Source organism: Phascolarctos cinereus, unplaced genomic scaffold (genome assembly GCF_003287225.1).
Source record: "Phascolarctos cinereus isolate Bilbo 61053 unplaced genomic scaffold, phaCin_HiC Scaffold_5;HRSCAF=322, whole genome shotgun sequence".
Taxonomy (NCBI): Eukaryota; Metazoa; Chordata; class Mammalia; order Diprotodontia; family Phascolarctidae; genus Phascolarctos; species Phascolarctos cinereus.
Window position 1 is genome coordinate 287,652,999 of NW_027555958.1, and position 118,148 is coordinate 287,771,146.

Sequence of the window (118,148 nt, forward strand, 5' to 3'; positions counted from 1 at the left end):
GAATTGAACCTTGTCAATCCATATCATTTAGTGGAAGGTGATACTCCAGTTCCCCGGATCAGTAGATGTTACACTTACATGTTGTCTTCCTTATTAGAATGCAGGGTCTTTCATGAAAGGAAGTGTTTTCTTTTTAATCTTCTGTCTCCAGTGCCTACCATAATGCTTATCACATTATACAGTATGTCCTTAAATGCTTACTGATTGACAAAAGAAAAAAAAATTCATTATTGGTCCTTCCCTTTGCCTAAGTGAATATCTCAGATGAATTGTGACATTCAGTCCTCAAGAATAAGGCTTATGATACAAAATGCCAAGATGTGATTAACAGTTATTTCCCTAAAATCAGCCAGGCAAGGAGAATGAAACAAAGAACCACTGAATGTTCTAATCTATAGTTTCTGTTCAGAGCTTCCCATTGCTGCTAAATGAAAATATTAAAATAAATGGCATAGGGGCAGCTAGGTGGTGCAGTGGATACAGCACTGGCCCTGAAGTCAAATCCAGGCTCAGACATTAGCTGTGTGACCCTGGGCAAGTCACTTAACCCCAACTGCCTCCCCCCAAAAATAAATGAGATAATAAATGAGATAAGTAAAAATAAGTGTGAACTGATATCAAAGGAGAATTATAGTATATTCACAGAATTACTTCAGCCTTTGACACACAAAAGGTCCTATAACTATTTGGTGTGGCAGAAACATATCACTGCCATTATCCAAGCTCCAGTCTCCTTTTTAAAAGTCCATTCTTCTCTGCTTACCTACATACTTATCCCAAAATAAATGTTTAATTAGCAAAGACTTTCAAATGTTATTCCTAGAATTGTCGTGTATTAGGGATAGAGACTGAACCTGGGATTTCATTTGATTAGTGAGGAGAACTATAAGATGAGGAACCTTCTTCAGCCAACTCTGGTCAAAACCTTCTCTGTAACTTACAGTCTCAAAGAGTTTGCCTAAAGCACTGAAAGAGAGGTTAAGTGGCTTGCCAAAAGTCACCATGCCAGTATATGCCAGACTTAGGACTTGGACTCAGGGATTCCTGGCTCCAAAGCCAGTTTCCTACTACACCTCACTGCCTCCCACAATGTAATAAAAATTAATGTTGCCATAAACAAAGCTTCAGTTTCGAAACAAGCGACATGTTGACATTTCTCCTTCATTCACAGTCAGATCCATAGAGAAGGAAAAGCTTATTTGCTTAGTCTCAGTGTCCATATAAGACAAGGTAGATCTGGGGGGTTATTTGTGATTCCTTGGACTCAACAGTTAAAACACTTTGGGACATAATTGGAGAAAATACCTTGGCAATCCCTTTTTATGTGGATAAGGAACGGGAGTTGGACTGGGCCTCAAGTTAAAGGTCTTCTTTGTGTCCAAGGATTTTTCTAGATGATTTAATCATGCTATTATTCTCACACCTTTAATGGCAGGAATGCCCTGGTCATTTTTTCTTCCAGGTCTGCTAGTCACTAGAAAGGAATTAATGAATTATGAGACCAAATTAAAAATAACTATCACAAGGTACTGCGTATACAAGCAACCATTTGAGGCAGATTATCACTTTTATCTAGCAACCATTCATTCAGTGTTTTTAAAAAAATTCTTAAGAGGAGAAAAACAGGGGGAAAAGTGACATAAGAAAGGAGGAAGGTAATTGACTAGTAAGTATGCTTCCTACCTTTGGGCAGAAAGGTGATAAACTAAAGGTACAGAATGAGGCATTTTCAGACATGGCCAGCATGTGAATTTGTTTTGCTTGACCACACTACTTTGGTACAAGGGAGAGCCTCTATGTGGGGGAGGGAATAGGAGACTGACTGATCGAGAACTGGTGGATAGTAAGAAAAATGCAAAAAGAGAAAGGAGGGTTAATAAAATTAACAAAATACATAGAAGATAGCATAAGGAAATTCAGAATAGAACACAAACTGGACAGTTTTGTTACTATACTGTTAAATTTAATATACAGTTTAAAAAACCAAATATATTTAACCAAGTATGTTTTTAATATACACTTTAAGAAAAACAGACTATACAATGGAAGCTCACAATTTCATACATAATCGTCTTTTTTCTATTCTTTGAACACAGATATTCAAGTCTGTTTAATAATTGCTAAGTTCATAATAAAAAGAAAAATTTTTTTTCAAATGGCAGAGGTGCTGAAAATATCAGCACTAATAGATCTACCTAAATAGCTTTGGAACACTGCTTTGGAAGTTTATAGCCTGCAGTTAACAAATTTCAAACTGAATGGAGTAGTCTCATGCTATTCTTTCTGTCAACAAAAGGACTAGATTGGAGACTTTGGGTCACTACATAATCAAATCAAACTTGGTTATGGAAGAACTCTTTTTTTTTTGTTTTTGTGTTTTTCTTTTGGCTAGGCAATGGGGTTAAGTGACTTGCCCAGGGTCACACAGCTAGTATGTGTTATGTGTCTGAGGCCGCATTTGAACTCAGGTCCTCCTGAATCCAGGGCCGCTGCTCTATCCACTGCGCCATCTAGCTGCCCCTGGAAGGACTCTTTAAGATCATCTAGTGAAATCTCATTTTTTATAAAGTAACTAACAAATACTTTGAATTTAAAAATAATGGAGGTAAACCATCATGTTGTTTTGTTCTTTTTGAACATTCCATCCTCAAATGTTCCTTAGTAGATAAAGCTAACTACGGATTTCATGCAAGATACTGAAGTTTTTAACTGTGTAGGCAAATGGTTTGGCTTCTGATCTGTTTTGACTTCTCTCAGATAATAAGTAAAAACTCCTGTGGGTTTATGTTGGGTTATAAAGAAAATGCATGTGTCATTTAAGGCACCAATTTTTTTGTTTCCTTAAAGTTACTAAGGATTTTTTCCGTTAATGACAACCATTACATATTCAATGCAAAAAAAGAGATAAGTGTGAATCACATCTAATAAAAACATGGCAAAAATAAGCCTTTCAGTACTCAACTAAAAATATGTTTGTAAAACCTTCAAGATGGAAAGTAAGTTAAATGTCAATTATTAAAAACTATCTGTAATACCTTAAGATCATAAATGAGTTTAATCTGGACATAAACCACAACGAAATTAAGAACTTCAAGCATTCTGTATATTAAAGACAATTTAATAATCAGCAAGGGAGTATTCCTCTCTTTCACAGACACTGGGCTCCTGAAAAGAAAGTTGGTAGTTTAGCACAGTATCTAGGACATAGTAGGCTTGTTAATTGATTGGTTTAGACCAGAAATGTAAGACTTTAACCTAACTGGACACTTTAGTGCTTGTTTCTGGCGACCATAACTTGGTATTCGCTATTGCACCTCACTCAGAAAGACTAGCCTAAAGGAAGAATAAATTTCTTTTAGCTCCTGCTCTACCGGTGCCACCTGAAAGGAGGCGTAATCATCACTTCCGAAGACTGATGGTGAAACGCGCCTCCTGTTTCTCAGCAGGGAGGTGATGAGCCCGAGACAACGGCTGAGGCACATACATTTTCAGATCTCATCACTTATTTGTCACAACGGAGAAGGCTCTATGACAGAGTCAGTGGAAATCAACAAAGCTGCTTTAAAAAAAAAAAGAGCATCAATGAAACATTAAGGGGAAAAAAATAAGCTGGAATGAAGCAGCTATTCAGAGAAAACGCAGACGACCACAGTCAAGAAGAAAACTCTTCTTGGTTCAGTGACCAAAATGATACTTTCCAGATGACTAACATTTCCAGGATGATGGTCCAGGATAGAAAGAAAAACACTTACTACTTAATAATGTACAATATTAAATACCACAATGATTCATCCTTTCAATGAACTAAGCACTGGTACCCTGTCTATTCTCTATCACACGTAGAGTATTCAGGGATATAGGGAACCTATTACACAGTCCATTTCACAGGTGTCTTCAGGTATGACCCCGTTCCTGGCCTCTCCTCCTGCTTATGGGGGCTCTGGTTCAGACAGAAAGGCTCCCCGCAGAGCTTCAAATACACTGGCAAGAAATCGAGACTGTTCAGGACTACAATCCCCAGAAGCCATCTCGGGCACCTCAGCATCCGGGGCAGTCACCGCACGGGATACCTGGGAGTTGTGGTCCTTTCCTTCGTTGGAAGTCCCGATTCACGCTAGGATTGGACAGGCGTAACCGACCACAACTCCCAGCAGTCCGTCCGGCTTCACGGGGGTGCTTCACGTTCTCATGGCGCGACGCAGGCGCACTCGGTCCTCGGCGCGGACCGCGCAGACTGAATAATAAAAGGGGAGCGGCGAAGAGGGAGGAAGACAGGACCATGTCGAAGGGCCCCGGGCCTGGCGGCTCCACGGCTTCCTCGGCGCCCCCGGCCGCCACCGCCCAGGTGCTGCAGGCAGCCCGAGAAACCGCAGCACTACACGTACGTAGAGCCCCCCCGCCGCGCGCGCACGCTTGACGTCAGCGGCTAGCGTGAGTCACGCGCGCAGGGAGAGCGCGAGGCGGCCTCTACCCAACCCTCATCTTCTCCTTCTCCCCCCTCCCCCTCCTTTTCTGGTCGGGCCTAGACCGGTTCCAACCTGATGGGGCCAGTCCCAACCGCCTCCAACTGCCACCAACCGCCATCCGGGCCAGAGGGCGGGAAAGTCGGGTTCACTCCCCGCGGGATTGGCCGGGGCGCGGGATGCGGTGACACGCACAGCTTGAGCCTGGCCTGGCCGTCGAAGCCTAACTGGCCCCCCAGCCGTTCAGGCCCCCCTCTCCTCCTCCCACTAGTCCTGGGTCTTGACTTGTATGCAACACGACGCCCGGAGATGCGCTGAGGGAGCCTGGCCCCCAGAAGTCATTAGCAGCTTGTGTGCCCCTCGGTCATGGTGAGGAGGGTCTAGGTCCAACTGCGTGCAGGTCCGGTGGCCAGCACCTAGTATTCGCATAAGCAAACAAACCCTCGTGGAGCATCGCCCCTCCCCCCAAGTGACAGTGACACAAGGTGGGGCCCTCGGGAGGCACCCACACCCACGTGAAGCACATGCACAGCTCGGTCACGGCAGGGCACCCCAAAACACAGCCTTCCCCTGGCTACTACTGCAGACCCGGGAGCTTGAGCCCTTGAGCCGTTTCGGCAATCTCAAGGAGCCAGGGGCACGTGCCATGCGATGCATACAGAGGCGGCCCTACAGTTAGCAGTGTGGGAGGTGGCAGAGAAACCTGAGGTTCTTAGAAGCCTGCAGGGAGGGTTTGGCTTTGAGGCAAGCACCCCCTAGTCCACCGTCCCCCATGCCTTCGGAACCGAGCCTTAAGCAGCTGCCCAGCAGGGGCAGGCCACACAATCAGGGCTGGGAGCCAGCGCCTTTTGGAGCTGAAGGAAGCAAGCCGTAGGCCCCGGGGGACGCTTGGCTCACTCCTGAACTGCAGAGATGAGGCCTGGTGGAAGGAAATGTGCTTCAGGGACCAAGGGAGGCTGCTGGTTAGGCTCGGTGTCTTTGTTGGGAAATTCTGTGCTTTGGCCTGAAGCTGGTGATGCTGCCTTGATTACGAGGCCAGACTGGTGTTAGATTGGAGCCATTGTGAACGTGAGCCCTGCCACCTTGGTTTACCCTCTCATTCTCACTGGAGGCCTGTCTTTTATAATCTTTGATTCTCTCCAGGAGTAGTGGTAGTGGCTTTACCTTTGATGAATTCCAGAAAACAATACAGAAATGGGTGATAACCAGCAAACTTAATATTGTTTTGCTTTGGAAACATGCAAAATCCATACAGTTAAACTTTTGAAAATGATCTTTGGTTGATTGGATTTAGTTTTGCAATGGAATACATGGAACCCCAGAAAGTATTTTGGGTAGTCTGAGGGATCACAGTCTGTGTTTCTGTTATATTATTAGGACAATTTCTAAAATCATTAGGGCAGAGAGTTGCTTTTGGGGTTATCTGCTGAAACAAAAGTAATCAAGTATTATAAATCACTGTAAATGTAAACACTTGAGTGTACTGAATTGCTGCTGATGACTAATTGGATCATTTTGTCTTTTTGCTGCTTATTTTAAAAGCCTGTGTGTCCAAATCAGTAATTGAAAGCAGATGATAATTGTCTTTGAAAACAGAGCATCCTGTGCTTTGGTGGTATGTCCTTAAATCAACCAGAGAAGATAGGACAGACCATCGTTGGTTAGTATTTGGAAGTCATGGATGCATTTGTCCCAGTGGCTCCTTTCAAAAGTCTGCCTTCAGAAATCAGAGATGTGAGCTCAGAAGGTGTGATAATTTTCAAGACCAGATTTAGACTTCCAACCCTTACCTTTCCTGTCCTGTGAAACTGGGCACGGGAGAACATCATTTGTGGGTGTCTGTGTAATTTGTGAGGGGGAAGAGAAAACTAAGAATGTCTTGGTTTTGATGTACATACGGTATTTACATTTCAAACTGGAGACTTGCTTTCACTTCATTCCTCACATCACAGATTTCAGATTTGTTTCCATTATGGAAAAAATCCTTGTCAGTTTCAGCTGATTGTTTGGATTTTCTTTGAGAATTTGGATTAGTCCTGCTCCCAAGGCTTTCCCATTCTCATTTGCAGTGAGACGGTCCTCTCTCTGTCTGGGGAAAGAAGAGTTTGCTATAAAATTAGCTCTCATTCTTTCTAAGTGTAGACTACCTCAACGAACACCAGTGACACATCCCCTTTTTAGCCACAGAAGCAAAGCAAAGTTGTCTAGAGTTGACTTTTTTTTTTTGGCTTGCTGCTGGGGTTGTCCATTCTTGTGCTAAGGTGCTTTGTTCATAAACCTAGCTAGAGGTTCAATTTCAACAAAATAGTTTGGAGGATTTTGGTTTTCTCTGTTTTTAATAAGCATTCATTCCTGTTTTAGAAGAAGTTTTTAATGTAGGATCTAAACGCTCCCCGTTAAAGTTTGGGCACATAGTTTATGAGAGAGTAAGCTTTTAGAGTTATCTCTGAATCTTTTCAGTGTACAACTTTAAGTACTTTTCTCAGTGCTCGGTAAATTATCAAGAACACTAATAATGATAATGCTCTTTCACAACCAGGAACTGTGCCCCCACTACCTAATTTGCTAGATTGACTATAAAGTTGGTCTTTTGTTGGGCAAGTGCAGACAGGTCTGTAAAACAGTTTCAGCTCGTTCAAAACAAATCCATCTTGTGGTGGTACAATATATTAGAGGATTGGAATAAAAGTAAGATGAAAATGTGAAGTAATTGAAATGTTTTTTGGAATTGTAACATTTGCTATAAGTTTATTTTTATCTCCCTCATGAAGGATTTTGCTATTTTAATTGTATGGTTAAAAGTTTGTTGTTGTTGTTTTAATTAAGAAGGTCATAAAAGGAAGCCCTTTGAAAAACAATTTAAGTTTCTGGCCTTATATGTCATTTTGGCATTCAAAAATGGTGAAAACTATACTTCATGATAGGTTCACGTTTTTTTTTTAATGCAGAGAGCATTTCATTTTTGTTAAGTCTAGCCCGTTAGACTGATTGTGCTCTTGAATTGCAAAGGAAAATGAAATTTAGCTTAATGTGATTTTTGGCCATTGGATATATTTTCATATTGGACCCAGAAAATAAATGTTGTCAACAGTCTCATCTAGTCAGACTCCATTTTCATTGAAGAATGTCATTCAGGCACTTTTTAATGAGGGTAGTGTAGCAGAAATTCTGTAAGATGGATGCTTTGAACCAAATTTGCCTAGCATGTGTGCATATTATATTAATGTCATGAACTCTGATTAATTTCATCTGATCATGTTTTGGAAAATCCAGTTTTCTTGGGAAATCTCTTTTAAAATGTTATTGCAAACTGCAAATTATCCTCTGGAGAGCAACTTGCTGCATACAGAATAACTTGTCATCTTAGAACTAGTACTTAACCACCTCAGTGATGGTGAGTCAAGTTGCTAATAAAGAATTGTGGAGGTCAGTCGCTGGTTTGAAAGCAACTTCCTTACGTGATATAAATTAAGAATTCAATTTGATCTTTAGTCAGGTACCCATAGTGTCTATTAATAGGCATTAAATGCCCATATCAAGGAAAAATAGGCTCTTAAGAATAGTACTTATCTGCTATAATCTAAATTAATGATTAAAGTCAAGATTTGCTTAATGGTTAAGTTTTTTTGTTTTAATCCAGCTATGTTAGATACTAAAGAAGGCTTCCCCACAATCCATATGCATCTGCTTTGACTGATGGTTTCTATCAACCTTCAAAAGACTGTGACTTATTGGTGAGGGCAGCTGGACAACTCAGAACAACTTAGAGAAATCCACCATGGGCACACTCTATAAAGGAGCTCCTTCTCTGGAAAGTAGCGCCCCAGATAAGTGCACAAAAGCAAGACACCCTCGTGGACCTACTTCCTCCCGCTTTCAACACCCTGATGCCTGAAGGTGAGGTCTCCTTCCTGTGTGTGTTAGAAGCCATGAGCACACTTTGAGAATTAAAGCCATAGGGAGAGCCTGGGTGAACCACAGTTACAGTCTTTCCACCTCGGGTCTTAGGTAAAGGTTGTTTTTCTTGTTAGGAGAGAATCTAGATCTGAAGATGGTTAATGTAAGGATATATAACTCTGAGATATAGACTGGTCCAAAGATAAGTCATTTCCCCAAACAGGGGGTCATTTGTATTTTGAAATCATAGCCTTAGACAGAGCCAAACCTTTCAAAATTTTTCCTTTTCTTTTTGTGATACTGGCTTAATTTTGTATGTATAGTAACCATCAGGTAAAGGCTGATCTCTGCCCAAATGTCATGGGTTCAGTCCCCATGTGGGCCACTTAGCTTTGCCGCTACTACAGAAGATACCTCTAATCCCTAGCTAGTCATCTTCTAAGTATCTGCCCTTGGCCTTAGGAGAGACCAGAGAAAGTCTGACTATTCTGCTGGTGGGTCAGTAGCATGGACTTTTACTTTAGGAGGACAGCAAATACTAGTTCATTTGTGCCCTTTCTCCTTCTTTACTCCTTTCACGAATGGTATCCCCTACTTTTCTAGAAAAATGCCTCCCTTGTGCCAAATTTTTGTGACTTTCTTTGGTTATGAAATGTTAGTTCACAAGAAGATTGAAAACAGCAGACCTGTATTTGAAGTCTAAATTGTCTGTGGTCCTTCCTCTTAAGAGAGAGAAATCTAGTCTTTTCTCTATATTTTTCTGAAAATGAATTGTGCTTACTTCCTGGGATTGGAGTGGGGAGTTTGCAGTCCTACTAAATACTCAGCAGACTCCTTTTTTCAGTTGTTTTTTAAAGGCACATTTGGGCCCTTCATTAAGGACAGTACACATGTATAATTTGTTTAATATTAAGTCAGTGGCTATAGTATTTTAAGTTTTAAAAAACTAATCAAAACCATTAATAACTGTCTCTAAAATCCCTCAACTCTCATCCCTTTTTTCTTTGCCAGTTTGTAGAATTTGACAAGCAGTGTCAAGAGCTGATGAGGAGGAGAAGATGGAAAGGAGTCTAGCATCTTAAAAATTTCATAGCATTCTCTGTAATGTGGCCCTTTTCCAGTTGGTGTCTCCATTTATTTAAGAGATAAAGAAGATACTGAGGCCCGGGAGGCCTGTCATCAAGTCAGATTTGAGCTTACTGAAATGTTGTTCCCCTTCCTCCTATTCTTCACCTTACTTTGGATCACTTTGTGAAAATGAAAACCAGTTGTTTTTTATTAGTAGTTTAAACGCCACATGATCAGCATAAATTGTTTAAAATGACTCCTAAGGAGTGGGAGTCAGAGGGAAAAAGGACCCTGTTTATATCTTGTTATTGGCTTGTATCAGCAAGCTCCAGGAGATGGTTAGGGAGGATGAGTTTGACAGACTCTCCTTTGGGGTACTTTTATTGATTTGAGGGTTTTGTAAAGCTTTTCTAAATCTAGCTAAAAACATACATTTGCTCTCATTGCTGCCAGGTGCTAACAAGTACCAGGTGTGTGGTAGCAGTGACTTGACAACTTTCAGTATTTCAGGATTGCTGTGAACCAGGTGCTCAGAGATGATGTAAACAAGGCTAAATATTTACACCTTGTAAACAAAAGTAAATTATTTGTAAGCCAATAATGCTTAGTAATTAGCACATGAAATGAATATTAAATACTCAATCAAGCATTTTATGCAAAATAATACTTAAAATGTTTCTACTCTCATTCCCAAGAGATACATTAAAGAGGTCTTTTTAGTGTACAGGTATATGTAATTTTGACCTGTCCTAACCTGAACTCCAGAGAGCTTCCAGAATGTCACTGATGCTCATGACTCCTCTTTGCCTTTCAATGCTGTGTTGTAGCCCAGAATTTGTTAACTAGGATAATTTTATCTTTTTCACCTATAATCAGCCTGTAGCCCAGAGTTGTCCACACTCTAATTTGGCTGTGAATGCCTTTATGCCTTAGTCCATTCTGTCTTTTGAGCAGCTTCAGTCAGAATATTAACTTTATTGGAACTCAACACCAAAACAGTTCCTAGGCTAATGCTCCATTGAGCGAATTCTTTCAGAAGTGTAGCCCCTCAAAAATGGGCATATTCAAGTCAGAGTTGTATTCCCTTTGCTTATATGGACACTTCTCTTACAGGTCTTGCCAGAACTGCTCTTCTGTGCAGCTTCCCTCATAATTCCATTTTTCCTCATAGTGTTTATCAGGTTTGCTGACTATACTTAGAAGCTGGAAGTGGATTTTAAATAGATGTATACCTTACTGGGCCAAACAAACCTTTTCCTTCAGTAGAACAGATGAAATATATGTGTACACACACACACACACACACACACATACATACACAGATACACATACATACATACATACAACAGTGTATCTATTAACCAAATATAATAAAACAGACACAAAATTGGAATTTTGTCACACCTTGCATGGGCTGAAATAGACTGTTCTGGCAAGCCAGCTCTCCCATAGTGATTTCACCTCATCAGTTTGAATCAAGTTGCTAAGATGTGTAAGTTTGAGGGCAAATAGGTGATTGATTTTCACACTTTTGATATATTTTCCATTGTCATGGATGTGGTAACAACCTATTGGAAATGAAGAGCTAATAAAAGTGGACTTAGCTTTAGAAACTACCAGAGTGTGTACTTTTTGCTACTGCTTCTAGTCTTAGGGCCAGAGCAGGCCATGGGTGTTATTTGGCTATATTTCTATTAGGTTTACTGAGTACCCAAGAAAGGAGATGAAATCATCTTCCTGTGTCTCCCTCCCTGGGGCAGTTTGCTTGCTTATAGTAGTAGAACAGCTATGCTGTAAATTCCCAGGACAGTTTTGTGCTTCTAAGAACATTCTTGGGCAGCTAGGTGGTGCAGTGGATAAAGCACTGGCCCTGGATTCAGTAGGACCTGAGTTCAAATCCAGCCTCAGACACATAACACACTTAACTAGCTGTGTGACCCTGGGCAAGTCACTTAACCCCCATTGCCCAACCAAAAAAAAAAAAGAAAAGAAAAGAAAGAAAGTTCTCTCTAGTCCTAAGCTGTCATTATACTTTGTCTTTAGCTCTCATGCTGAAAGGATGCCCTCAAGATCATCTACACTGATAAGTTCATTAAATACTCATTGGACTGAGTAATTTTGAGTCCATCTTAGCTTCCTGATCAACCCAGTAGACCTCTGGGCTCTGCCACTAATTTAAGCTATGCAATTTGGGACAAGTCATTGCACCTCTTGGGATTAAGAGTTGGACTAGATGATTCTTTCCAATTCTAATGTTATTTCATTGTTCCAAATCTCTGAGACCTATTATTAGGCATCAAATTGGAATAGTTTACCTAAATACTACATCTCTGCTCTTAATTCAGAAATCCTTTCATTGGAATGCTTAACAATTATCACCATTTAGCGTTTTAAATTGAATTGGTGAGTTAAGAATTGTTTCTTGGCTCATTTTTAGTGGATCATAAGTTATTTCTATTTATTCTATTTATATTTGTATATATGTACATATAAATATGTAAGTATGTATATGGACTTTTAAACTATATACATGGAATTGGTTGTGAACGTAGTACTGATAACTGGGGAAAATTAGGGAAAAGTCCTTTGTCAACTAACTACTCAAAAGTGAGGAATGATTTTCAACAATGTTTTCAAACAAAAGTCTACTTAGACATAATTAAAGCAAAAGCATCTAGTAAGAAACAGTGAATTATTCTGATTTTTGGGTCACTGTTTTGTATTTTTTCTAAGATATTTTCAGAAGTAAACATTTTATGGTTCTTGGATATTAAGGGGTCTAAGAAAATACTTTTAAATTCCTATCCTCTCACCCCCTCACCCTCATCCCCCAATAAATGTGCAATAAGTTGTTGTCCTACGTTTCTTTTCAGGAGGGGATTTTGATGTAGAAAGAAGACTCGTTGAATAAAATGAATATTCAATAATAAACACTCAGGGCTATAAGCAATGCCAGTGCACTCTCTTTAGTTAATAATAGTTATCTACTTGCATTCCGTCCTTTGATGCTAGTTACAGGATCGTGTCCTCACAAATTCCATGAGGAATTTTTGAGAATAGGGCCATTTCTTTGTCTTTTAAGATTCCATTTTCATCATAGAATACACAGACCTTAATTAAAAAAACAAATTCAGCTTTTTCAAGAGCAGTAGTAATAAAGGTAAATAACAGTTGTTTCATAGGGACAAGTATATTGCAAATTATCTTATCTCATACCATATACTTGTGCTTTCCATTTGGAATCTTCTTTCAAAGCACTTATGCAAGACTATGAGCAGTAACCTCTGGCCAGCTGTGACAAAAGCCCCTTTCCATCTTCAGCTACTTCGGAAAATAAGAATGTGCTTTCTCGTTTCTAATTGGTTGTTCTGAGTAGAAGGTCTTATTCGCTGTCCGTGATCCTGGTTATGAGTTTGCTAGTGTTTGGTGGGTTCCAGAAAATTTTAGACTTAAATGCACATCTCTCCGAAGCCCTCCCTTTATGTTTGGGCTTCACATGTTACTTTTCTGCTTCATCAGGCATGGAACCAAACTGACTTCCCAGTAGTCCTTCCTGTATTATACCAGTTCTTCAAAGACCAAATACGTCTTCCTGGTAATTGGCTTACTTCAAATTTTACCACCATTGTAATAATATAACTTTAAGGCCTTTTCAGTAAAGGTATGCCTGGCTTTAGGCATGATCAATAACAATTTTATGATTGTTTTAAAGTACTGCGAAAGGATTTTCCAGTGTATTTAAGAATTATACTTAATGTATTCATATCTACAAGGTGAGATATATCTCCTTGTCTCTTAAAAGAACAATTCATTCTTTGGCAACACATCTAGGGTAGGCTGCCTATTAAGTTTTCAGTAATATGCTTAGATTATTTTTGGAATGAGCCCAAGCAAAGGAAAAGATGTAGTGCACCTAATGATCTTCCATATAGTTTTGAGAGTAATTACTTGGGAGAAACAGAACCAGAGAGAAATAGTACTTTTTGTTGGCTTCCCATTGTGTGTACCAAGCCTGAAGCAGTAGGATCTCAGTCTTAGAACATGTCAAGGTTGGGAATAGATAATGACATATGACTAGAAGAGTTACTTTAATCACTGTGAAGGAAGCACTTTAAAAGAAATATTTCAGTTAAAGATTTTTTACTAAAGGAGAATGTATGTGTGTTATTTTCTACCCAAAAAAAAGGACATTTAAGAACTATTTCTTTTTTCTGCTAAGTCAGTGATTCATTCTGAAAGAACTTTAAACTTTAGGAAACAAATTGAAATTAAAAAAAGAACATGTTAAGTATCTATGCTTGAGCCCTCAAGGTAGCTAGCTATCTTCCTCCACTTCCAAACAAAAATTAATTCAAGAAATATCGAGTTGCTCTTCTAAGAGTACTCTGTTAGATGCTGGAGAGAAAAAAATAATTTAGGTAGGAAATACTCTTTACCTTCATGGAGTTTATAGTCAGTAACAGTTAACTTTATAACATAACATTATAAGGTTAGGGAGATGAAAAGTGTAATATGAAATTTGAGAGAAAAGGTCATTACTGACCTGTGGGATCTGGGAAGGATGTAGGAGTTAGTTTTTGGGTTGAATTGTAAAGGATGGATTTAATAGGTACAGTGAAGGAAAACGTTCCCAGACATGAAACAGTGGTATGAGTAAAGACAGAGGCAGGAAAGTACAAGATGTATTAGGAGACTAGGATGCGGTTTGACTAAGGTACATTCTAGAGCAGTGGTCTCCAAAGTAGGAAGGTGCAAGACGATCTGTTGAGGTATATGAAGAAGATAGATCTGGAGAGGGGTGCTGTGCGCCACCTGCCGCTGCTACCTTGCTTTGGGTTGTGTTAGATGGTCAGTCATGTCGCTCCTTCCCGGTCCCAGACCCTTCCTCCTGCCTGCTGTGCTGGACTGCATTGGAGAGTACTTGCCAAGCAGACAGCCAGGCAGTTTTTCTTCACCCACCCTGACCCTTTTCTCTGCTTGCTGGATAGTTAAGACCAGAAAGATGTTTCTATCAGTTATCACTGCCTATGGCAGTTGGCTTATTTATACTGGTGTAAGCTGTACAATTTGAAGTACAGTTGTACTGCGTGCATTGAAGTGCGTTAAATTAAGAAGTTTTGTGTTTTAAGAAAACTCCCCAGGCAGTCATACCTTGCTTCTTACCAAGGCTCTTCTCTTCACTCTTCCCTTTCCTCCCCCAACTGCCACCCCCACTCCAGGAGAGCAAGGGAGGCTTGAGCTATCTGGGGAGAAGTTGTGTCAAGGACAGCCCAGAGGAGCAGGCTTTTGAGAGGCAGCAAATATTGCTGACAGTAAGCTTGGGACTCAAGTAGCTAAGCAAAAAATGCTCTCAGGTCTGTAGCCCCACTAATTCCCTGTCTCCCCATCTCCACCTCCACCCCACTGGATCACATGGAAACAAATGAAGAGAGCCATCCACCGCCATGAAACCTGGACCTACTTGTGCATCTTGGCATCTGCCTTGCCAGTGCTCCTTTCTCCCCTCTACAGCTACATTCTGGACCTGGGATCTGACTTCCAGAGACTGTCCTTTCCCCAGCCCCTCCTAACATGTGGAAGATGGAAATTTATTAGCCAAATTTATTTTTCTGTTTAAAAAAATTTTTTTAGGTAGTTGGGGTTAAGTGACTTGCCCAGGGTCACACAGCAAGTAAGTGTCAAGTGTTTGGTCTGAGGCCAAATTTGAACTCAGGTCCTTCTGACTTCAGGGCCGGTGCTTTATCCACTGCGCCACCTAGCTGCCCCCTGTTAGCCAAATTTCAACAAAAACCTTTGTATGATTGGTGGATGGGACTGAAAAATGAGTACCGTGATTTAGTAAGTGTAGCCAATGATGCAACTTGCCCATTTGGATCTTCATATCTCTCTGAGGTAGTTTTTTTTTCAGCTATAACAACCATTAATAAAACCAAGTATCAGAAAAAAAAAATTGAACTTAGAACCAGACCTTCCAGTTGCAGTATCACAAAAGCTTAAACCAAGATCTTGCAAAATAATGAAGCATATTCAGTCATATCGCTATCACTAAAAAATGTCATATTTTTAGTGAGAGCAAAAAGTTTTGTGACAATAAAATGGAAATTTTTTTAGAAATATTGTTTATTTCATCTTTATCTCATCCTCTGTATGTTTTATAATGTACAAAATATAAAACAGTGGTATATGTATATAATTTATAAATATACATAATTGGTGGTTCATGCTCAAAGAAATCTTTTCTTTTTACTGATAGGATATGTGATCCAAGAAATTTGGAGACCAATGCTCTAGAGCACATACAAGAGAAAAATGTGAGAGAAGCCTGGAAAGTTACAGGTGCCAGATTGGGGAGAACTTTGAATGCCAGAAATCGGTCTTTACTCAGGAGCAGTAGGGAGCTGTTGGAGATTTTTCGGCAGAAGAATTATGTGACTAGACTTGGGCACACAAGATCTGGTAGTGAAGGATGGGGGTAGCAGGGGACTTTCAGCCATATCTGAAACGATTTCTAATTATAATTGTTCAAACTTTCTTTTTCTCTGCTTTCAGCAAATATCCCTTTAGCCCTGCTCCCTACCCCCCAATCCAACCACACAGGATTCTGGAAGACTTAGTAAGAAAGAGATGTAAGGATCCCTTTCATCTCTAAAACTGATTCGGCAGTTTAGAGGCTAATTGACAGTACAAGTACGACCCAATCAACATGGTTAATTAACACTGTATATTAAACTAGGAAATTCCCTTGATTTAACTTGCACTTGAGGATAGTTCAAGTCACCTCACTGATGATATTAGAAAGGAAAAACCTAGCACTTCACAGGTAATTGAGACCTATGTAGGATGATTGCTATTGACTTGGAAGCATAAATCTGACTTTAAAGTTGAAGCTAGATTTTAGGGGAGGCCAGAATGGAGCTTATTGTAACCTGCTAAAATAAAGTTTACCAATGTGGAGAAAATGGAGAACAAGTGAATAATTTTGTGCTAAAAAGGTGTGGAGAACTGCTTTGTTTTGGCTTGAAAATTAGCTGCCAGCAGAAAAGTACCATTTCTCTTCCCACTATAACTGTCTCACTAGCCACAGCTAGGATCTAGATTGTTCCCTCTGCCTCATCCATCTTTTCCCATCTCTTTCGGGTGGAAGTATTACCCACATTGGCTGTCAGCTATATCTTACCCTAACGTTGCCAAATCAGTGAGGGCTTGTCAACATAATACTATTAAAACTCAGTGGTCTTTGATGTAGAGCACTGGTATTGATGTAGAGCACTAGTAGTCCCAAGAAATAATAATGTGTGGAGAATTGGGGAGAAGGAGAAGGAAGACTGCCTTCAAGAGGTGGTTTCTGGGTCTTTTTAGGGACTAGGATTTTGGGGGGCAGTTAATTGAATTGGTAAGTGGATATCATCTGTGGCTTCTCAGGCCCAGGGATTTAGGGCCTTTTGAACAGGAAAAATTATTGAATGGTTAAAGTCTCTTGTTGAAACCCAGCCTGGGTTTTGCTGCCGTTCCTGTAAAGCTTTGGTTTCTAAACTGGATTTCAGCATTCCCAGCAGAGAATTTCTTGTTAACATCTTAAAATAAACAGCCAACTCTGGTGTATAGAGGAATTGATTATCCAAACCAATGGGCCTTTGCTTTTCCCCTAGCTTGCTTATTTTTGGGGGGGGGCGGGCGGGGAATGTTCTTTTTGTGCCTCCGTTTCCCCATATACGTGCCCAAGATTATTAGGGAGAGGAGAGAAAGAAGCCCAGCCAATTTCATTCCTAGTTATAGTCCTTAGTGAAAGGTTTATTTGTATTTTTAAGTGAAAGCTTAGAATTTTCTCTCCTCTGACTAGAGATACAAAAGATTGAGCAGTCTTATGTTTCTTGGTCTGGGAGAGGCATTAGAATCCTCTCCAAGTATCCCAATTCAGTTCAACAAACGTTCACTTAACCATGTTATGTGCAAGATAGTCTGTTAGACTGGATACAGAGACAAAGCAGTTCCTGCCCTTAGGGTTATAGGAGGTTTATGTAAATAAGAATAATGCTAGATAATTTGAGGAAGGAGAAAAACTGAATAAATTGGGGGGAGGAGGGATCAAGGAAGGATTCACAGTAGAGATGGTAGCTGAGTTGAACCTGGAAGACAAGATTCTGAGAGGCAGAAGTGAAGAGGGAGTATATTACAGCTCTGGAAGACATCCTATCCCAATGTCTGGAGAAAGGATAAGGAGTGTTGAAATCTAGGTCTCATTAGTCCAGTTTGGCTGGAATTCTCAAAAGGTACTAGTATGAAGTAAGATTAGAAAAGTATGTAAGAGCCAAGTTGTGGAGAGCCTAAAGTCCGGAGCTGAGTTGTATTTTATCTTAGAGGCAGTGGTGAGCCAAAGGTCTTTGACCAAGGGAGCAACATGGTTAAACCTCTGCCTGTGATAGTTATTTAGGCAGCTCAGTGGAAGATGGCTTAGAGAGAGCTTGGAAGCAGGTAGTCTAATTTGAAGGCTGTTGCAATAGTCAGGCAATAAGTGGGAGAGGTCTGAAGTGTACAGTGGTAAGTCCTACGAATGGAAAGAAGGGGACAGATGCAGGAGATGTCATGGAGATAGAGTAGGTAACCGATCAAGCTTGGAAGAATGAAGAGAGGGAGGTTGTGCGCTGGGATGACCAGAAAGATATTGTCATCCTTGCGAGAAGTAAGAGAAGTTTGGTGGAAAGAAGACTTAGAAAACGGATCAATTCTGTTCTGGAATTTTTGAATATGAGATGCCAGCAGGTCAACTAGGAGAAGGTGTCCAGTAGCCAGCTAATTGATTAGGAGAATTGGAGTTCAGGAGAAAGATTAAAGCTGGTTATGTAGAATTGGGTGGCTGAGAAAGAGTGGTCAGGTAGATAGGAGGAGAACCCAAAAAGAACAGGTCTAGAATGTGAAGATAAGAGAGAGGACCCCAGAGGACTGGCTACCAACAATGCTGAGAGCTGCAGAAAGGGTAGGGAGCGACCGAAGATTGTGAAAAAATCATTGAATGCAGCAGTTAGATTCAATTTGTTTCAGTTCCCCCAGCATTTGTTAGATATTGTGCTAGATATCGTACAAAGATAAACCAAGAAAGAGTCCCTGCCCTCAAGGAGCTTACATTTTACTAGGATATGTCCACTAGTCAGGATATTATAGAGGGGATTCCTGTTCAGATCCAGGTTGGACTACTGTGTAATGTGTCATGGGCTTTTCCAGATTAATTGCAGAGGTAGAGTAGAAAGAACACCTTAGAGTCACAGGATTTGGATTAAAACCCTGTAATAGCTGTGTGAACTTAATCAAGTTTCATAATGTCTGAGTCTCATCTGTAAAATAATTGTATTACTTATCTCAGAGGTTTGTTGTTAGAATAGAAATGAAAATGTATTGAAGTATTCTATAAATTTAAGCTATTAAAGTACAAGGTGCAGTCAATGATAGTATTTAAGTTATCTGAAAAATTCACCAAGTTGTTTTCAGAATACTATGTTTATGGGTAATTAAAATAAAACATTTCTTACAATCATAGAAATTAGAGATGAAAGAGATGCTACAGGTTATCCAGGACAACCCCCTCATTTTATAGATAAGGAAACTGGCCTATATAGATGAAATAAGTTCTCTAGAGACACAGGTAATATGTAACAGAACTGTGATTTGAACCCAGGTCTTTTGTCTCTGAATCTAGTGCTATTTCTATTTCAGACACTACCTCTCAAGAAAATTTTTTATTACCCTGCAGCTTTGGATGTGAGGCATTGCCAAACCCACATTGAAAGCCTTTCCTGCATGGGAGACCCTGTCAGCATTTATCTTCTGTTGGCATGGTCTTTTGAGGGTCACCTCCATGCTATAATAAGATATTGGAGGAAGAACAATTTCAGCAAACTATTTTTTCCTTCTTAAAAAATTTTAATTTTTTTTCAACTATCAAAAATCTACTTCTTTTCTCACCTACTTTTTCTTCTACCTGCACTGGGGTGGGGGAGAAGCAAAACTCATGTAACAAATATGCATATTCAGGCAAAATAAATTTCTGCATTAGTCATGTGCAAAAAATATATTTCTTAGTCTGCACTCTTGAGTCTGTCACCTCTCTATGTAGCATGTTTTATCTTGGGTCCTCTGGAATCATATTGATCATTGTGTTGATCATGGCCCTTAAATCTTTCAAAATTGTCGGGTTTTACAGTCTTCTTGTTATTGTAGAAATTGTTCTCCTGGTTCTGCTCACTTTACTCTGTATCGGTTCATATAAGTTTTCCTAGGTTTCTCTTAAGCTATCCCTTTCATCATTTCTTACAGCACAATAATATGAATGTGACATCTTCTTATAGCATAGTTTATTTAGCCATTCCTCAGTATCTGGGCACCCTACCAATTTCCAGTTCTTTGCCTCCACAAAGAGCTGCTATAAATAAATATACATATAGGTCCTTTTCCTCTTTTTTTGATTTGTTTGTGGTATAGACCTAGTAGAGGTATCATTGGGTCAATGGGTATACACAGTTCAGCAATCTTTTCTGATTTAAATCCAGATTTCTAAGTTGTTTGCTTTTTTTTTTAAGTGGATTATGAAGAAGTGGAGGCTGTCAGCAGAGACGACCATTTTCTAGGAGTATGACACCAAAAGGGAGGAGGAAGAGATAGTATAATATTCAATTCAGTTGAATGGCATTTATTGAGTACCTACTGCATACCAAGCACTGGGAATGAAAAGACAAAAATGGAATACTGTCTGCCCTCAAGGAGTTTAATTTTGGTAGAAAAGCAGCATACATACCGATATATACAAAGTAAATTCAAATTAGACATGGAGTAAATAAAAAACAATTTCAGGGGTAGTGTTAGGGAGAATACTTGGGAAGATCAGGAAAGGTAGTAACATCTAACCTGTGCTTTGAAAAGAAAGAAGCAGAGATAAGGAAGTAGTGCATTCCAGGCATTGGGGGACAACCATTGCAAAGGCATAGAACTGGAATGTTGTATAAAGATAATGGCAAGTAGGTACATTTGGATGGAATGTGGAGATCATAAAGGTTAATAACATGAGATCAGTCTGGAAATATGAGTTAGAGTCAGGTTGTGAAGGGCTTCCAATGCCAGAAAGAGGAGTTTTGTCTTTAGCCTTTAGGTAAGAAGGATTCGTTGAAGTTTCTTGAGTAGGGGAATGACATGGTCACAATATCAATTTGGCAGCTCTGTAGTATAGACAGTGTTTTGGAGAAAGGCAAGACTGAAATCAGGGAGACCAACTTGGAGACTATTACAATAATCCTAGAGGGCCTGAATTAAGGCAGTGACTGAGTGGAAAAGATAGGATGGATACTAGAGCTGTGTGGAACTAGAATAAGTAGCAACTGATTATATGGGGGATAAGGGGGAAAGTCAGGAGTGGAGGATGACTCTTAGAGCCTGCAAGGCTGGTGTTGTCCTCAAAACAGAGAAGTTAAGAAAAAGCAGAGAAAATAACGAGGACTGTTTTGGACATACTGACTTTGAGATACCTACAGAGCATCCAGGTAGAGATGTCTAGGAGGCTGATGAAGTGGGATTACAGTTCAGAAGAGAGTTTGGTGTTATCTGCCTAAAGATGGTAATTGAACCCATGAGAGCTGATGTGAGAAAGACAGAGATGGAGACAGAGACAGAGAAGGAGGAGGAAGAGAGAGAGAAAAGAAGGAAGGAGAACAAGATAGGCAAAGGGATGTTACATGGGCTGTGTTCTAGCCAAGGAGACTGAGGAGGACTGGCCAGATAGGTAGTAAGGAAAAATGTGTTTAGGAGTAGGGAGTGGTCTACACTATCAAACCCTGCAGAATGTCAAGAAGGGTGAGGCCTGAGAAAAAACCATTGTATTCGGCAATTGAGATTATTAGTAATCTTCAAGAGATTAGTTTTTGTTGAATAGTAGGGTTATAAACCAAATTGTGATTAGGGATTGAGAAGTGAGCTATGGTAGTGGGAGGCTGCATGAGAGGAGAGTAAGGTTGAAGGCAAGAGGTATTGCCCAGCATCGAGGAAGAGAGAAGAATCAAAGAAGACTGTGATTTTGAGGCTGGATGACTGAGCTGAGAGGAAGATGATGCTATTAACAGCAGTAAGGAAGTTGGGAGATAGGAAAGGTTTTAGAAGGAAGATTTAATTGAGTTTTGAACATATTGAATTTGAGACTCAAGTGATACATCCAATTTGCTGAGTGAGAATGGGTTGAAAGACACCTAAAATAGAGAAAAGAAAGCAGTTAAGAATCCAAGACTGGAGGTCTGGTCAGAATATATACATTTGGGAATCATTGGCACATAAGTGATAGTTGAAGCCTTGGGAGCAGGTAAGATTTTCAAAGGAGAGAATGTAGAAAAAGGTGAAGAGCCTTGGGGGATATTCACGTGTGGTACCAGAAGTTTAGATGAACCAAGAAAGGATGAGAGGTCAATCAAATAGGAGGAGAAAGAAGAGACAGCAGCATCCTAAAAAGAAGGGAGCAGAGAGTGAAAAGGTAGTGTGTAGTCAGTGGTGTCAAATGCTACAGGAAGATGAACAGACTGAGAAAAGGCCTTCAGATTTATTAACAAAGATTTTGGGAAGAGTAGATCAGTAGATTGGTAAGGGAACCACATTGCAAAGAAGAAATAGAGCCATTATGGAAATTCATCAGTGTTGAGAAGAGCTTTAGAATGATATCTAGAGGGAGTAGCAGGGTCAGGAAGATGCCTTTTTTTTTTTTTGGTTACACAATTAGGGTTAAGTGACTTGCCCAGGGTCACACAGCTATTAAGTGTCAAGTGTTTGGTCTGAGGCCAGATTTGAACTCAGGTCCTCCTGACTTCAGGGCCAGTGCTCTATCCACTGCACCACCTAGCTGCCCCCCCCCCCCGAAGAGACTTTTTTAAGGACAGGTAAACCTGAGTGTGTTTGTAAGTACAAGGAAAGGAGTCAGAGAGGGAAAGACTGAAGATGGGGGAGGTAGGGCAGGGAATGAATGATGTAATAACATCCCAGAGGATGAGAGAGAGGATGGGATCCTGGGCACAAGTGGAGGGGTTAGCCTCAACAAGAAGGTAGGCCATCTCAAGATTAGATGCAAAGATGAGAGGATCTAGGCAAATGGAAGTTTTGAGATGTGGATGAGTGCAGCTGACAGGAGTTTAGGATGGATGGCCTCCGACCTTTAAGTGCATTAGGATATCAGGTTATCTTCTAGGTGGAAGCAAAAGTTTGGGAGCAGCTTCTGTGTAACAAGGAGTCACAACCAAAAACTAATATACAAATTGTTGTGCAAAGGCTGGGGTCCAATTGAGGATCAACAGTGTGAATGTGTAGAGGTCCCAGCATGATGTCATCATACCCTCCAGGACAGCTTCGCAGCTCCAGAGTGAGAGCTGAGGAGGCAGAGTGAGTTGGGGACCCAGGGCTGGGGACAGAGAAAGGTGGGACTGGTATATACATACAGTGCCTTCTTGAAAAAGGCTTAAGGATGGGGCAGCTAGGTGGTGCAGTGGATAGAGCACTGGCACTGAAGTCAGAAGGACCTGACTTCAAATTTGGCCTCAGACCAAACATTTGACACTTACTAGCTGTGTGACCCTGGGCAAGTCACTTAACCCTAATGGCCTAAAAACAAAACAAAACAGAAAACTAAAAAAAGAAAAAGGTTTAAGGATGTTGGAGGAGGTAAGTAAAACTAGAACAGGGCTGATGGAATGAGAGAAGAGAGGGAGATGAAGGGCAAAGAAGGAGTTTCAGGCGCCTTAAGATGATGAGAGAAATAGAAGGGCTAGGGATTGGGGTCCAAGGGAATAGCTTCAGAGTGTAGGAGCCAGGGCAGTGGAATAATTTTGCCAGTGGTTTCACTGCTTTACCAGTATAAGAATTACTGACTGCCGTAGTATGTCCAACTCAGAACCTATGATTCACCTGGGTGGAGAACTCTCAGTGTGGAAACTTTCTCCACTGGTGCAGATCAGCAAATGGTCTTCAAGAGTTGCTGATGGGGTTAAATGATTCATGCTCAAGTGTTCTGATTCTGTGACCAATCCTCTGTCATCTACACTGAACTGCTTCCTACATTATGTATAGTAGGCACTTAATAAATGTGTCTTAAATTGAATTTTGTCATATTTCAGATACATATTTCCAATTATTTTGCATCAGGGCCTGATCCCTACATACAGAGCCTTACCCTAAGGAAGTATAGTTTAAAGATGTGTACAGCATTGGAATCAACATGCCTAGAAACACCTCAGACAAGTCATTTGTCCTCTCTGCCTCAATTTCCTCAACTGGAAAATGAAATTAAACTCAGACTTTAATATTCCTTATAACTATAACAAATACAAGAGTATGTAGGAAAAATGTTTGATTCTAGAAAGTATTTCAGACTCATGGTGTAGTTTCTTTTAAAAAATCAGGTAATTTAAGGCCAGGTATAGATATTTCTGAAACTAGTATTCATAGCCTCCAGCCTTGGCATTTAATTCCTCATTCACAAAATTTGGCCCATACCTTTCTCTTGGTACTTACAGAGTGAGGAATTTTAAAAATGCTTTCCAGTAAGCAATCATGAAACACATTTTAAGCTGCGTTGATCTAGAGGGAGGTAACCAGGTTGATCAGGTTCCTTGAAAGTGTCCTAAATGAGTATAAGTTGAATAAATTTAGTATTTTTTGTGTAAAGAAGACTTGGGTGGAAGAAACTTGAAATATTTGAAAGTTGGCACCTTAGAAGATAGATTAGACTTATTCGGTTTGGCCCCAGAGGGCAGAACTAAGAGAAACATATTTAGGCTAGATATAAAGAAGAACTTCCTAATAATTAGGCCAAAGGTAAAATGACCTTTTCCAGGAGATGAGTTCCCTGTCTGAGGAGGTATTCAAGTAGAGGCTGGATGACCATTTGTTGGCAGTGTTGTAGATGGGGATTCATGCTTCAGATTCTGATTGGACTGGATGACCTTTGGTGTTCCTTTCAATTCTGACATTCTATTGTGATTTTATGAAAAGTCCCAAGCCTCAAAGCTGTTATGGTATTGCCGCATGGGTCGTATTCTCAGCTGGGTCCAGAGTCTCCATCCAGGACTAATTTCCAGCTTCTTCTTGACCCCCCCCATGATGATCAAAACAGAGAAGTCATTAGTTGCTCTGTTCCACATTAGCTTCTGAAGCAGACTTTCATTTTTCTTGAAGGTCTCTTTCCCCACAAAACTTCTGAGAGGAGAGTCGATGGTGTGAAGAGTGTAACGGGAGGAACCTTGAAGGAGGAGTCATCAGAGCTGGATTGTGGTCCTAGCTCTTCCCTTAACTAGCTGTAGTATCTTGGGCAAGTAGGCCTCAGTTGCCTTATCCATAAAGTCAGGCGTTTAGACTGGACGATCTCTAAGCTTTCCGATAGCAATAAGACTCAATGTTCGGTCAAGCCTTTCTCCCTATAAGGCCTGGCAAGGAGAAGGGAAACTGAGAGCTTTTGGCAGTCATCGTCATTAAAAGCCTTTACCATTCCACAGCTATTACACTGCGTATGGCGCTGTGCTAAGAGAATTCCCTAGGCCTCTAGGAGATTGTTCCCTCTAGGAGCTTACGATCTAAGAGAGGCCCTGATGTGGACACACATCTGCTGGATGTATTGTCAGCAAAATGAAAACACTAAACATAAACAGACTAGATGTTCACCTTCTCCATGGGGGTAAGTGTGTTTGAGGGAGACCGGGGGAGGGGATGACATCAAAGAATGAGGGCATCACTAGGGTGAGATGTTGAGAAGGAGCGAACCATGATACTTCCTAATTTAGCTGGGGCAGCAGGAAGTGGGGCAGGTGTCCAAATGAAATGTGGGAGTAGGCAAAAAAGGGGGGGCTGGTAGAGAGTGTTGGCAATATCCAAGTACCTGTATAGATGTACATGTGATGTATGCCAGCAAGGAGAGCACCTTCTCTGTCTGAAAGGGAAGTTAAGCGAGGAAGTCAGATGTGCAACTGTCCTCCTGCAGGCTTACCTGGATAATTACCTGTCTTTTATATCTCTTCAGGGAGTCCTGCCAGGCAAGCCTGTAATTAACAGCAGTTAGCAGTCCAAAGGAAGAGCACATACTCTGTGATCACAGCTCCTCATAGTCTTTCTGGAGACCAGAAACAGTTTCCCTTTCAAAAGCCCTTGACTCTGTTTTCCTTTGTCAGGAAGAGTCAAGAGCAGATCTAAACATCCTTTCTCCCAATCATGGGGTCCTTAGGTCTGGTGCTGGGACTGAAAGTGGGACAGAGGTTGGGAGAAGCCTTTGGAACAGGCAGAGTTTGGAAGTGGTTAAGCATCTCAGGGAGATTGGGAAAGGACCATATTCAGGCATTGTCATAGCATGCTTATAAATTATACTTTGAAATACTAATGAGGCCAAGCAGCTCACCCTGATCCTCCATTCATGTACAGGGAAATCAGGTAAGAGTCTACCTCCTTCCCTCCATGGAATTACTTCGATGCCAGACTTAGAATCTGAGTCTCCTGGGCTCAGCCTGGGCTCCTGGCTCTGAAGCTCTTTTGTGATCCTAACATCCTTCTGGACCCTAGAATTAATTTCTTTGGTGGGATATTAGCTGCTTTAAATCACCCCTTCCCTGTTTCATAGCAGGGAAGATTGATAGTCAGGATCACAAGCCTGGTCAAAGTCAGTTTGCAGGCCTGCATCTGCTGCTGGGAATGTTAGCCATTGGCTGTTGGGACAGTAAGTGGAGGAAGCCCCGGCAGGAATACCTGAGTTCCAGTCTTGCCTCAAATACTTACTAGTGGTGTGACCCTGGGCAAGTCATTTAACTTATTTCTCAGCCTATTTCATCATGCGTAAAATGGGGAGAATGCACCTACCTCAAAGAGTTGTTTTGAGTATCAAATGAGATATTATGTGTAAAGCACTTTCCAGAATCTTTAATTGGTATATTATGATTGTTGTAATTATTATTCCCCTTTGACCCAAGGAGGGGATATATTCTGAGTCCCTCCAGTTTAAGGGACTTGGAAGCCTGGCAAGAAGTCTGGGAGAAAGGTCTGGACACGGGTCTCTGACCCTTTCTTGTGTTCCAGCAGGGATGAAGCCAGACGTTGAAAACTTTTGGAGTTTGATATTGGACTCCTTAATGTAAAGTGGAACTTAATTTGGGGACAGAAAGAGAGAGCATAAGAGGCTGAAGTCTGTGAGTCCCCATCCCCAAAATCTCTCCCCTTCCCCCACCTCTTGTGTGCCCTGTGTCTAGGTACCTAAAGGAGTTTCGCACAGAACAGTGCCCGCTCTTTGTGCAACACAAATGTACCCAGCACCGGCCCTACACCTGCTTCCACTGGCACTTTGTTAACCAGCGTCGCCGTAGGTCCATCCGCCGCCGAGATGGCACCTTCAACTATAGCCCTGACATCTACTGCACCAAGTATGATGAGACCACAGGCCTCTGCCCAGAGGGAGATGAGTAAGTGCTCTGTGCAACTTTGGCAATGGCTCTCAGAGGAGCCACATCTGAACTAGGACTTGTATTCAGATGTTCCCAAAGCCATCCAGGTAGATCCTTGGGATAGCAGGCCAGGGATCAGCATTTCCAAGGTCATGTGGCTGTTACTGCTGCTTCCTACTGGGAAGAGTACCAACAGTGCAGATTATCTCACAGGGCCCTGGGTACATGTCCTGTTGCTTTGGCTTTACAACCCTCCCTCCATGTTTAGAATTCTACCCCCACCATCTAGGCCAAGGTGGTTGGCCTGCTGGACCAGGTAAACTCAGTGGGACTTGCTGAGCAGGCTGAGAGGCACCAAGGTTATCCTGGTTTTCATTATCATCATTATCCCAGAGCATTTATTGTACTTTTGATGGTGCATGGCAGGAGGCTGGAGGCCATAGAAGAGACATATTGCCCCTGCCCTCAGGAAACTTACATTCTGAGACTGACACTAATTCAGACAGTCATGTAAAGAACAAAACAGCCGAATAGAAACCACGAACCAGTATACAGTTAGGCAGGAACTTTGCTGTGCTCCCTTTCTATCTTTTGATTTCTGATTCTTTTGCAAAACTTGGGAAGCAAGGCAACATTACCACCAAGCAAGGGGGTGGAAAAGTAACAAGTTGATTTTTAAGAAAGAGCCCTGGGCTGAGGAGACACTAAGTATTAGTCTGATTTTTACACTGAGTAGTATTCTAATTCTGTTGTGGAATCATAGGACAAAAAAGACTTAATCTCTCTAGGTCAGTGGCACACCTTGTCAGTTTAAGAAAAGGAGTCTGGTAGAATAGAACAGAGTCTGGTAAAAGCAGGTGACATGTTCTCTTTGGTTTTCAGGTGCCCGTTCCTGCACAGAACCACAGGGGACACCGAGCGACGGTACCATCTACGCTACTACAAAACTGGAATCTGCATCCATGAGACTGATTCTAAAGGAAATTGCACCAAAAACGGCCTGCATTGCGCCTTTGCTCACGGGCCCCATGACCTCCGCTCTCCTGTCTATGACATCAGGTGGGGCAGGCACAAGGCCGAGCTGAATTGGGCAAGCAGAGGTGGGCAGGGAGGGGGGCTCTGCAGAATGAGCTGGGTGCCTTCCTGCAGTGGAGGGCAAGTGAAGGGAGAGTTAGGAGGAAGAGGGTAGACTTTGTCATCATCTAGTATCCCTCTGTGGTGACCATGTTCTCATCTGTCTTTGCAACATCTCATGCTCAACACACCTCCCATTCTGTCTCCTCTCTGTTCTCTTCCAAGGGAGCTCCAGGCAATGGAGGCCTTACAGAATGGTCAAGCTGCATCTGAGGGGAGTATCGAGGGTCAGTCGGCTGTGGCTGCAAGCCACGCCATGATAGAGAAAATCCTCAGTGAGGAGCCACGGTGGCAAGGTAAGAGCCAGAAGAGCCAAGGCATGGCTGTGTCTCTCTGTGGCCCTCTCTCCTGGTTTTGAACTTTTCCCCAGTGCATGACCTGTCCATGGCCACGTCTGTGTCTTCACACAGGCCATTTCCCCGTTCCGGAATGTTTCCCATCTCCTCACCCTCTCTGTCAGAGCACACCCCTTCCCATTGTTAAAAATATTTGGAATAACCTCGAGGGACCCTGGCTGTCATCATTCTGATGACTTCCCAGATTGCCCAGTGTGTGGATGGGCGTTCAGACAAACACACATCTGGCTCTGTCCAGCTTCCATAAGTTACAGTTTTTTACATGTTTCTCTTATGTTTCCTTGTGTCTTGTCTCCTTCTTTAAGCACTAAACTCCTCTCAAAGGCAGTTGCTCCACCAGGGTGACATGATTTCAGAGGACAGTGAAACATTTGTCCAGTGGCCTGCACTTCTCACATTAGTCCCAGGGAGTAGGAACTGCAGTGCCTGAGCCCTTGAATGCTGCTCAGTAGGCCAGTCTCCCAGAGATCTGCTAGGTCACCTCTGGGGAAGCTGTCCCATCCTTTTCACTGTAGCTACTAGTGTGAGACTCTTGACCTAGTCCCCATGGTTGACTGAGCCCCGCCCTCTGTTCCTTTGCAGACACAACCTATGTCTTAGGGAATTACAAGACTGAGCAGTGCAAGAAGCCTCCTCGGCTCTGTCGCCAGGGATACGCCTGCCCGTACTACCATAACAGCAAAGACAGACGGCGGAGCCCCAGGAAACATAAATACAGGTCTCACCATCTAGGGAGAAACCCTGCAAGGGTTGGCTAAGCCAAGCTGCCAAGACTTCAGCTGTGTCCTCTGTGTGAGGGTGGGGGCCTTGGGGAACGCCAAGCCAAGGGCAGACCATCAGGCACCTGGTGCAGGGGGAGTGAGGATTGAGAAAGGCTGCCAATGACAGGGAGGCTTCACTGGGGAGGAAATTTCAGTGTCCAGAGCCAGGCAGACCACATGCTAGCTCTCCCTGTGAGGTCAAGGTTGGGGTTGGGATACAGAAGGCAGGATGTTACTGGGTAGAGTGGTGGTAGGGTAGGGGGTCTTTTCTGTAGAACACAGACTACCCTGAGGGAAGTGGCCCAACTGCAGGAGAAAGAAGTGGAAGGATCATCTCTATCTGTACTATGTGGGAACTGCTAAGCCCCAGGACCTCCATCATCCTCCTTTACTGTCTCTTCTAAGCTGCTCTGCTTTCCTAGGCCCAGGGTGCAATCAGCCTAGAGAATATTTCCTATCTCTTTGCATTTAATACTGCCTTTCTTAGTGTTATTGTTACCATGAACACCCAAAATGAATGGTTCTATTTTTTTATTTTCAAAAGCTTATTTTCTTATTGTCTGATTTTTAAGCCCAGTATAAGGGAAAACCCCAGATGGGAAGGAATCAGTTGTAGCAACTTTTTCTGGTCTCCTTTGTCTGGAATTTTTACCTTTATATCAACTCTAGCCTCCCTTCTTTCAGATTTCCTCATAGTTATCCTGACCTAAGTGTGGACAGAATCTCTTTTCCTTTTGGTTTAACCAAGCCAAGGTTGGGGTTTTTTTTTTTTAAAGGAACTGAATAATACAGCAAATGTGACTGGTTAACACAGTAAATATAGTGTGGCCACAGACTGTCTTGGCTGGCACAGTTAACAGAACTGTTCCTGTTCCTATTCCTCCCATCCTCCAGAACTGAGGAACCCAGATTGAGGAAGATAATTCTCTATTTGGCCCCTGAGATTCAGTCTCTGAACTTCAGGCCAACTTGCACTGAACATGAAGTCACTGTCCTGGAAGTCCTATCTCACGTCTAGCCCATTTCCCTCTGTCTGGGCCAGTTCATTCCAAAGATATTTATTCACTGGCCAGCTGTAATAATCTGGCCTGAAGCTCAGCATCTTGCCCTAGCTCCTCTCCTAGCAGAATGGCTTCCTTGGGTGGCACTGTCATTCCTGAAACCTATTCATATGACTTGTTTCAATGCTTCAGCCCTCTGGGTCACCCATCTCCCTCCAGTTCCTCTAATTCCTCAATCCTTTGTACAACTGAGGACACTCCCACACTCTGAACCCCATTGTTGGACCCATCTTTTCCCCACTTAGGTAACTAACTACTTCTTTCCCCAGCTTTTCTCTGCTAACTTGCTCACTAGCTTCCCAGGAAAGTGGTTTTCCAAAAAGCCTTTTATAATTTTTTCAATATATGAAATTTCTTAAGCATGTGATAAGAATAATAGACATTTTCCACCAACAATAAGAGCAAAAAGGTAGTTCTCACCCTCACACAGTTATTTTCTGTGGACCTGTGGGCCACTGTTCCTTTGCATGACTCCTTTTAAAGGTAGGGCAAAGGGGGCCAAATTGTGGGTAAGTTTCCTAAGCATCACACTCTTTCCTGTTACCACTGCTTACGTGAGCACATGTGCACGTGCTCATGTGCATACACACGCAGACACACACACGCAGACACACACACACAGACACACACACACCCACCCACCCCAAAGAGAGGCTCATTGTCCCCTCTGTCTCCTTCTCGTTGGTCCAGGTCCTCCCCTTGCCCAAGTGTGAAACACGGGGATGAATGGGGTGACCCTGGCAAATGTGAAAATGGAGATGCCTGCCAGTACTGTCATACTCGAACGGAGCAACAGTTCCACCCGGAGGTACGAGGGCAGCATATCTCCCTCCCTTTCTCCCTCCTAAGACCTTCCTCGCTGGTTTTAGGGAGGGTTCTGTGCGATCTCAAGGTCAGGATACTTTGGCAGGGAGGAATGTGCTGGTTTTGGATATCATAAAATGTCTCTCCTGGGCTATAATTTTCTCCCAAAGTTAAAGGCACCAAACTCCTGGTTTTCATCATCATCATTATAGTATCCAAAACCTTTATTGAGCTTTTAGTGGTGCTGGATACCATACAAAAAGACAAATCCTGCTCCTGCCCTCAAGGAACTTATATTCTAAGACTGACACACTGACCCAATTAGGTAGGTAACTAAAGGACCTTTAGAGAGTGAAATATAAATTATGAACCATCATAAGTTAGGCAGTGAAAGATTACACATCTCAAAGGGAAGGGTATTTGGATGGAAGTACATTATTAGGGTTAAAGACTGGAGAGAAGTTTATGTGATTTTATCTCAGGCTTGAATTATCCAGAAGGACTATCTGTACTGATCAAATGACTGGCTAAATTCATTTCAACCATTCACTTGACTTGTGTGAACAAAGTGGTTCTCCTTCTGTATGAGATGTATAGAAGTGGGCTAGATGGTTTCCACTAAGGTGGATACTGAATTCGTTGAGCTCCAGGCCCCAACAATCTGTGTTGAATGGATGGGATGGATATCTTCCTAGGAAGAGCTATGGAAGGTCACAGTGCTCCTTCCTGGGCTCCATTCTATTCAATATTCTTACAGGAGGTCTCACCAAAGACCTAGATATGAAGTTTGCCTTTCAGAAAAGCTGAGAAAGGATAGTAGTTAATGCTTTGGGTGACAGAATTGGGATTTTTAAGAAGAATTTGACTTGCTGAAATCATGGGTTAAATTTGATTAGATGCAATTTAATAGGGATAAATGTAAAGCCCTAACTGGAGCTCAGATTTGGGGAAGGCCTGGCCAGACAGGCCTTCAGGGTTCATGTGAAAAAGGCCTTCAGGATTCACTATGTCACAAGCTTTGTGTGAGCACCATCATGGTAGCCAGAAAAGTGATTGCAGTGTTAGGCTTCGTGTATGAAAGAGTCGTGTCCAGCTCAGAGTTATGGTTCCTATAGTCTGACATATCTGGAATGTTGTTTTCACTCTGAAGTACCACCTCATACCTGTCATATTGGCTAATGACAGATAAGAAAAATGAGAAATGTTGGAGGGGGTGTGAGAAAACTGGGACACTAATGCATTGTTGGTGGAGTTGTGAGCTGATCACCAGGCATTCTGGAGAACAATTTGGAATTGTGCTTTAAGGGCTATAAAACCATGCATACCCTTTGATCTAGCAATACCGCTACTAGATCTGTATCCCAAAGAGATCCAAAACGAGGGAAAATGGGATGTTGTTTTCAGTCTTGGGTGCCATGTTTTAGGAAGGACATTGACGAGTAAGTTGTCTAGAGAAAGCGATCATGTTGTTGAAGAGATTTAGAAACCACCATTATGGGATCTGGGAATCTTGTAATGTGATTAAAGGAATGGGGTGGGGGTGTGTGGGGGGGCTACATTTAGCATGGAGAAGGAAGGAGGGGAGCATGGTAAACTACCTTCAGATATTTAGAGGGATAGGGAAAATATTTATTTTACTTGTATCCAGAGGGCAGAACTAAGAACGCTAGATGGAAGTTTCCGTGGGACAGACTGAGACCTGATATAAGGGAGCATCCTAGTAATCAGAGCTGTCTGTAAAAGCGCAGTGGCCTGCTCTCTGGGCTGGAGAGGTTCCTGTGACAAAAGCTCCATGGGCTCCATGACCCCTCGTCATGAGTGCTGCAGGTCCTGGTTGGGCTCCATTACCTCTGAGGTCCTTTCTAACTATGAAATTTGACGATTCTGCTCCCCACCTTAGAGGGGTTGTTCCATCAGAATGACTGAGCCAGGGCCAGACTTTGAGAATAGTCAAGTTAGCAGCTACTCTGTCGATGTATCCAGAAGAGGAGGCAAGGAATCAGTCTTTTGGACCGACGCTTACTGAGGGGACCCACTCCCACACCCCAGGCATGGTTCCTAAGCTGTGTTTGTAAGAAGTGGAGTAGACGTGATAGAAGAGGCCTTTAGGAGGCGCAGAAGAGATTGGGAGGATAAGGATAGGAATAGAGAAACATAGTGATGCCCAAGCTTCGTCAGGCAAGGCTTGCACAGAGGGATGACTCCTGGCCTGATTCCTTTCTCTGGGAGACCAGTGGGCAGAATGTGAAGCCCATCTCCTTTATCCTGCCCCTGCCCAACCTTTGCCTTCTCCCCCTCTCTCCCTCTCTCCCTCTCTCCCTCTCTCCTCTCCCCTCTCCCTCCCTCCTTCTCTCCCTCCCTCACTCCAGAGCCCTAACCCTGCTTCCATTTTGCCTTCTCTAGATCTACAAGTCCACCAAGTGTAACGACATGCAGCAATCGGGCAGCTGTCCCCGAGGTCCTTTCTGCGCCTTTGCCCATGTTGAACGTATGCTATGCCAATTGTTTCTTGAGACTTGCCCCTCTCTCCCTATTCCCATCCCCTTTAACTGCGAACACTGCAGCTGGGGAGAATGGTCCCAGCAGCACCTCATGTGCTGCATACACCCTGGTTTGGTTTGGCTTGGCTTAGGGCCGTTGAGATCTCCTGGGCTTTTCCAGGCTCAGTCTTAGCTAACCCAAGCTGGATTGCAGTCATGTAAACCCAGCAGGACAAAGAACCAGAACCATGTCTTCCCTGACCTGTTAGCCAGTGGTGGTTAGGGTGGTATCTTCTCTCCCCAAAGAAGGTTTCATATCCTGACAATGCAAAGCCACTGAGCAGTGCATCCTGGGGCTTAGGCTGCTGCTTCCACCGCCACTGGAGAAGTTTAAGCAATTGGAGGCTTCTCCCAGCATCCAGGCTGCCTTCCCCGTTGGAGCCAAGAGCATGGCACAGGATACCTCTATAAATGAGGGAGGGAAAATTTCATGACATAGAGACCCCTCCAGGTGTAGGTGTTAGGAATGGGTAAAAATGTAGCCTCCTGGTCACATATTGAAATAGATGAATCGAGGGCTGGATTGGAGATTCTGTCATCCTTGGGGAGATCCCATCCTACTGTGGAGAGCCTCTGGGTGGGTAGGGAGGTCTGGGTAATACCTCTGTCTCTCACATCTCTTGCAGAGCCCCCGCTTGGCGATGATTTTCAGTCTTCTTCAGCTGTGCCCAGTCCCACACAGGCTGGCACTGTGATGTACATGCCATCAGCAGCAGGGGACTCGGTGCCTGTGAGCCCCTCCAGCCCTCATGCCCCAGACCTTAGTAATGTATGTGCTGTGGCCTTGAACAGACTGAAGAGTGGGGGGAATGGGATCAGGGAGATTAGAAGGGATACTAGTACCCAGTAGCACTTGAAAAATGGAACTAGAATTTTACCTTCCCTAAAGGGACCTCAGGGGAGGGAGGAGGAGATGGAGAAGGCTTTGATACACACTTAAACAGATGATATCAGCAGTCCCCCCTAACCCCAAATCATTGTGTTTTTGTTTTGATGAGACAGCTCATTCCATTGTACCTGAATCTTGACATGCAGCCTTTCTGGTAAAGCCAACCAATCTTCACCAATAGCCTCCCCTCCCACTCACCCCTTAGTAAACAGAGTTGGAACCTTCAGGATCAGGGCAGGAAGAGGAAATGGCCATCCTAGATAGATGGAAGGTCTGTGATGCGGAAACCTGGAGAGGGGGCAGGCTGTACCCAGCCAGTGGGCAAGAGCTCTGAGCAAAGGAAGAACCCACCCTTCCGGCCTAGAAGACCCATATGGCTCCCTTCAGCTAAGCAGGGACCCCTCGCTCTAGACTTATGGTCATGTCCATATGACCTGTTCCCTTACCCTTCTCCTCTTTTTCCTATAGATACTTTGTAGGAACAGCAGTCTGGGTAGCCCATCTAACCTCTGTGGCTCTCCCCCGGGCACTATCCGAAAGCCACAGAACCTAGAAGGTATCAGCTTCCCTGGGGAGGCGAGCCCAGCACCCAGTAGCTACAAGAAGGCCCCCGGCTTTGAGAGGGAGGACCAAGTTGGAGCTGAATATCTAAAGAGCTTCAAATGCCAGGTAAGGACTGCTGGGACAGAAGGACCATGCCTGATAATTGCTGAGAGAATTGCTGTCTCTTGTGCAGAGGAAAATGGCTGGGAACCTGTGCTGTTGGTTAAAACTGAGTGTGTATTCTCCAGATTTGTCTAACCAGCATATATTCCATAACCATTTAAGCCCTTGTGTATACTGTGTCCTATGCTGCGCACAAGCACAAATATGTGGATAAGGTAGGATCTCTTCCCTCAAGGAGTTCAGGGTCTCATAGGGGAAGATAAGAGGCACATAGATAAACTGAAAAATAGAATCAGGCATGTATGAGATCAGATGAGGGGGAAAGCAGTTCCAGTTGGAGGAGGTAGGAGAAGTTGCAAGGAGGAATTGGCACTTGAGTTGGGTCTTGAAGAATGGGTAGGATGTGAGCAGGCATATATATTTGGGGGTGGATGGAGGGATTAGGGAGAGGAGGGGTAGGGTGTCTTCCAAATATAGGAAAAATAATGAGCAAAAAAAGCCAAGCATAGAGACGGGAAAGTTTGGGAAATTGGGGATCTAGGAGGAGGAGTCTAGATTGTTTGAAAGGCAGTAGTGTCAGCTTAGGCTGGTAAGATAGATTGGAACCAGATTTTGAAGGGCCTTCAATGTCAGGATATGGCATTTGGTGTTTATTTGATAGGCAATGAGGAGCAATTGAGGGTTTTTGAGAAGTAACACGACACAATTAAAACCTATGAGCCAAGAATATGAATCTGGCGCTGTTAGTAAGAGACCGAAAAGCAAGAAGGCCTGCTAGGAAGCTACTGGAACTGATGGAACCGAACTAATATGGCAGCTTCAGTGCTGGAACAGAGACCTTACCCTTTAACCTTATTAGCAGGTCAGCCTTGATCAGGCTCCTTCTGGGTATATACCCTCTGTGTAATATATATTATAAGGGTATACCCTGGCTATACCCTTATTAAATGACTTCTTTGTTAGTCAGGAGTAGATGAGTTTAGGTAATACAAAGTCCCTGCCCTCATGAAGTCCATTTTTCTTAATAATCTATGATAGTGCATTAGATAGATAAGTACATTAGAGAGTTACAAAACCTGGGCCTGAATAACAGCTAAACAGCTGTCTGAGCTTAGAGAGAATCCTATCTTATTCCCTCTTTCAAAGATGACTAAAACCTGAGAGGAGAGGGAAATGCTAATGTTACAGTCCCTAATTTTTGGCCATTTGGAACATTTATATTGTTCATAAAACACTTTCATAGCCATGATCTCATTTGATTCTCAAAACCTGTGAGTTCAGTAGGGCAGATATTATTATCATTTAATCTTTGAACACTAGAAAAATCCATCAAATTTACATTTATTATCAGCAGAACAAACAAACAAAGACCACATTTAGACAACATAATTTCAGTTACTCCTTCCTGTGTCCACTTTCGTTGTATTATCCTCATTTTAGACTCAGGGGACCTGAGACACCTAGAGGTAAGTGGTTTTCCCATGATCACTCAGCTAATAAATGGTAGGTCAGTAGAGATTAGAAAGGGTTCTGTGTGTGTGTCAGGGTTCAGGGGATGAACGCTTGTCTGTTGACTGGGCTCATTGTCTTTGCCATTGCTTTTCTCCTTCTAATAGGCCAAAATAAAGCCCCATTCTCTGGAACCTAGGAGCCAGGAGCAGCCTCTGATACAGCCCAAACAGGTAACACTTGCCTTCCGGCCCAAGCGTACTTCCCAACAGATGGACGATAGGGAATGAAAAATGAGGAAGCTGGGTCAAGGACAGGTGTAGGTTATGTTGTGTGACCCAAAAACCCAAGGTTAGATGGAAGAATGGAAAGGAGAGGTCATACCCCTCACCCTCATTTTGTTCTTGCCCCATTGGCGACTGGGATTATCTAAGGGGCCAAGGAATTAGCAGCCTCCAAACGGATGCTCAGTAAATCTTGAGGAGGCAGGAGCCTATCTAAGGCCTTGGAGGGCAATGGGATTCCCTTTCCTTTAGCTCCTGATTGTACAGCGGTGTGCACCTTCCACCTTCAGACTTGTCTTCAATCCCTTGCTCTCTCCTTGCAGGACATACTGGGCATCCTCCCGGTGGGCAGCCCCCTGACCTCCAGCATCTCTTCTAGTATCACTTCCAGCTTGGCAGCCACACCCCCCAGTCCTGCAGGCCCCAGCGGTGTCCCTGGCATGAATGCAAACGCCCTGCCCTTCTACCCTACTAGTGACACAGTGGAATCGGTCATAGGTAATGGCTTCTTTTCTAGGACCATGGCTCGGGTGGAGGTGGGGGCCGGATTAGATGACATCTAGGCTTCTGAGAAGAGATGCGTGCACAGCTTAGTTCTTAACTCCCTACCCTGGACCAAGACAGAGACCTGGCCGTGGCATTGGCACAGACAAACATGCTACCTGTCCTCTAGCATTATTATCATCTTTATTATTGGTAGTAGTCCAGATCTGGGATTTCATCACTGTGGGAACCTCCTAGTATGGAAACTCTCACCTGTGATAGAGATCGACAACTCATCTGTAATTTATGGCCTTGAGATATTAAGTGACTTGCCCATTGTCATGTTCCAGGTAGGGCCAGAGGGAGCACTTGAGTCCGGGCCTTCATGACCTCAAGGCTGGCTTTCCTCCCTTTATCACAGGCTGCCTCCAAAAAAACTATTATTGACATTGATATTTCACATTTCTGTAGTGCTTCTGAGAGTTATATAGCACTTTCCTCAAAGTGATTCAACGTAGCAGGCAGTACAGCTGTCACCCCCAGTGTGTAGGCAGCTTTTCCTAAGAGACCCTCAAGGCTGAGCTCTTTTTATTTCCTTGGCTCGGCCCTCTAGGAGCTAAAAGGGAAACACGATAAGAGGGTACAGATCAGGCAGCAAGGAACCCCAGTATCCTAGCTCAGTGGGTGCTCGGAGCGCCCAGGACCAGAGGTAGCAGGGCCAAGGATGGCTGACCCCAGAAGATGGCAGGAGGACAACATGCAATCTGAGTCACTCTGTCCAACAGAGTCTGCCCTTGATGACTTGGACCTGAATGAGTTTGGAGTAGCTGCCCTGGAAAAGTCATTCGACAGCAGCACAGTGCCTCACCCAGGTGGCATCATGATTGGTACTTGGGGAATAAACATCTTTACAAGGGGCAAGGAGAGTGCTGGTACCAGGCCACTGAGCATGTGCTGACCACCAAAGAGCAGGGCTGAGCTCTGGGGTAGGCCAGACCTCCCCACAGGGCATTAGGGCACATGCCCATGAGCCCAGGAGGACATGCATAGCGTGTGCCCTCTCAATCAGGCACAAAGTAGCAGTGACCTGAGTCTGGCATTCTTCCTGAATGTCCCATTTTTAGGAATGTGTCCAAGCCTGCTCTAGGGAGGTTTGTCCCATCTCACCTTAAGCTGCCTTCTAGCTCTTAATTTCATCTTTCAGTGAATTTTGCTGGGCCCTGATCTTTCCTCTCAGAACTGGGGGAGGGAGGACAGCATCTCTCCATAGGCCCTTCTTTCTCAGGCTCTCCTTCCATGGCCCTCTGCCTAGAAGGAGTGCCTTAACACACTGAGACCTTCCTGTGGGTGGGCATTGTATCTCCTCCTAGAAGCTGTCTAGCTTCGAGCAGGCCCAGGGTGGGATGAGGTGGTTCCTTGCCTTTCCTCATTGTTGCCCTCCTCCCTCCCCTTTCCTTGGCCTCTCTTACAGGTGGCAGTTTGTTACAGAGCTCTGCCCCTGTGAACATCCCTGGCTCCCTAGGCAGCTCGGCTTCCTTTCATTCTGCCTCCCCCTCCCCTCCTGTCAGCCTTTCTTCACACTTCCTCCAGCAGCCCCAGGGCCATCTGAGCCAGTCAGAGAACACTTTCCTGGGGACATCAGCATCACATGGATCATTAGGTAAGAGGGGCCAAGGAACGGCTCTAAGATGCGTCTTGCAGGAAGCCTATAATAAACGCTAGCATTTTCTGCTTAGTATTGTACAGAATAAGTCATACTAGCATGGGTCCCGTCCTCTGCAGGTTTTTAGGTTAAGACAAGCCCTGTGGTGAATAATCAACACTGCAAGAGGACAGAATGAGAGAAGGCAGGCTATTTGCACTGTTTTCTGGCTCACTGAAAGACCATGTCTTTTACCTGGGCAGTAGTCTACCTAAGGGTAGAAAGTTTCATTGCCAGGTTGATGAATTTTTTTCATTCATGGCAGTTCTGGAAGACTATCTAATAAATTATAGAGGGGTTCACTGGTGGGAGGACTACCCACACTGATGAAACTAAAATCCATGAACTAAGTTCTGGCCCAAACATCTATATGCAGATGGGCATGCCTACTTGTCCTTCCACTCAAAATGGGAAATATTCAGGGTCATTCCCAACCAGCTAACAGACCATCATACGCCACTGTTAGCCAGGAAGAGCCCAAAATTGACGAACACTAGAGAGGCACTAGAGATACACAAAGAATGTGTGCCCTCAGGGTGCTGGAGTCCAGATGGAAAGACACACTTAGAAGGATAACTAATGACCCAAGACAGCCTGTGCCCAAGGCCCTAGGAGCCACCTGGACAAAAGAAGGGCCCTAAATGGAGAACGAATTTGCAGAATAATCCTGATGGTTTGGCCTTTCCCTACATGGGTTCTCTGTGCTTGAGCAGAGCCTACTGGCTCATCTGCAGTCAGATATAGACCTGACAAGCACACAGATGTGTCATTAGAGGGAAATTGCTAGAATTTAGGGTTTGAACAGAGTGGGCTGGGGAGGAAGGTTGGTGATATTGAAAATGTGCTAAATTACTTACTGGTCTTGCAGTAGTACAGTTATTAAGTTCTCCCTTAAGGGGAAACAGATAAAAACAAAACAAAACGAAATCCAGTCCTTTCCCTCATGGAGCTTGTATCCTAGTAAATGCCTTCTGCTCAATAACAGCCCCTGTAGTGGGTGTCCAATATCTCCTGCAGGAGTGCGGAGTCATTCTGTGTACCATGTGGAGGGACTGACCTCTTACATGGGGGATTTTAGTGGCCCCATGAAACTGGAAGCTCCATGAGGCTGGGGATTGTGGCTACCTAAGCAGACAGAGCACTCCCAAAGAGTGAGAATCATATTTCCCTCGTCCATCTGAGAACCAGCTGTCCAAGGAATCCCATCATCCTGTCCTCCCCCTGCCCCCTTTACTGGAAGTACCTGGAAGGCCAGGGGGTTCTTGGCTTCCGTAGCAGATTTAGATAATCTTCCCAAGAGTAGGAATTCCTGTTACAGTGGAGTGGGCACCACCTGTAAGTCTGTGAGGCCCTTGAGGACAGGGCCTGTGTGTCTCTTCCATCTGAATCCAACCAGGGTGCAGTATAAGACTGCATGAAGGGGTTGTTCAGTCAGTGCTCTTGACTGATGGTTAGACCTGCAGATTAGACCTCACACCAGGAAGCTCAGTAGTGCCCCTAGAGCCCTCACGGTTAGGCTGGTGTGAGAGAGCTGCCCTCGAGACACCCTCTCACCCTAAAGCAGGTTTAAATGGAATGAACAGCAGTATCTGGGAGCACTTTGCCTCTGGGAACTTCTCCCCAGGCACGTCGCCAGCGTTTCTGTCGGGCCCAGGGGCTGCTGAGCTGGCCAGGCTCCGACAAGAGCTGGATGAGGCCAATGGGACCATCAAGCAGTGGGAGGAGTCATGGAAGCAGGCCAAACAGGTATGGGGATACAGCAGAGGCCCAGGAGATCCAGGGCCACCTCCCCCCACTTCTGTCCCACGGGTCTCCGGGTCATGGACATTGAACCTCTTTCTTGTTCTCATGGTGCAAGGATTTGGACTCCATCTCTAAAGCCCCTTCTAGGTCTGATTACGGCTCCAAGCCCTCTTTATACAAACTTTTGAGTACCCTCAGGGGCTAGGGCTCTTTTCATATGCCACCCAGAGTTGCCAGCTGGATGGGAGTTGAGTTTCTGTCAGAGTAGCTTCCATAGGCGGCATGAGCGACTTCTTCCTCTTAATCAGACAAGGGTGGGAAATGGGAAGTACGGCCTCCAGCCAAATAATTGACAACCCAAGTGTGCAATGGGAAGAGGCGAGAGGGAAGGCTGTCCATTTTGGTTGTGGCGATGCACAACAGGGCGGGCTCTGTGCTGAACCCCACAGGCTTGTGATGCTTGGAAGAAAGAGGCCGAGGAGGCCAGTGAGCGGGCTAGTGCTGCTGGCATGGAGTGTGAGCTGGCCCGGGAGCAGCGGGATGCCCTGGAGGTGCAGGTGAAGAAACTTCAAGAAGAGCTGGAGCGATTGCACTCTGGGCAGGACCCCCAGACCCTGTGCTCGTTCTCCGACCTCGAGGCCCTCTCACTCTCCACCTTGTACTCCCTGCAGAAGCAGCTCAGGGCCAACCTGGAGAGAGTGGAAAAGGTAAGGGAGCCCCTGGGGCCGGAGAGTCAGGCGTGGCCTGAGACAGAGGATGGGGGAGGGGCAGATAGTGGCAAGGTTTCCTTGGGACCTCAGAGGAACTTTCATGGCTGACACCTCCCTCGGGCTGAAGCCACGGGCCTTGGAAACCCTGCCTGGCAGCCTGGGAGTAGTGCACCTGTCTGGCTTGGGCAGGGTGTCTCTTGCTTTGTCAGATGGCCTCTGTCTGCCCAGCAGGCTACCAAGGGCTTGCAATACTATACCACTGAGTGGAGCATCAAGTCCAGAAGAATTTTGGTGATCATTTGTGGGTACAGTCAAGGAAGGGCAGAGCAGGACAGAGTAATAAATGACTCATATTTACATAAGACTTTAAGATTTATAAAGTGCTCTTCTCACAGCAACCCTGTGTAAGCATTATTATCCTCATTTTACAGATGGGGAAACTGAGGCAAAGAGAAGTCATCCCATGCCTAAGGTCACACAGCTTGTAAATGTCATAGCCAGGATTTGAACCTGTGTCTCTTGATTCCACGTCTAGAGCTTATTCACACTACCTTTCTACTAATAGCTGGCATTTAGATAGCCCTTTTAGGATTGTCAAAGCTGATATATATTCTGTGTCTTTTCACAACTGTGTGATTCATGATAGCTGGCTGCCTCTGTCCCCCCTTATTCCAGCCTGTTTCACCCCAGAAAAGTCTGTGTTTCTTCCCCTATAGACTTAGAATGAAGAGCCAGTTCTGGGAGAAAACCCACCCTCACCTCATCCCTGGGATTCCATGCCCAGAAAACAGAACAGATCCTATCAGTGTCCAAGAGCTTTTATACCTACCTGACCTCAGCGCTGCCCAGGGTCCTCCCCGGGGCTCAGGATCCCTAAGGCACCTAATAACCTAGGGCTCAGGCTTGCTCTCCACCTGTCCCAGCCTGGGTCCTCACAGGAGGGCCTGGCCAACCTCAAATCAGCCCTCCTCCATGTGAGTAACTAAGCTGGATCCTTCACCACAGAGAAGTTCAGCGTTCTTGGGACATCCTGGTAAAAAGAGGGGGGCAAAGACAAGTCACCCAAAGCCAAGACCAAGGGCTTCGAAGACCCATCTTGCCTGTGCCTCTGAAAATCCCCATGAGAGTCAGAGTATTGGGCAGCATGCTGGGGGTGGTGAGCAGGGGTGAGGGCTTCTTCCCTCCTCATTCATTCATTCATTCATTCTGCATGCATTCATTGGTGTGTATTCAGCACTGTGCTAGACCTGGGAATGTAAAGGGAAGCAGCCCTGCCCTCTAGGAATTTGCCTTCCATCGGAGGAAAAGAAAGCACAAACACTTTTGCCTTCATCTGGAACAAACTGTTCTCTGGGAAAGGACCATCCTAATCTAAGCTATGGCTCCTGAACCTCATTTTTTTTTCTTGGAGGGAGGGCTAGCCTCCTTATGGTTTAGCGGATAGAGTGCTAGACCTCGAGTTGACAGTGCTGCGATTGAATCTTGCCTCTAAGGGTAACTAGGTGGCACAGTGGGTGGAGCACTGGCCCTGAAGTCAGGAGGACCTGAGTTCAAATCTGGCCTCAGATCAAACTCTTGACACTTACTAGCTGTGTGACCCTGGGCAAGTCACTTAACCCCAATTGCCTAAAGAAAAAAAAAATAAAAATTTGAAGGCAGCTAGGTGGCGCAGTGGATAGATCACTGGCCCTGGACTCAGGAGGACCTGAGTTCAAATCCAGCCTCAGACACATAACAATTACCAGCTGTGTGACTCTGGGCAAGTCACTTAACCCCAACTGCCTCACAAAAAAAAAAAAAGAATCTTGCCTCTAATACTTATTAGCCAGGGGACCATGGGCACCTGTAGGACCCTCAAAGGATTGTCTTAAGACTAAAATGAAACAATGTTAACAAAGCACTTTGTAAATCCTAAAGTGCTCTGTGATCAAAGCCCATTATTAATATTGGAAAAGGTACTCCTTGGGGAGATGATGAAGAGCAGGCCACCTTTCCCTTGGTCCTTTGTGAACACTGGCTCTTCTTTGCCCTCAGGTGGTATTCCAGATGCAGTCACCTGCAAAGTGTCTCAAGTGTCAAGAGCAGCATCGGGTGGTGCTACAGTGCCAACACACCGTGCTGTGTGAGCTGTGTGCAGAGGACAGCGAGTGCCCCGTCTGCCACCCGAGCTGTGCCCGCCCTCCCCTCCAGTCATGACCCCCCAGGCCAGATTACAGCACATAGAACTTTTTAAAGTACATATATATATATATATATATATATATATATATATATTATATATATATATATATATATATACACATATATATATATACATATATACATATATATATATACACATATATATATATATATATACACATATATATATATACATATATATATGCGTGTGTGTGTGTACATACACACACAGGCACACACAGACACACACACACGTGTGTGTGTGTATCTGTGTGTGTGTGCGAGGACAGGTATGAAGGGTGTCTGTGTGTATATCTGTATGTAGATATAGACACACACTTAAAACAGAGCTGAGTTACCAAGCACTTTTAAAAAATATTTTGCAGCGCGATCCTCGCCCACCCCCCTCTTCCCTGCTTCAGAAACAAGTTTGTCCCACCACCCCACCCCCAATCCCTTGTGGCAGAGTCTCTTCATGTCTCTTTTTTAAATTTAGGAAATAACTTTTTAAAAATCTTTATTGGGACAAAAAACAGATGGGAAAATTCAGGGGGGCTTTTACTTGGAGGGATGAGGTGTAGGCCCCTGGGGAAGCAGAGACCCAGAAGAAGTGGGTCTGTCTTAAGGCCCCCTGCCCCTAACCTGAGGGACCATAGATACCAGTCCTGGTGCCATCACCTTTTAAAATTAGAAAACCCTTGGAATCCTGAGGAGATTCTGAGTTGGGGGGGGGGTGAGGTGGTGGTGGCTGAGAAAACTTCATGAAAGTATATCGTATTTTTTAAAAAGCAAATTTGCATTCTAATCAGCTGAAGAGCTGGCTGGCCCTGAGCAGTGGAGAGCCCACCTACAAACCCTGGGTGGGTTGCCCAGAACTTAGAGGTTTCTCACTATTCCCTTGTGCTGGCAGAAGATTAAAAAGCTTTTGCTTCTTACTAAATGTTAGAAATTAAGAGGGTGTCAGGGGAGAGAAAGCCTGCTGCTCTAAATGGTTCCTTCCCTATGTACTATGGAAGGATTAGGGGTGGAGAATGTAGCAGAATTAGGGTCAGTGGTGCTGTCTTTTGTAATCTTCCCCTCCTTACTAGCACCCTTCTCAGGGCCCCTCCCAGCCCAGGGCCCTCCATTCTCACAAGTTCTAATCCATGTACAGGCCACCAGGAATGTAGTAACCAGGACTTGGGGACCCCTGTACTAACATGGCATCCCAAAAATAGAGGCCCCCCTCCAGAAACCCACATTGACAATTGTCCAGTGGGCACAGGTATAGGAGTGCATGTGTGAGAGCCTACACTCACACTTCTGTGTGAATTTGTGGGCCTGTGTGTATATGGTGTGGGCAGGGCATTAACAAACTGGCTAGGCCTTTGTTCAGGCTCCAGCTCTGTATTTTTTGCATTCTGGTGGCATGGAGTGGATTGGGGACTGGCCCAGGAAACTTGTCCCTAAGATTGCTACCCAGGCTGGTACTAATCTTTCTGTGCCCCTCTGGCTTTGCCCTCTGTTGCCCCTTCATATGCTCCACCCTCCTCGCAGGCCTCAGGCAGCTACTTGGGGAAACCCTCAAACTGGAGGAGGGTGAACTGCTCTTCTGTGGCATGAGCTGAGGACCAAGGGCAGAGGAGCACACAGCCACAGTGCTCTGCTTTCCCAGCCAGGAAGGGGTGAAGATGCATTCCCAGGTGCTTTCCAAGTGCAGCTGTTTTTCAGTCACTGTTTTCAGTGAGGATGTGTGTGTGCATGTGTGTGTGCGCGTGCGTGTCTGGGTCTAATGTATATTATTGTCTTAGCTTCCATTTTAAAAATTCTTTTGTACAGAGAGATACTGGGGCTTGGGGGGATGGGGATGGTTGAAGATGGTGGTGACCCTGGCATAGTAGCTGGGTGTCTGTACCATGTGGTGGGAGTGGAGGAAGAATGCTAGGCTAAGAGCTCCACTCTTCCCCTTCAAGCCCCCATGGGCTCAATAAGAAAAGGGCTTTTGATGAAATAGGTGAAATTTTTCTCTTTTTTAAAAAGATACCGAAACAAACAAAAAAAAAACCAAAACCCTCCCAGCCATTGGAAATAAAGTATGAAATTGAAGTTATAATGAATTCAGACATTGGGAATGGGGTCTTCCATGGGGCTTCAGACCACACTGGAGTGGTGATGGGTGGGACAGTTAGCTGGGCATCAGTACAACCTCCATAAAGCCTGAGCAGGGGCCAATCAGGACCTTCCTTCCCAGACTTGCCAGGGCTCTCAGTGGGCCTTTGTCCCCTTGTCATAGGAAGAGCTCTCCCTAAACTTCCTAGGTTCAGGTCTAAGAGCAGAGCCATTAGCATCAACCCTGGGTCCATCAAGAGTTCTGAGTGCAGCCTCCAGCTCTATAAATCAATGTAGAAGCCCCCAGAAGGCAGCCATCTGAGGCTCCCTCCCAGGTACCTCTTTTCCAAGTGTGGTTCCAAAGGAGGCAGGGCCCTTTTAACACTGAACATTTATTCCTGAGCACAATTACCCTCACACTTCGGTGGTGCCTCTGAGACAGCCCTTTTTTAGGGTTCTGTATCTAAGGGCTGCTGTTTATAGACTCTGTTGACTTTGTAGAAGAGGATGATGCAGAATAATTTTTCCCTGAAAGACTGAGAGTATGGGAAAAATCTAAAAAAAGTGTGTGTGTGTGGGTGAAGACCATGGAGGTATTGCTCTCAAGACCTGAAGCTCAAGAGGAAAGCTACTCCTTGGAGAGATCAGAGGCAGTTGGTACAAGAAAGTAGGCCTCAGCCTAGCATTGCCCACAGACTGACTGTATGGGAGTAGCACAACCTAAGCCTGGGAAAATCTGAGTCCCTGACCCTGCAGTCTCCAACAGGGAAAGAGAAGGGTTAGTGGGGAAAGCCCAAATTGGGAGGTGGTGAGGGCATTGTGACTTTAAGGGCAGCCTGAATTGAGACCCACCCCAACTCTCCCATCCTAGAAATGCCCCAGATGTCCCTTTCCCGAACTCCCAGATTCTCTCCCCACTCCATCCCTGCCACCTTACAGTGACAAAAACAATAACTGAACAACTGCTGGGTCCACGGGGCCACTTGTTCTTTCACTCTGTTTAGGGACCATTTCTCAACTCTGGACCCATGCATTAGTCCTGAGGGGACCTGGCCTCTAAAGAAAAGGGTCAGGCTCTTTCTTATACTCTCTGGTTCTTTATTCTCCCAATCCAGAAAATTACTTAAAGCTTAGGTTTGGTTCATATCCTCACAACGGGGGAGAGTAGGCAACAACTCGGTGTACAGGGTAAAGCAGGTATGGGATAGCTATTTCTCCACATAAAAGGTAAATTTAACACAAGAGATTCACAAGTACTCATTAACAAAGGCTTAAACAAGCATCAGTAATAACTTAAACCAACTGTTAAACTCTCCTCAGAGGTTGATAGTTAAAACATCAAAACATGAGGCATTTGTGGAACTGCTGAAATGGCCTTGCATCTTCACAACTCCACATTGCCCAGATGAATACCTGTAGGTCCCTGCCTTCTGGCAAGCTAGGCCCTGGGCTAGGCTACTGAAATAATGACCATTCTCCAGAAAAGTCCTAGAACATTTGTTCTACCAAAGTGCATCTCTCTCCAGCCGAGGACCAAAGAGCTCTCAAAACTCACGTGGTTGTCTTCAAGGATGAGAACGTCCAATTTGATGTTGCTGCTCAATCATCTACTCAGGAAAGAAGTGAAACTGAACAGGCAGCCCAAGGCCAAGGTTCAGGAATGCTGTCTACAATCTGCTCTCAGCTGCCATATTGTTGGGGTGGAGGGGAGGTGGACATGTTCCTCCAACCCCAAGAGGCTTAAAGAGTCCTGACCTAGTTGGCAAATAGGAAGAGAGTCCCAGAGTCAAGTCACTCCCTTTAAGGTCTGCTGAGCGGGTTACTTCTGGCTTTAGTGACCAATCCCTGACACAGCCAATGACTGCTTTGGCTTTGAGCCACATGTTCAGTAGTGTCTAGCATGCAGGTTCAGCACTCCATGGGTGTATTCTAGTTAGAGCAGAGCAAAGGACATATCCCCGCCCTCTCCCAGCTAGACATATAGACATCTTTGAGACTCAGTAACCCAACTGAAGTTAGGAAGACTCTTCTGGATTTCATGTGGCTATAATGGGAGTACTTATGTGGGCACCCTCTTGTGGCAAAGGCCCCGCCCTTGGGTAGTCTGAGGCGTAGCTCTGTCAAGAGACACCTAGCTGGGCAGTAGGGCCCTGATCCACTCATCTTGAACATACAGCCTCAAATCCAGTGATGACAATTTCAGGCCCATGCCTACAAACTCAGACACCTAAGCACAGTGTTTCCATCTAGAAATCCCGGAGTAGTAAGAGACAGAAGTAGATGTTTCTATTAAATGACCTGATAGATTTTTTTTTCTAAAAGCAAACGATCACAGTTCCAGAAACAGTGTTGTACCCCGACAAATACAGTAAGACTGCAGAACTACCCTCTTCACTACCTCCATTCTCACTCCACGTCTATACTCTAACCAGCCACGAGCCCACCATAGCAGTGGGGAGGGAAGAATAGCTTTGCAGTGAACTCAGAGGAGGGTAGGTGGGTGGCCAGCTCAGACTCTTTACCATGTGTCCTGAGCCCAACTGTAGTCACATAGATCCCACCACAGAGAGCACAACAGATTTTCTGGGAGAACAATATATTTTTATTGTTTCCCTGAGAAAGAAAAAATCAATGCTGGGGTAGGAAAGGAGGAGGGCTTTGACTCCTAAGTTGATGACCTGTCAATCAGCTCTTGAGTTCCTGTTACTCTTCTGACTCTGGCTCTAGCTGGGGTCCAGGAATGTTCAGGAGCCTAGGAATCCCCAATAGCTCCTCACAACCAGAGTCCTGTCTACTCACGGAGTCCAAGAGACAAGGCTTGGGTCCCAGCCAAGTCTTCCTTGTTCTGTTACCCAGTGTGTCACCAAAGCAGCATCCTACTCCACCTCTCCCCACCCCCCAACTGTCAGTTCCCCTTCCAATTCCACTGGGCAGGGATGCAAAGGTCCAGGGAATCTGAGACTGATAAGGGCTCCGTCTCCTATACTGAAGGGACTGAGCAAGTGGGAAGAGGCTCACAAATTGGGTTCAGAGTTGAATTACATTGTTCTGTCTCTGCCATTCACTATGGGCAAGTGACCCTTTTTCTGAGCCTCAGTTTCCTTCTCTGTAAAATGAAGGGATTGGATTAGATGGTCCCTGAGGTACCTCCTAGCTCTGACATTTCCATGACTGACCATGACTGTTGGAACTAAGTTCAACCAGAATAGTTTTTTTTTTCTATGAGAACGGGTAAGAATCTAGTACAGACTCTTTGTCTTTCCCCTCCCCTTTTCTACCCTAGAGCGTTTCCCTGGTTTTGAAGAATGTCTCTGAGCTGGAGAGCAGAGGACAGTTGTTACCCATTCCTCTTAGGGACCCTAGAGGAAAAAAACCAGGATACGGTGAGGGCATAATGGTCTGACTAAGCATCTCCAGAGGATACATAGTCCTATTCATTACCACAGTGGACTTCTAGATTGTGCCATTCTGAACCCCTAAAGGGTCAGTGTCAACCCTTAATCACTGAGGAGCTGAGGGATGCTGGGCTGGGCTGGGCAGGTTAGGAATATCTTTTCTGGTAGGGGATGAAGGGAAGATCCCAGACCTAACTCAGCCCCTGGGCCCATGCAGGTCCCTTCCACTTTTACTGCCCCAAACGCCCAGCCTGTTTGGCACGCTGCCTTCGGAGTTTAACAAAAGCCTGAGCTTCCCGATCACCCTTCCTGATGTCCAGCAGCTTCAGGATAGAGTCCCCTGGGAAAGAAGAGAGAAAAATGAGAGGAGTTAGAAACCTGGAGAATCTAAGCTTCCTGTTCTTATTTCCTGCTAGGGCTTCACTGCCCCATGCCAAGGTACTGACCATCCCATAGCATAAATAACCCTCCCACCTTCTCACAGCCCTCCTCCTGTGCCTCCTCTGCAGGAGCCCCAGCTCTATCCCTCAGCAGATAGCATACCATTGGAGGCAGGGTAGGTGAGAGGCAAACGTGTCTGCGGCACCTGGCCAGGATTATTGTTACCAGAGAGCCCCAGGACAGTGTTGAGAGGGAGGAAGGCCTCTCCCTCCAGGTCATCGGTCCCCAGCCTGTCGTGGTCCAGCACTGTGAGCAAGAGGCAATTCCCTTTCTTCTGGCATGACTCCGGAGACACCAAGCTGAAGACCAGTCACATGTGAGTGAACTCCTAAACCACCCCCTCCCCTCACGTGGACCAGGGAAACAGCCCTTCCATGCAAATGAAACCTAAAGCCTGAAAGGGGACCTATAGAGGGGTGGGTGGGTGTATGTATGTATACCTGGGATGCTTGTCATGGGATCAGTAGGACATTTGGGGGCCTAGCAGAAGTGCTGACCCTTTATCTCCAAGACTTTTAAGCCAGAGATTCCTATTCTCTTCATTTAATAGACTGCTGCAGTGAATTCAAGGTGTGAGGTTCTTTTCCCTCTTTCAGCAAGGGGACTGCCAGGACTGCAAATCTCACTCATGTACCCCGTCACAAGCTGTCTCCCTGCCCCCCAAGTCCTTATCAATCATCTGAGAGAGGAGCCCTAAGCTTGTTTGCCGGGGGAGGGGCCAATGGTAGAGGGATCCCAAAGCAGCTTGGGCTCTGGAGAGTGATTAGACTCAGGGAAGGATAGGAAGGCTAGAGTGCTGATCTAGGCTGGAGAGCACAGGTGGGATACAAAGTGTTAGGGAAGGGCTGTGACTCACAACTCAAAGGCTTCATCAAACAGGGGGTGCAGCTCCTTTTTGAACTTCTGTGTCTCCCGAGGGGCCACCTCTGCAAACTCATGTCGTGGCTCCAGGGTCAGCTGGACAAAGGGATCACTGGTGCCTGGGGGGCAGGGAGGAGGAAGGGGGGGATGGGGAAAGGATCATCTCTGCCCTCTCCCCTAACCTGTCACAACCCCAGCCCACTCCCCCCACCCCCACTTGTCCCAGTTTAGCTGGGGCAGTCCTGACTTCCCCCAGTGACCGTGGAGAATCATGTCCAAAGCTGGCCGCCCTAAATTTATTGTGGTCTCTTGGCTTCCACACATAGCGGAATCGCTAGGCCCTCCAGGGAGGAGAAACCCTTCTCCAGCCAAAAATAAAACAAAACCCACTTCTGTGCTCTATGTCTCTTGTGCCTGGATTGTCTGTCCCCCCTCCCCCTCTTCCTTTATCCTTTAAAGCCCAATTCAAATGCCACCCCCCACTAAGAAGCCTTCCCTGATTTTCACCCCTTCTTTCCTCTCTGAGCAGTAATGACTTCTGTCCTCAGACTCCACATAGCACTTTGCTTTGTAGTTCTCTAATGTAATTATAGAATATAATTCTCTATATTATATCTTCCTGTGCTAAAGATGACCCCAGGGGTTCTTGAAGAGTCGGGTCATGAAGAGTTGGACACAACTGAAGTAACACAACGAAATGCCTCCCTTGTTAACTTAGCTTGAGATCTCCTTACCTTTTTGGCTGCCACATCATACTACAGACTCTGAGCTTAGAGTCCACTAAAATTTCCATATCTTTTCTGGACAAGTTGATACCTAATCAAAGACCTGAGTTCAGATCTCGCCTATGCCACATACCACTTATGTGACCTTAAGCATGTAGCTTAACCTCTCTGGGCCTTAATTTCCTTGTGTGTAAAACAAAGAGGGTGGACTTAAGGGAGAGGAATTGTACCCTCTCTGCCTCACCCAGCTCTTTCCAGCTCTGAATCCATGGATCTTATGATCTATCCTATCCTTACAAAGTTGATTTTTTTTCTTTTTTTTCGCTAGGCAATGGGAGTTAAGTGACTTGCCCAGGGTCACACAGCTAGTAAGTGTTAATGTGTCTGAGGCCGGACTTGAGCTCAGGTCCTCCTGAAATCCAGGGCCGGTGCTCTATCCACTGTACCACCTGGCTGCCCCAAGCCAAATTTTTTTAATGTGAAGTGTAAGACTTTGCATATACCCTTATAAATTTCTTTTTTTTCAAATGAGATCTCCATACTGATGAAACCATGGACCCTTGACATGATGAAGTATATTTTTATCTTATCTTCCTACTAGACTGAAAACTCCATGCAGCTGGGGGCTATGTCTTATCTAAATTTCGTATCTTCTGTAGGCACTAGCACAGATCTCTGGATACAGCAAGTACTTAATAAATCTTTGTGACTATTGTTTGAGAGGTCCAAAGGAACATGCTGCCTTCCCTGTGCCTGGCTCCGCCTCCCTGCTCACCGTTGGAGTCCAAGGGTAGCAGGTTGGAGGCGCTGAGAACTTCAATCCGGAGCTTCTGTTCTGAGAGTCTGTAGGAGGCCTTGATGGTAATGGCCCCAAACTCTTCTGACGTGGTGTCTGCCTTTGGGAGGGAGGAGGTATGAGCAGCAGCAGGTGATAGTCCAGGACGGGTAGTAGAGAAGATGGGCTCAGTCCTAGGTTATACAGGTACACACAGGCCAGTAGGCGTGGCTAGGGGGGACGCTGTGGGACTCCACAAGGAGGAAGGTAGAGAAACCTGCTCCCTTTGGAAAGGGATGAAGGAGGCACCGGGAGCTTGGAAGAGGGGGGCATTTCAGGCCAACTCAAACACACATATTCGCCAAGACCATGTGCATTCAAGACAGATGGGACAGCCTTGCAACCTGACCAGCCTCTCCTGGGTAAACTGTGCAAGGTTGAAGCAGGCAAAAAGAAATGGCCTTACCTGTTGCTGGATGCGGTTGCTGAAATATCTTTGAATGAGTTCCTGACTAGAGGATGCCTGCAGTTCCAGCTTTCTCTGAAGATCCTGGAAATTGTAACAGACCATGAAATGAAGAGAGCTTAAAGGTCATCTAACGCCTCATCTCACAGGCAAGAAAACCAACCAGTGGAGGCAAAAGGACACGAGGAGAGAGAAATACCGATGGTCAGAGAGAAATGGAATGGAGAGAACAGCAGGGCAGAGTCACAGGCACAGATGGATGGATGGTAAATAGAGGGGACACAGTCACCCAGGAGGCTGGGACAGTCAGAAGGTGACACAGATGGCCCGTGGTCAGATGGGGGCCGTAGGAAGAAAGGGGACGGGGCAGCTAGGTGGCTCAGTGGATAGAGTACTGGTCCTGGATTCAGGAAGAACTGAGTTCAAATCCGGTCTTAGACCAGACACTTGACACTTATTAGCTGTGTGACCCTGGACAAGTCACTTAACCCCAACTGCCTCGCAAAAAAAAGGGGGGGACATCAATAGGGGTAAAATCAGATGTGGGACACAGATGGAGACAGAGTCATAGGCACAGATACCTGCCCCTCCCCACCACTAATCTCTGCACCCATCCCTCCATGGGGCCTTTACCTGCAATGAAGGTGTGTGAAGGGCTTCAGGGGACAGGCCACAACCCTCACCATAAAAACAGAGTTCTAGGTTCTAGGTATTGAGACAACCATGATTACTTCCTGGAAATCTCCTCCCTTCCTCCCTTCCCTCCAATCCCCTTCCCATTGATGATAATATTGTTCAGCCTGCTCACCCCTCATACCTGCAGGGCAATCTTCAGCTTTTGGGAGGTAAGAAGTGAACTCTGCTGGGCCGCAGCTGTTTGGGTAAGCACGCTGAGCGTGTGAGTCCAGAGCAGCAGCAGGAGACTGGACACCCGGAGGAGAGCAAAAGACAGGGACAGAGGTGTCCAAAACAGAACTCATTTTTTTTCTCCAAAAACATTTCCTCTTACAAATTACCCTGTTATTGTTGAGGGCATCACCATCTTTCCAGTCGTCCAGGTTCTTAACCTTAGAATAATTTCCAACTGTGTCTTCTCCTTCATCCCTCACATCCAGTCAGTTTCCAAGGACCACAATATCTGTACGTATGTGTGTGTGTCTCCCTAGAGGCAGTCAAGGTTAAGTGACTTGCTCAGGGTCACGCAGGTAGTGTCTGAGGTCAAATTTGAACTTCTAACTCCAGGGCCAGTGCTCTATCCATTGTGCCACCTGTCTGCTCCCCACGATATCTCTTATATCACATTCCTCTCTAGACACACTGTTACTACTCTACTTCAGGTCTACACATTGCCTCTTGCCTAGACTATTGCAGTAGCCTCCTAACTGGGCTCCCTGCCTCCATCTCCTCTCCAGTCCATCCTCTACATAGAGGTACATAATTGATATTCCTAAAGCACAGGTCTCAGTATGACACTACCCTGCTTAAGAAACCCCAGTGGCTTCCTCTTGCCTAGGAGATAAAATACAAACTCAACTGGCATTTAAAGCCCTCCACAGTTCCTGCTTATCTTTCCAGGCTCACTGAACATTACTCTTTCACAGGTTCCACCCAATCTCAGACAAATTAGCCCACTTGCTACTTTCTGTACACAACAATTCATTTCCTTCAGTGCCATTGAACAGTGCTTTACCCGGGATGCTCACCCTCCTCCCCTTAAGAAGCCCTGGCTTCCCTCAAAATTCTACAGGAAGCCTGTTCTGATCTCTGGAATGGCTAGTGCCCTCCCCAACCTTGCTCAATGACTTTGAATCAGTTTTTGTCTTTTGGATGTCTAATGTTTTACTAAATAGAATATAAGCTCCTTGAGGGCAGGGAGCACTTAGCAGTCTGCACATAGTGAGGTACTGTCTTTTCAGTGAATGAACTCCAACTCCATTCCTATTTCTACTCTCTATTCCCTTAGCCCTCACCTACTTTAAGTGTGAGGCTGAGAATAGGGTCCCTCTTAGGAAAATAGTTTAATATTGGGGATGGGTAGGTAGGCCTGTATGATGGAGGGGGAAGGACAGAAGGGACTCAAGGGACTGACTTCATTCAGTATTTTTATCAGGCCTTGGATGAAGACATAGAAAATGGGATAATCAAATTGCAGGTGACAGAGAGTCGGGAGGGACAGCTGATAACAGTGAACCAAACTAATAAGGGGAAATTTGATGGGGATAAATGGAAAATCCCAAAATTCAGCTGAATACATATAGGCTGGAGATTCCCAACTTGGCAGAAATACATGTGAAAACATACACACTGACCGAAAGCTGGCCCGCAGAGCAAGCTGGCAGCTAAACAAAACAAACAAAAAAACCTAACACCATCTGAAGCGGTATTAATAGAGACACAGCACCCAGACTCGGGATGTTGTCCCCTGATTCTCTGTCTGGGTCAGCTGCGGGGGAAAGAGGGCACATTTCAGGAAAGAATATTGACAAGCTCATGCTCGTGAAGGCATGGAGAGGGCTCCAAAGACCCCAAACTAGGAGGATCGTTTGAGGAGACTGGCTAAGTTTAACCTGCAGATGGTAAGACCCGGGAGAGGAGACGTCCTCAGGTATCTGAAGGCGTATCGCATCAGAGAGGGATGAAGCCCGTTCTGTGTTGCAATGGGAATCGGGGGACAAATCCGAACCTGTTAAAGTTTTCCTGCACCAAGTTCCTGTTCATGTAATGAAACTCTGACTCTAAAAACTTCATCAGAGGTAGGATGGCCTAGGAGGGGAAAAAAAGGAAGAGAGTTGTTTCCCTGCTGAGATCTTCCCCTGGCCTGACCCTCCCAGAACCAGAGAATATCAGCTAAACAGGACCTCAGAGGTCATTAAGGCCAGCTCTCATTTGACAGAGGGGATGACTGAGGCCCAGTGAAGGAAAGCAATTTATCCATGGATGAATGGTTGAAGGCATCCCCACCCCCAACAACCTGCGTGAGGTTATTGAGCATACTAGTTTGGAGTCAAAAAAACTGAGTTTCAGACTGAGTTAGGTGATTTTGGGTAAGTTTGGTTTGGCTTTTTGAGGCAATTAGGGTTAAGTGATTTGCCCAGGGTCACACAGCTAGTAAGTGTCTGAAGCCAGATTCAAACTTAGGTCTTCCTGACTCTAGGGCCAGTGCCCTATCCACTGAGCTACTTAGTTGCCCCTGGGCCTCAGTTCCCTTACTTGTACAGTGAGGAGGGGGTGGACTAGATCTCTTAAGGTCTCCTCTGGTTTTTAATCCTATGATTCTTTGAAACTCACATACCTATAAAGACTAGTCAATGCCCCACACTCCCCTAAAACTCCCTAGTCCGAAGGGCTCACTCACGTCTTCAGGCACGGTGGTTTTACTGGTGCCCACAATTTTCTGGATGTGTCTAGAAATGCCAGCCTCCAACTGCCAACCACAAAGAGATCAGGAAGTCAGTCAGGGGACGGGGGACAGGTGGGACAGAGTTGTTGGCTGAGATCTAGACAGGGCAGGGACATGTCAGGAGTCATCAAGGATGAGGTCACCAAGTCAGGCTGAGGAGCGTGGTCCAAATGAGGCCAAGAGCAAGGGAAGGTTCAAAAGGACTGTCAGGATGGAAGTACTAGGTACCTGCTCAGCCAGGGTCCGAACACCACTTCGGATCTCGTGGTCCAGGCCAGCCAGGGCACCCTGTAGCTGGGCGTGTAGCGTATGCTGTAGTTGTTCTGGCTCTAAGATGGCCCCTGCCCACTGTTCTAGGTCTTTCCATGCCAGCTGGGTCGGGAGCTTTAGGACCACCAGCCGAAGCTGTTCCATGTTATTCACCACCACGCACAGCTGGGGAAAGGCCTTGGCTCAGCTTGTTCCAAGGCACTGGCCCTCACCCCCTGTCCCCATGGTATTGCCCAGGACCAAGCTGATCATGCAAGCCAGACATTCCTGCAGTTGCCTCCTCCCCTGACTTCCTATGCCATCCTTCCCCAACCCCTATATATTTCCCCAGTGCCACCCCCCATGAAAACCAGGTGCTCACCATATTAGCTGCCTGTCCCTGGTCTTTCTGGTCGACAGAGAGTTCCTTGGCTCGAGCTTTGATTAGGCTACAATACACCAGAGCCAGCTTACAGGTATCCTGGGGATGGATCACCATCATTGGGGAAGGGAAAGGGAATACAGAAACATGGCACTCCGGGGGGAGCAGATGGAAGGAGGGATTCCAAGGGGCACAAGAGGCCACTGGAGACTTTGGACTTTGGAGCAGAATGAGGATGCTCGGGAGGAAGAGCAGGGATGAAATGTTAGGAGGAGTAGAAGAATCCCTGAAGATTTGCTCAGGGAGTGAAGATATTGAAGGGAATCCTCAAAGAGGAAAACATAGAAGAGATAGGAGGGTCAGGAATATTCAGAGAATATTTGGGTGTCAGGGGCAGTGGGAAAGTGGCATGAGGCCCTCCCCCACTACATACCTCAACAAACTTGACTGTGATCATGAAGGCCACCTCGGGGTCCGGCCAATCTAGCTGTCGGGCAGTGTGGCTGATCTGGGCAAAGCACGTGGACAGGTCCACAGCAGATGTACTGTGTTTGATCGGCTCCCCAAGAGGGACCAGCTTGGGGAGGAGAAAGGGAAAGAAAGGAGATGGCGTGAAAAAACGAATGTAGCATTGAACTTAGAGTTGGGCAGGCCTGGGTTCCAATTCCTCTCCAGATAACTAGCTGTGGATTCCTCAGTGAGACCTCTACAAATCTCAGTTTCTCTATCTCTTAAATGGGTATAATAGCACCTACCTGAAAGGGTTGTTGTGAAGCATCTTATAAACTTTAAAGTAAACTGTATAAATATGAGTTGGCATTATTATGAATAGTCTAAGGAGAGATGTCTCAGTTGACTACAAATTTACTGTGGGTGTGACATCTGGCAGAGAAATGGGAATTGGGTCTGAAAGTTCTTCTTTGCTGGCAATAGGGGATAAGCATTTAGACTATCCCCACTGGAGCAGAGTCAGTGTAGGAGGAATCTCTCCATGATCCATCCCCACTCTCAGACCCTACCTGATCCATCTGCACTGCCCGCTGGAGCCGAGCCAATGCCACGCTATAGGTCTTGAGCAGCCAGGCAGGGATGGCTGGGAGGAACCATTTGTGGAAGCCATCCAGATCCAGGGTCCCATCCCTGGGAGAAGCGACAGGTGGGTGCAGGCCCAGGGGAGGAGGGGCTTCCCTGGGCAGCTGAGCATCTTAGTGCCCTCGTGCATGCCTTGACTCTCCCCCAGACAGCCACTATCCCAGGATAACCTCTTTTAAGCACATTCCTCCCTATATATCCCCTCCTCCCACTCAGCACAGGTACCTCTCAGAAGGAGGGGGGACCAGCTGATAGAGCTCCTTGAGGCTAAGATAGAGCTGGAATAAGCTCTCCCCCATCTCTGGGGACACGGTGCTACCCACCATCGCCATGTGTTCCTTTACCCTCTGGGCCACCTGCAGAGAGAAAGAGCTGTGGATCAGGACGGGCAATGCCCTGGTGCAGGGTTAGGCCTGGCAGCAATAGCATCCCAGTGTTAATAGTGCCCTGTGGCCCCAGGCAGCTAGGTGGTGCAGTGGACAAAGTACTGTGCCTAGAGTCAGGAAGACCTGAGTTCAAATGTGACCTCAGACTCCCCAGCTGTGTGATCATGGGCAAGTCACTTAACCTCTGTCTGCCTCAGTTTCCTCAACTGTAAAATGGGGATAATAATAGCAACTATCTCCCAGGGTTGTTGTGAGGACCAAATGAGATATTTATAGAATGCATAGCATAGTGCCTGGCATGTAGTAAGTGTTTTATAAATGTTTGTTCCCTTTCTCCAAGGTCTCTTTTGGCACCAGGAAGGGAAAGGGGAGAAAAGAAGAAGGGCCTCACAAGCTTCTGCAGCTCCAAGAAAGCCATGGAGAAAAACTGAATCTTCAGTGTACTAGAGAGAAGGAATTAGAGGGGGAGAAGGTTAGGCTAGGCACACTGCCCTAATGTTCTTTCCCCTGCCCCAAGCCTGGATTTTAAGATCAATTCTTCCTACTTTCCCCTAAACTTGGGTTGCCTACAGAGCCATAACTAATAATTTAGGTACATGGGTGAGCTTTGCAAAATGCGTGGGAGTGGGGAAGGGGAAGGAGGGAGAGCAGCAGGAAATTCAGACAAAAAATTAATTTTTAAAGATAAATCCATGGTGGGCGGAGGGAAGGGTGGGGTTAGATTCCAGGACACTGCCCTACTTGGGGTGTGAGGAAGAGACAGAGATCTTGGCCACCATGAGGAGACTGGCACTGTGCCAGGAAGTTTCTGGGAAAGTTGTTATAGGACTGATAGGGTTGAGGTGGGACGTGGAGGGAAGGAACAGAGTTGGGCCAGCATGAGACCAACTCACTTAGACAGTGGCTACTACAGAAATGCCATAGACTCTCTAAGTTTCGGGGCCCTGGGTCAAATCCCTTCATGCCCTAGTGATGGCTCTGGCTCCCAGATCCCTAGCCGTGGACCCACCCTGGACCTCCAGATTTCTAGCTTCCACTTCTCATCTCACAGCCCAGCGTCCCATCTTCTATAGCTGCCAGTTCTCACAGCCCAGGCCCCCAGCTCCCAATCTGTTCAGTCCAGGTGCCCCTTCCCTGCCTCAGTTCAGATACCCTGAAACTAGGCCCCCAACCCCTGCTCTCTCAGCCCAGACCCCAGGGTCCCTTTCTGGCCATCTCTCACTTGTTGAAGATTTTGTTCCAGGTTCTCTGACATTGATGCAGATCCCCACTGACATCTAGAACCAGGCTCAATACGGACTTACACATTTCTTGCATGTCCTAGAAAGGAATATGGATTGAGAGGGGGAAAAAATGAGCAAATCAATAATGGGGAAAAGATCTGAAACCCCTTTATTCCAATCTATCCCTCCCATACTTCTGACCCCATGCCCTACCCTTTACCTGGACCATGGGCTGATGGTGCTGCTGTTTCATATGGAACCACTCAAGGGTGCCTGTCTGTGGGGAGGTGGATCTATCAGTGTTTGTCTCAGGGGCCTGGGAAACCAAGCCCTGGAGCCCACCAGAGAAAGAAGCCAAAGTGCTAAGGGTAGGCTGGAAAAGCCGGGAGCTGGAAGGAGGGCCCTAATACGCTTCGGGCCACAGGGGTCAACCTACCCAAGGAGGAGCATGGCCGATGGCCAGTGACTGGACAGCCATGGGCATCCCACCCTCACCATCAGGTCAGGAGATGGGGGACAGGGCAAGAGACATACCCGCAGCACCTCAGTCACCAGAGAAGACAAGGGTGCCCCATTAGGGCACAGCTCCGCAAACGCCTTCATCTTGCACATTTGTATCAGGACCCTGGGTGTGGGAAGAAGAAGGACCTGCATCCCAAATGCCCATCCCCCCCATGCCCAAATGGCTCGTTCTCCTACCTGACCCTTTGCTCAGATCTTTAAGCACAACACTTGTGTTTCAAGCCCTTATCTTTCTCCCCAACTTAGAACGTCCCCAATCTAACTCCTCCTTCTCCACCCACTGCCTCTCTCCTCAGTCCGAGAAGAGGATCCACTTGCCTGCTCCAAATCTAGGGAAACAGGGTTTCAGGTCCTGGAGACCAGGATGGAAATAAGAAAGATGGGGAGGCGTCTGACCTGAGGAGGGACTGCAGACGAGCTGGGGAGCCAGAGGCCGAGAGGGGGAATACAGATCGGAACCTCCGGATCAAGGAGAGTCCATAGGTCAGTAGGGAGTTGAAAGAGGCAGCCAGTTCTTCCCGCTGTGGAGAGTGGAGTGGTGAAAGAGTTAATCCAAGGGAGGGAAGGAGGGAAACACCAGTGTGTGACATCACAATTTGGGGGCCCAGGTACCTCCCTTTCCACATGACTACAAAGGGGTCCTTGTCTTCTCAATATTCCTTCCTCCCCTCCCACATCGTGAGTCCTACCTGCTCTGGTTTCAGCCTTCCCTGTATCCACTGATACTCCATGGCAGTGATAGGGTGCAGCAGGCAGCTTCCTGGGAACTCCAGACTTTGGTAGAGTCGGCTATAGGCCAGCCACTGCCTATATCGGGTATATGGACAGCATCAGCTTTGCATAAAGCTGGGCACTGGTCCTCACGTTATGCTGGTCTTCCTCCCCAAGTCCCCACCACAGCCCAAAAATCTACAGGCCCGGGTACAGGGTACAAAGGGAGAATGCCTTCGTTTAGGCTCTAGGATAGGGGTGCTCTCAGCACCGGTGCCTGGACTTCTATGGCACTAGGGAACAGTCCTATCAGAATACTCACGCCATAGACTGGTGAAATTCAGATAGGTCTTTCTGCGTGGCATGGAGGAAGAGAATGGTGGAGGCCTGGGGGCTCAGCTCTCCATCCCAGGAAGTGCTGCCAGCCTGTAAAGTAAGAAGGAGTAAGAGTGTGAGGTACCCTGTTCTGAGGCAGCTCGGGGAATGTTTGCTAGCAGACAAGATGTTCTGGGATGCCCCAGACCTGTTCTTCTCTGCCCCGGCTTCCCAGTTCCCTCCCTGTCCCCTTACAGGGGTACCTGGTGCTGAGTGACCTCATGAGACACCAACTGCTGAAGGAGGTGACGATGCACAGTGTAGCTGGGATGGGTACGGCTGGTAGTGGTGGCCCTCTACAATGGAGAACAGGCCATGCACATCAGAGGGAAGAATCGACCTATGGGCCTACGCACTTCCCCCCAAGCCTTTATCCCCCATTGGGTCATTGTAGGTGAGTCACCAGAGAGAGAAAGGAAGAGAGGTATCGGGTCCAGCTCCAACAACCTCTGATCCTTGGTACCTACCCTTCTGTCCCACTTACCCGCTTATGAATGAGCAGAAATTGCAGGTGGCACTGCCCTCGATCTGGGTAAGTCTCTGTTCGTGGTTCCAGTGGGTACCACTGATCCTCCCGGCAGCGTAGATCCTGTGCAAGGGCACATGGATGGATGTGAAGAAACATAAATGGATAAATGGCTAACTAGGAATGCTGGTGTCCAGGGTAAATTCAGTTGGGAGTGGGGGGGGGGAGTGAGGGACAGTAGTAGGCAGGGGTAGATGGACCCCAGAAAAGAAGTGGTTCTGAGATGACTGGCTGGAGAATTGACTTAGGGAAGATTGCACCTGTGGATATCAGTGCCCTAGGGCAAACCTCCAGTTGTCCCACCCTAGTTATGACTCCACAGGTGGACACTGGAATATATGGATAGGTGTAAATACTGATAGCTACATGGCACACAGGCATAGGAATACTGAGAATATGAAACACATGCCCTGTCCCTTAGGACATAAGGAATGCCCTGGCATGGGCACCTGGTGCCAGATGACCCAAAGATATACACGTGGAAAAGGGGACATGGATGTGAGTACAGAGTGACATAGGACAGATCTGTGGCCAAGTCTCTGAGCCCTAAAGGAAACTGAGTCATTGAGGGAATCTCTCCTAGTGCCCACTAGCCATCCACATCCATCCTCAAGTATCAACATCTTATCCATCCTTCAGGCCGAACCACTGATGTTTAAATCCCCTTCTTCCCCACCTCCCCAACCATCTTCCCGTTTTCTACCTCACCTGCAGCCTCAGGACCACATTCCCCAAGAAGTCATCCTGTCCCTTGTCCTTCCGTGCTTCCTTGAAGATCCTGAGTCAGAGAAGGGGGCCCAGTAAGGAAGGAGCTGGGTGGGCTGGGCCAGGAAGGCCCAGGTAAGAGTGAGGTGGCATTCAGGCTGGGTTCTGACACCCCAGGTGTGGACACTTCAAAAGTCCTTAGCTGAGCCTAGTGCCAGGATAGGAGCGGGCAGTCCCCCCAGAGAAGCCTCTGCCCCATTCCCCGTGCACACAGACATTGGCTATGTTACCCTCTCGTGTAGCATGGGGTCCTTACCTCCGGAGGCCGTGCAAATCCGTCAGCTCTCCCAATTTCTGCCTCACAGACTCCACCTGGTCTGCATCCCTTGTGGAGAGAGGGAGATCACGGAGTCAGTGGAGTGAGATCTGGGAAGGACCTCAGCTATGTTGGGGTAAGGGGTGTGGGACAGAGAGAGGCCTCTCTTGTAAAAGCATCCTGTCTTTATTTGCAGATACCATGAAACTGTGAGGAATAGGCACAACTTTGAATGACAGGGTCAGGATTCAGAAAGACCTCCATGGATAAGAACAGCAGTCTGCATCTATAAAGATTAAAGTTCAGAGGTCCTACAAATGAAGTCCTACATTTGAATTTAAAAACAACCTCACAAGCACAAGATGAGGAAAGTGTGAAAGACCTGGGGATTTTAATGGCCTGCAAGGTCAATAGGAGTTAACATATGGCAGCCCCCCAAGGCTCAGGTGATCTTAGGCCACACCGAGAGAGGCAGTATCCACAACTAGAGAGGTACTCTGCCCTGGTCCAACCATATCTCAAGCACTGGGTTTGAATCTGTACACTGCATTTTAAGCACAAGTTGGAGACCATTCAGAAGAGGGAAACCAAGGGAACGTAAGATCAGTGATCTAGAGCTGGAAGGAAACTTAGAGGCCCACTGAGGCCAACCCCCTTATTCTACAAATGAAGAAACTGAGACCCAGAGAGGAGAAGTGACTTGGCTGAGGTCACACAGCTTGTAAGTGTCTGAAGGAGGATTTGAACCTGGAGTGATTCCTGCACTCTAAGTCAAGGTCTGTATCCACAAAGCCAGGCTGCCTCTCACATGATGACAACCTTCAGTGACTAGATAGTCATGGTTAGAGAAGAGGGACTGGTCTTGTCCTGATGATACTCAAAGCAGAATTAGGATGAAAGCTGCCGAGGAAGAGTCTGTCTTGGTTTAAGTCTTCCCAACAATTAGAGCTACCCAAAGTGGAATGGCCTCCCTTCTGTGGGAGTGGGTTTCCCTTTCAGCGATCTTCAATTGGTCCATAAGCATTTAGTAAGCACCTACTCTATGCCAGGCACTAAGTGCTGAGGATACAAAGAGAGGTAAAAGACAAGTCTTTGTTCTTAAGGCACCCACAGTCTAATAAAAGAGACAACATGCGAACAATGATGTACAAAGAGGATATATACAGGACAGATTGGCAATCATCAACAAAGGGAAGGCCCTAGAATTAAGGCAGAATCAGGAAAGGCTTCTTGTAGAAGGTGGGACTTTAGCTGGGGTTGGAAGGAAACCAGGGAAGCCTGGAAGCAGAGATGAGGAAGGAGAACTTTCAGGCCTGGGGGACAGCCAGGGAAAATGCCCCGAGGAGGGAAATGGATTATCTTGTGGGAGAAGCAAGAAGGCCAGTGTCCCTGGATTGGAGAGTATGTGAGAGAGTGTAATGTGTAACAATACTGGAAGGGGCGAGGGGGAGTTTGGGAAGGGCCTTGAACACCAAACAGGATTTTTTAAAAAGGCGAGATGCCCATTTCGGGTAGCTGGGTGTCCCAGTGGATGGAGCACCAAGCCTGGAGTCAGGAAGACTCATCTTCCTGAGTTCAAATCTGGCCTCAGTCACTTACTAGTTGTGTGACCCTAGGCAAGTCACTTCACCCTGTTTGCCTCAGTTTCCTCATCTGTAAAATGGGCTGGAGAAGGAAATGGCAAACCACTCCAGGATCTTTGCCAAGAAAACCCCAAATGGGGTCACGAAGAGTCAGACACGACTGAAAAACGACTGAACAGCAACAAAAGTGCCAATTTGGGGGCAGCTAGGTGGCACAGTAGATACAGCCCTGGCCTTAGGGTCAGGAGGACCTGAGTTCAAATCCTGCCTCAGACACTTGACACTTAATAGCTGTGTGACCCTGGGCAAGTCACTTAACCCCAACTGCTTCACCAAAAAGCAAAAAAAAAAAAAGCCAATTTGTCAGTCATGTCATGGGAGGAATTCTTGGCCAGATATGAGTTAGATTAGATGATGTCTGAGGTCCTTTCCAAATCTGAGATTCTATCCATGGTATCTGGTAGTAGACTGAGTCTCCCTTTGTAACCATGAGAACATGGGGTGCTCAGCCCTCACATACGTACCACATATCCAAATGGAAACTGGCAGTGCTTATATCCTCAAATTCCCTGTGAGACAGAGAAAGTAGTTTTGTGGTTGAAGGGGAGATGGGGTAACGGATCCCATTCTGCCTGTCTTCTCTGATCTCTATCTCTCCCCTAGTTCATACCCTTTTTTTCTGAGCTTGGTAGACTACATACGGCTACCTCCGAAGTATAGCCCCAGACTGCTTTCATCCCACTAAGTAAGTAATAAGGTGAGGGGAGAGATGGAACCCCCAGCTAGGCTTATAGCAGGATAGGGCAGACATGGGAATTTGGGAAGGAGGGGAAAGCGACTTACAGGAAAAAAGTCTCATCCCACTCAGGGTTGAGAGTCTGGCTGATGACCTGAGTCCGATGGGTCTGGTCTTCAGGGATTGTGTTCTTCACTACGGCCTTCTGCCGTCGCCGATGCCCTGGGCTGCCGTCTGGCACGCTTACGCCCTGCTCAATAATGCCCAGCAGGCAGTAGGGATCACTGTACCCTGATACCAGGTAAGGACAGATGAGGAGGAAGGAAATGAGAAGGAAGGGAGAGAAAGTCGACCTTTAAGCTCAGTCCTTCCTTATTCCTAATTTAAAGTTGCAGAGATCTGGCCAGGGAGGGGACATCTGCTCTTGCTGTCTCTTTCTGGGGTGGAGGTGGAGAGCCCAGAAACCCAAGAGGGCCAGAAAGGAGTGAGAGATGAAAACCAGGCTCATAGGGGCCTGGCAACTGGTAAGGAAAAGCAGAGATAACTTTCTTGGTTTGGGTTTGCAGACTGTTTTAGGAAAAGGGCTTAAACAGAATCTCCTCCCATCCCATTTGGAGAGGATCCTTGACCCCAAAGAAGGGAACAGGAAGGACCCCCACTTCTCCACTCACCACTGACATCCTTTCCAAGAATGCCTTTGGCCCGCTTTACTGTCACCTTCAGGCAAAACAAGGGCTTCTGGAAAGAGGGAGATGGAGGGGGAGGTGCTGAGACCAGGAAATGGCTAGAGCCACCCAAACCCCCTCCCCCAGATGCTTCACCTCTCCCACCCCCTTGCCTCCCTTACCTCAAGATCCTGAACTTTTTGGAGCAGCTGTTGATGTACCTCAGGCTTCATGTGAAAGGCCTAGGGGGTCAGGGGAAGGCGGCCAGGGAAGATGAACAGATGAAGAGAGGGAGAGGAGGAGGAGGATGGTGGGGGCAGGGGATTAGCCACAGGGGAATTAGGAGACTAGGAGGAAGGGCCTTGAGTCTGTATCACTTTGGTATGGTGACATGATGTGCAAGTTCCAAGGCTGGGGTGGGGAGATGGGTGTGGGGGGGAGTGATGGAGGGAGGACTCTGGGAAAGAAGGAAGGACAATGGGTCTTATGTCTTACCTCCTGTAGATAGCTCAGCAGCTCAGAGGCTTCTGCTACATGTTTAGGCTCAGGTTGGCCTAGCCGATGCAGGACTGTATAGAGAGCTTCCTCATAGAGGAGAGCCTGCTATAAAGTACCGAGTAAATCTAGTTCAGATATTCCCCAGGCGGCTGAGGTTCCTTGTTCCGCCTTATAGGATTCCTGAGGACCCCAATCCAACTAGCCCAGAACCTTACTTTCAACTTAGTTCCTCCAACCCAACCCCAGTTCCAACTCCCTGAATCCATTGCCCAGAGCAAGGACAGGGCACCCCCCATCAAGTGGACTTTCCCCTGATGCCACCTGTACCGTCCACTTCTACCCCCAACTATAGAAGGGCCTCCAGAGGACCTGGGGCTTCCGTCTAGGGCTTCTATCCTTTCTCTACATCCCTGGCTCTTACCTCCTCTGGGGAGAAGTGATGAGATGGAGTTTCCATCTAGGGAAGAAGAACAGGAAGACCCACCATGTGAGCTCTGTGCTAGGACAAGAGCTAGATATAACAAGGATTAGACAAGGTCCACCCAGCGCTATCCAACGGATGTCAGCACCTCCCATACAGCCTGAGAAATGGTTGGCCCAGGATACAGCCTGCCGGGCAGCAGCTGTGAGAATCTTTCAAAGAAGGGAGCGTGAGGTCCTAGTGCTACTCACCCGCCAACACAGCTGTTGATTTTTCTTCCTCCCCCCTCCCTGAATGGCACCATCTCCACCCCTCCCAGGAAGGGGCCAAAGTCTAGGTCAGGGGAGAGGAGCCCAGCTACCTCTTCACTGGCCTGGCCATGCCTGAAGCCTTCGAGAGGCTCACTGTTTGGGTCCATTGGGCTTCAGGGGTGCCTGCCCTCTGTTCTACTTTATAGAAGCTAGAGATATATGCCTGCTTTGTTCTGCCTGGTTCCCCTTTCTGCACCCTGCCCTCCCCCCTTCCCCACCGGCGTACCCCTAGAGGAAACCACACCGCTTATCTAACCTCAAGTACTCCCCTACTAACACATCAGCAACGGAAGTGTGAGGCCTCCTTCTGAGGACAATGTGAACCTTGGGAGTAGTCAGAAGCTTGGGTGGGAGGAGGCTGGGGAGATAGCTATCCTGAGGGAGGGAATGAGCCAGCTCGAGCCTGGGGTGTCTTCCTCTCCAGGGCGCTGCCCACTCTTAACGCTAAGGCAGTGGAAAGAGCTGGGGAAGAAGGGCATTCTCATGGGGCGGCGGGGTTGGAGTCTCTGGCTATTTACTCAGGTTTTGCTTGGTCCAGCTATAGAACTGTAGGGCCCCCTTCCAGTCACAAGTTAGGGGGATTAGGGTTCTAGGTTTTAGAAAACACCAATAAGCACTAGAGAACCCATGAGCAGAGCTCAGCTCCCAACACTGCCCTTTCTCTCCCAACTTTCCTCACTAGGAGTCCCAGAGAAAGCTCCCCTTCTGCTAATGGGCCATCACCTTGGAAGAGAACTCAGCTGTTACTCAGTACTGTTTCCTGGAGCCTGGGAGTAGGGGCAGGGAGGGATGGGGACTGAGACCACAGATCAGTCTTCTCTTCCTCAGTCTCGCCTCTCATCCCCTGACCTCCGCTTCTCAACCCGAGCCCATGGGGGTGGAGCCAGCTAATGGAAATTTTATTTGAGGGCATCATCCATATCTGAGCACAACACCCTAGTCCACACACAAGGCTCCACCTCCCTCCCACCCCTGTCTAGCCTCTTCCCCTGAGTTTTTCATACCTCTTGATTAGTTTGAGGGAGGGTTTCCAGCAAAAGACCTTTGGCCTTCTGGCGCCTTATCTTGATGGCTTGGCGCAAGAGAGGAAGACGCCGTAAGGGTTGAGAGAGGGGTGTCGCCATGCTGGCTAGTTCTTCTCTTTCCCTCTGATAGGAGAGACCAGCCAGTAACACTGGGTTGTGCAAAACTGCTCAGGGTACCGTCACCCCAACTGGGGTAATGCTGGATGTGTTTGGTGAGAAGGAGGCGGGGAAAGGAGGAAGAGAGGAAAGGAAGTTAAAAGGGCCTTACTGGGTTTCACCATGCCGGGGTCCAGAGGTTGGGCCCCCACGTCCTTTTCTTCTTCCTCCGGTCTGGTTCCCTCCCTCTTGACTGTCCCTCCCCCTTCTAAGAGTCAGAAGCTGGGCCTCGTAGGAGGTACTCTGCTGCAAGGCACGTTGGGAAGGTCTAGCCCCACTACCCTGTAATGTGGGTGTCTGGGTGTGTTTGGCCAGCCAGCCTTCTTTCCCTACAAATCAGACACGGATCCAGGGAGGATGGTCTAGAGATGAGCAGCACAGATCTGCTCTTCAGGTGTTCTGGGAGCTAGTGCCTCACTAGCTCCAAGAAGCCCCAGGACTGCTTGAGGAGAGGGGGGGAAGTCTCTGCACCTTACCAGAATAGGTGAGTCTCCCTACACTAACAACCACGTGCACAGCATACCTGGGAGGTTTATACCTGGCCCAGCCTGAATGTTGACATTCCACTGGGGTGATACACCTGGCTCCACCCAAAAAAGCAAAAGAGAAATCTTCTTTGTTCTTAACCCCAGCCCCACCCAAAGCCAACTTTCCCCTTTCGAATGCACTAGTGGGTGTCTCCCAGTCTCTTTTCTTCCCCTTTCCAGATACAATGGGAACCTAGTATAGGTGCTGTCTAGTATGGGAATAGATGCATTGGAGTTGAGGGCAGAGGCTTATGTGAGCACGTGTTTGTGATGACTAAGGTCATGAGAGTTGAAGGGGTAGAGAAATTGAAGGGCCTGAGTATTTGAAGGAGACAGTGATTGCTCTGGGGAAACCAACAATGAGCTGGCCACTGATCTTCTTGAGGGAGAGTGACTTAAAGGTCCATAGATAATTGCTGCAAGGCTCTGGACAGGATAGAGGGGTTTTGGCTTTTTTTTTTAACATGTGAAGTCATGCAAAATATATTTCCATATTAGCATGTTACAAAAAAACAACCAACCACCTCCCCCCTCGAAAAAAAAAAACAAGAAAAATGAAAGTGGGAGAAAAGCACTCGAGTTCATCAGTTCTGTCTCTGGAGGTGGATAGCATTTTTCATGAGTCCTTTGGAATTGTCTTGGATCATTGTATTGATTAGTCTTTTACAGTTGCTCATTGCTACAATATTGCTTGTTACTATGTACAATGTTTTCCTGATTCTGCTCACTTCATTTTGCATCAGTTCATATAGTCTTTCCAGGTTTTTCTGTCATTTATTTTTTTTAGTTCAGTTTATTTTTTTCAATTACATGTAAAGATAGTTTTCAACTTTTTTAAGGCAACTGGGGTTAAGTGACTTGCCTAGGGTCACACACTAGTGGCAAGTGTCTGAGGCCGCATTTGAACTCAGGCCCTCCTGACTCCAGGGCCAGTGCTCTATCCACTGCACCACCTAGCTGCCACTCAACATTCATTTTGGTAAGATTTTGTGTTCCAAATTTTTCTCCCTCTCTCCCTTCCCAAGACAACCACCTGATATAGGTTATATGTGTACAATCATGTTAAGCATATTTCCATGTTAGTCACATTGTGAAAGAAGAATCAGAACAGGAGGGGAAAACCACAAGAAAGAAAAAACAACAACAAAAAAGTGAAAATTGTATGCTTTGATCTGCATTTAGACTCTATTGTTCTTAGTCTGGGATGTGGCATTTTCCACCAAAAGTCTTTTGGAATTGTCTTGGATCATTGTCTTGCTGAGAAGAGCTAAGTCCGTCATAGTTGATCATCATACAATGTTGCTGCTACTGGGTACAATGTTCTGGTTCTGCTCACTTTACTCAGCATCAGTTTATATAAGTCTTTCCAGGTGTTTCTGAAATCTGCCTACTCATCATTGCCTATAGAGCAATAGTATTCCATTACATTTACATACCACAATTTGTTTAGCTGTTCCACAATTGATGGGCATCCCCTCAGTTTCTGATTTTTTGCCACAACAAAAGAGCTGTTATATTTTTGTACTTATAGGCCCTTTTCCTTTTCTCTCTTTGGGATACAGACCTAATAGTGGGATTGCTGGGTCAAAAGGTAAGCAGTTTTATAACTCTTTGGGCACTTTCAAATTGTTCTCCAGACTGGTCGTCAGTTCACCGATCCACTGATAGTGCACTTAGTGTCCCTATTTTTCCACATCCTCTCCAGCATGTCATTTCCCTCCTCCCTCACGCTAGCCAGCCAACTTGCTAGGTGTGAGGTGGTACCTAGGTTGTCTTAATTTGCATTTCTTTAAACAATAGTGATTTAGAGTACTTTTTCGTATGACTACTGACAGCTTTGATTTCTTCAGCTAACTGCCACTTCATACAAGTTTGAGGGGATTCTTAACGATGGTGACAAAGGGAAGGTCTGAAAATGGCAAGGAATTTGCTAACTCCTGTTTCTGGCCCTAGATGTCAGGGGTTGTTAGAGAAGTAACAGTCAGCCTTGGAAAAGACTGATGAGGTATGGTGTATGCAAGAGAATGACAGGACTGTTTACCATGGGGGGAAGGCAGCTCTTGCCTCAGTCCTGACTAATCTTGGCCATCTTCCATGGCACAAATCCAAGCTGGGGGGAGGGGGGATATAGCCTTCCAGACACCCACCCACAAGATAATAGAAGCATACTGAGCCCAGAAGGTAGGCAGCATATAAATCGATGCACCTCTCCCCATTCCCCATGTTCCAGGGATGTCAGCACAGGCAGCGCAGACCTGGCAGCTAGGGGGCAACTCTGAAGTCCAGGACTCTTGGCATGCCTATGCTCAAAGAGAAGCAATTAAGTGTGTGGGAAGTTACAGTCCACAGGGCTGAGCAGTTTTCAGAGAACTGGATGTTAAGTTAGGTCTACAGAGATTTGGTGACGTGGCCACACAACAGCCCAGAGCCCACTGTAACTAAGAAACCCCAGGGAGGGACAGAAGGATTGTGCCTGAGAACTTAATTCCACTTAGGAGTCCAAGGTACGTTAGATGAGGAACAAGCAGACTGGCTTTCCTTAGCCCAAACCACATCCACAGCTGCACCCAACATTTTTTCATGGACAGCTCTCATCAGGGACTAGATTGCAAAAGGAAGAAAGGATCATCTAGAAGACAAGCTGCACTGCTCCCACAACTCTTCAGCCCTTGGCTCTGGCAGACTTCTGCATGGGGCATTTTCTGAGCTGGGGCATATTGGGATCAAAAGCAGGGCTCAACCTTGGAACAACAGAGAGGAAAGGTGAGAGCATGAAGCCTGGTGAGAACTGGCACTTCCCACAGAGGAGAACTCACCCAGGCTCCCTGGAGCTCCTAATACACGGCCCCAGGTAGGTCAGGGATCCTTGCTCAGACGTCACACACACAGGGAGACAGGAAAGTCAAGCTACTTCATCTTTACTACATCATAGTTTTGGCAAACAAATCAAGGTGCAACAGGGTTTATTTCACATTAATATATTAACTGGATTTTTGTTCAAATAAATAGGGAGTTCTCTTTTAAATAATGATCTTCTCACACTCTGGCCAATCCAAGTGGAAATCAAAGGAAATTAGTGCATCCAGGGGACAGTCACCAATCAGGCATGAAGCTTAAAGTGAAGACATGATAACTGAATTGGGACTGACAATGGACACCTTTTTACTCAGGACTAAGCCAGGCCCCAAGATTCATGGAACACTTGGCCCCAGGTACATCTGATTTCCACCTAGTGAGGAGCCCTAAGCAGGGTAGGATAAGACGTGCAATCTTCAGCTCTGGGCCTAGGCAGCCCCTCTGGGCACAGGAGGGAACCTCAAGACCCCCTAAAAGCATGAGTTAGGAATACAAGGGAGCAAAGCCAAGCAGTCATTTGTATGTTTTCTCCCTAGCTGAACAGTCTTCCCTTTATTCTCCCTCCACCAGTCCTAGGCATTGCAATCTCACGATCAAAAACCACAACAAAGTGATGGGGATATAAAAGAAGAGATAGTAGGAGTATGAACAGGTGTGACACCCCAAAGGGATGGGAATGGAAAAGATGGGACTCTCGAGGGCATGCCACCACCCGGTCTTATGGTCACGGTCACACTGGAAACCCAGACTAGACTTCACAGCTGGAGAGAGATTAGGGTGTTGATGGAATGTGGGGAGGGGCTGGAAGGGGACCCTTGAGGGGATGAGTTCAACCCACCTTCCCAGGTCTGGCAGACAGATACCTCTACTGATGTGGGCTGGGAGGAGCCAGAAATATAGTCCAAAATGAATTAAAAAATAAGAGTGCTGGGTAGGAGCTGAGGGGCTGGTCAGGAACAGTCCCCTCCTTTATGGGAAACTGTGTTAATGCAAGAGGAGTAAAATGGAAATGGCGACTTGAGTGGAAAGCCCCACTGATGAAGGTGGAGGAGAGGTGTCAATGTCCCTAGGCCAGCTGGAAATCTCCCAGGCTACCTCTCTCCCCTTCGTGCCTGTTACTGCTAACTACACACAGGCCTAGAGGAAAAGCCGGATCTGACAAAAGCCTCCGCACCAACTCCAAACTCAGCTCTGGGGGAATAAGGGAGCAGGCGGGCGACGAGGTAGTAGATGCAGGTGCATCTACTGGGTCTTCTTGTCTTCTGGGGGGTAGTATGGAGGTGGTGGGGGCTGGTCCTGAAGAGAAGAAAAAAAGAAATAGGACCGACTCCAAGAGTACAGGAGGAACTTCAGATGATTTCCTTCCCCTGACCTCCCACAATGGTTTCCAGCTAGCGGTTTACCCAGAGAGGTTGTCGCCCTCCCCACCCCCCACCCCGACTCACCGTGGGCATGTAGACGTTATGGGGATTGACAGGGTTGTAGTAGGCGCTGGCGGCAGCTTCGGCAGCTTTTGCTTCAGCTAAAAAGAAACACACATATATCCCAAGCACGGCTGGGCTGTCATCCTCTCCCTTCTCCAAGGGAAGGAGCTCCTAAAAGCGTGGGGTCAATAGTTCCTCTAGCTTCACTGATCTTAACACAGAAGCAGCTGCTGCTAGCCCTTTCCTTCCACTCTACCCAACTCCAACTGACACAGTGAAGCTGGAGCTGGGGACATTGGGAATTATTGATCTCAGGGGCCCGCTGGTCTCTAGAGGTTGCACTCAATCACAGAAAGAGGGGTGGGGAATATCTACTTTTACTCTGTCAGGTTCCTTCCCACCTTCTAGGGTTCTCTAGAGATACCTGCAAGGTGGACCCTCCTACTGGGGGACAATGCCCCAGCACTGCTAAGCATTTCTGAGCTGCTTCTGGGGCATGATGGATCCCTTACCTGCAGGAGTAGATGGTACATCAGGGCCACCGACAGGTGGCTCCATGGGTCCAGGATATGGAGGTGGTGGGGGCTGCACGTACCCTATAGCTCCATCCATCATGGAAGGTCCTGGATAAAACTCTGCTTAGCAAAACAAGAGCCAAATAACCACTCTGGACAGACGGCTCTGTATGGTAAACACTTGACTACTGAGTCGAGTCACACCTACAATTCAACTATCACGTCAGCACACTCAGACATATCTGAAGTTTCTCTGTTAAACCTTAAATAAACTCCAAATTTCTAAACACACATATACACCCCCACACCCCTCCCTTTTACACAGGGACCAGCAAAACAGACTCACCAGGTGGAGGTGGTGCATAGGGATAGCTTGGAGGGTTTGGGTACATTCCATTGGCAGCTGGAATAGGAAAAGCATGGGCTCCATTGGGCACGTAAGAATACCCATAAGCTCGATTGGGGACTTCACCTCTGGAGGCTGCAATCACAGAATAAAAGGGAGAGAAGCCTTACTCAATCAGAGGACAGTGAAGAGTAGAGGCTCAGGTAAAGGGAATAAATATCATCCTCAGAATTCACAGCTTTCAATCAATTCTTTTCTTTCTTTTACCTCTTAGAATGTAGTTCAGAGTTCCCATTTCCTATGTTTGAGATTCTGAGACCCTACCCAACCCAGGATGCCCAGATACAAACCCAGCCAGTCCTAAAAAACACTCTATCTTCGGTACCCAGCTTTTAGAGTCTACACACCTTGGGCAGCCACCTGTAGCATTCGCTGTCCAAACTCAATGGCACCCCCTGCTGCAAAGGTCAATTTGTATACAGCTGATCCTTCCAGCCACCTGGGGAAAGAAAGGGGGGGTGGGCAGGGGAAGGGGGGCAGAGAGAGAGAGAGAGAGAGAGAGAGAGAGACTATGAACAAATAACTAGGTGGAAAGAAAGCTGGGCTGTATCTGAAGAGATGATTATTTGTCCTCTCTGGGACCCTGTCCAATTTCCCTGGAAGCCTGCAGGGAAAGATTTGGTTCAGCTGTGCAATCTGATCAGCACTTGTCTCTCCCTCATTGCCAAGACTGCGCCTGGACTCTGGCCCACACCAGGCCCTGGCTTAGCCCCATGGTTGCCTTCTTCCCACTGGCCCTGACCATCAGAACAAAGAGCTTTTCCTGCACCAACAGTGCCCCAGGTGCTAAGATCCTTACTAGAGCACTCCAGACCTTGAAGCCAGGGAAATTATCATTAGGCCCCCTCAGGGGAATGTGGAGAGAAGCAGGAAGCCAAGATCCAACAACAATGGAGACAGCCTTGCTTTGGCTTAAAGGCCAAGAGAAAGGGGCTCTCACCTCAGGTCTAAGCCTCAACAAAGCCAACAATAACAGTGACTCCACGTGGCCAAGAGTCTTCAGGTACAGGGCAAAGCTGTCAATAGTAACATTCTACAGCCCAAAAGAGACCTAACTCTTGCAGAAGGCTCCCCTGGCCCAGCTGACCAAAGAGAACCTGAGTGGAGGCTACAAGGTGCCCTGAGGGCTAACCACAGGCTTCTGAGTGGCAGGACCTGCTCAGGTGAGGAAAACCAAGTGAAAGCACAGTTCTCTAGAGCCAGAAGAGGGAGACTTTTAAAGCTTGCTCCCCTAGCCCTCTCTGCATCTAAAAAGGGCTCCTCTTTTGCACCCAGGCTAGAACACAAGATCCCCTTTCCTAAGAGGTTCCTTTTCACAGCTGAAAGTTTAAAAAGATAATCTCCAGGGACAGATGGAAAAATTGTGTTCTCATTGGCATGAAAAGACCCAAGATGTCATTTAAAATATTAATATTTTACAGCTATTAGAAAACAAACATCCTTCTCTAGCCTACATACCTCTAACTGATCAGCTAACTTCTCATGTTTTGATATGGGAATTAAATAATTAAATACAGAATTGGGAAATGCCCTAAGGGTAAGAAGGAAAAGAAGGGAGGAGCCAATACTCAGGCAAGACAAATGTCCCCAAGGAAACAGCCAACTGCGATTAAGAGTTTCTTTCTGGCAGCCTTGTCCAAGGCCTCTCAGTCTCACATACCTCCTGCTTCTGCCTTCACTGTTCCCCTGATGTAATTTGCACCAAACACAGGCTGCTTGATCTCATAGTCCTTCATTAGGTAAAACGGCATCATGAATGACTGCATGGAGTCCTTTCCCTTGGACAGAAAAATAACCTGTGGGAACAGACAATGAATAGCATCAGTACAGATGACCCAAGGCTGTTTTACTAGGATTTCCTAAATTTCCGAGGATTTTTTCTGTTGTCGGCAGTTGTACTCCCAATTTCAAAGGGGCCTCCATCAGCCTGCTCCATCATACCAGAGTGACCCTCTGGGGGTGACTCTGTGTGTGTGTGTGTGTGTGTGTACACACAGGATAAAGAATTCTTATTTGAGGAGTCTACATTCACAAAAACTTCTGAAATACTTGCTATGAGGCAGACACTGTACTAAGCAATAAGGACTCAAAACTAGAAATGCAACAGTCTGTTTTCCAGGAGCTTATATTTTGTGGCAGAATACCAAAGTATACACAAAATATATACACATGATCATATAAACAAGTAAGCAAAATACATGTGAAGAAATTAATTATGTGAAATGTGCAAGGCAATACACGTCCTGTAGGATGTGGCACTTGAGCTTTGAGGAAATTGAGGGCGTCTAGGAGTGGATGGGAACTGAGAGGGAAGGGCATGCCAGGTCTTGGGGACAGCCTCTGTTATGTGAAGAACAGAAATAAGACAGTTTGGCCCAAACCAAGCATGGAAAGGGAAATAATATGTAATAAAGACAGTGAGGCTGGATTCAGGCTGTGTCAAAGAGTGAAGTTTGCATTTGATCATAAAGGCAAAAGATCTATTCTTGTGCAGGGGAGTGACATGGTCAGACCTATACTTCAGGAATGTAAATTTCGAAGCACTTTTGGACCATGGATTAAAGTGTGAAACTTCAGGCAAGAAGGCCAATTATATAAGAAGCAACAAAGCAACATATATCCTGAGAAAGGGCCTATGGAAAACATCCTTACTAGACTAGATATAAATACAAGACAATATGAATCAGAGACTTTTGAAAAGTATAAACTAATATACGTTTCTAGGTTACGATGATGCCATGACACCTAAGTGTTTGGAGAATAGGATAAGGAGAAAAGCTTCGTGGAAAAGTTGAAGTAAACCTTGCATGTTATAGATATGGGGAAGAACATGGGCTGCTTAAGGGCCAAGGTGAACTTCCTAACCTCCTGAAAGTGAAGCAAACCACTCCAACCTCTCAACTGCCTTCCTGCCATAATGTTCTGGGGCAATCAAGCAAATCACCTGGGAGGTCCAGAGTTTTAGAAATATGTCTAAAATCCCTCTGTCTTGGTTTGCCTATTTGTTTGGATGAAATTCTAGATGGTGACTTTGACCTATCAGTACAGGGCCAGTGTATATGAAATCTTCTCTCCTCTCCTACTCCGTTAAGCCATGACAATTAAGAATAACAACACAAATATGCCCTCTTCAGCAACTAAAGGGAAGGAGTCTTTTCCAGGGAAAGCCTTTTGTTTCCTCCGGGGCTAATGAAGCCCCAGTTTATGAAGGCTTTGGGAAGCAAGCAAGCCCCATTTTTGCAGTCTGGTATTTCTTACCCTACGAGGCGCTGCTGGCCTATTTTCCTGGCTGGGGCATTTGTTGCTGTGTCACCATATTCATCATGTGGCATATTTTGCAGAAGCTTCAGGCTAACAGTTGCTTTTGCTGAAATCAAAATGAAAAATACTCAGCCTACTCTAGGTCTATGTCTATCCAGCAGCACCAGTCACCTGTACACAAATGGAAGATGGCAGTGTTGGAGTTTGTAGAACCTTACTCAGCAGCTGTTAGTTCAGCTACCTGGAGCCACTGTCGACTCCCAGGGTCCCGGAAGGAGCTTGTGACAAAGAAACACCATGGGAGACGGGAAAATAAAAGTCATTAATGCTTCAGGGACCTGTGTCAGTGTTGCTGGAAACCTGAGTCACTCTCCTAAAATGTCAGGCCTCAAAATGACAGGTAACTTACTCTGTAAGGAGTCAAATAGAGGCTGCCTTTCTTGGTTCCTTTGAAGGCATCTGTCATGTGATCCATGTCACTGAAGGAGAGCTCCACATGATCATAGGTCATTAGAATGCTATAATGGGAAGGGAGAAAAAAAGGTTATGATAAGGGAGATTAGAGATATGGCTTGAAGTCTGGATAAAAAGCTGTGCAATTCCTACAATTTCTCATATTCCTCTTCTCCCTCTGTATCCACTCCCCCTCCCCCCACCCCTCAACAAGTGGTCTGCAGAATCCCAAACACACTGCAACCAGCTCCATCTGGAGTAAGTGCCAGATGAGGAAGGGAAATTCCAGTTTGCAAGGTTAAAGCTGATGTCACCACAGAAAACTCTTTCACTCTCATCTTCAAAGGCAGGCTGGATGGCAACTTATTGTGTTTATTATAACACTCATGTTAAGAATAAGGATTGGACTAGATCAGGGGTGGGGAACCTTCAGCCTCAAGGCCACAAGTGGCCTTCTAGGGCCTTGGGTGAGGCCTTTTGACTGAATCCAAATTTTACCGAACAAATCCTCTTATTAAGGGAATTTGTATTTCAAAGTATGCATTCAGTTCCCCACTCTCAGACTAGACCATCCATGAAATCTTTGCCAACTCTGTAATTCTATGAAATACCTAGTTGCAGGTATGACCACTTAAAGAAAATGAAAACGGGAAATTATGAAATGATGATTGAAGGACTCACTAAAGATTCCTTTAAATAATAAAAGTACAAAGGAGGTTCAAATTTTAACTTCAGTTTATAAACCAATTTCCTGGAATGAAACTAAAGAATTTATGTAAAACAAGGCACATCCTTATTTAACAGTCACAGAGCATTTAGAAGTGTGGGAGGCAAAGCTAGAGATAGTCCTTGTCCCAGAAACTCCCACTGAGAAAGAATGAAAAATAGTCACAAGAGATGATACTGTATGACAGCAACAGTGTTTCCTTGTTCCAAGAGCCTGGACACAAAAAGGTCACAAACCAATGGGTATCATGGGATATCTCTGATTACAAGAGAAAAATCAAATAACATTCACAGGGGCTGGGTCTGTCTTCCCCTACTCCAACCAACTGATCGCTGAATATGCATTTATTAAGCACTTACTATGTGCCAGGGACAGTGCTAGACGCTGGATATATACAGACAAAAAAAAAACAGAAAAAAAAGTTCCTGTCCTCAAGGTATTTATATGTACATATCAATTTACAAAATAATTGAGATAATTTAAATACTAACAGATGGAGGAAGGGGCAATCAGGAAAGGTTTTGTGCAGAAGATTGAATTTCTGTTGAATTTTGAGGGAAACAAATGATTCTAAGAGAAATTGGGGGGGAGGACAACTGTGTAAGACCATGCAGGCAGGAGTGTCCTGGATGAAAATCATCAAGACCTACGCTGAAAACCTTTCCACTTGAGAGGATGGCTGGAACAGAACATGAAACAAATGCAGGTGGAGAAAATAGGTTAATTACTAGAAACAGGATAAGCCTGTTAGATACTGTGTAGGGAAGAAGGTGAAGAGGTCATATTTTTCAGCTCTAAGCTCACACTTCAGCAAATCTGCTTCCCAAGAGTTCTGGTCCCTAAGTATTTCTTTCCTCCTAACTGGCACAGTGGTCCTTTTGACTTTGTGAGGACCCTGAGGCTACAGAAAGGCAGGTAGCATGACACACTTGAGGGGTAGCATCCTTTCCTATGTTCAAGTAGGCAAAGGGGAGGGGGAGAAACAGTGCTGAACACAGAACCTGGGGAGCGCCCCTATCTTTTATTGCAATATCATTTATTGCATGACCACCCTAGCCTCCTCCAAATAGGAGGGAGCATTCGCTGAATTTAATGAGCATCCATCTACATGACGAACGCAGTGGGTAAAGTCTTAGCTACCTCTCCCTAGCAGTGTAAAAAGTTGTGGGTTTTAGAGGAGAAACGTGGGGGTTTGTGTTTTGTTTTTTAATAGGATGGTGGGTAGGAATCCAGGAGTCTCTCAGTCTTTCTCTCTCTCTCGTCAATTTCCTCTTCCTGGGCTTCATAATCCTCCCTCTGAAAAATGAGGGAGTTGGACCAGACGACCCCCAACATTGCTCTCAGCTCAAACGTCATTCTCCCTCGGCTACATCAACAACCAGGCTTTGGGGGTGTGAAGGGGGAGGTTGGCTCAGCTGGGCCTGCAGGGGGGGGGTGTTAAAGGGGATTTTAGCACCAAATGGGAAATGTCCAACCCTAAGATTCTCGGACATCTGTGAGGCTACAAGACCCAGCCCAACTTTCTACCAAATCTCCTTCGGGGATACCCTCCCCCCCAATCTGATGCTGTCCTTGGTCCCTAATCCCTCCCCAACTACCCCCACCCAGGAAGCTCTCTCAGTTCCTCCCCCTCCCCCGAGCTGCTGCTGTCCTAGGTCCCTCTTGCAGCTTCCTGACGAGTATGTGTTGGGGGGGGTCTAAGATTTCCCGCCCCCCCTCTTCCCCCTTCCCTGGCCGTTACTCTCCCCGCCCCTCAAGGATGTTCGTTCTCCTTTCTCCCCAGTTCCCACCTCCCTCGACGACTCGCCCCGACCCCAACCTTCCCCCCTCCCCGTGGCGCCGCTCACTTCTCCGTGTTGTTGACAATCACTCCGCTCTCCGAGTGGTTCCTGTTAAGCGCCATGGCCGGACCGCACAGACGCCCAGCAACCGAGCCTCTGAGACTAGTGCGCCTGCGCTCTGTGCCCAGCCTCGCGTGTCGTCGTTCGGAATTAAGGTCCAGCCAATCACGGGGTGTCTATGTGGGGGGGTGGGGAGAGGGGGGGAACAACCACCTGACCCTCGAGTCACGTGAACGCGCTCGCCTCTCGTTTCTCTCCCCCTCCCCCCCTTTCCAGCCTTCTGTCGCTTTCCTCCACCCCCAACACTTGCTCTGCTTGTAGGGGCTGCATCACAAACAAGTCAGAAGACTACAATTCCCGGCGTGCGATGCTCTGGCCTCGCCCTTGACTTAAGGAGCTGATGAACTTCCGGAGCGCCAAAATGGTGTGAGGCCTAGAATTCTTGGCATAGAAGGATGCGTGGAAGGAACTGGGAATTTTCAGTTCCAGAAAAAGAAAACTAGGGAAGAAACGGCCATCCCCGTGCCCCAAAATATCAAGTGGTTCCTTGTTTCTTGTAGGGCAGGGGTTCTTTTTTTTTTTAATTGTTTTTTACATCACCAGAATTTCAACCATTGGTTCTCCCCTTCCTTCCTCCCAGGGACCCATGTAATAAATACTGTTTTTTAAAGAAAAGAAGATGAGACCTCACCCCCCACCCCAACACACACACAAAGAAACAAGCAAAATCAATACATCGAAAAAGTCAGAAAGTATACGTAAGTATAAGTAATGCACCACACTCGGGGACATTGCATCCTTGCAAAGGAATGGAGTAGGAGATGTAGGATGACTTCTCTTAACTTTTTGTGTATGACGTGGACCCTTTTGGCACTGATGAAGCCCTTGGACTCCTCAGAAGAGTGATTTTAAATGCATAAAATGAAATACATAGGATTACAAAGAAAACCAATTGTGTTGAAATGCAGTTATCAAAATATTTTTTAAATCAAGTTTGCTCACCCCAGATTAAGAATCCCTGTTCTAGCATAAAAAAAAAAGCTCATTCAAGCTTTGTGGTTAAATCATGTGGCAATCATCCACTGATTTTATCTTTTCAGGAAGATTAAATATTCTCTTTGATGAAAGCTTTGGTCCAGCTAAACAGACCTCCTCTTATTTCTGTGCCTTAGCAGAGTAGGTGGGCTCGTGGTCCTGGAATAAGGAAGATCTGGGTTCATATCCTGCCTCTCTGGTCCTCAATTTCCTCATCTGCAATAGGAGGGTGTTCAGGTTTAGGGGTGCTGGGACACCCAATCTTCCAATTCTTTGTTACCCTTAATTGAGCCTAGAGGGCTACTGTCTTACCTGTGGATGGCCCTCAGCCACTTCCCATCCTTGATCCTATCTAGATCCCATTCCACCTCTCATCACTCCCATCAAGATCCTCCCTAGATCCCTCCTCTAGTCATTCCAGCTTACTGTCCACTTCCATCGAGATACCCCTTCTCCCACACCCCTCCTCCAGTCACCCCAAACTGCCTGGCCACTCCTAGATCCCTCCCACAGTCTTCCTGGCTGCCATTTAGGGACTGAGACTTCCTCATGTCTGCTAGTCTGTACAAGCATCACAAATGTTTAGATTCCTTAAGAGTCTGGCCCATACGGCTGATCTTTAATAAACCATATCTTTGGCTGAAAAAAGGTTTGGGTCAAATTCATTCAGGTAGGACCCGAATGTCATGATTTGGGGGTCCCAGCACCCCTAAGCCTCCAAACTTCAACAGTCATAGGAAAATAATTCTCTAAGGGTGTGTTTAGTGACTGTTGTTCTGTTTGATGAAGCAAACAGTAAAATGAACCTTATCTTGAACTCTTGTAACTATGTTTTATCATACTAAGAAATGTTCCTTGTTCAAGATTCCTATAAATTGTAACTTCAAAATGACTTCTTGTAGAGAGCTATCCAAGGGCATGAGGGAACTCTGTCAGTGTGAACATTTCTTTCTCTAAGCAGAAAAAAAATGCTTAGAACAACTTTAAATTAATAAAAAACTGTTTCTGGAAGATGTGCCAATGATGCAGAGCACAATACAGAATTTTCTGTCAGAGAGCTCATATATCCTCTTTTCTGGTTCAGGATGTTGTCTATGGAGGACCAAAACTCTCTCAGAGAAAGTGACTTCCCAATATAAGAATTCCCCCAAGATGAAGTCCATTGTGAGGTCCCTATCTCTCACTGAAGGCACATACCTCTTCAATCATGGAAGTAATCTTCAGTTGAACCTCCCCACTGAGTTGAAACTTCCTGTTTCATTCCCTCAGATTTAATCCCTCCATTATACTGTCTTGATATACTTGTCTATACTATACTCCTATAGCCCCACTTCTTGTTGAGAAGTGGCAGTATGGTATAGGGGCAGTTAGGTGACCCAGTGGATATAGTACAAGGTCTGGAGTTAGGAAGACTCCTCTGACCTCAGACATTTACTAGCTGTGTGACCTTGGGCAAGTCATTTCACCCCGTTTGCCTCAGTTTCCTCATCTGTAAAATGAGCTGGAAAAGGATATGGCAAACTGCTCCAGTATCTTGGCTAAGAAAACCCCAGATGGGGTCATGAAGAGTCAGAGAATACTGAACAACACCGAAAGGAATAATCCTCTCTTAATTTTTAAAATCATTGACTTGGTAGGATTATATTACTTGTTCTCTACCGCCCACTTTAGTCCACAGTGATTGAGTTCTGCTCTTCTGCCTTCACTTCTGTTTCTTTCATCTTTGTCCCATTTTGTGTTTTTAAAACTGATTGATTCCTTTTTGTTCTTTCTTTTTTAAGCCCCAAACATAGGGTAAATTATGTGATAAATGATTTTATTACTTATTATTTCCTTGGCAAGTGTACTTATTTCCTTTTTTCGTGTTAATATTTTTTGGAGTGTTTACAAGCTAAACATTCTGGTCGTGTCTGATTTTATTTTTAGTTTTGTTTTTGCTAAGCAATGTGGTTAAGTGACTTGCTCAGGGTCACACAGCTAGTAAGTGTCACATAATTGAGGCAGGATTTGAACTCAGGTCCTCCTGATCCAGGGCTGGTGCTCTATCCACTGTGACACCTAGCTGCCCCTCTGATTTTATTCTTGCTGAAATGCTTCAAATACTTCTATTTTTCTTGAAAATTGATTTTTTTTTAGTCACAATTTGACTCAGGTATGCAGGGTATGTCATTTTGTGATGCAGCTTGAGCTGCTTTGCTTTTTGGAATATACTATTGTCTGACTGTGACCCTATTTGTGGTTTTCTTGGCAAAGATCCTGGAGTGGTTTGCCATTTCCTTCTCTAGCTCATTTTACAGATGAGAAAACTGAGGCAAACAGGGTGAAGTGACTTGCCCAGGGTCACACAGCTAGTACGAGTCTGAGGTCTTCCTGACACCGGGCCTAATACTATCTCTACTTCACCACCTAGCTGCCCCTGGGATTTCTCATAGTTGCCTAATAATCTTGTATTGATGGAATTTCTAGACCATTATATTGAAAAATCTTGTTCCTGACTCCTAGCATAATTTGTTGCTTGTCATTGGAATTGTTAAAAATATTTAAAAGTATCAGCTGTGTTCTTTGGTGTTGGAGGTGTTTTTCTCCCCTTAGTTTTTGTTTGTTTGCTTGAGGCAGTCAGGGTTAAGTGACTTGCCTGGGATCACACAGCTAGTAAGTGTCTGAGGCCAGATTTAAATTCAGGTCTTCTGGATTTCAGGGCCTAGCTGCCTCCTTCTCTGCTTTGGAATCCATGTATGGTTTCTTTCAATTGGTGCTTTGTTTTCTACGTTCAAAATTTCTGGGCAGTCTTTTTGTATCATTTCCTGCATTGTGGTGTTCAGTTTTGTTTTGTTTTTCATGTGTCACATTTTTCTAGGAGCAGTACGATCCTTAAGTTATCTCTGTGCAACCCGATCTTTAAGGTCAATTGGTTTAGCTTGTATAGAGTTCATATGTGTTCTTTTATGATTTGCTTTTCTTCTAGATTTTCCTCCATTCTGTTATTTTTGTATTCCAAAATTTGTTCATCTCATTTCTTTAGAGGCACTTTCCATTGTGGATTCATTTTTTGCTAATTTTCAAATTAAGTTTTAAAATTCTCTATTGATCTCTGTGTTCTGACATATTTATTCTCAGTTCCTTCTTCTGTAGTTTTTATTTCTTTTTTATACTGTTTCAGCATTTTGTTGTTGTTGTTGCTAAACCGCACTTTCTTGGGAGTCCACAAGATTCTGCATTCCATCAGTCACTGGTTCCCTTTTCTTTGTCTTGTGATCTTTGTTGAGAGTTTGTGTTCTCTTTGACCATTTACTACTCATCCTTCCTTCTGGTTTAAATATCAGTCAATTTATCTGCTTGTATTGTGGGCTTTTATTAAGAGTTTTTCTCTTTGAACCTTTGGTCCTTTAGCCTTTTTTCGTATTCTCCCATCATTTACTTTCTGGCTCCTCCCCCTTCGTGGTTGAATTGTTATTTGTTGTTTATTCTTCTTTCTTGAAGAAGACCAAGGACGTCAGGAGGGTGATGTCTTGACTTGGAAGTGGATTGGATTTAAGTGAGGCAGAGCTGTGCAGAGTCATCAGCCTCACTCTGTCCCCCAGAGTCATCAGAGTCCAGTGGTAAGACCTAGGTCAAGCTGGTAAATAAAGCCTCAAGACTGGACCACAAAGTTATCTCAAACTACATGAGCTGGGTTCACCATCCTGTCCTTTCTCCAGTACCTTCTGGGGGGACAGAAATGAAACCTCGATGTTTCAGTACCATTTTGCTCAAGCCCATTGCAGTGGTACATGTCGACCCTTGCCCCAATTCCTCCCTTAGAGCTCCCCTTTTCTTCTCACAGTTTGGCAGAACTGCCATTTTTTGCAGTTTGAGGTGGGCACAGAGGGTTTTTAGTCAGTCTTTATAGACTTGGAAGACCCTAACTTATGGACGGGCCACAGTAAGATGGCAGCACATTTGCAGCCCCCTCTACCACCACTTCCTCTTGTGGTGGAGAAGAGTGAGTGTCTGGTTCTCATTGTACAGCAGGAGCCAGATGGGAGCTCGATATGCTAGCATAATGTCGGCATCAGGGGTGGGGGTCCCAGAGCTGAGCCTGCCCTTCTAGGAACGTAGAACCTCATGGGGATGGGTTGTTGAGTGAAAGCTATAAGGATTTTACTTTGCTGGAGTTCTTGTTTCTCTGTCCAGTGATAATTGTTTTATATCTGGTGCATGATTCCTTTTTAAATTTTTTTCGAGGGTTAGAAAGTTAAAGAGGTTTGGGAATAGTAATTAATTTTGCTATCTTGCTGGTCACATGACCAAGAAGGTTGGCCATATCATTTTAATAGCAGATTCCAAAAGTGTAGTAATGTGAATATAGTTAATGTTCTGAAGTGACCACCCATCTTCATCCTAACTGATCAGTTTGGTCTCCAGGGATCGGTTACTAGGTCCTCTAAGGGCTCTTGAATTACTCCCTGAGGAGTGGTATCGAAAGTTATACTGACTCAGTGACCCATGATTCCCAGTCCTGCTTGTCAGTCACTGTTGGGGGAGCCTCTGTTGGGGGGAGTCATCACCCAGTCTACAGTATTTGTATTACCTGCTATCTATCTCATACTAGGTCACCCCTAACTATTAGCCTGCACATACTGGCAATTGGGGAGTAGCTGAGATGTACTGTTCCATCCCCTTTTGCTGACATGGACCTATCCAAATTGTCTTTATCTCATTATGAAAATTATCAATAAAAGCTGGCTCTATCTTGAATTCCTTGCTGATCCCCAGTGGTCAGCCTGTCAATCTGTTTTAATAAACTCTTTCAATTCTGTCTTCCCTGAGTTTTGTCTTGTCAATTAAAGCAAAAGCCTGAACAAAGAATTTTCCTTTTGAAAGTTGGGAATGTCTTTTTTTAAAATTAATTTATTTATTTTTAGTTTTCAACATTCATTTCCATAAGATTTTGAGTTCCAAATTTTCTCCCCATTTCTCTCCTCCCCCCCACCCCAAGATGGTGTGTAATTTGATATAGGCTGTACATATACATTCATATTGAACCTATTTTCACATTAGCATGTTGTAGAGAAGAATTAGAATCAACGGGAGAAACCACAAGAAAGAAGAAACAAACAAAGAAAAAAAGAGACAGAGCAAATAATATGCTTTGATCTGCATTCAGACTCCACAATTCTTTTTTTTTTTTTGATGTGGACAGCATTTTCCATCATGAGTCCTTTGAAGTTGTCTTGGATCTTTGCATTGCTAAGAAGAGATGAGTCTATCAAAGTCAGTCATTGCACATTGTGGCTGTTACTGTGTACAGTGTTCTCCTGGTTCTGCTCACTTCACTTAGTTCATGTAAGTGTTTCTAGGTTTTTCTGAAGTCCACTTGCTCATTATTTCTTATAGCACCATAGTTCACAACTTGTTCAGCCATTCCCCAACTGATGGGCATTGGGAATGTCTTTCTAATGCTATACCTCAAGAGGGCTCAACCATGTGCTTCTTATTATGATTATCAGTTGAAAATCATGCCAGTCATCCAGTCAGCTTTTAGAAAGGAGTATTTCTTTTCTTTTTTTCTTTTTTTTTCTTTTCTTTTCTTTTCTTTTCTTTTCTTTTCTTTTCTTTCTCTTCTCTTTCTTCTCTCTTCTCTTCTCTCTTCTTTCTCTTCTCTTCTCTTCTCTTCTTTCTCTTTTCTTTTCTTTTTCTTTCTCTTCTTTTCTCTCTTTCTTTTCTTTTCTTTCCTTTTCTTTTCTTTTCTTTTCTTTCCTTTTCTTTTCTTTTCTTTTTTGCAATTGGGGTTAAGTGACTTGCCCAGGGTCACACAGCTAGTAAGTGTCAAGTGTTTGGTCTGAGGCCATATTTGAAGTCAGGTCCTCCTGACATCAGGGCTGGTGCTCTATCCACTGAACCACCTAGCTGCCCCCTAGAAAGGAGTATTTACTAATTGTATAGTTGATACAAAATACTCCCCCAAAGTATATGGCTCACTCCTCTGCAAGTATCTATAGAATCCAGGGGGAAATGAGCTCTGGCTTAGAGGTCATATGTGGAAAAGGGGTAACTCATCTCCTGGTTGCTAGGAGTCCTTTTCTCCCATTTGCGGGGTGATTAAAAAGTTCACTTTTGGCATGATGTAGCTTCTTCACTGTGCTCTTTGCCTGGTGATGAATTTGTATCCAGTCTGACCTTGGCTGTCACTGCAGGTGCTATTTGCTAGCTGCTGCTGTCCTGGGACAATGTTTAGGTGTGTATGGGAGGATGTGAATTTCAAAATCATTTAGACCTCTGAAGCTTGCAAGGTCGTTCTCCTGCAGGTATTCAATTAATTTGGGTTCTGAACTGGTCTTCTTTTCTATAGAAAACCCAGAGGACATGACTAGATTTCCTTTGCCAATCCAGTTTATCCAAGAACTTTTTACTCTTAGTCTTTGATTTGATTAGTTGAGACTTCATTAAGGCATCTTACTTTAATGGGGTGGGGTGTCTTGCTTGCTTTGCTCAATCTATTTCACCCGCATACAAATAAACAACTAAAGAAATGTCAACTGCATTGTGCAACCAGATGGGGAAAGATATCTTTCTTCCCAGCCATATCTCCTGCCACTGGGTTGGACAGAAAACAGGAAGTAGTCAGAAAGGTAAACAGAAGACAGCTTTCCAATCTCCAGGGATGGCAGTGGAGAAAAGTGGTGTTCTTCACTTAGTATCTCATATGCCTGGTTGTTTTTTTTTTTTTGGTCTCAATCTGCTCTCAATTACTTGGCCTCTTTGGCCTCATTCTCCTCTGTCCTCTCCTTATGTTCTTTGTGTGTCCACAGTTGGATGGTCTAAATGGAGTATTGGAAGGCCCTATGCTGATGCTTCATCAGTCACACATAGCAGCCTCTGCTTCTATCTTGCTCCTCCATGTGGCTTCATTTGTGGAAATTACTTCAAGGTCAAAAACCATGAGAACTTGGAAAATTCTAGGTAGCAGATAGTTCCACCCCACCAAGTCTCAATGGTAATGACTCAATAGGAGGGGCAATCTATGTTGAGACAAGAGTATAATAATTACAACAACACCAACAATAACTTTTGTATAGCACATTAAGGTTTGCAAAACGCAGTATATAAAAACATTTTTAAAAGAACTTTATCTTCCTCCTCTAAGCTGAGGGAAGCAATAGGCTAATTATAGTTGTCCAACAGAGCTTATATATTGGATTGTTTGTTTAACTACGTTGCTTTGTTGTATGGGAGGGTAAGGAACAGGAATATCTTTTTTCTTTTTTCTTGTAAGTAGTAGTTTTTTCCAATTACATGTAAAGGTAGTTTTCAAAATTCTTTCTTCTTCTTTTTTTATTAATTTATTTTGATTTATCAACAATCACTTCCATGAGCTTGTGAGTTTTAAATTTTTTTCCTCCTCCCTCTCCACCTCCCCTCCCTAAGACAGCACACAATCTGATATAGGCTATACATATACTTTCCTATTAAACCTATTTTCACATTAGTGATGTTGTAAGGAAGAGTTAGAACCAATAGGAGCAACCACAAGAAAGAGGAAACAAAACAAAACAGAAGGAAAAAAAAAGCAAATATTATGCTTCTATCTGCATTCAAACTCCATAGTTCTTTCTTTGGATCAACATTCATTTTTCATAAGACTTTTGAGTTCCAAATTTTTCTCTCTCCCTTCCTTGCCTTCCCCCTCCCCAAGACAGCAAGTGATCTGATATAGGTTATACATGTTCAATCATGGTAAACATATTTCTACATTAGTCACGTTGTGAAAGAAGAATCAGAACAAAAGGGAAAAACCATGAGAAAGAGAGAAAAAAAAAACCAAAAAAGGTGAAAACAGTATGCTTCAGTCTGCTTTCAGACTCCATAGTTCTTTCTCTGGACGTGGGTAGCATTTTCCATCATGAGTGACAGTAGCACTTTTTAAAAGCATCAATGAAACATTTAACTTTTTTTCATTTTATTTTTCAACTAACAAGCATTTCTTTCCTTTCTCTCCCATCTTCCCCCTAAGGTAGGGGAGAGTGAGGAATTCCAGGTGTCAAAGTTGTGGCCCTTTGATACACAAATTGGAAGGCATTCTTGGTGGTAAGCAGTCCATAGTTCAAGACTTGATAAGGAGATATCTCCAAAAACAAGATATTCCTAAAGAGAGCCCCATAACTAAAATTAGGAGAGTCTCTAGAGATAGAGTTGTCTCCAAAAAACACAAACCAGGATATGTCCATAGCCTCATAATCTGCGGTCAAGAAAGTCTTTGAAGATAGGGATGTCTCTTGAAGGTCCATAAATCACCAAATGGCTCAGAGTCTGCCTCAAAGCTGGTATGAGCTTAATTGGCTTCAGAGTTGCTGATTTTCTGCACATCTGGCTAGGTTTACTCTCTGTCACTGAAAAGGATTGTTGATATGTCAAGCCAATACAGCCAGTCCTCATACACTTCTTCTGGTTACTTGGATAATGAGGGATGGGGGTGGGGAGGAGTGGACCTCAAACAAATTAAGGTATCCATTTTCACAATATTCTTAGTCAAACAAAACAAATTTCCACATTATCCCAAAATAGATGCCTCATTCTGCATCTTGACTCTTAAATCATTTCTTAGCCAGGAAGTGGCTAGCATAATTTATTATCAGTTCTCTCTCACTATAGTAGGTTATTTGCATTCATCAGAGTCTTTCAAAGTTGCTGTTTGTACAATTTTGTTATTGTATAAATTGTTCCCCTCATTCTGCTCACTTTACTCTGCGTCAGTTCATACAAATCTTTTCAGATTTTTTCTGAAACCTTTCCTCATTTCTTATGGAACAATAGTATTGTATTACAGTCATGTATTTGCTCGGCTACTCCCAGGTTGATGGGCACCTCCTCCATTTCTCGTTCTTTGCCACTTGAAAAAAACTTCTATAAATCTTTTTGTATGGGTGGATCTTTTCCTTCTTTCTTCAATCTCTTTTGCAGGTTTTACAGAACAAATCTTTTAAGGGGATTTGTTCTGTGAAGTTTGGATTCAGTCAAAGGGCCACACTTGAGGACCTAGAGGGCCACATGTGGCCTTGAGGCCTCAAGTTCCCCACCCCTGGTTTATGGCATAGGACTACTTGTGCTATTGCTGAATCAAAGGGTGCGCCCAGTTTAGTGACTTTTGTGGCATAGTTTTAAACTCTTTTCTTGGATGAGAAGACCAATTCCCAGCTTTACCATTACTGTGCCAAACATTTTTTTTAATCAGTCCTTGAACTTCCTCAAAGAAAACGAGTCAAGATCCCTCATTCACTGCTCTAAAATTCACATCTCTTGCTAAGTGTGAATAGAACACATGGCTTACTTCAGTCATTGGAGTATAGGAAACTGTCAGCTTATTCAAACCTGAGGCTTTTGAAAACTCTCTGGGCACTAGGCCAACCCACCTTGATGGTACTTAAAAAAAACAACCTACCAACTGATCTCTATGGGAAGCAGAAATACTTGCAAAGCTGAAGAAGGTGGATAATTGAAATTTTACTACCTAGACTAACAGTTCTAAAACTTTTGGTCTCAAGACCCTTTTATACTCTTAAAAATTATTGAGAACCCCAAAGAGCTTTTGTTTATGTGGTTTATATCTATCATATTAAATTTATTAATTTAATTATTAATTAAAATGTTAAATTAAAATATTAAATTTACCATATAGATTACATATTTGTCATATTAAAAATTAAAACTGAAAAGATTTATAAATTTTGATTCATTAAAATAAGAATATAAACCCATTACATTTTAACCTAAGTAACATATTTCTACAAAAAATAATTCCATATTTTCCAAAACAAAAAAATGAATGAAAAGAATGACATCGTTTTGCATATTTTTGGCAAATCTATTCATTGTCTTGCTTAAAAGAAGAAAGCTAGAGTGCAGCTAGGTGGTGCAGTGCATAGAGCAGTGGCCCTGAAGTCAGGAAGACCCAAGTTCAAACATGGCCTCAGATACTTACTAATTAGCTATGTGACCCTGGGCCACTGAACCTCCTTTGACTCAAAAAAAAAAACCCACAAAAAAGAAGAAAGCTAGGTTCTTATGTTTGTTTTGAATTCAATTTGTTGCCATTTATGGTTTGGTTGACCTTGCACAGATACATAGTTGGAAAAGGAAGGAATATTTTAATGGACAAATAACTTCTTAGTATCATTATGAAAATAGTTTGATCTTATGGATTCCTGAAAGGGTCTTAGGGACATGGGGTGAGAGGTGCCAGAAGTGATACTTGGAGTACCTCTGTTCCAGAGAACTAGGCTGCAAAATGAGAAGACCGAAAACCTTAGCTCGGCCCTTCTTTGCGTGTGCGTGCCCCCCCCCACACACACCCCCCATACACTTTTTCCATGTAGGGGGAGAACAGGAAAAGAGTGAAAGAAGGCACATGCATATTCATGAAAATACTTTTTGCCAGTTTTGGAAGACTGAGGATCTCGATCCATGCAATTCCAGAGGATTTATGATAAAACATATTACTCACTTCTTGGTAATAATTAACAACAATAATAGCTAACATTTCTATAGCAATTACTATGTGCCAGGCACAATGCTAAATGCTTTATGATTATTGTTTCATTTGATCCCCACAACTACCCTGGAAGGCAGGTGCTATTATATCCCCATTTTACAGTTGAGGAAACTGAGGCAGACAGAGATTAAGTGACTTGCCCAGGGTCATACAGCTATGTGTCTATGGTCACATTTGAACTCAAGTCTTCCTGACTCCAGGCCTAGCATGCTATCTACTCCACTGCCTAGCTACCTCACCTCCTGATACGGAGATGATGGACTCAAAGTGTAGAATGAGATAATTTTTTTTGGATGTGGGCAAAAATTTGTTTTGCTTGACTATATATGTTTGGAATAGGTTTTGCTTTTCTTGCTTTCTCAAAGGAGTGTTGGGGTGAGAGGGAAAGAATGTGGACCTAAAAAAATAGAATTTAAAAAAGAAAGTTTATTGAGCTTTCAGAGGAGGAGGAAAAAAGGAACAATCAGAGAAGAAACTTTTTTCCACCCCTTCTGTCCCTCTCCCAAGTCCAGTGTGATGGAGGAAGGAGAGGACACAGGGGAGAATAGCATAGGCATTCTCTAACTTATGATTTGATTTGTAAGTAGGTTCTTTGAAACTCGGAAAGCATTTTTGTTGTATAAATATTACAAAATAGTGCACAGTTCCCAAAAACCTTTTTTTTTAAAAAATATGTAACTAACTTTTGGCAGGGAGCTCCTCAGAAAACAACTTAGGAGCCAGCAGACAGAGCTGCCTGTGTCAGGGAAGCTCCCTTTCCTGGGCTCTCTCAGCTGTGAGGGGTTTCAGATTTAACTTTATAGCAAACTGCCCAGAGTTCTGGTTTTGACGCTCACCTTGAAGGGGACTGGTAGATAGAGAAAAAGCTCAGCAAACAAGCAAGAGAAAAAAAGAGAAAGGAGAAGGGAGAGGGAAGAAAAGAGGGGAAAAAAGAGACCGTGACCTAGTGGACAGATGGAGAAAGATAGTAATTCGGTGCCAGCCCAGTGTGAGCCTGCATACACTCAACTGTGCCATCACAGGCTGAGCTGGTGATATCAAGCATTACCCCTCCCAGGGCCTGAATCCTAAGAGCAGCCGGAGACTTTCAGGGATGTGGAGAGGCTGCCTTTTAGCTGGCTGGGTCATTCCCTTGCTTTACACGATCCCCAGTGGAGAATCGACTGGAGGGAGACCCATCACAGCGCTCCTCACTCCTCAGTCTCATTCCCTACTCACTTAAAACAGCAGCCCAAGGCAGCTGGTCAGACTGCCGTATCTGCACGCCATATGGCTTTAAATACTTTCTCGGTGCATGTGGGTCTGCATAATGGTCATTGAAGCGGTGCCAGTTCTGCTCACTTGAATGCTAGCAATGATCGTGGGAACTGCGGGAGTCCGAAACCCTGGCAGGGCGGCAGATTTCGAGTTCTGGGTTTTGTGTCTAAGTTAACACTGCCAGAAAAAAGACCTCTGGCTGAGGATCCAAGCATTAAGAAGGACAATAGTTCATTTGAGGAAGAACCAGATACTTCTAGTACACATGGGCCCAGTAAAGGGGAGAGCAGTAACAGGAGATTGGGAAAGAAAATGACATCTCTTGCCTTTGCCCAGAAAACCCCAGCTGGATTCAAACCGAGGCTGAAGAGAAGGGAAGGAGGGGGTGGTGTGGGTGGGGAATGGTTGAAATGGAAACACATTTGAGCATGCTCAATGGGTCTCGGCTTAGCTGGATGACTGACAGCTTAGGCGGCTGAGCTCACTGGCACCGCCTGGTGGTTATATATAAAACTGGAAGTAACTAGATTCAACCCCTTCATGAGTCAGTCAAGCATTTAAATGTTTATTATGAGGCCGCTAGGTGGTGCAATGGATAGAGCACTGAACCTGGAGTTCAAATTTGACCTGACACTTAACTAGCTGTGTGACCCTGGGCAAGTCACTTAACCTGTTTGCCTCACTTTCCTCATCTGTAAAATTAGCTGGAGAAGGAAATGGCAAACCGCTCCAGGATCTTTGTCAAGAAAACCCCAAATGGGGTCACAGAGTTGGATATGATTGAAATGACTGAACAAAGAGCCCTAGGAATTAGGAGACCTGGGTTCTGACACTAACTAGCCTTGACCGTCTGTTAAGCCTATACAGCAAAGGTCTGTTCTGCTTTACAGCTTACTCTCACTTATAAAGGACTCATTCCAGGTATTAATGCACAGTTATTTCAGGGGGCCAAGTAATATAACCAACCGTCAAACAGGGCATGTCCAAAACTTCAGGTTCTCCTTCCTTGAGGACTTTGAGGATGATGCATCTGCCTGTTTCTGGTGACTTAGTGCTGAAGGACACTTTCTTCTTATTGGCAGAAAGAGCTGATGACTCAACGGACCTTTCAGAAAGAGTGCTTCCACCCCAGCTCTCTTCCCTGGAGCTCTTTCCCTCCATCCCAGCAGAAATGGGGAACAGCAGAGAATGTAGCTAATTAAAGCAAGTACTTTGTCTGGATGTCCGGTTACTGCTTCTGTGTTTCTTTGCCTGATCACTTGACTGAACACTGATTTTGGGATAGATGTGTTCAGTCCTGGAGAAAACCTAATGGGTTCAAGAGATTTAGAGCTCCTAGATCCACTGGGTAGGGCTAATTGGTGGCAGAGGAAATTTCTGCATTAGAGAAATGACCACTGACAAGAAGAGAAACCGGAGCCCTGACCCAGCTGCCTGGCAGACATGTACTTTGAGAGAACAGTATGGAGTCTCATGGTGAAACACGGCAATGTCTATTTAACAGTCACACAAACTGCTTAGGTTGCTATGTGATTTAATCTCACCCTCCCAGAAGAGCATAACAGCAGTTATTATTGACACTTGTTTAGTCAGCTTAAGTTTTTGACAATGTGCACTCATGAGAGCCTTTTGAATTAAGCATTTGAGTAAAGCAAAAAATATCTGTCCCATACCTGATTTACATTGTAATTGAGTACTTTTTACTCTCCACCCAGGGTACTGGAGTGGGAATATATTGAGCTGAGCAGTGCGAGAAAGGGGAGCCTGAGGCCGCCTGTTATAGGTCAACCCCTTCCCAGTCTCCTGGACTGCGTGCAATTGATCCAGATAATATAGGATACTTAGTGGAAGGGGAGTGGTAACAGTGCCCCAGGCCCTTGGTGCAACAGCAGTTTTTGTTGTTAGAGTAAGGACATGGGGTTGCCAAGGGAACCATGTTCAGAACCATTGCAGCAAGGAGCAATGGGGACCCCACCCAAAAAGACAACATCCGGTGACTTAGGCAAGAAATGAATGGCTGGGAATGCTGTGAGGGGAGTTATTTTTAGCTGGAAGGGAAGCACCAGGACTTGTATGGCCTTGGTGTGTCTCTCTGCTCTACATAGCCCTGCTCTTGTCCTGTCTGACCTCAGCGGCTGGCACGGCTAAAGGGGCCCAATGGCTCCCCTTGTCTCTTGTTCCTGCCTGGTGTTGCCCAAACCTGCACCCAGACAAACCTACCTTATAGGGCAAGGCTGGGGAACGGAGTTAGGAATTCTGGCCACTTTCACCTCCTTGGCTCCAAGCAACACATTCTTTCCTTGGGAAAAAAAAAGAGTGGATAGTGCTCCAAATGTGCAGAACTCCCAGTTAGCTCTGTTGGTGAAGCCAGGGCTCTCTGCACACCAGGGAAAGAGAGATAAAGACAAACACCAAGACCGTACTTCCCTTTATTGTAGGTACACATTGCTACTGATACACAGGTTGTCTTAGGCATTTCCCTTGGGAAGCTGTGTGTGTGTGTGTGTGTGTGTGTGTGTGTGTGTGTGTGCGCGCGCGCGGGCCAGTTTGAACAGCAGTCTCTGTCCCAGCCCTTGGGGCACATTTGTCACAATAGGGCGGACTTCTTGCCCAATCCCAGGACAGCCCAGATTCCAGAGGCCCATTTTCTGGCTGTTGAGAATGGTGTCTGTGTTTGATTTTGGGCAAGGCCAAGAGAAAGGTTCGGAATTATGCTACAGCAACAGGGATGAAAATAGCTGGTGGGAACTTAACCTTTCCAATGCAAATACTCTGAGTGCCCAGAATGGATCACTGTGGTCAGGACCCAGAGAGAGGAGATGGGGAGGTTACCTCTGGCTGTCCCTGGCCAGAATTGCTGCTGGAGAGAACAGAGACAGATGGGATGGCAGAGAAATTTCCCCTTCCTTTTTCAGGTCCCTTATGTTCCTGAAAGGACATTTTAGGGCGGTAATTCTCTCTCTGTCTCTCTTTCCTGCTCTGAGGGCAGGCTCACCAGACACAGCTCAGCTCTGTCCCCTCCCTCTTCCTTCCTCCTAAGCACAGCATGGTGTTAGCTGGCTTGATCAAAATTCCAATGGGGAAGGCAGATAGTAACAGAAACAAAGACAAGAGCTTGTGGGAGTCAGGAACATTGTTGTGGGGAGGCAAGGGGAAAAGTGGAAAGGAATTTGACAAGGAAAGTTTGGTCTCTGAGGGTCACTTCTGGCTTAGGCTGAAGACTCCCACAGTGATAAGGGATGAGGGTGGACAAGGTCACTTTGGAGAGTTAGATATGGCTTGGCAGGCTGGTTAATCCCCTCCTGGCCCTGGAAGGAACCATGTCTAATAGCCACATGTTGCATGATGCTAGCCACCTAATGTCCCAAGGGAGACTGTCAGCAGAGGTGGTGAGGGAAAGAGGGAAGGTAAGGACAGGGGCTCTCTCAGAACCTGCCTCCAAGGATGGGGATGGGGATGGGGATGGGTTGTATTAAATATAACATTGGCAGTTTTCCTGGGGTATCACCAGGGAGTGCTCAGAGCATCCTCCTGGGAATGAAAGGAGGAGGGGAGTCCCTCCTTCCCAGCATCACCTTCTCTTTAGCACAGAGATGCATGACTTCTTGAGGGGCCCAATCTGTAGGTGTGCATCCACACTCTCCAGAAAGAAAGCTGGCTTGAGCCTGTGGGTGAACAGGTTGGGAAAGTGATTGTCCAGCCTGCTCTGGAAGGGCGACGAGGGGGAGGGAGGGGACCCGCCTCGGCGGGGCTTAGAGGCCCTCAGCCTCTGTAAGAGGCTCACTTTCCCATCCTTCACAGCATAGAAAGCCAGGGCCCGGTCAGCATATTCCAGGCAGACCCCCACCGTGGGGCAGAAGGGGTGAGGAAGTGGGGCCTCCAGGCCGTAAAACCAGACAGAAAAGTTTCGGCCGTTCCATTGCAGGCAGCTGGAGTAAGCATTTCGGCCTAGCCGGCCTCGATCATAGGGCTCTCGGGGAGAGAAGTCCTCAGCCATGATGCCCACGCTGACCCATCCCTCGATGATCTCCACCTCCCAGTAGTATGTGCCTCGGTCCAGGCTGCCCTCTCCCAGCACCTGCTCACAGTGGGTGAAGCGCATGGGAGACTCGGGGTAGCTGATGGGACACAATACCCTCTTCACACCCTTTGTCCCAAACAGCTGCAGGAACTTATCTGCTGTGTCACTGTCCAGGTCTACAATGAAGGCAACTGGTCCCCAGGGAAGAGAGAGAGACAGAGACAAAGGGAGAGAGACAACACAGAGCCAGAATCAGATTTTCCTCTTCCAATATAGCAGGGATTCAACCCCACCATTTCCACCCATACCCTCCAAACACATGAGGATTACAGGTTATCTCCACCTAACTCTCTCAACACCTTATAGTGGGCAGGGAAGAGCTACCCTCTGAATCAGTAGCAGGGCTAGGCTTGGGAACCTTGTCAGTCTGACTCCAGAGCCCCAGGACTAGTCCTAATACTGTAAGTGATGCCACAGGTTTCTATGGTGTGTAGGGGGAATGCTTCTGCGACCAGCCCCAGGGAACATGAAAGACCCATGAATAATGAACGCCCCAGGGGTCTGGGGCCAGGCAAACACTCACACTTAAGAAAGTAGTCTCTTGACTCCTCACACACCAGACCATTGGTGCTGTCAGGATCTTGAGATTCTGCATCAGCTACAGGAAAAAGAATGTGAAAGGTTTGGTCCAAGACAATGCAGAAGATGGTGGGGAAGTGGCTTGTGTAGACAGTCCCTAAAATGCTATTTTGGTCGAAGATGACTAATCAACAAAATCCAGAGTAGTTCCGTCTCATGCTTACTGCTGGCAAATGATCGACCAGGTGGCTGATCTACTGGTTGACTGTTCTGTCTGTCACATAATCAAGAGTCAAGAACCGGACTGTCTTGGCTAGACTGTTCCTTTCCTGAGCCACTTTTTTGAGGTATCTATTTGATATTTAGAGCAGAGGTTCTCAAACTTATTTAGCCTACCATCCCCTTTAAAAAAAAATTACTCACGCCCCCCCCTGAAAATCTACTAAAAAATGTTTTTTTTTAAAATTTGTGTCATTTCAAAAAAATATCTAATTTTTTTTAAATGACACATTTTAAATTTAATAATTTATTTTAAATTTGTGGGGTTTTTTTTCCTGCCTTGTATTTTGATGGTGCAACATTGTGTCATTACACACATGTATTCCTGCCGATGCATGCTGTACTCCCCAACAGTGCCAACATGCTAGCCTGTCAACACCTGTTGTTACCTGTTGGCAGACTTCATTTTGTGTGTTAATTTGGAAAATAATGTAATGGCTATGACATTAATTGTGTTACACGACAGATGAAACATGGATGGACTAACGGTTTTTCAAAATGTTCTTCTCTTCTTTCCTTATGCTTCTTTTATTCAACACCCCTCCCTCCCCTCCCCCCAATTGCACTGGAGGCTACTACTACCCACCTTTGATCATTCCAGCATCCCCCAGGGGGTAATATTGCCCACTTTGGGAACCTCTGAAGAGGGAAGCAGGAAAGAAGGAAAGAGAGAGAGAGAGAGAGGAGTGTGTGTTGCTACAAGAAAGAAAGAATGCAAAGAATATTGGATTTGGAGTGAGAGCACCTGAGTTCAAATCCTAACTCTGCTGCTCTATCCCTGTGTGACCTTGGGTCAGTCACTTTCACTTCTCAGGACCTCGGTTTATTCATCTGTAAAATGAAAGGGTTGGACAGCTAGGTAGCATAGTAGGTAGAGTGCTGGACTTGGAGTCAGGAAGACCGAGTTCAAATTCTTCCTAGTTGTGTTTTTCCCTGGGCTTTCCCTCAGCTTCAGGTTTTCCTATCTCTCCCTCAGGGTTGCTGTGCAGATCAAATGGGATAACATATGTTTTTGGGTTTTGGGGGGTTTTTTTGGTTGGTGTTTTTTGTTTGTTTTGGTTTGGTTTGGTTTTTGGCTAGGCAATGGGGTTAAGTGACTTGCCCAGGGTCACACAGCTAGTAAGTGTCAAGGGTCTGAGGCCAGATTTGAACTCAGGTCCTCCTGACTCCAGGGCTGGTGCTCTATCCACTGCGCCACCTAGCTGCCCCTAAATGGGATAACATACATAAAACACTTTGCAAACCTTACAATGCTATATAAGGTGCTAGACGATGATGATGATGATCATCATTATTATTACATGATCTGTAACATATTCTATAATCATCCTATGAGCTTAGCAGATGAAGTGGCCTTGTCGAGGCTATATCAGCAACCCCTGCTAGAGTCCAGTAGGTGAAGTTTGGATTCAGTCAAAGGGCTGCACTTGAGGACCTAGAGGGCCACATTTCCCCACCCCTGGGCTAGGACGATCCTTTCTTGCTACTGAAGAAGGAGTTCTATAGAGATTAAATTTCCTTTAAGTAGTTCCTGTTGCTACCCTCATCTAGCCCCTCCCTTGGGGGCCGATCCCCATTCTATCATTAGCCAGGGATAAAGTTCCAAGCATAGCCATGGCTCCGGCTCCACCCTGTACCAGGAAGGGTTTCCAGCCTCAGCGCCTGGGTGGGCACCAAAGACTGGCAGGGAGGGAGGTTGGAGAGGGGGAAGAGAAGAGGTGAGTCACCTGGGGCAAGGATGAGTAACCTTGGGGGAAAGACACTCACCTTCCAAACCCAGTTTCTGTGAATTGTCCGTATCCCTTCCCATCCCCTGTAGAAACTCCCACTGGTTGGCACAGGCCAAAGTCAGGAGGTCTCTAACAGCTTTCACGGCTTGGGATGACTTGGTAAAACTCAGTTCTTTTGGGGGGCCTGACCCAGAGCCACCCCCTTCCTCCAGTGCCAACTTTAATGCCAGAAGTTCCTATACCAGGGTAGAATGCCAGTTACAGTGGTTAAGACACTGCTTACCACAACTCCTCCCTTGCCCAATCCTCCCACAACTAAGATGGATCAGTCTTTACCAAGAAACTGAGTACAACCCCAAATGCCAGGTCACTGGGCACAGTTTCCAAGGGCATATAGTTTTAGAGCTTGCTTATTCCTGATTTTGTTATTCAGGTAGCCCAGATTCCTTCCTTGGTCTCTTACCGTTTCTACCCAGAATGGTAAGAGTAAGTTAAAATTACTCCACACTTCCCTATTCTCAGGATACCACTCCTTCCAGGCCCTGTTTCCTCTTCCCAGAACTTCCAACCCTTAGTCCTGACCTGCCCCTCCTCACCTGGAGAAAACTAATGGAGTCGATGTCAGGTCCCTGACTCAGGTTCTGTCGGGCGGAGCTCAGCCGGGTTCTCTGTTCCTCCTGCTGTCGAAGCTCCCCCTGGGCCCGACTTAGCATGGCAGCCTCCCCTTCAGCAATGAAGCCCATCACTTCAGACTGGAAGCCCTGGAGGGCACCTATTGCCTCTGTGAACAGTTGGCTCACCTTTTCCCGCTCAGCCAGTGCAGCACTCTGCACAGGTTGGGGTGGGGAGGGGGAAGGGAAGGGAAGGAGAAGAGGAAAGTTAATCTTTGGCTCCCCTTTCTCTAAACTACAGCTGTCCTAGGGCACCTAGGTGGCACAGTGGATAGAGCACCAGCCCTGGACCTGAATTCAGACTTGGCCTCAGACACTAGCTGTGTGATCCTGAGCAAAATAGAGCTGTCCCCAAAATACAATGAGACAATGAGTTCTACTATGAAGCAGTATCACCTTTGAAGATGATGAAACAGAGCCTAGATTGCCACTCAACGAGCTTGGACAGACGGAACACATATTTCTGGTAGGGGATGGGAATAGATCATTTCTAATGTCTCTTTCAGCTCTACGAATCTGTGACTTTAAGATTATTTTTTGCCTTCCTGCTACGCATAGACTCGAACCCATAATTCCACATAGAATAAAACAGCTAAGTAACACACATAGAAAGGCACCAATTGTGTAACTCTGCCCTGGATCAGACCTAGGAGGGAGTGCATGTACCTGAGGAAAATCTATGCTATTTGTACTTGGGAAGAGGGAAAGAGGGTTGCCTATTTAGTGCCATAGCATCACAGAGATCTGCCTAGTTTACTTGGTGAGCCCCACCCAAGATACTGTCCAGGTCAAATAAAGGAGAAAAGGTAACCCAAGCACCTCTTCCTTCTCTCCAGAATCCGAATGTCCCAAGGGACTTAGGCATCTTACCTTTATGAGGGCCACCGTACGTCTAGACTGTGCGATACTAGCACCCAGCTCATCCAAGCGGTCCTCTGCAGCACTCAGGACCTCGGGGCTCTCAGCCTGAGGACAGAGAATTCAACTCAACCCACTGAGCTAACACAGTCTTGGTCTTCCAGAGGTCCAGGGATGAAGGTGTCTATGGCTAGCTGGGTGGGTTCATTCTAGAGGGAATCTAGTGCTTCTGCTTCAAAGAATATATTAACAAGTTAGAGGGAATCATTTATTTATTACAGCTAGAGGAGAACAAATAGGAGGGTCAAAACCATGCTGCATGAAGAAATAGAGGATGTTTAGTCTGGATAAGAGAAAACTGGAGAGTCCTCAAATATTTCCTGTATTTGAAGGAATGTCATGTGGACACAGGGAATTATTAGACTTGTTTTGCAAGTACAAAATGTAAACTAATAGATGGGAGGTGGATTTAGGGTCATCATTTAAAAAACAAAAACAACTTTCTAACAATCAGACTTATCCAGAGGAGGAAAGAGTTGCCCTACCTTAGTGAGACTAGAGGAGGATGGTGAATTTCTGTTTCCTATCAAGCCACACTAGATATCAATGGAAAAGTTGTCAAGGCAATCACATTTTGGTTACCGTTGGGCTAAATGATCTTTGAGGTCTCTCCCAACTAATTCTCTGATATCCAGGCTCAGGCCACAGCAGCAGCAAAAAGCATCCAGTTGTCAAGTCTGTCAGCTTCCCCTCAGCCTGTTGGCTGCCGACCACTCAGTGGTAGGTAAGGGGGCAAGTATGAGGCAGGAGACCCAGTTCATTTAAACTCTATTTGAGGGTAGGAGGGGAAGGACGGTGGGGGGCAGCACCGGGCAAGTTGTCTTGAGGGGGAGGTTTACTATCCTACGGGACTGGTATCCCCAACCAGTTCTACAAATAGGGAATTCTAGGCAAAGCCCTTGGGTAGCATGAGTCACTCCCTCCAGGCTGGAGGTGGTGGGCGCTCCAGGGAGGAGACGGAAAATCCCGAGGCCAGAGGCGCCAAGACTGGGACTGAAGCCAAAGGAAACGGTCGGGATTGGAGGGGGTGGAGGGAGAGGAGAGTGCAGAGAGGCGCTCTGAGAGGGAAGAAGAGAATGGGCGGGGTTGTGCACATGCTCCCGCCAAGAACCCCAAGGACAGCTGGACAGAGAGAATCTGTGAGCTGGGCACCGCCAGTTAGCCAGCCACATCCCATTCCCCCAAGCCCGCTGACCCTGAGGAGCAGGAGAAAGTCTGATCAACTCAGGCTCCAGCTTCTGGGACAGAAAGGACATCGGGAGCCTGGGCTGTGTAACGGTCCTCCAGACCAGTATCTGGGAGCTGGGGTGGCTCAGAGATGTGGAGGGAGAAGAAAGCTGGAAGCAAGACCAAGGCTCCCTCCCAGCCTTTCCCATCAGGTTGTATGAGGGATCCAGGTGCTCAGGCCAGCCCTCTCCTACTCCTGGATCTCCTGCTCCCCTAACTTATCTCTTAGAGGTCTGCCAAGCTTCCGTTAGGAGCTTTTCCTGTGCCACCCGGCCAAAAAGCGCCAATGTACCCTCTGGAACTTCATTTTCCCCATTCAGCGCTCACAGCCTGCTCCCTCCCAGAGTTAAGTCCCCTACACCTTTACCTCTTGGAGAGCCCTCTCTTGCTCCAGGGAAAGTAGCTCATGTCCTTGATGTTCCTGGGCCGCACAGGCGTCGCACACGCAAACTCGCTCAGTTCGGCAGTAGCGCTCGAGGGGCCGCAGGTGTCGGGCACACAGGCTTTCCTCGAGCCGGCGCAAGGGAGGTACCAGGCGGTGGCCGCGCAAGGCTGGGCTGCGCTCGTGGGGCCTCAGGTGGGCAGTACAGAAAGAGGCCAGGCAGGAGAGGCAGGAGCGAGCCGCAGGAAGGGCCGCGCCCTCGGGGCACGCGTCACAGCGCACCGGCTCCTCGCCCTCCGGCCACGGCTCTGGGGCGCAGGGCGCCGAGGGCTCCTGGGCCGGGGCTTGATTTGGGGCCGGGGCAGGGGCTGGGGTCTGGCTCGGGCCAGACTGGCGCAGCTGGAGCAGTTCGCATAGCGTGTGATTCTTGCGCAGCTGCAATCCGTCGGGGAAGGGCTCCTGGCACAGTGGACAGCGGGCAGTGGCACCGGATCCCCCGGGTCCCCCGGGTCCACGGTGCGGCCAGAGCGCTTCTAGGCAGGCAAGGCAGAAGTTGTGACCGCAGGGCAGCGTCACGGGCTCCCGAAGTGGCTCTAGGCAGATGGGACAGCTAAAGGGACCGCTCACGTCCATCGCTTCCCAAGGGCTCCGCCTGCACTGCTCCAGCCCAGGAGCGAGCAGAGCGCGGCAGCTCAGCAGCACCGCCCCGTTGGGCTTCTGCCCAAAGGTTCAGCCCCCTCCCGCCCCAACAACTTGCTCGGACCGCCCTTCCCCTCCTTTCCCCCCAGTCCCGCCTTCGGACTCTTTAGACCATAGCTCTGAGTCTAGCCTCTGGAAGGTATCCTGCCTTCACTAGCTGAACCTTTCCAGCTCTGTGTTTCAGGTAGAGCCAACAAGTACCAGACTTAGCATTCTCTATGGAGGACTGTCTTCCTTATCTGATAGGATGAGCCTCAAGGAAAGAACGATTATGGACTTTTTTTTTTAGGCAATTGGGGTTAAGTGACTTGCCCAGGGTCACACAGCTAGTGTCAAGTATTTGGTCTGAGGACAGATTTGAACTCAGGTCCTCCTGACTTCAGTGCCGGTGCTCTATCCACTGCGCCACCTAGCTGCCCCGATTATGGACTCTTGAGGGTGGAGAGGGACTGCCCTAACAGATATGTCTAAGGGTTTCTTCCTGTCCTGAAGGTACCCCATCCAGGACCCTCTTGGATTAGCATTTTTTTCATCATGGCACTTCCTCCAGCCTATTATTAAAATTCCTGAATTGCTGACTGTGAAGACAAACATTTCTTACATCCTTCCCCTTTCCGTTCTTCACTTTAGCTCAGGGGAGGGGAATCTTTGTTTAGATCTGCCTCTCTTTCCCTTTTGCACGATGGGTAATGAATAAATCTTTGCTAGTAGCTCCCACCCTACCCATCAATACTCCCACTTCCTTTAGCTGTTCTCCTTAGGTTCTGCTGTTGCACTTGTTTTAATGTTTCTTACTCTGGTGACTTCCCTACATCTAAAAACATTTCCCTTCTTTCTCATGGGCTGAGGAAAAAAATAATTTCTTAGTGTATGGTCTACCCCTTAGTTTCATACTTAATGGGGGAACTGGTGGCCTCCTTAGATCTTAATTAGGAAACTGACTTCAGCCCACTGTGAGGGAAAACCCCTGGAAGGGAGGGATCAGTGCATGTGACTGCATAAGTCTCCACTCGTCTTTGGTTCCTATGGGCCCCAGCCCCACTTGCTCTTTCTGGTAACTTTGGCTTTGGCCAGTTGTTGCCTGACTGTCCCCTTTACTGCGTTTCACCTAATCTGTCCATCAATTTGTGTGTGTGTGTGTGTGTGTGTGTGTCTGTGTGTGATCCCAAGCTGGGCATCCATTGCCACTGTCAGAACTGCCCCCTTGGGACACAGTGTGAACTGGCCAAATCCCCTTTTTATCTTCAATTCATCCCAGACATTGATGCCAAGAAAAGGAACTAGGAATTTAATATCCAGCATATGTATGGTGGAGGCCATTTATAACTACAGTGAAACTTCAGATAATGATGCTGTAAACTCCAATTCTATAGGCATTTTTTTCCTTTCAGTAAAGTTTCCCTTTGAAAAATCCCATCCTTGTATCAGCTGAACTTAAGGGGAAATGGATTTATTCATGCCTAGGTCAGGAAGGAGAGGTGAATGAGAATGACCCAAAAAGTCAGGCATGGTGGGGGCAATTGGTGGTACTTAGCGTGAGACAACAGAAAAAGTGGATGGTGCTAAATTTAGAAGGAAAGAAGGAAACAAACAGTTATGTGGCACCTGCAATGTGCTAAACGCTTTGCAAATATCTCATTTGATTTTAACCACAATGTTTTGACGAAAAGTGCTATTATCCCCATTTTACAGATGGAGAAACTGAGGCAAATGAAGTAACTTGCCCAAGCTCACACAACTTATAAGTGTCCAAGGCTGGATTTGAACTAAAGTCTTCCTGACTCCAAGCCCAGCAAGCTTTGTCTGTTGTACCATCTAGCTGCCTCAGGCTGGAAGGAGATGGAAGTGAGGGAATTTTGCCCTTCAAACTTCCAGTCAGTTCTACATGAGAACCCAAAGAGGCAAATGAGATATTTAGTCTGGTGGAGGAGGTAAGAGAGAATCAAGTCAAGTCAAAAAGCATTTTTTAAGTTCCTACTACGTACTAGGCATTGTGTATCCTTAGAGGGATGTTCTTAGCAATGACCTTCACTTCAATTCCACAAGCATTTATTAGGGGTCTACATCTGGTAGGCAATTCATACATTGCACTCCTATGGGGGATAATTAATACAGTGACACTGCAGTTTCTGTAGGAAGATAACCCTTGAGTCACATGATAAAAAGGTCCCAGTTTGGGGAGCCAATGTTACAGTGTTATATGCAAGAAGTGAGGGGCAGCTAGGTGGCACAGTGGATAGTGAAGTCAGGAGGACCTGAGTTCAAATCTGGCCTCAGACCAAACACTTGACACTTAGCTGTGTGACCCTGGGCAAGTCACTTAACCCCAATTGCCTAAAAAAGGGGGGGAAATGTAAAAAAAAAAGAAAGAAATATGGACTCATTTATGGGGATAAGGACAGTACTAACTGTAGGAAATCAAAAAATCACCCATAGGAGGTGGCATTTGTGCTCGGCTTCAAAGGGAGCTAGGGATTTTGAACAGTAAAAGTGAGGAAGAAGAGCATTTCAAGTGTGGGGGGAGAGGGCAACTTGTACAAAGGTCTAGGGGTCAGATATGAAATGTCATGTGTAAGGAGCAGTAAGTAGATCAGTTTGGCCAGACAGTAGGATGCATAATGAGAATTAATATAAAATCTGTTTAGAAAAACAGGATAGAGCCATGTTGTAGAGGGCTTTAAATGCCAAACAGAGGCATTTGTATTTTATTCTAGAGGCTGTATTGTATCTTGAAGCTCTTTGAGCAGTGAAGTAATGCCTGTGCTTTGGGAAGATCAATTTCGTATCTTTGTGAAGGATAGAGTAGAGAGGGGAACAACTGAAGGTAGAGAGGCCAGTTAGCAGGCCATTACAATAGTTTAGATGAGAAGTGATGGACTGAAGTAGGGTGATGGCTGTGTCAGGGTCAGAGTCAGAGGAAGGGTAAGATGCAGGACATGTGGAGGCAGAATTGTCAGGATTTCATAATTGATTGGATATTGGGAGTGAGGGAGTGTGGAATATCAAGGATGACCCCAAGGTTATGAATCTGGGTGACTGGAAGGCTGGGAACTTAAAGAAGAGGGTGAATTTGGGGAAAAGAGAAAGAGCCCCTAGTTTGGACATGTTGAATTCAAGATGTCTATGGGACACTCAGGCAGAGAAGTCCAGCAGGCAGCCAGAATCCATAGGTCCGGAGTTCAGGAGGGAGAAAAGGGTTGAATACATCTCTTTGGACAGTCATTTCTATAAAAACAATAATTGAACCCATGGGAACTGGGTCCAATAAGAGAGAAAATATAGTGAGAGAAGAGAAGAGAAAATAGGAGAGCCCTGTGATATACTCATGCAAAGGAAGCTAAGAAGAAGCAGTCAGATGGGTAGAAGGAGAAGCAACAAAGTGAAATGTCATGATAACCCAGCGAGAGTACCCAGGAAGAAGGGGTAGTCAACGATATCAATGTCAATTATAGATTGGTCAAGGATGATGAGGATGGAGGAAAAAACTGGATTTAATTACTAAAAGGTTATTGGTTACAGGGGAAATTTAGACAAAAGATATCAACAAGATTTATTTTTTTAAAGGTTATTGATAACCTTGGAGAAAAGTTGCAGCCAAGTATTGGGTTTAGACACGAGAGTCAGGTGAGGAAGTGGAGGCAATGAGTGAAGACAGCTAATAAGAGTTTGATAATGCAAAGGATGACTGGCATAGGATGATGGCCTGAGGGATGTAAAGTAAGATTTGGTTTTTTTTTGTTTGTTTTTAAGGATCTAGAATACCTGGCTTGTTTGTGGTCAAGAGCATGAGGACAAAGAGAGATTAAATATTAGAGAGTGAGAGGAGATGACTGAAGAAGCTGGATAAGAAGAGGAGATGGAAAGAGATGGAATCAATGGCATACCACGACAAGACAACTAGCATTTATTAAGCACCTACTCGGTGCAGCTAGGAGCATAGTGGATAGAGGGTTCAGCCTGAAGTTGGGCCTCATCTTCCTGAGTTCAAATCTGGCTTCAGACATTTACTAGCTGTGTGATCCTGGGCAAGTCACTTCAACTTGTTTGCCTCAGTTTCCTCATCTGTAAAATGAGCTGGAGGGCAGCTAGGTAGTGAAGTGGATAGAACACCTGGGCCTGCAGTCCAGAAGACCTGGGTTCAAATTTGGCCTCAGACATTTATTAGCTGCGTGACCCTGGGCAAATCACTTCACCTTGTCTGCCTCAGTTTTCTCATCTGTAAAATGAGCTGGAGAAGGAAATGGCAAACTACTCCAGTATCTTTGCCAAGAAAACCCCAAATGGGGTCATGGAGAGTTGGACCCAATTTAACAACGACTGAATAACCAGCAACAACTCATCTCCAGGCACTGCTAAGTGCTAGGAATGCAAAAAAAAAAAAAAAAAGAAAAAAAGGGGCGTAGCTAAGTGATTCAGTGGATAGAGCACCGGCCCTGGATACAGGAGGACCAGAGTTCAAATCCGGCCTCAGACACATAACACTTACTAGCTGTGTGACCCTGGGCAAGTCACTTAACCCCATTGTCTAACCAAAATAAATGAATAAATAAGGGCAAAAATAGTACCTGATCTCAAGAATATCGAAGTCTAATAGGAGAAATAACATGCAAACAACTCTGTACAAATAAGGCATATACAAAATAAATTGAGGATAATCTTAGCATAATGGCAGCGGCATGTAGGGGGAATCAGGAAAGTAAGTAGAGAGATTAACTTTGGCTAGAAGAAGGATCGCCTTTTCCTCTGAGACTGGTGTGAAGAAGAGAACAGAGACTGTTATTGAGGGAATGAAGGAGGAGAAGGAGCTGACATTGCATGGCCTCAGCTCTCTTGATGAAGTATGAGGTGAGGTCCTCTGCTGAGAGGGAAGAGAAGTACTGTTTTGTTTTGTTTTTGTCTTTTAGAATTCCCTGGAGTTTTAACCTGGGATCAAGTTACAGCCAGAGAGTGACTATGTCCTTCTTTGGGGTCAGGCTACCCCCTTACCAAGATGAATGCAGATCCTTATGAGCCCAGAGCCCCTGGGAGGGGGTGAGCTAGCCCCTGGGTCTTGAGGAAATATATAATGGAGGCAGGAAGTGAGTTTCAAAGGTTTTTCTCCAAAGAATATATTTCCTTTTGCCACTGCTTGGTCCCCAGCAGATAACTGAAGAGATTTTCATGTTCTTCCCTAACTTTCTGGTCTAAGTGTCAGACCAGACTAGACCAAGGTTAAAAAGCTTTTTAAGAGGGAAAGTTAAAATACACACACACACACACACACACACACACACACACACACACAGAGCATTACCAAGTGATTCCCCCCCCCCCCCCCCCCGTTTAACTCTCTTTGGCCCTCTTTAGAGACCTGTTCTTACTGAAGTTTATCATTGAGATACAGAAGTCAGCCGGGCTCCTGAAATGTAAGGCAACTTTCGCCTGATTCACTCAACCAAAAGGACTTTGAATTTGCACCTTGTGACAATCTTTGTTATCGGATGACTAGCTCTGATAAACATAGAAAGACTTCACCACTCACTTGGCTGCGGGGGGGCTACCCTAAAGTAGCTCTCAAAGAACATTTATCACATTGGAGAAGAGTTTCAATCTGTGTAGTCAGAAGAGAAGAACCCTATTGGAAATAACTTGGATTACCACAATATTCTCACTACCAACAAGAATGGGGATGGAATAAACAAAGTCGTGAAGCTCTTGAACTTTAATGTTCTGGGTGTGGGGGGGGGAGGGGGGGGAGGTTGAGAAAGGTGAGAAATTGGAACATGATTCATTGAGGATACTTTGTAAATATTACTCTTTGTTTCTTCATTACAGCCCTCCTCTGGGGTCTCATGAGGGCATAGAAATCAACCTAGGTTCTTGAAAACTGTATCAGAGAAGTAAAGCTCGGATGTATCCTAATAGCCTGGAAAAATGTCAAATGACAGCTAGCCTTGTGTGCCTGCTTTATGAAGAGTCCAGCTAGGTTCTAGACTATTCACTAGAGGGTTGGCCTCCAGATGAAATGAGAAATAAGAAAAAATATATACATACACACACACATATATATATGTACACACATACGTGCATACATACATACATATACACATATGCGTAAATATATAAATTCTGGAAAACCTCACTCCATACCACCACATAGGCATTTATTTTGTGATGTCAAGTGGCATGTATTCAGAGTAAGTTGAAAGCATAAAGTGGAAAATCACACATTTTCTTCTCATTAATTTTTTTTTATTCTGAATTAGCCAACACCCCGTAAAAAGAAAATTTCCCTAGGCAAGAACAAAAAAAGATTGTATGTGAAACCATGGATCTCTATTATGTAAGCTTGCTTTATAAAAAGTATATAATAGTGGATAGAGCACCGGCCCTGGATTCGGGAGGACCAGAGTTCAAATCCAGCCTCAGACACATACGTAACACTTACTAGCTGTGTGACCCCGGGCAAGTCACTTAACTCCATTGCCTAGCCAAAAAACAAACAAACAAATAAATAAATAAAATAAAATAAAGAGTATATAATAAATTCAACATGCTTTTTTCCAAATTATACTGCTTATCTGTGTTTCTTTCTGAACCTCCTTCTGTTCTCTGTGGAGCTGAAAAAATGCTTCAGTGAAGAGGGGTGTTGTCTTTTTTTTTTTGCTTTTTCTCTTTTTAAAAAATCCTCAGCCTGAACACACACACACACACACACACACACACACACACACACACGCACAAAAGCATTTCCATATACACAGAATAATATAAAAAAGGAATTATGTATGAAACCATAAATCTCCATTTCATACTACTTGCTTTAAAAAGTAATATATAGTTTATTAATTAGAAATTAATAAATTAATATTAATAAATCCAACACATTTTGGACACAGTCAATATGGGAATTTGTTTTGCTTGATGAATATAACAATGTATATTTGCTATAAGGGTTTTATTTTTCTTTTTATTTCAGTTGGTAGAAGGTTGGAGGTAAAGAAAATAAATGCTTGTTATTTTAAAAAAAATTAATTAAATCCAATTTAAGTATATAACAAAGTGCACACATTACTTTCAAGTCTATCCTTCTTTTCTGTACCTCCTTCTAAATTTTCTTCTCTTCTCTCCTGCTCATTTAGAAAAACCTTTCAATGTCCCTTTTGGGAGGCATCATTATTGTTAACCTCTATTAAAACAGGTCTGCTAAAAAGCGTCTTGCCTCTTTCTGTACCTTGTGTCCCTATTTCTCTGTGAGTAGGTAGGTAACATGCTTCCTCATCTTCTCCTAGGAAGACATAATAGAACATTATATTTGTAGCCAATGGGGACATCCTCATCACAACTCCCTACTTTCCTACTAACCAGAACTTGGCTGGTTTGTATACCTTTTAGGGTTCTGGAAAAGAACCTGAGAAACCAGGGTATGATTCTCTAATGCTATTGTCTCAACACTCCACAAATATACTTCTCTCAAAGTTTATCAGTTGAGAATCATTTAATCAGTCAACCTTAAGTATCTTTTAGAAAGGAAGTACAATAAAAGTCTGTGACACTCTCTCCAAGTACAGAGTCCAGGAGAAAGTGGGCTCAATGCTGCTGTGCCATAAGAAATGATGAGTCGAATGCTCTCAAAAAAACCTGGAAAGACTTACGTTGAGCTGATGCACAGTGAAATGTACTATGTACAAAGTAACAGCAATATCAGCAGATGATCAGCTGTGAGTCACTTAGCTATTCTCATCAATACAATGATCCAAGACAACTCTGATGGACTTATGATGAAACATGCTATCTCCAGAGAAAGATCTGACAGTGTCTGAATACAGATTGAAGCATACTTTTTTTTTGCTTTTTTTATTTTCCTTGAGTTTTTTTTTTGTCTCTGTTTTCTTTCACAACGTGACTAATGTGGAAATATGTTTTGCATGACTATATATGTATAACCTATATTGAATTGCTTGCCTTCTCAATGAGGGAGGAGGGGAGGGAGGAAGGCAGAGAATTTAATTCTCAAAGTTTTAAAAGCAAATGTTAAAAATTGTTTTTACATGTAATGGGAAAAATAAAATACTAAATAAATTTTTAAAAGTTTTGTCAAAAGTGTGCTTAAGCTTAGAGAGCACATGAAGCCTTGTTGTTGCTTATCCCTCAAGGAGGACCAATGACACATAACCTATAGATAGCTCAAAGTTAATATTGGCTAGAAGTCCTTTTGTACTATCTATGGGGTGTTCAAGAAGTTTTCCTTAGGTATATATAGTGTGGTACCTTTAATGGGCTCTTTGTAGAGTTCTAAGTCCAGTCTGTCCTTGACTCCCAATGATGCAGACCCCGCTGCCAGCTGATCTGAGGATGCTATTTAGGACACTGATGGGAAGCTAAAGAGGACCAACTTCCTCCATACCCTTAGAAGCTGGCAAGGTCTTTCTCTGTCAAAGAATAGTCAAGGAGACCTTATGAGGGTAAGACAGAAATTACCCTTCCCTATTTTAGATCTGATACCTTAACTAGGTGAGAACATATTTCAGTTAATGAAAAGACCCTAGTTTAAGTGCAAAAAGACCTTCAAAATTAGAAGAAAGTCATGCGAGAATCTAATCTGAATATGGAAATATGCCTGTATCCCAGGGATCATCTATAAGTTATCAATCAAGTTAAGAAGGGACTCTAGAAAATGGAGTGAGTATGGAATCTTAGCTGAAACCTCAGAGAAGGAAATCCCCCTTCCACCTTTGACTGGAAAAGGACACTTCTTTTTTTTTTTTAAAAGGACACTTCTTTCAAAGGGTCCAATGGATGTGAGACCTACCCCTTTTCTGGGAAACAATCAATTTCCTCCAGCTATACAAACTTCTTCAAGGCCTTTTTGCCCTTGTTGTTCAGTCAGATCAGACTCTTGGTGACCCCACTTGGTGTTTTCTTGGCAAAGACGCTGGAGTGGTTCATCATTTCCTTCTCCAACTCATTTTACAGATAAGGAAACTGAGGCATACAGAGTGAAGTGACTTGCCCAGGGTCCCACAGCTAGTAAGTGTCTGAGGCCAGATTTGTACTCAGGAAGATAAGTCATCTTGACTCCAAGCTCAACACTCTATCCACTTAGCTGCCCCTTTTTTTTGCCCTTAGTCTAAGGTTTTTTTGATTAACTAATTAATGTTAAGGTGGGGGTGGTTTCCACCCCACCCTTACACATTAATTTGAGGTCTTAAATCTTTAAAAGTTGTTTCTTTATATTGTTGCTGTCCTTATATAGACTGTTTTCCTGGTTCTGCTCAATTCGGTCTTTATCAGTTCATTCTACCCAGGAGTCTCTAAAATCATCTCCCATCATTTCTTACACTGTACTAATATCCCATCCATATAGCACGATGCATTCAGCCATTCTCCTATTGCCTAAGAGGCTATTGGAGGTGTACTTTAGGTTTTAGTTATTTCATTTCCTCCCTCTCCTTTTAATTTCCCATTAGGCATCAGGAGTGTGTGGGGTGTTCAGGTAGCACTAGAACCTTTCATGTGAGGGCTTGCTGAGCCCTTCTTAGGGCTGCTCATCCACCTTTGGTGTCTACCTGTCACCCAAGAAGCTAAAGCGTGCCCAGTGGCCACACCTTGGTTAAACTGTCTTGACAGTCTGATTAAACCAGGTTGAGGGTAACTGACAGGCCTTCACACCCTTTGGTGAGTTAGGGGGATGTCTACATGAAGACTGGGCCAATGAAAACAATTTAATCTAATGGACATGAAGCAGGTGCTATGGAGCTTAGCCATACATTGAAGATGGCAAGGTCATCTACTGTATTCCAGGCCATTGACCATTGTCTTGACTTTTGTTCTGCCACTGGATTCAGAAGACCTTGGAAGGGAGAGTGAGGCTGAATACTCTGCCTCGCTTAAATCCAATTTGCTGGCAAGTCAAGACATCACCCATGATGCCACTGGTCTTTTTCAAAAACAAAGGATGAACACTGTCAGGAAGTTTGTTATGCTTATGGCTAGATAGATACACACCCTCCCTGGCAAGGGTGTCCCGGAGCCAGCTCTTACCAGTTACATTTTCAGTGCGAGCATTTACATCTCGGAAATCTGCTAGTACTACAAATCAGGGCTTGATGTATGGTTTTGTGGATTACCTAGGCTTTAGAAAGAGATAGAAAAAATGTTAATAATGCAGATTATGTGTCATGAAGTTGTTTTTTTCCCAGAGAATTTTTTTTACTAGCATACACCTGCTCCCAGACATTATCCTCTCTTTTAATACCCCCTCCGTCCAGCTGCTATCTGCCACCGGTTTCCCTATTGAATCTGTTGTTGTTTTGGAGTGCTGGCTCCCTTCAGCCCATCCAAAGACCTCAGCCCTTTTGAAAACCTGTAACATTCTTGTTTTGTCCTGGAGTAATTTTTTTTAAAACTTTTTTTTGGGGGGGAGGCAATCAAGGTTAAGTGATTTGCCCAGGGTCACACAGCTAATAAGTGTCTGAGGCCAGACCTGAACTCAGGTGGCCCTGACTCTAGGCCCGGTGCTCTATTCAACTAGCTTCCTCTCCCTATTGAATTTGATACATTTCCATACTAAACTTTGTGAATGTGTCCAGCCCTCCTTTATCTGTTTCAGATAAGAGTGAAGTCCATCTAAGGATGCTCACACCCTTATCCCTTCCTCCATATTTGTATACTCTTCTTTTCACACATCCTGATAGTAAGAAAGAACACATTTCACCCCCTCTTCTTCCTTTCTACACTAGTCTATTCCTTTTATACTGGGAGTAGAGGGAAGGTCATTTTCGAATCTCAATTAGGGCACACAAATAATGTCCTAGGTTTGACCCCCAATCAGAAGCCTGGCATATCTTTAAGTACTGATAAGTCTAGTTCTTTCCTAAGGTAGACTTAATTCTGTGAGCTGTACATTGGCCCAATTTGTGAGGATCTAATTGACTGCCCCTTTAAAGCTGGGAAACCTTTTTATTCCCCCACCATGTCCCCAGAGGTCAGAATCAGCTCTCTTCTTTTTTAGATTTAAAAGCTAGGTACCTTCTCCTGAGTTTCAGCTTCTAGCTTCAGACTGCTTCCTCCAAGTATGAACTTTCAAGTCCATTTGCCAAGTTGGAAAGAGTGCCATTGGGTCCAGATGTTTGTAAGTTGATGAATGAGTCATTAATAAGCTCCTGCCTGGGGTGTCATTCACCTCTTATACCCTCCCTTCTCCATCCCTTCAAGTAGTCAGTCAAAGCCCTGTCATGCAGCCTTAGAATGTCTCAACACTTTGAAATATTAGAGTAATAACAATTCCCACCTTTAATAAGACAAGTGTTCTTACAACATGACTAATGTGAAAATGTTTAATAGGAATGTATATATATAGCCTATACCAGATTGTGTGCCGTCTTGGGGAGGGTGGTGGGGAGAAAAGGGGAGAAAAATTTTAAACTCAAAAGCATATGGGAGTGATTGTTGATAAATCAAAATAAATTAATAAAAAAAAAAGTAGTGTCAAAAAAAAAATAAGACAAGTGTTGTTTCTGTTCCCTGTGAAGGAAATAGAAAGGCTGGGGCAGGAACCTCCATGACTTTGAGTTCCCCAAACCCATCATTCCAGTATTTTTATACCTTACATATCCATAGTACAATCAATGACATTGGCCTTGCTGTTCCCTGAACAAAATACTCCCTCTCTCAGCTCTGGGTTATTTTCTGTAGCTGTACCCGTGCCTGGAAGCCTCTCCCTTCTCATCTGGCTTCCCTGGCTTCCTTCAAGTCTCAGCTAAAATCCCATTTTCCACAGGAAGTCTTTCCCAATCTCTCTTAATTCTAGTGCTTTCCTTCTGTTGATTATTTCAATCAATAAAGAAACATTTTTTATTTCTCATTTATCTTGTGTATAGCTTGTTTATACATACTTGTTTGTATGTTGTCCCCTCTATTAGATTGCGAGCTTACTGAGGGCAGAGACTATCTTTTTTTTTGTTTTTAAATTTATTTTAAATTTTCAGTTGCAGATTCTCTTTCTTTTTACCCTCCTCATCCATCCATTGAAAAGGCAAGAAATACAGGGACTTTGTATCCCCAGGGCTTTGTATCCCCTAGAACTACCGTGCCCAGCATAGTTTTTTATTGTTCCCTTGAGTCCAACTCTTTGTGACCCCATTTGGGGTTTCCTTGGTAAAGATGCTGGAGGGGCAACTAGGTGGTATAGTGGTCAGAGCACTGGCCCTGCAGTCAGAAGGATCTGAGTTCAACTCCAGCCTCAGATACTTATTAGCTATGTGACCCTGGGAAAGTCACTTCACCCTGATTACCTTAAAAAAAAAAAGGCAAAAATATTGGAGTGGCTTGCCATTTCCTTCTCCAGCTCACTTTACAGATGAGGAAACTGAGGCAAACAGGGTTAACTGACTTGCTCAGGGTCACACAGCTAATAAGTGTAAGAGGCCAGAGTTGAATCTTCCTGACTCCAAACCTGGCACTCTACTGTGCCACCTAGCTGCCCCTAACACATAGTAGGTGCTTAATCAATTCTTATTGACTGATTGACAAGGGTCTTGGGATACAATGACAAGGCCAACAAAACTCTTTAAACTTCTGCAATGCTTTCCATAATGTCTAATCTATGTTGTTCTAGATCTCTTTCTTGTTATGTGTGTGCATGAGGATATGATCCTGCATCACAGAATTTTGTAACTCTAAGAGCTGGCCTTCCTCTCTCTGAGGAATGTGAATGAATTAATATTGCTTGATATGCATGTTTATACATAGCTACATTAATAAGTCAGACCTTAATCCTCTTGTTAGGATCTTTGTGAATTGTAGGAATTTATTTCCCCTCCCTTATGGAATCTGAGTTATCATTTCACAAGTAGAATCCTAAGGGGAGGGGGGAACTAAAGCCTTTGATTCCTCCCTTGAGAGGACAACCCAAGGTCATTCTCCTGACACTTGCCAGAGAGTTGGCATGTAGCCCATGTGAGCTATTCCTTGTTTTTTGTTCTCACCTCTAAAACTAACCGAGAAGCTCTCCTCCTTGTTACCCATTCGTAACTTCCAAGATAAGTGTCCATCTGAGCCCAAAGACCCATAGCCTCTAGCATCATAGATGATAACCCTCTATATCCCCCTAATTAGCCAACCTCCAGTAAATCAGAAAACATTACATTCCCATCCCCCTCAATCAATTACTATGCTCACATATCCTAAAACAGGGATGGGGAATTTTTGGCCGTGAGACTGCATGTGGCCTTCTAAGTTCTTGGGTGAGGCCTTTTGACTGAGTTCAAGTTTTACGGAACAAATCCTTTTACTAAGGGGATTTGTTCTGCGAAGCAAAGGAGCAGATAACATTGCTCCCCACCAATCATCGTCCTGGAAGCCCCCAAAGGGAGGGAACATCCCTAAAACATATCAGAGATGGGAATTTTCCAATACCAAAAAGAAAGATGGGAAAACCATCTTTGGAACTTCCAATATCCCCACCTGAATGTTGATTTGTAGGCTTGTGTCTTCTGTCTCCAGCTAGTGTAAAGAGTAAGATTTAAATGACATTTTTAAAAAAAAAATTTTAAATTGGAACACTAGTACATTGTTGGTTGAGTTGTGAACTGATCCAACCATTCTGGGGAGCAATTTGAAATTATGCCCAAAGGGCAACCAAACTGTGTATACCCTTCGACCCAGCAATAGCACTTCTAGGCTGCATCCCAAAGAGATCATAAAAATGGGAAAAGGACCCACATGTACAAAAATATTTACAGCAGCTCTTTCTGTGGTGGTCAAGAACTGGAAATTGAGAGGATGCCCATCAATTGGGGAATGGCTGAACGAGTTGTGGTACATGAATGTAATGGAATACTATTGTGCTATAAGAAATGATGAGCAAGCAGACTTCAGAAAAAGCTGGAAAGACTTGTGTGGACTATGCTGAGTGAAGTGAGCAGAACCAGGAGAACCTTGTACACAGTAACAGCCACATTGTGTGATGGCTACCTTTAATAGACTTAGCTCTTCTCAGCAATGCAAGGATCTAAGACGTCTCCAAAAGTCTCATGATGGAAAATGCTATCTACATCCAGAGAAAGAACTATGGAGTTTGAATGCAGTTCTAAGCATACTATTTGCTCTTTTTTTTTCCTTCTGTTTTATTTTGTTTCTTCTTTCTTGTGGTTCCTCCTGTTGGTTCTAATTCTTCTTTACAACATGACTAATGTGAAAATATGTTAAATAGGAATGTACATGTACAGCTTAGATCAGATTGCACGCCATCTTGGGGAGGAAGGGAAAGAAAATTTTAAACTCAAAAGCTTATGGAAGTGATTGTTGAAAACTAAAAATAAATTAATAAAAAATGTTTTAAGAGATAACTCTGGGGAGGAGAGAAAATCTCAGAACTATAAAAATGAAACAACCCCCCCAAAACATATCTCTTTTGAACTGGAAGTCTTATGTGACAGTTTCCTTTCTTCCTCTCAAATGTCGATGGTTTACTACAAAATTCCTCATTTGAAGAGGCATTTGCTGCCAAATGAAGGAACAGAACTGAGGAGAAGAAACTGATCCAGTCTCCTCATTTTTAAATCCCACAAACTTAAGAAGCTTTCATTCCAGTTGTGGTGAGAAAGGGTCCTCATTTAGGTAGCTAGGTGGCTCGATGGTTGGACAGAAGGTAGGAAAACCTAAGTTCTAATCCTGATTCAACACTTACTAACTGTGTGACCTTCATTAGGTCTCTTAGCCTCTGGTGACCTCAGTTTCCTCACTTGTAAAATGGGGATAATAGTACTTACCTTCCAGGGTTGTCATGAGAATAAAGTGAGATAATTGTACAGCACTTTGCAAACCTTAAAACACTATATAAATGCTAGTTATTATTGTTGTTGTTATTTAGATACTGCAGATCCCAAATTGGTAAGAGCTGAGTCCCTGGCTCTGGGAGATCCCTTGGTCTCCAAGAAGCTCCCAGACTGTAAAATTAGGGTTGGTACCATTTGACCTCATTGTAGCAAATGAAGAGAGTTGCCCCATATTTCCCTCACCCATAACTGGTAGGTATAGAGAAGCAAAGCCAGACCATGAGAGTCTTACCAGATGCCTAAGGAAGCTGGGTGAGGTCCGTGGGGCTAAAGGAGTCAGGAGGAACACCACGGCACACCAACATGAGGCAAGGCAGGGTGCTCCTTCACACACTTT

General features: G+C 45.1%; 4 protein-coding genes and 2 long non-coding RNA genes across 13 annotated transcripts; 3 read left to right on the plus strand and 3 right to left on the minus strand.

The window, feature by feature from the left end:
- Window positions 1–4,104: 4,104 nt before the first annotated feature.
- On the plus strand, window positions 4,105–43,704 carry UNK (unk zinc finger). Its single transcript, XM_021002663.2, is given in 17 exon segments — window positions 4,105–4,353; window positions 4,355–4,381; window positions 26,669–26,878; window positions 27,743–27,919; window positions 28,160–28,290; window positions 28,933–29,068; window positions 30,863–30,980; window positions 33,380–33,464; window positions 34,143–34,285; window positions 34,874–35,074; window positions 36,688–36,753; window positions 37,128–37,302; window positions 38,073–38,174; window positions 38,759–38,947; window positions 40,554–40,735; window positions 41,182–41,439; window positions 43,477–43,704. Coding segments are annotated over 17 exon segments (2,436 nt in total). The 5' UTR covers window positions 4,105–4,279; the 3' UTR covers window positions 43,639–43,704.
- A 4,586-nt stretch (window positions 43,705–48,290) lies between these two features.
- UNC13D (unc-13 homolog D) lies at window positions 48,291–68,079 on the minus strand. Of its 7 annotated transcripts, XM_021002671.2 has the most exons (33): window positions 67,769–68,074; window positions 67,480–67,623; window positions 66,165–66,200; window positions 65,741–65,848; window positions 65,428–65,487; window positions 65,252–65,318; window positions 64,688–64,871; window positions 64,369–64,413; window positions 62,262–62,330; window positions 61,949–62,018; window positions 61,199–61,303; window positions 60,918–61,010; window positions 60,662–60,765; window positions 60,318–60,435; window positions 60,025–60,149; window positions 59,641–59,731; window positions 59,327–59,383; window positions 59,106–59,203; window positions 58,275–58,326; window positions 57,723–57,853; window positions 57,425–57,545; window positions 56,839–56,982; window positions 56,406–56,504; window positions 56,003–56,209; window positions 55,730–55,798; window positions 55,058–55,137; window positions 53,192–53,297; window positions 53,008–53,079; window positions 52,375–52,458; window positions 51,909–52,029; window positions 50,404–50,527; window positions 49,650–49,846; window positions 48,291–49,446 (listed from the first exon to the last, which is right to left on the minus strand). In XM_021002671.2, exons 2-33 carry the CDS (start codon window positions 67,597–67,599, stop codon window positions 49,337–49,339), a joined length of 3,267 nt encoding a protein of 1,088 aa, XP_020858330.1. In that variant the 5' UTR covers window positions 67,600–67,623; window positions 67,769–68,074; the 3' UTR covers window positions 48,291–49,336. The 7 variants fall into 7 exon arrangements, with proteins under 7 accessions (XP_020858330.1, XP_078012045.1, XP_078012046.1 ...); XM_078155919.1 differs by lacking the exon at window positions 55,730–55,798 and having other exon boundaries at window positions 67,769–68,076; XM_078155920.1 differs by lacking the exon at window positions 53,008–53,079 and having other exon boundaries at window positions 67,769–68,076.
- LOC144457737 (uncharacterized) lies at window positions 61,006–63,402 on the plus strand. The gene is made up of 2 exons (XR_013487196.1): window positions 61,006–61,108; window positions 62,458–63,402. It is a non-coding gene; the product is annotated as an uncharacterized LOC144457737 (long non-coding RNA).
- A 3,006-nt stretch (window positions 68,080–71,085) lies between the features above and the next one.
- WBP2 (WW domain binding protein 2) lies at window positions 71,086–79,756 on the minus strand. Its single transcript, XM_021002677.2, has 8 exons — window positions 79,673–79,756; window positions 77,055–77,163; window positions 75,041–75,180; window positions 73,732–73,823; window positions 73,325–73,459; window positions 72,976–73,098; window positions 72,485–72,561; window positions 71,086–72,335 (listed from the first exon to the last, which is right to left on the minus strand). The coding sequence occupies exons 1-8, from the start codon at window positions 79,726–79,728 to the stop codon at window positions 72,282–72,284; spliced, it is 786 nt and encodes a 261-aa protein (XP_020858336.1). The 5' UTR covers window positions 79,729–79,756; the 3' UTR covers window positions 71,086–72,281.
- Window positions 79,733–93,707, plus strand: LOC110219381 (uncharacterized). Of its 2 annotated transcripts, XR_002327606.2 has the most exons (4): window positions 79,733–79,821; window positions 79,988–80,090; window positions 80,307–80,424; window positions 93,569–93,707. It is a non-coding gene; the product is annotated as an uncharacterized LOC110219381 (long non-coding RNA). The 2 variants fall into 2 exon arrangements; XR_002327605.2 differs by lacking the exon at window positions 79,733–79,821 and having other exon boundaries at window positions 79,876–80,090.
- A 1,194-nt stretch (window positions 93,708–94,901) lies between these two features.
- Window positions 94,902–102,978, minus strand: TRIM47 (tripartite motif containing 47). The gene is made up of 6 exons (XM_021002611.2): window positions 102,279–102,978; window positions 100,637–100,732; window positions 99,692–99,922; window positions 99,133–99,331; window positions 97,091–97,165; window positions 94,902–96,698 (listed from the first exon to the last, which is right to left on the minus strand). Exons 1-6 carry the CDS (start codon window positions 102,924–102,926, stop codon window positions 96,058–96,060), a joined length of 1,890 nt encoding a protein of 629 aa, XP_020858270.1. The 5' UTR covers window positions 102,927–102,978; the 3' UTR covers window positions 94,902–96,057.
- Between the last annotated feature and the right edge of the window lie 15,170 nt (window positions 102,979–118,148).

Bases quoted from the DNA above. Each gene is read 5' to 3' on its own strand.
- TRIM47 (XM_021002611.2), bottom strand. From the start codon at position 102,926: ATGGACGTGAGCGGTCCCTTTAGCTGTCCCATCTGCCTAGAGCCACTT. The intron at 99,923-100,636 runs GTAAGATGCCTA...CAACCTGTGCAG, and splicing joins GTACGGTGGCCCTCATAAAG to AGTGCTGCACTGGCTGAGCG. The intron at 99,332-99,691 runs GTGAGGAGGGGC...ACCCTGGTATAG, and splicing joins ACTCCATTAGTTTTCTCCAG to GAACTTCTGGCATTAAAGTT.
- WBP2 (XM_021002677.2), bottom strand. From the start codon at position 79,728: ATGGCGCTTAACAGGAACCACTCGGAGAGCGGAGTGATTGTCAACAAC. The intron at 73,824-75,040 runs GTGAGACTGAGA...TTCTTTCCCCAG, and splicing joins AAGGCAGAAGCAGGAGGTAT to GTGGCTGGAAGGATCAGCTG. The intron at 73,099-73,324 runs GTGAGTCTGTTT...TTTGCTAAGCAG, and splicing joins CTATGCACCACCTCCACCTG to AGTTTTATCCAGGACCTTCC.
- UNC13D (XM_021002671.2), bottom strand. From the start codon at position 67,599: ATGGCGACACCCCTCTCTCAACCCTTACGGCGTCTTCCTCTCTTGCGC. The intron at 60,150-60,317 runs GTAGGACTCACG...CACTCTCCACAG, and splicing joins GAAGGCTGAAACCAGAGCAG to CGGGAAGAACTGGCTGCCTC. The intron at 55,799-56,002 runs GTACCTAGTACT...TGTGGTTGGCAG, and splicing joins TTCGGACCCTGGCTGAGCAG to TTGGAGGCTGGCATTTCTAG.